This window comes from Scomber scombrus, chromosome 18 (genome assembly GCF_963691925.1).
Source record: "Scomber scombrus chromosome 18, fScoSco1.1, whole genome shotgun sequence".
NCBI classification, from domain to species: domain Eukaryota; kingdom Metazoa; phylum Chordata; class Actinopteri; order Scombriformes; family Scombridae; genus Scomber; species Scomber scombrus.
The window spans coordinates 21,208,424-21,334,563 of record NC_084987.1 but is presented as its reverse complement, the minus strand read 5'-3'; the positions used below and the strand labels follow the sequence as shown (position 1 = coordinate 21,334,563).

Sequence of the window (126,140 nt, the reverse complement as noted above, 5' to 3'; positions counted from 1 at the left end):
AATGTACTGCTGTGTGTCATGCATGCACACGTACACCACTGCAAATACATTAAGACTCACAACAAACCACACATGCACACACAAAGACTCACACACACACACGCACAATCACAAAAATCCAGTCAGAGATGCACAAACACACAGTTAGTACACACGTATGCAGTCACTCACTTAACCTGCCAATCACCGGAGTAAAATCTCTCTTAGTTTCTAAACAACAGTTCAATACATTTCATTCCCTTGCAGAGTCTATTTCTATCATAGTTGCCATAGCAACTGCATCACAGAGCATGTGGATAATTTTTAGGCTACGTACCTACATTTGCTTTTCACATGTGCAATTACATGAAGACACCCTCAGTTGCCCGTCAAATTCTTCAAACATGAATCACCTGAAAGCAGTTATGTGCTTGTGTTGCCACTAAAGTCAAAGGGAAGAGCTGAGAGGCGAGATAAAGGGCATTGATACCCTGAACCAGCAAGTCAGCTAGCCAGGCCTATCCAATCAACAGGAACGCCTGCTGGGATACACACATACTGTCTCCATCATGGACAAGGTCACAAAATCTTTTACAGAAGAGGCTCAAAGCACACATTTGTAAAGGAAGCAACTGGTATTTGAACGCACTTCACATCGTACTCACACACACAAACACACACACGACATACAAACACAGTCTCTTGTAATGTGTGGACAAATGATTATGCTTTTTATACAGAATGCACTGTTGCAGCCACATACTGCAAGTTAAAACCTGTTCTTTCCTCTCCAGTTACTTACTGTTACTTCAACAGAAGATCAGAATCTTGCAGATGGTTAAGCATTTATCTTGCAATTTGCTTACAGTTATGCTTTGTTTTTAAATTGTACAAACCTTGAGTCACCTTTGAAACACATTATGCAAATTCAAAAATCTTTAAATCTACAATTGAAATTATTTATTTATATATTTTTTTAAATAATAAACAAATATATAATCCTCAAATTGATAGGATGCATGTTGTGTCCTATATCCATTGAATATTTTCAATTTAAAACCAGAGAGAACATAAAATTCATGTTGCTGTATTTTGATCACAGGAAACATCTCAAGGCTGCACTGCATTGTGTAGCTAATGGTTCTTATTGTCACGGCTCGTGTGGACTCCTGCACAGTATCTACTGACAGGAATGCTTGAAATGTTACAGAGCCTTGAATTAATATGAGAACTAAACAACGTGTTGACTACATTATGTATAAGACCTTCACTTTAACAGAATCCAGCACGACCCAGCTACAGCAGCTTCAATTGTGAATATACTATACAAGCTGTTGCATGAGACAGCACACAGTATGCTGCACGCCATTTACTTTTACAGAAATATGAGCAAATATCTGCACTCATTAGCCAGAACAAATACAGTATGTGAGCTCTCACGACAAAATGACACGTGTTTGCCCTTGACATGCCGACAGTAAATGAGGACATTTTGCATCAGTGCAAAGATTTTACATAGAATTCATTTCAAAGTGTTGAATCTGTCTGTCTGGTCCTCAACCAAAGGTCTACAGTGTCCACAGGCTTCAGACGCAGGCAAGTTAGATGTCACTCAAGCAAGAGAACGGGCAATTAAAACTCAGCTGGAGCATAGTTCTATAACCTGAGCGCGTGGAGAGTGAAACAGTGGATAAGTGCCTGCACTGTGTGCTCACTGCTCGCTCTGAATACAATCCACTTTTAGTGTCATTTTTATGTAAAGGTGTGAGGCTTTTTAGAATGTTCTATTCTGCTATTGACTCTGCCTGTAATAACCATTAATGATACCATTTTGAGTGCAGATGCTTTGATAACACTTGCAAGAATCACTTGTTCGTGTAGTTGCTTTAGGGGCATTTAAAATATACTATATACATCATTGTTGTTCATTTTATATGTAAATTAATAAATATTCAATACTACACATAATGTTAGGGTCATATTTGGATTTATACTTACAGGATCCCTATATAGATTTAATTTTTTGTACAAAAAATATATAATATAATGATCATTAAAGGCAGTATCCTTGCATTCCCAATATCCTGCACCTCATATGCAAGAGTTTGCCAAAACACTCGCCTGGACAACACTAGCATCCTGTAGAATTGACTGCTACAGTGTAGCAGTCAATTCATGCAGCAGCAACAAATGGCCTCATCGCAGTAGTGATTTGCAGTTTCCTTGATGACCACATGGAGTCAGAGTCCTACAACAAACATGCAACTGTGATGTGATGCTCAGTATCTGGCCTTTGGTTTACAGAAGCAGACTGAATAAGAAGAAAATAGCTCTCATATTATTTTGTATGAAATCCCGCTCCATCAATCCCTTTGAAGTATGCGTTTCTAAAGTTCTGCTTTGGTAAAAATTTCACAGTCTTTGATCCTTCTTCATCTGGCGTGTCCTACAATATCACAATTAGTATCCCACGGACATTTAATGTTGTATCAGTAGAATGGGCAAAGCTTTGATAACACATGATAATACATAATACTGAGGACACAGAGAAATGAGATCCTGAACTTTGATTGCTACTAGGTGTGGTGCCCCTTTCACAATTTTGATCTCTTCTTGATCAAAGAGCATGACGCAGCCCTGTTGAAATACACTTGCAGGAAATCTGAATCACTGACCTTAACTGAGCCTGATGATGCAAAGATGCCTTTTTCTCAAAGAAATTTCAGTATTTGCTCTGTGCATTACCATTAGAGTGATTTTTACCATGCTACTCTGGTAATCAGGCATAGAAACATACTCTACAGCTGCAGTTAAATAGCATACCCACTTGTTTGCTTATTTATCAAACTAGAGAGGTGGCATACAGCCTTGGACTTATCCACAGCATTGTGCAAGCATCAGTGACAAGCAGTGACCAGCAGGGAGCGCTCTCTCCTAATGTCCCTTACCACTTTCACATAACTCTCTCACACTGAGGCCTGCTGCCACACTCTCCTCGTCTCCTAGCAACCGCAGAACCCTGCCTCCAATCACTACGGATACCGGGAGGGATGGAGGGAGGGTGGAAGAGTGTGAAAGAGGCAGAGGAGGAGGAGGAGAGGCTAGCTGGGCATCAGCATCAGCATCCCAAGCAGCAGAAATGAAAGCTGAGTGCAAGGTAACAAGTCAATGCACAGGGCTTCAGAGGTGGATCATGTTGGGTGAGGGGTTGTGGGGAGGTTGGAGGGGGTCCGGTGGTGTGAGGTGAATCATGGAGCCAAGGTTCTCAGAGACATATTGAGATCATAATTCAAATCAGCCATATTACAGAATGGGAAGTGGTAGAGAGTGATTGCCCCACTTAAGCCAGGTTATCTTGAGGGTCCCCTTTGCTTAGCCTCCACAGCTCATTGTTCCTCCTCCCCCAGCAGCTCTGCTTGTCCTGTCTTCTTCTACTCTCCCCACTTTCTCCTGGAGCCCATTAAATTTGATGGTACCATCATCATCTCTGTTCTGTCCTTGTGACTCGTGGCGGGTCTCTGTGCTTTAGAGACCCGTCTCTGAGAGAAAAACTCCACTCTTCCCTGGGGGAAGAGTGGAGTGTGATCTATGTTTCTTTCACACACATGGGGTGTGCATGCACGCATATACACACATACACATATGAATTCACAGAGACAAAAAAATATACATGCATGCACACGTTCTGTACTGTACAGTGCAATCCTGCATCACATCACGCATGTCACATACATTTACAGCGGTATGTTATGATGCATCATAGTCCCATGTCACGTAGCCTATATAATATTCTGAGCATGTCATGCATCCAAACACAAAAAAACACACTTCACTCACACACCTACACATGCTCATCACTCGCAGCTTTCACACACTCCTTGTGTGATGTGACAGTGACCTTAGACACTGGATCTCCTTTTCCCTGTGGCGGCTGTCATGTGGGGATGCGCAACAGAGATATGCACATGACATGTTTCAGTCAGGAAGACTGAGCCATGTTCAACATCAAGCTGATACACAACAGGACTCGCTGGAGTGAAAACTGACAGGTTGTATGCAGCTCACAATAAATACAACATGATACTCACTTAAATGCAAAATAACAGAGTACTATATGATGTCATGATATGAGACAGTGTACATACACAGAATATATATTATATAATTGTATAAATTGCACATTGGAATTATTTCATGGCAAGATTCTTTATGTGCTGCAGTGTGACTTGCCTGTTAAGTGTTGCACTGATGTCACATCACGTCACACATCACAACCAAAGGTTTTATCAATACACTGTAAAATGTTATATTATTAATTGTAGCCTGTGATGACATATTTAGAAAAAGGAACATTAAATCTCAGCAGGAGAGCAACAGTGCAGTGATAATAAACGCCTGCATAAAGAACATCAAAAAATTGAATTTCTGTGTGAATTATATCTAAAAAACGTTATCAATATTTACAACAATGCAATCAAAAATGTTAAAAAAATTAATGTGAATAAAAGTGATGGCACTAACAATAATCCTAGGACTAGCACTAATAGCACAGGCACTTATTATATATGATTTTTTGGCTACAACTGCTAGTATTTTGAATTATGATAAACTAGTGATATATATGTATACATATATAAAGAGTTTTTTTTTATGATGTAACATGGTGTATCATGATATATATGTGTGTGTGTGTGTGTGTGTGTGTGTGTGTGTGTGTGTGTGTGTGTGTGTGTGTGTGTGTGTGTGTGTGTGTGTGTGTGTGTGTGTATATATATATACATATATGTATATGTATAGATATACATACATACATACATACATACATACATACATACATACATACATACATACATACATACATACATACATACATACATACATACATACATACATACATGCATATGATTAAACTCATTGGTTGAACTCAATGTACAATACAATTTATTTTGAAGTACATTGTGTTTCCAAGTGCTGCCACAGCACAGACAAACACATTATCCTTTGCAGAAATCTGTTCCGGGAAGAGCAGCGCCATAATATACGCCTGCAAAACTTTAACTCTGTGCCACAGAAGAGATGAAGGCGGGAGAGGAGAAGTGGGAGGAGGGAGGGGGAGAACATGTGTATATATGTCTCTGTGTGTGTCTCTGTGTGTGTGTGTGTGTGTGTGTGTGTGTGTTTGTGTTTGTGTTTGTGTTTGTGTGTGTGTGTATGTGTGTGTGCGCGCGTGCGTGCGTGCGTGTGTGTGTGTGTGTGTGCAAGAGGGATTGATAAAGAAAGAGAGAAAAACGCTGGCTGCTGTTGCCGAGGCAACCATCTCTCTCCCCTCTCCTCTTTAACCCTTTCTCCTCAGCACTTCCTTTTCACCTTCTGTCTTTTACCATCACAGCGATCTCTCACTTGTTGATGTCCTATCATTCCATCTGTCCCTCTCTTTATCTCAATGCATCTCTCTGCTCGCCATCTCTCTCTTGAGATGTCTGTTTCTTTCACTGCAAAATAAAATCTTGATTCGTGAGCTGTTCCATCTCATCCTCATCTTGATTATTCCTCCTCATGTCAGCACACCTGTCATTTTGTCTGCACACATGTGCTTTGTTAACTCTGAATCATTCTGCACTACAGAACAGTAATAATTTGTACTGAACTGTGTTGAGTACCAGAAAGTAATTGTTTTACTACAGGCGTTACTGATGATTTGATTACATGCATGGTGCAATAACACGAGAGCTGGCACGCAGGAAGTGATTAAATAGCCCAAAGAAATAAATGAATGAATGTTTACTAAATGAATATGATTTAAAGGCAGGATGTTGCAGTTAAATGTATGCACTGTATGCAACTGTGATCACAGTGCTTTAAAATGTTGGCTCATGTATATTATCCCTGTTTAGGAGAAGTTTTTAATTAATCAGAAAAAGAAGTATTGGGGACCACTGGGGAGTAGAAGTCAAGTTTGAAAAAAAGAAAGAAGTGTTTATTCACTTTGTTGGTGAAAGTTTGATGAGAAGATTGATGATGAAACGCTCATGCTTATTCTAAATATGAAGCTACAGCCAGAAGCTAGCTAGCTAGCTTAGCTTTGCACAAAGACTGGAAACAGGGGGAAACAGCTAGCCTGCCTCTGTCTGAAGGACCTCTAAAACTCACTAATTAACATGTTATTATTTATTTATCAGTACAAAAAACAAATGAGAATTTGTGGTTTTATAGGGGGTTATGTTATGTATATTATTTCTTGGTCAGGACCAGTATCTTCTTTGAATATATTGGTTGCCTGGATCTGGTCCCAGCCAGGAATTAGTCTGGCACATAACCACCTATAAGACAATAAAAGGTGATTTTGACACATTGGTTTTTGTATGAATTTAATAACTTGGGCTGTTTCCCCCTCTAGTCCTGTTTTCAGTCATGTTTCCAGTCCTTGTGCTAAGCTAAGCTAGTTAGCTGTTGGTTTTAGTTTCATATTTAGGTACAACTGTTAAAGTGTCTAACTATTCCTTTAAGGCACGCATTGCCCGTATTGCTACCTAAAAATAATTTGGTGAACTTGTGAATTTGAGCCCAAATCAAACCAAACTAAGATTTGCAAGGAAATTAAGTTCATGTCTGTGTGACCATTTGATATGATGGACATCTGCAAATGCAAAGTAGGACATCTAGAGGTCTCTAAAAATAATGCTTATGTGCCATTCTTGACTCTTTCCAATTTCCAGTCTTTACACTCTCGCTCTTCAAATGCTGCATCATGAAATAAGCTGCCGCCCCCATAAGCCACCATGCTACATTTCTTCTGTGTATTGATCACATGCAGTATACTGTATAGAGCATGAATGCTGGTGTGCTGTCAAGCTGCTATGTGAAATCTGTTCCTGATGTGCTTTCACAAGAAGCCAATGCCTGCTACACACACACACACACACACACACGCGCACACACGCACACACACACAATCCTAATGACCAGCCAAATTAAATCTCAAGGAACAGTTTGTTCGCAGTGTGTGCGTGTGTGTATAATCAGCATGCTTCAAACACAATGCATCTGCCTTCCATTATTCCATTAAGCTATACTAAACATGTGAATTTGAGCAAATTTAAATATTCAGCCTCTCATGTTCGATCTTTCAGACACTCTGTCTCACATTTACTGAAAAATGAGCTTCAACCGATCATTGGTATGTAAAGATATCGCTGTAAATCATATACTCTATACTTCATTGCTGCTTCATACCCTTCTCCTTTCTGCTTTTTGACATAATATATCCTGTTGCTAGGTAACTGTTAATTGTTAAAATGTAGGTACTTCATGAAGAGTAGAAGAGAAGGGACAAGTGATGTTAGAAAGAGGGGAATGACAGAGCAGCCATATAGATGGATGGTGGTGCAGCACAAAAAAAAAAGAAGCTGAGCAATATTCAGAAAACAAATGAGTCTTCTAAGGTCACAAGTTTCAAGGATGAAGCGAGTTGTGTCACTGAAATGGAAGTTTGCTTTACTGCACTCAGTGAACTACTGTGGCACCTCCACTATTGTCATCTGTCCTTTTTACCCCGCTTCTCTGCTTCCCCTCTTATTCTCCATAATCCAGTGAACTCTCATCCATAACTCACAGGCCCTTCTATCTTTTATTACCAAGATACCCCCCCCCCCCTCCCCCCACACACACACACACTTCTCCTTTCTATCCTAATAATTCAAGCTGACACACAATCTAAGGGAGCCTTGGACAGAAGTAGTAAGAGTGGGATAAAGAGAGGCAGATAGAGAAGTAAAGAAGCAACAGTAAGGAGGAAAGGAAAACTATTTTAGTGTTTAGAGAGAGTATCAGGTGACATATCAGATGATGTGCAGACATTCTGAGGCAGCAAAGAGCAAAGTTTTGCTTCTGACTGGCTGCTGATTAGAGTTAGCAAAAGGTTTCGGCCTTCTGATACACCCGTGTCGAGATTCAGTCAGTCCAGATTTCTGGCCTGGAGTCAGACTGGTCATGCAGGCCTTGGCAGTCATGTCTTGTGTGTTTTCATGACAACTTTGTGCCTGAACACACCAGTACTAAGCAGTGCTTTCGGAGAATTCGGCTCACCAAAATAGAAAAAAACACAAAGTTCATCCAGCTAATCCTTAACAGTCTCATAAATACAAAACTATTAGGTATGTTTCACAAACGAAGCTGGCATTAAACCTTGCACATGACTCGATCTTACTAATATATCTCATCTTTTTACCTCACACCTCACTCCCTCCATCAATCATTTAATAAGTCTTGCTTGCCAGTATGACTGAAAAATGTATGTGAGCTAAGAGTGAGGGGGGGGGGGTGCTTTTCCAGGGATGATGGATGGGGAGGTGGGTGTCATCATAGGTAGGATGGGGACAGGAGGTATGCTGCATGCAGGTATGGAGGCTCAAAAGGAAGAGGTCATGTATTTATGCTGAATGCCAAGGTAGTTAGCTTGTTAGTATAATTTATTTAAATTGAAGAAAACTGTAACGACAGCGCCATCTAGCAGGTAGCCGCACTCCTAGCATGATTTGGACCATTCACTGTGTTTGCCTAGTTTGCTCGTGTCAGCAAGTTTGCCGTCATGTCCCTGAACACCCTGGCTCAGACACCTATTTGCTAGTTGTGGTCTGTGGGGAGTGCAGGTGAGAGTCTGTGCTGTGAGCTGTGCAGTGGAGATTCGCCACAGTCCAGCCACTTCATTTCATCTACACTATTTCGGGAGGTAGCTGAAATGATAGTCTGACGTCCTAAATTCAACCCTCTCCCTTCATCTCTAATGCTCCCTTTCTCTCTCTGAAAACTCATTCTCTTCCCCTAATGTACAGGCTACACTTCTACACTCCTCCCAGCTTCACTATAACCTCTATACCTTTTAGCCATGCTAGAAACACGGCCCTAGGGTTGGTCTTCCACTTGGTCATCTATACTGAAATATCTCAACGGTCAACTGATGGATTGCCATAAAATGTTGTACAGACATTCATGTTTCCCACAGGATAAACTCTTGTGACTTTGTTGAACCCCTGACATTCCCTTCCATCAGCATTTGATGTTTTTAGTGAAATGTCACTGTGTACCAATACCCATGGTGCCAAGAGGATGAAACCTAATGATAGTGACCCCCTGATATTTCTTTCAGTGCCAGTAGCAGATCAAAATGTTCACTTCTCCTATGAATATCTCAAAATATAGCCGACTAGATATACTACATACAAGGCCACAATAAGGTCAACATTTGTGGTTTTGAATGGATTGCCATAACATTTGGTAGGCTACACATAATTATCCCCTAAGAATGATTACATTGCAGTAACTTTGCTGGTCCCTGACATTTCATCTATTGCCACCATGGTCTCAGCTGTACTTTGTGTGTAGTGCTGATTAGCAGATGGAATTTCCTATATGCTAAATAAAGATAGTAACCATGGTAAATATTACTTTGTAAACATCAGCATTGTCTTTGTGAGCATGTTGCCATGCCGATGTTAAGCATTTAGCTTAAAGCACAAGAATCACTTGCATGGTAAATTCACAGGGTAGTCTCTAAACATGTCTCTTATAAAGACTGACTGCTCTGTATAATGAATACAAAGTCTCAGTCAGTGGCCGTTCTAACCACTCTTCAAGCAGCTGCCATGCATTTAGAAATCCCCCAACTTCGGTAGGTGGAGGTATACGATCGCCTGGTATCTCACTGACAGGAAAAAGAGTGCTACAAGTTTCAGTAGCTGGTAAAGTAATTTTTGAGTCATTGGTATTGATGAACAACCCTACCAACCGCCTGCATATATATTGTGGTAATTTTGTACTACTGGGCAGTAAAAAACTTACATGCATCTTTAAGTCACTTGGATCTGCTTGTTAAAATGCCAAAATATAAAATATACAGCCTGCAGAGCCTGGCTCAGTGGAGAAGTAAAACAAAAAAGTTGTTTTCTGACTTGCAGGGTTTTTGGAATGGTTAGAGGTCAAAACTGCATGGTGAGAACTAATGCTAATCACACACCTACAACATCGTTTTCCACCTTCATGAAGCATCATAAATCAAACTTGGGTAAAAGCTGGTGTTTGTATAAGTGTGCGTAGTACGTAGTAGACATGAAACGTTTTAAATGCCCTCAGTTTATTCCAGCTGAATATATCTCAAGACATTAGTAGCCTAGCTAAACGCACACGATTTTAGCTTTGATTTCCTCTGGGATGTTTTGCCTGTATCCTTCTTTACAGAATGCCCTGCTTATTATTCATACATTTAAATACATTTGCACAGGGGGCCTGCTCAGAACAAGCACAGTATTACACTATTGGCAACTGAACAGCAGTGGAGACCGCTGGAAGATAAATGCCCTTCTCAATGTCAGTTTGATGGCAATTGCTGAGACAGGGGAGGGTTTTCTTCATTTACTTCCATCATCCAGATTTTCCAACCTGTCCCGCTTCCCTGACCTCAGATAATTATTGTGTATTGTCTTTTACCAGCTCTCCCTTGTGAAAGACATTCTCAATATCACTGTTGATCTCTCCTGAATAAATAAAGGTATAAAGAAATGTCACTATAGAGTCAGACCACTTTGTGTTGCCTCAAAGGTGAAATGAAATGGGTGCCAGTTCAGTTTGAACATCTTTTTTTCAATTTCAGAACACACAACAGCTGTGCTTGAGGGCACAGAGAACAGTATAATGGGATATCTTATTTTGATGAGGTCCCAGGCAGGTGTACTGTACTGTTGTGCAGTCCTGCCTGAGAAGTAATGGTGTGTGTGTCTGTGTTGTTGGGGGGGGGGGGGGGGGGGGGGGGGGGGGGGAGCAGCCTGAGAGAACCCTGAGGGGGCTGGACGGCATCAGACGAAAGCTTTGTGGAGCGCCAGCAACAGTGCGGGTTGTAGAGGGGACAGACCCAGACCCAACCACTCCACCATACAGTCACCATATGGCCCTCCTTTCTCAGGCAGCCCTCCCCTCCCCTCTCCCAGGAATTCCTGCCAGCCAGGAGAGAGAGAGATAGAGAGAGAGAGAGAGAGAGAGAGAGAGAGAGAGAGAGAGAGAGAGAGAGAGAGAGAGAGAGAGAGAGAGAGAGAGAGAGAGAGAATGACAGAAGATCATGCACGCCTGTGAAAGTAAAGCAAGAAAGCGAAGGAGAGAGAAGAAGATTATGCAGGCGTGAATGTTCAGAGAGGACGAATAAAGAAAGGAGGTAGACAGGCTGGTTGTGTGTCCACTACAGTGGGCAGACAGACTCAGTCCGAGCCAGAGGGATACGAGAGCCATGCACAAGAGATGCAAGAGGGGGAGAATTTCACTGGTATATAAATGCACCAACAAAATGAAATTAATCAAGAATTGAGAAAACGCTGAGGTGTGTGTATGTGTTTGGAGGCAGAAGGTTAAAAAGTACAAAAGTAAACACAAAAAACAAAAGCTTAAAAAGACTCAGTGCCATATGCGTGAAACTTAGTTTTTTATTATTAATACTCAACACTTCATTTTGTTCATCATGTACAAAGAGAAAGAATAGTCTTATTTGAGCACTTATAATTGTAGATATCAATATTATCCTTATTAGAAGTACCTTAATGATGTTTTTTGCAATTTTTGTCATGACGTGGTTAATTTCGTTATTGAGATTACTTTGATTCGATTCCATACAAAAAAACAGAAGGTAAATGTTTCCCCCAATATTCAGTATTTACACAACCTGTACAATTATTTGTTTTTGTGTAGTTTTGTTCGTATGGTGTAAAAATTTTGGTATTCTTTCAAAGAAAAGGGCCACAAAAAGAGAAAAAGAATGGCCAAGAATAATATTATGTATATCATTATGTATACAATCGATACTATTCATATGTTACATTTTGTCAACCCACAGTAAATTTAATCAGTGTTACATGGGTGTTTTCATAAACCTGTTCCACCGTGTGAAATACATTTAGTAGCAACCCCTTATATGTCACGTTATCATTAATTTTCATTCAGGTACAGCAATCCGTTCTCATGTTTTCTGTGCGAATTATGAAGATGGAAAATAGCAATATTAACAAAGCAAACAAAACTGTACACAATTTAATAGAAAATTTGTATGCATCAATACAAATCAAATATCAATACACATAGGTAGAGCTTTAAAATATTAGTAAACAAGTTTCTGTCATGAATTTAGGTGAAATGTAAAATCATAAGCTGCTAAATTACTTAGATTTTCACAGCAAATTAAGCAGAGAAAAGATCACAGTATAATTCTTCCTATTTGCATGTGATGAAATCAAACTCACAAGTGATTAGCAGTTCATCTCATGTCACCATGAATGTTAGAAATATCGATGTGAAACAAAAAGATCAAATACTTTCCCTCCGAAATGCAAATTTCCACAAGTCAGTGTATCGATCCCTGCAGCTGACCACGTCACACTGTTATTTGGTCCCATGTGTCAGTATCTCTGACAGAAAAAACACACGTCAGCTGAGGTGATATTTACATCCTCCACCTTGCGGATGTTCCAGCCCACTAACTTGCCACAGCCGTTTCTGGTGTTGTAAAAATGTGACACAGTGTTTTGCTCTACATGAACCATTTGAACAAATGTGTTGTGGCATGCTCGTGTGCAGGGAAGGGAGGCTGGGACCAGTGTGGCCTTAAGGGAAATAAAAACTTCTGATGACGCTGCTCGCTCTGCATCACTGGCCGACCTGTGCACACGCTGGCTACAGAGCAGAGCAGCTGGAGGTGGTAAAAGGCCTGATGATAGCATGTTTGCCAGTGTCAGGTGCACCTTCACTTCCCAGCTATTTGCAGAAAACTGGCCCTTGCTAGCCTTCCAGTGCGTGAAAAAACAACAGGAACTGATGCATTGGCACATACAGTGTACAGTAAGAGCATTTTTGTGTTTGGTCATGCTGTTTATTGCAAATGAGAAGAATAAATGTGGTGTCTTGTATGAAAAATATGCGAACCTAACAGAGTTTATGTGCGCACGGATACATTTTTCACTTTTCAATCAACCATCCAGACATGAAAGCAGCTGAGGAGAAAAACAGAACAGAGATGAATTTCTTCTCTCAGGGCTGTGAGGAAGATTATAGAGACTTATTGGAATCAGTGGCATACAGAAGACGAGCAGGGAGATATTTTCTGACTGCATGGGGACAAAATTGCATATGTACACAACAAATTAGAAATGATATTTCCCCCATCTCGTACAGAGAAACAAGCGGTGCAAGGTGCACAAAATAAATTAGAATACAAAGCATTTAAGTGTTGCTGTCAAATAACAGTTTAGTAATATGTGAGCTAAAATATAGCAACACGTTGATTCCCCCTGAAGCAAAAGTCTACATGAAATGAGACATGACAGAGCAAATGTTTCACTTTTTAATAAGGGGTTGCACAAATGCATTTCAGCTTCAAACAGATTCTCAATAAGGAGAAACTACACTCGTTCTTGGTTTTCCACAATAATGTGCTGAAATCCTCAGCAATCAACAGCATCAACAATGGAAAATGCCGAGTGTGCATTTGTGTGTGTACGTGTGTCTGTGTGTGCAGTATATATACTGTATGTATATATATTCATATATATATATCTTCCTTTACCACAGTGATGTCTATCCCAAACATAGAGAGGGAACAGGATAGGCCGGGCCGACGATGGCTCTAAATTCTGTGTTCAATCACTGTTAGAGAGCCCAGGTCAAAAAAATGGGCAACAAAAACACAAATGTCTTGTAAGTTTTTAACAAGGATTGCTGCTTAAAAATGAAGGATCACAATATACTGCCTCTATATGCAAATATCATCTATGTATACATGTAATATTGTATTACATAAATGTGTAGATAATTGAATTTATCTCAAAAAGCATGAAGAATAGCTTACCTTAAAAAGAGAGAATCTAACACAATTCAAGGGAAACTTAGCAAAGACTCCTAAAACTAAACTTTCCCCTTTTATCACCAAACGTCTATACCTACAGTAAATTATCCTCAAATTCCAACACTTTAGTGAAAATAAGAAAAAAAGCATAATTCTTAACATAATCAGTATACTGATTGGTAAACTATCATAATCAAGTAAACATGAGATCAAAAGAAAAAGAGGTTCAATTATATCACTTATGATTAGTAATATTTGTGTCTTAACTATATTTTGCATATTTTTGTTGATGTATTTTTTTGTTTTTCTGAGTTTTTATTATTGTTTTGTTTATTTCTTAAATTGCTGTAAAACATATCGAAAGTTACATCCTGTCTGTCTGTGTACTGTACAAAGTGAAAAGAGTTTTAAATATATTATTTACAAGGAAAAAGATTTAACATACTAATGCTGACACTGATTGATGCCACCTCCAAAGTCTTTCTTCTGCTCGCTCTTATTTCCTCGTCATTTCCCATTCTCCTGTCTCCTTCTCATACCATCTCTCTGATAATGGTTGACCTGAACTTTCAAAATGTGTGCGTATAAAAATTCCAGAGATCCCAATCTATTTATTAGGAGTGCCATGGGGGGGGTGGGGGGGGGGTGAATCTGTTTGATTTAAGGCTAACTCGATCAGTCTCACTTTGACAGTGTTATCTGTGGAGTGAGGGAGGAAGAGAGGCTGTTGAGAATTTATGAATAGTTTATCAGCAGGTTAGAGGAAAAAAAACAGCTCTTATCATTCAATTGTGATTTGCTTCCCTCCACACACACACACACACACACACACATGCATGCACGCACACACGCACATCAACCGGTGCACACTGGTGCATTTAGATCAGGGTATAAGATAGAAATCCACAATGACAAAGATCACACTCTACACACTCCAGCAGCTTCAATCTCAGGCCATCCCTCCTGCGCAATCTCCTACAGCCCTTGAACTTCTGACACCACCAGCTAATCGAAGATCAAACCTTTAAATAACTAATAGAGGATTCTTTATTCTGTACAGTAATATGATGAGTCATCATCAGACAGCTCAGAATGGGGGGGGGGGGGGGGGGGGAATGGAATGATAAGGCATGTCTACTGAGTGCCTGAACCTACACTGAGTAAAAGTCCTGTGCAATAAATGAGGCCTCTCCAGCTGAAATGACTATCTACATCAGTCAAAGTAAAGAGCCGGAAAGCTTTTGCAAGATGGCCGCCTCGGCGACACCTCGGTGCGTGTTAAAGAGGCCTCCCCCCCCCGCCCCCTCTCTCAAATAGACATCATCCTCAGCAAAAGCTTTGATCAGCATCATTGTCGTGGGGCAGCAACACTCTACACATTTTGTAGCGTTTCGTCTACGTAAAAGACAAAAGTGCATTTATTAATCATACACAACGTCCAAATAAAGTTCTTTGTGTGCACCTCGCAGACTGCTTACATGAGTGAGTAGTAAATGCCGTCTACGCGATACTAGTGAGAGGCCGAAAAAAGTAAGTGCCTGGTGACTGTTATCATGTAACCTGAATAAAAGAAGTTGTGTAAAGGCTGCCGTGTTGTGGAGTGAGACGCATCAGTCAATCTGCGACAGTGGGACATCCTGAATACAATTGCGACAGGTTCATAAAGCACTGCCCGTACTTTACATATGAAATTTTTTTTTTTTTTTTACGAAGTTTATAAAACATCTCCAACGGCATCTTGTATCTAAACCATCACCAGCAGCAGCGTCTCAAGCCGGCTGTAAATTTTCTTACTGCAGTTTTGGCTCATAAATGTGAAGAGGACACCGAGCGGTGCCTGAAATCATGCCGGTCCGTCCTGGCGCTGCCGTGTGAGGACCACATGTGAACTGGAGGACACATCCACTGGAGACCATTAAGGCACGTCCTTCCTCTCAGTATCTTCAGCTATCAGCCTCTGATGAAACATGTTTGTTCACAGTTACACAAGTTCAGACCGTCAAAAAAAAAAATGTGTTTTAAGAGTGTGTGCACTTGGTTTTTGTAATGTCTTGAAATGTTAAATAAGGATCCGTCGGCTCTAAACGTGTCTTCGGGATCCGGTTGGAGCTTTTTTCCAGGAGGAGCAGAAATAAATGAATGAGCATGGAGTAAAATATTCTACAGAAAACCAAAGAAACCCCCCAAATAACAGGAATTAAGGACTCAGTCTTTCTGGCTTGTTGGTTGAAGTAAGAACAACCTTCCTGCAGCCACCAGGGGCAGAAAAAAGATACAACTAGAGATACTAAAACAGTAGTGAAATATTATACCAACAGAACATAAAAACAAGAAAAACTTAGTGATATCATAAGCAGTGTTATCATAATCAGTACTAACATCTTTGTTATTGACAATGTTATCAATATTATTGTTGTTCTTATACCCTGTTTTTTTCTATAAGAATATCTTATTATCATTCATGATTGTATTTCTCATAGCAAACAAGATCGGCTCTTTTGGCATCAGGGATGAGGAGGAGGAGGAGGTCGAGGAGCAGGGGGAGGGAGGTGCAGAGAAAAAAGAGGAGGGAGTGGGACGAGTGCAGGACGGGGAGATGGACAGGCCAGGCCAGGCTGTCTCCTTCCAGAGAGAGAGAGAGAGAGAGAGAGAGAGAAAACGAGAGAACGAGAGAGAAGTACCAGTCATCTCCTGTGTAAACGTGACAATGTCTCCTTTCTGAGGTGACACAGGGGCAGATGGGCAGTTCGCTCCTCTCTCTCTCAGCGGGAGCTCTCAGGCGGCCATCGAATCTCACCAGGCTCACGCGTCCAATATCAAACTAAGACGAGGTGTCGCCTCTTTGCGATGACAACCAAGTACATTGACTTCTGCCTCACTGGTGGATCAAACGATGGGCTCGAGGTTGAGTGCGTATGTGAGGTTGAAGGGAATGTTAATTGACTTTGTTTGGACATAAAAGTAGAGTAGCTTTGGCTTTCTGAGAGAGGATTAACATCCCACACCTCCCCCAGGGTGTCCTGATTTTTTTAAACCCAGATTTTCTTGCAAAATTAAAGATTTTCTCAATTTCCCCCGCTTTTTTCCTATTTGAAAGTCTCTACATTTGTCACTTTTCAGTCTCTTCCTCCTCTGGCTCTCTCCTCTGCTACCTCATCTTACTGTCTCAGTATGGGCTAGGGTTGCAGTGCGAGGACAGTGTCTTTTAAAATCATCCCTGATCTCCTAACACTACATACCTCCATATTCCTCTCCTCCTTCTCCCTCGCCACTCCTCCACCTTTATCTCTCACACGTCAGACTCAATGCTGGAGAGTTTCTCGTACACATGGCCATTGCTTCCATTGAAGGGGCGCGGGGGGCCGACCCCCAGCATGGAGCCGTGGTGGTTCATTCCACCGAGGCTGAGCTCTTTCGGGAACCGGGGGGCCACATTGGACATTACCCCGGCCGTGGCGGATGCTGGCAGATAAGATGTCGTACTCATCTGGCCCCTGAAGTCACTTCGGCTGTTTTTGGCAACGTGTTGCTGCTGCTGCTGCTGCTGCTGCTGCTGCTGCTGCTGCTGCTGCTGTTGCTTTTTCATGTAATATTGTTTGGCTCCGTGCATCAGACACTGGTCGTCGCCAAAGGTGGGTATAAAGGGGTTTTGGTTTACCCGGTCGGGGTAAAGAGATTTGGATAAAGAGAACCCTGCCCCGCCTCCTTCCATCAAAGACCTATCCCGCTCTCTCATGTCTCTCTCACCTATGGAGCGGCGGTGCAGGCCATCACCACCTCTGAACAGGCCGAATGGTGAGCCGGGTCCTTTCCGGCCCTCACCTCCGTAAAACAGTGGGTCCCTGTCTCTTTCCCTTTCTCTCTCCGAGCCCCCGTGGCGCTCGAATATGTGTGCGAAGGGGCTGGTGCCCTCCACGTAGCGTTCTTTCTCCTTCAAGCTGACACTCCTGGGTGGGGGCAGCATGCCTCCTACACCTGCGGTGCTCATCCCTCCGATTCCACCCAGACCCCCCATCAAACTTCCCATCCCGCCCGACTCCTCTTTCTGGAGGTCGACGAACGCGTCGTACGAGTGCTGCCTCCTAAGTGGCTTGCCGAATCCTCCGCTCTTCCTCCTCTGCTGAGCCTGAGATTGAGACTGAGGGCCTGCAACCATACCTCCACCTCCTCCCCCACCTTTCCCACCCCCCATCTGTTCCAAGAGGTGGTTGTTATCCTCGCTGATATCATAGAGGTTCCCTGTCTTTTTACAGCCCTCGCAGCGCATGCAGGTCGCAGAGCTGGGTCGGCTGTTTCCTCCGCCTCCCGAGGACCCGCAGCTCATACCACCACCATACCCGCCAACACCCCCTCCTCCATGCATGGACATCTGTTTGCCTCCTCCTCCCCCACTGGCCCGACAGTTCCTGCACTCCCACTCTCCCCCTGCCAGCCCAGATCCTCCCCCACTCTTTGAATCTGACTTTTTGGGTTTGCTCTTGAGAAAGTCATCCACTGGAACCAGGGTGGTGCAGGTCCCCACTACTCCTTCTCTATTCCCAGGGCCCTCTGTCAGGTCCACATGTTCCCACTGGGGGACGCCCTCTTTGGGCCGAAACTGGTCCAAATAAAAATCTCTAACACTCTCCTTTTCTCTGAAGAGATAGGAGTTACCGTCATTGTTTCCTCCTCCACCTCCTCCTCCTCGCTTGCGTTCAGCGGGGAAAAGTGGCGGGGAGGAGGAGCGGTGGCCATGGTAGTGGTGGTGGCTGATGTGGTAAGGTTTCCTTCTGTAGCCTAGCTCGATCTCGTCCAGCTCCCGTCTGGACTTGGCAGAGGCCGGCCTCTTTTTCAGGCTATCACGGTATTGTTTGCGCTTCTTGGCGTTACCCTCCAGGTTCCCGTAAGTTACTGTGTGCGTGGAAATGTCAGAGACATCTGACCGTATGTTCCCATCGTCATCTCCTCTCCCTCCACAGTAACCGTGCCCAGGAATGAAGGTGGAACTTGAGGCACCTCCCTTGAAAGAAAACTTCCCGTACAGGTCAGGCAGGCCTCCCTTGAAGCCCTGACCCGAGGGAGGAGTCTGTCCAGACAGCAGGTCAAATTTGCTCATGTTCCTGTGGGTCAGTGCTGAGCAGGGCTGGGTGGTGAAAATAGGGGCCACCCCTCCACCTATGCTGTCACAGTCGAACATGCCGCCCTCCAGAGAACTAGCGCTGCCCAAACTATGGGGCCTGTTGGGAGGGGGTCCGCTGAGCCCTAGTGTTGAGCCGTGATGGTGCATGTAGTGGTCCTGGTACAGATTACTGTCCTTCAGGTGGATGTTGCCAAACGTCCTCTCCACCTCACTGATGTAGTCGCTGAACATGTTGTCTTCTGGCATGTACGGTGGCTTGCAGTCCGAGTGGCCCGCCAAGCTGCGCCGATGTTCGGAGATGTCATAAACGGAGGATTCGCGGCGGATGAAGTCCAGAGCGCTGTGCGGTGAGCCGTTCACCCCTGACAGGGAGGCCATGTTCTTGGCGGTGCGTAAGAGGCGCATGATGTTGGAATGGGTGTTGTTCATGGTGGCTGATGGGGAGTTCAATGCTGAGCTGCTTTTCTCTTCAATCTGCACCCCGTGGATACAGCTGTAGATGCCCTGTGTGGTGGAAATACAGACAGGAGCAGGATTAAAGTGTGAACATCTCAAAAATGTAGTCATTTTAATCATTGTTATTATTGTATTCCCACAAGATAAGATGACACAGACTGCAGTCGTAATGGCCCCTATGTGTGAATACATGCAGCTAAACAACTATATCTATTAATTGAAGCAGACAAAACCTATTATATAGCTCAAGATACACACTTACACTGCATCCTGACCACCCTGCTATTTAAACCCTAGAATGAAGTAAAGTGAGTTCAGCTCTTTCTGTTGATGCTATCAACACCTTGCTCAATAAATGCAGTATATAGTATATAAAACAGATGTACATAATACATGTAATTGACACTTTTATGACAGTATCACGTGGTATATTAGCTGGTGTAAAATAGAGGATAATGTAGCTGCGTTGGATGATTTATAAAGGCAAACGGGCTGTAAAAACCCCAGGGTCCTTTGGTCAATACCTTTTAATCAATGTGATTAGAATTGGGTTGAACAATATCCTCTGGCGGTTATAAAACACCTCAGTTCCACTACCTCTCAACACCACTGGCCACCAAACAACCCCCCCCCCCCCCCCCTTGCCTAAGAGAAAGGCCAAGCCAAGGAGACGCTAAGCGGAGCATTACAGTGACAGAAAGATTAACTGCTCCATTTGTATTCAGTGATGTATGATATAATATTCAGATAAAAAATGAATATACAGAGGAGACCCAAGCAGGCATGACAGATGAGACGGTAAAGGATAGGATCAATTCCAAACAATGATTTTAGTCAGTTTTCCTGGATGTCTGTGGACAGCTAAAGAAAGGAAAGGATGCTCTGGCCACTGTAAAAGATCAAAGATCAGCTGACCTCCATCCCGCTCACCAATGCAGAGGTCAGAGCTCTGCCAAGAGGTTAGAGGTCAGGTAGCTGTCAAATGCTCCATCTTCTCTGCTGTTAAACTATGACTTTTCCCCACCTGCTCCTTTTTATCCACTAATATGACTCGTTGACCCGCAGCTCTCTTTTCCTGAGCCGTTCACTTCTGCTAGTTAATTAGCCACATGGACAGTGCCTGCAATGCAGCAAAAAAAGGGCCTTGGTCCCTCATTCCGGTTTCATAGATAATGTTATTACTTCCTTCAATTTCACAGTCTGTTAACAGCCAAGTATGTAAAGCTTGACAGTGGATAAAACCAAGAGAGGTTAACACAAATACAAAATGACTCAACGGCAATCTAGAAATATGGGATTTGAAGTGGAGGACGAATGTTAACCCCCACCTGGATGTTGTTTTTTTTTTAATTTACTTGGAAGTATTTTTCAATGTTTGATACTTTTTGATACGTTTCTTCTTTCTTTCCATCTGCCTATTGATATAATTTGTCATCATCTCATCTCTTGTTTTTTCTTCTTTTATTGTCCTGATTACACCCCACCTGCTGCTGTATCTGTTACATCATCTTCAGGCAAAACAAACAAACAAACAAACAATACAAAAAAAACCCTCCCAAACAACAACAACAACAACAACAACAACAACAAAATCAGAAGAATCCACTTTAATCTTAGGATGATCTTTCCCCATTAGCTTTTGACCATTATAGACAGTGAGGTTGTATTGTATTTAGCAATGATGGCATTTCAGGGCAAGGTCAGGATGAACATTCATTGTGCAATTTTAAGCTCTCTCTCAGGTGCACGCACACGCACATGCACACGCACACGCACACGCACACACACACACACACACACACACACACACACCCGCCCACACACTCACACTCACACACACACACACAGGAATAAGGCCTGGTAACAACAAGTTAATACCATGGTGCATCAAATCTTGGACATTTAACAAAGTGATTGCTGCTTCGTATTCAACAGCAGATTTGTTCTACTCCACATGGCCGCGTAATGTAACAGTTGGCAGACTGCTGCCGGCCAGTTGCTACACTAGCTGATTATTTGGGGAGGATGTGTGAACAGCAATAACTGCAGGTTCCTAAGAATTTTCAATCCACCAGGGGATCACAGCAAAATCTATAAGTGATTACACTGGTACAGAGAGGCAGGGAATCAACAAATAACTAGCTGCCCCCTATGTAAGATTGCATATAGAGTGCCTGCATGCAACAAATCATAATTTAATACTCACTGTGTGTGGTGGAAGTATATGGTGCTAAATGCAAATGAACTGCCATGATTTGATGTGAGGGCAGTAAAAAGCAGAGTGATTAAACCTCTAATACATTTACTGTTCTAAAGTCATTAGAGGCCTTTTAAATCGATATAATTAATTTGTTTCAGTGTTGCAGGTGGGACCTGGAGGAGCAGGTAGTCAGGGGAGAACGGATCACAAAGCTGTCGAGCCCCTCAGAGGGAGGGAACGCTAACAGACCATGAAGCCATGACCGAAACCACGTGACTCACGCCAAGCGTGACAGATGTCTCATTTTTTACACTGCTGAGCTTAAATGTTAATTGCGGCAGTAACAATAAAGTTTATTGGATTATGCTGTGAAATTAAAAAAGCGGAATCAATCTGAGTGGCAAAGCAAGAAAGAAAAAAAAAAGAAAGGCCGAGAAATGACCGCGGCTGGAGAGAAAAAACATTTGGAGTAAATGAGAAGGAGACAATGTGATGCTGTGGCTCAGGACTGTGGAAAGATAATGAACTGTAATTTCCACCGCTGCTGTTTTGCAATGCCTGGGTCGTGCTGCATATGCAAATTAACGCTGTCAATGAACATTTCCCCTGAATATTTTAACATACTGAATTATCTGCCTACATTTGTGGACACACAGCGTTCATTTATGTTATCATAATGTAGCAAAGACAGAGGTCATTTCTGTAAATGAGAGCAATCATTGAATGTTACACAAAGCATAATTGCTCTCAGATCCAGTTCTCATACAAATTATAATGATGTAATAAAATAAAAAAAACAACACCACCAACTAGCCTGTCTTTGGAAATGAGAAGTCAACTGACATTTTAGTGGCTGATAGTTTATGGTCCTTCAGAAGCGTACACGCACACGCCAACTTAAACAAGGTAGCGTCAACAACATAAAATTAACACAATACAAAACAATCAAAGTTGGGCACTGAGGCGTAATATTAGAGCAGAGAAGGGGAAAATGTTAGGTTTTTTTTTTTTTTTTCTTTTTCTTTCCTGTAGCCTTGCTTTTTTGGCACAAGCAGCCCCGGTGCCACAGCAGCATATCAAATGGAGGGAGAGAGCAGCAGTGTGTGGCTCTCTGCTGTAAATTAGCCACGTGGTTTAGCCTGCAGCGGTTCACCTTCAGAGGCACACAGTGAATTACACCAGAGCCATGTCAAAACAATTGGAATGCAAATCAAATACCTTGGGGGTGACTTTGCTCTCCTGGGATCTAGTAATCTACCCTCTCCGGTTCTGTGGCTGATTTTTGTTGAGTGAAATATTGATTTCGGCTCAACTTTTTGTAAATATTTACCTCTCGGACGTCAGAAAGGCCTAAACATCGACAAAGAAAGAGAAAGCTCCGATACCTGTATATAGTTTAGAAGTGAGAATTCGGTTTTGGTTGGGCTCACTTAAAAATTTGGGATGTTCAGCTGAAGTTTCAAAGAATGAATTGCTTTCATTTCAAAGACATTACCGGCAGTAAAGCTGATGATGATGACCTTACAGACATGGAGAAGTCAGTGATGCAGTGAGAAATGGGAGAATTTAGCATATTTGAATGTTTGGTTAACAGCACACCATGCTGATAAGAAAGAATTTACACCCTTCTTTCCTGTCTTTTGTACACGCCAACCTACAATCTACTCTTAATAATATAAGGAAAGATCATCTTTTAAAGCAAAAAGTGTCTGTGTTGGATGTTTTAATAATAATCAGCTGTCATGTTTAGCTACGTGATGACATTTCAGGTAGTGTAAGCGCAGTCTTCAAACAGTAGAGTCTAAATATTCAGATTAATAACAGATTTTCCTCATCCACCACTCTTCTCAGGTTTTAAACTGAAATTTCCAGCTTTCCAAATATTGTCACCCTTTGTACTTATGAGAGACAAAGCCTGCAGAACAGCTGTGGGAGGTTGTGTGTAAACTGCTGTTTATTTGTGTCAGTCGCTGCAAAATTTGGAAAGTGCGCCAGATAGCAAAGTGTGTTACTACTGGGCTAATGCTCGATTTCAATGCTTGAAAACACGACCGTGGCGTGAAATGCATCAGCTTGAGTGTGCTGGCTCTGTCTCAAGCAGACTTAATTGGCATTGTCGAATAGAATGTTTATTAAAGTACAAGCCAGAGCGAGTTGATCAACATATTTCACTGGAGAGAGTCTTTAACTGTGGTAAAAAAGCCACTTTCTCTGTTTCATATTAACATACCATACAGATGGATATATTAATTATCAATTACGAACTCATTTGGACACTATTATGTATATCAGCTTTAAAATATGAGCACCATTTCTTGTCATTCCTGTCCTCCCCCTCCCCTCCCTATCTCACCCTGCTGATGGAGAAGACGAAGCCGGGTTGGCCGGAGCAGACCCCCATGAAGCAGAAGCGCAGCTGCCAGTAGAACCAGTGCTCGCAGATGAAGGTGATGAGTGACAGAGCCATGGCGGCTCCGAGCATGTAGAAGACACCCGCCATGTTGTCCACATCCAGCTGGCTGGACATCACTTCATTTTTCTCGTGGTGGCAGATTCCTGTCAGCCACAGGGACTCTAGCTCCTCCATTTCACCTGGATGGAAAGAATGTAAACACAGGTGGGGGTAGATGGGCGGAAGTGGGGCGGACAGAGAGAAAGTGAAATGATAATAGGAGAAACAGATGGTATGAGGGAGGGAAGGAGGCAGGGAGAGATGGAGGAGACGGTAAAGAATTGAAGTGGGATGGAGGCAAGGAAGAAGGGAGATACATTGATTGACCGAAGAAGAAAAAGAGATGAGATAGAAGATATGGGCGTGATGATGACATGTGGAGAAGTATTTTTATAATTCGTAAGGGAATAGATTTTTTTTTTTTAAAGTTGTGTTGAAAAAAAAAAGGGGGAAGGAATGTAAAATATAAAGGAGAAGGGAGGGATATGATGTAATAACAGGATGGGTATTGGAGGACATGAGGGATGGAGAGAGTGATGCAACAGAAGAAGAGGGGAGGGAACATGGCGGGCGGGTGGGGAAGGGTAGGGGGGGGTCAGTGTAGTTAGAAGTGAAATACAGTCCTGAATTTGCAGAGCAGAGAGGCTAAGACAGGATAAGAGTACCGCACACATGCCACCGGTCTGCAGGTGTTTACCACACAATATGTAAACGCATTAATGCGTTGAGTGAATCTATTCAAACTGTAAAAAACAAGTGTTTGCTTATGCGTGTGTGTGTGTGAACGTGCATGTATGTGTGTGTGTGTGTGTTTGTATGTGTGCGTGCGTGCTTGAGCGGCTGTCCATGCGTCTGATGCTGGTCCCTGAGCTTATGGTCTCTTTGTGGGTCACCTTCTGTTTCATCACGAGCTGTTCTCTATCAAAGCTGACGGTGGCGGGACAACGTTGCTTAATTAATCATACATTCAGCCGCTGTCGCTGCACGTCAGCGCGACTCTTGCACCGGAGCGCTGGCTGGCCTCTGAGCATCAACGAGGAGCTACTGCGGCATACAAACTCAGGCAGACGTGCCGCATACATACATGCACACAGGCAGGAACGCACACGCAATCACACAGCTGCCTCTACTTTTATCTACTGAGAGACTGAGTGTGAAGTGTAACCATTTAGAGGCCATTTTGATGTGACGACACTGGCATCTAGTTTTTGACATAAAGATGATCTTGAGATAAGTGTAGGTGCAACCTTTTGGAGAGTGTTTATAAATCTTAAATATTACCATGCTCATGTTTGTTATGTCGTTTGTTTTTATCTACCAAAAGTTTCTTTTTTTACTGCTGGTTAAGCTGGTGACCCCTTAAAAAAAGATGGGAATGAAAAAATATTTATGTTTTTAAGGATGTTTTTTATGTTTATTAAACAGCTGACAGTAGAAAGTGAGAGCAAACATGGTGCTATGACTGTATGATTGGACTCTTTGGAAAGTCCAACACTGTAAAAAGTGACATTTAATAAAGAATAAATGAGTGACAGCTTCCCTCCACTCAATTTCCATTATGACAGGTTCATGTCATGTTATCATTACAGGGGGCACAGTGACAATCAAACTAAGAATATTTGCAGGGCAACCATAATAGTGTTATATACTGATTGATGTGCTTTCTTTCTGTGCATGTCCACAAACACCTTCAATGACTGCTACAAATATCTCTCTTAACTAAATGATAAAAAAAGGACTTTTTCCACAACAGATGTTTGACTTGTCAAAGTAGGAAAAGCACATTTGTCACTAATAACTCTAACAATGGCTCTGGCTCTTTAGCCCTGAAGCAACTAAATGGAATTGATCGATAATTCATTTAATTATTTACACCTGTGCTTTTATCACTCTGACATGTCCAAAGGTCTGCACCAAAAAAGCCTGTTACAACAAAAATAAGACATGAAAGTTCATTCATGACCGTGGAAACAGTGGTTCCACTAAAGGTCCACTTATTAGCTTTCTCCTGGGCTTTCAACCGCATCGCACAATCTTCATCACCAGTAATTCCCTACTGATAGGGTCTTACTCTGTAGAGACAAATGCTCAGGGAATAAAATAAAGGACTCTGAAAAATTCAACTGACAGAATAACTGCTGAGCTCACGTTTGACTTGAAATGTCACATTAAATTGGACAGATGTAGACTGTCAGAGGTAGTTCAGTAAGGACTTGCACAAAAACCTTTTGCTCTCAGCTGCGCTGTCCAAGAGCTCATCATTTCTTTATATTTTCTCCTGTTTCCCCTGTTCTTACTTCTTGTCATTTTACACAATCTAATAAATAAAGAATGGAATAAAAATATACCTGAGAGCAGTTTGCAGTCAAAACCAGATAAGAAGTTTTACAAAGTACATTTCTGCAGAACTAGAGAAAAAGTAATTATTTCATTGCTGGAATTTTGCCTGGTATCTCTGAAATGATGCACAGCTGTTTCATTGTTTTCAAGGACAGTAGGTCATTTAACTCAACACGTGCCGCAAAAGACTTTCCAATCCAACAGCCGATCCGAAAATCACCAATCACAGTTGGGTTTTTTTTCACGACAGCTGTGTTATATTTTTTGCTCAGGCCTGCGTCAAGCAACCCAGACTCCCTTCCAGCCTTCGTATCGGTCCACTGGGCTCTCCACGTGAGTCTGATCACTTTCTAGGCCACCAGGAGGGGAGTGGATGGCGAGGCGTGGCAAAGTGACATTGAAATCCTGAGAGGGGCGAGACAGGGCCGCTTGGTTCTTGTATGAATGCTTTTATGGTGGCACAGGGGGGATGTTACTGCAAGCCGACCCATATTCAAACACACAAATACATACATAGACATACACAATTTAGTCTTACATACCCATGTTTGAAAGTAATAGTTTGTAAGGTGAATATAAATAACTCATATTCAATAGGTCAGTCACTCGTATTGAAATATGTGAAGGCTGATAAAAATAAACGTGTGTCAGAATCTCTACAGCACTCTCTTTATCTCTCCCATATACACACACACACACACACACACACACACACACACACACACACACACACACACACACACACACACACACACACACACACACACACACACACACACACACACACACACACACACACACACACACACACACACACACGTTTCAGGCTTACACACTTAGGCACTCTCATTTTCAGAGGGCTGACCCATATTCACATGTGTGCACGCGCCCACACTCATACACAACCCTCACACACACGGTGTTGAAATACACCAGGAGCTATGCTGGCACCCCTAACTGGGACGCACTATAGCGGGCCCCCGGAGGGCCATTGGTTCAGGATGCTCACAACACGTTGGACCATGCCCAAATAAACTAGCTACAACGCACACACACACACACAAAGCTACACACAGTCACACACAAAACTTCCGTTCCAAACTTCCATTACATTTCCCACTCTGAATTGAGCCGTATATTAAAACAGGACATGGTGAAATTAGACTGTTAAAGTCAATAAACTCAGCAAGCAGCCGTTGTCTGTGACATTTTGACTTATTTATGATTAAGAGTTTTTGCTTGAAAACCATAAAGCATATAGCAGGGTTAGGGACGGACATTTTGAACACATTTCATTTCATTCCCTTCTCGTTCTGAGACTCATTAATGTTCCTGCTCGAGCTGACAGGAATGAAGTGTGTTTCCAAAGAACAAGCCCTGGAGAGTTTGGACACTCTCCCATAAAAAGCAATCATGATCATAAAGCATAGGGCCCCCATGGTGGAGCTAAATCTCATCTTATATTCCTGGCACCACTGTCTTACCTTTTCTGTGTGTACTTCATATATGCAAGTGTGAATTTACTGTACATTTGACTCTGACGGAGCCAATTATTCACATATTATGACCAATCCTTATCCTGAACAAAAGGGAGTAGATGAAATCCTAAAATGTTCCTTTATGAGAAGCCTATTTTTGCATAGAATTTTACCATATTATACATGAGAAATAAACTTAGCTCTTAAAGGAAGTTTCTGGTTAAGTACAAGTTGTATTTTATTTTCATAGGTTTGGCCATCGTTTTCACCACATATGATAACAATGTACTCACAGTCTCAATTGCTTGGATCTGGAGATGCAGCGATAAGTGGTAAGTGGTAAGATAAGTCAGGGCAGGGTAAGACGCATGAGCAGTCATGTGATCAGATAAGGTTTTAAACAAACTTGCACAAAATCACAAAATCCATTAGACCAAAGTGTGCGCTGTAAAACTCCATCACAGTTTACAGTCCAACTTCCTGGTTCATCTTTGACCTTCTCTAGTTGTGCACACACAAAGTCTTCTGTGCAATGAGAGATTTTTTCCAACATTTCAACTGAAATGGTTAAAATAATCTGTTAACTTGTTTTTAACAACTTGTCCATTGATCAGACCCCCTCATTTTCTTGCACCAAATTTCAGCAATTAATTGGTGAATACAAAGTTATCATCAAAACCAAGTCTATGACTCATTCACACAGACTTCTCAACACACAGACTGTGCCCAGCTTTAAGCGACAGCACTACAAATACAGCCCTCCTGTTCTCTTGTTTGTTGTGGAAATGCTGGATTTAGACGCTGGTTTAGCCTCAGGCGAAGATGTTCCCATCCAGGACGGACAGTAAACACCCGTGAGATCACGAAAATACAAAAGAAGAAGCAAATGATTGTCAGATAACAGGTAAAAATAATTGTTTGAATTTCCCCCATAAGGCTTATACTGAGAAGTCCGTGTGGGGCTACATAACCAATAGAAAAAGTGGCCAAAGTATTAAAAAAAGAAGAGTTGAACTAAAGTGGAGCTTTATCTGAGGTCACGCTGTTAATTTAGAAGTTATATTCGGTTCCTATCCCTGGTAAACCAATGTATTACCTCAATGAATATCTGGTGTGTCTTTGAGTCATGAAAAATACAATTGATCACTTCAGCACAGCTGTATGCATGCGAGAGCCTTCAGTGAGTGCATTATATTGTGCAGTATCTATGAATAAAACAGAGGAGGAAACAGCATGTTGTCTCACCGTCTCCAAAGAGCTGCAAGATGGCCAGGTCCACATGTCTCTTCCAGATAGACTCCTTCTGGATGGCGATGCCGTACCCAGTGGTGGCAAAGATGTAGCCGCTGCCAATGGTCACCAGCTTGCAGCCCTCGTCCCTGCCAGCCATGTAGTTCAGTACGGCCGCATCATAAATGAAAGCGTCTAGTTTGCTAATGAAAAAGAGGGAGGGAGAGAGAGAGAATGGGAGAGAGAGAGAGATAGGTTACAATTAATTAGCACTTAGGAGTCAGACATCACAGCTACAACATTCCAATTAACCTGCTAAATAGCACTAAGCTGCTGATAAGCGTAATAGACTTCCACTTGGTTTGCCAATAGCTGGAGCTGGCACACAGAATGGCAAAAAGGCACACTTGATGAAAGCTGAAGAGGGGGAGTGAAAGTATTATTGGAGTTATTCAACTACTATATGTTTACATGAAGACAAGTAAGGATGACGTAAACAAGAGACTTCAGCAGTGATTCTTTTTAAAACTCTTTTCACAAGAATTCACCCTAACCTCATATTATAGTTTAATGCATGAACACCACGTGGTAATCATTACTCCATCTTTCCATATTTTAAGGTTCTGTTCAACTGCACTCAGTGATTCTCTTAAACAATCATCACAACTGCTACAGTAAAACTGAATCCTGGCTCCTTGACCATACAATGAATATTTATTTAGGCAACACTAAAAATCTTTTATGAAGATACTATAAAAATGACTATAATTCGTCTTAAATTTGTTATTGAAATCTTCATACATGGATTGTAATAGTAAATTTGATTTATTAGCTTTAAAATTAACCAAAATGAACCGCTGTTCTACTTTACTGTGCAGAGCCTCACCCAGCCTTGAGACTCTGCAGAGCGTCGTTGACGTTTCTCTGATGGAACTTTGTCATGTAGCCGTGCATCTCTGGATAGTTATTCCTTATGTTTCTTTCTGTACTCCCGTTTGGGACAGTGCCGAACCGAAACGGAGGCGAGAAGTCGTTGGGACTCTGGAACTAAATACAGAAGACAGACCAATTGAGAGAGGCATGTAAAAACATCTACTTTACAAATTGAGGGCACAGATTAAAAAAGAAGAGATTAGAGGAGAGTGGCACAGCATCAAACTGAACCCTTCCACCTTACCTTTTTGTCTGAGAGACCAGTTACTTGGTCCACGTATTCCTCCTGGATCATGAAAGCAGCCAAGTTGGCAGTGTAGGAGGCCAGAAAGATGACAGCAAAGAAGGCCCACACTGACACCATGATCTTACTGGTGGTGCCTTTGGGGTTCTGCACTGGCACAGAGTTGTTGAAGACCAGACCCCACAAGAGCCAGATGGCCTTACCGATGGTGAAAGATGGACCATGAGGCTCTGAGAGAAACACAGCCATGGTTAAAGACTGACTGACAAATTAATGGTTAGCTTAGCTTTAGGAAGGCTATAAACTCATATCGTCAAAAAGGTTACCCTCGTATGACAACTATTCAGTACTTTTTAGCCATGCTAGAGGTATGGCTCTATAGATGATTTCTGTTGGTCTGCCTGTGGGTCAGTCCACCACTTTGGTTCACATTCATTCCCCCTTTCTCTTATGCCATCATCAGGTCACATGTTCACTTGTTCACTTCACTGTTCAATCCTTTAATTTATGACCACATTCCTGAAAAACATTCCCATCAGCTTTAGCTGTACTTTCTGGTTAGTGTTAACACGCAAATGTTAGCATGCTAACACGCTAAACTAATATGCTGAACATGGTAAATGTTATACCTACTTCATACAAGCATGTTAGCATAGCTGCAGACACTTAGTTGTGTTGTTTTATGTCACTTGTATCAGCTTTATACATGTTTAACACATTAAAATGCAATTAATATATATATTTTTTTATCCTTTTTAATTAGTTTGGCACAGTGTTAGTTTAATTTACCCATGAGCTGACAACAGACTGGCTCCTTCCAGCCATTATGCTGTGATTAGCAGTTGGATTGTAATGTTTGTGTGAGTGTGTGAGAGAGGAAGAGAGACTCTGTGTGCAAGCATGTGGGTGTGTATTGTTTAACTGGGGGGGGGGGGGGTTCACCGACATACTGACTTTATCCTGCCATAAACCTCCTTTGTGAAGTTTGCGAGAAAGTTGGTTTAAATGAATCGGGCAGAGACTTTACAAATGTGCAGTCATGCCATTGATACATTATTATGTCGATTCCTTTGAGTCCAAACTTCGATCTGCACTCTTCATGATACCAAACTCCCACAGCGCTACAAGCAGATAAAACAAGGAGGCACAGAGAAGGGAACAGCACTTTAGGGAGGAATCTTCTCCAGAACATGATGAAGGATGAGAGGGATGAAAAAAAGATCGCCATTGTCTATATATAGCCACATCAGAGGTAGAGTTGTGGGAAGACATTGATTTCTTTGTGTGTGTGTGTGTGTGTGTGTGTGTGTGTGTGTGTGTGTGTGTGTGTGTGTGTGTGTGTGTGTGTGTGTGTGTGTGTTTGTGTGTGTGTGTGTGTGTGTGTGTGTGTGTGTGTGTGTGTTCTTATCTTTTTGGCTGGGGAGATTAACAAAATACTAGCCCCTCGCTGTCAGAGCTGACATGTGATTTTGGGAAATATGGAAATGTATGCAAATGGCTTGTCCGGTGTAGAAGAAGCGACATTAGAGGTGTGTTGAAGGCTGCGCAGTGAGACACACCTGTAAATGATCAAAAGAGAGCAATGTGGAGGAGGAGGAGGAGGAGGAGGAAGAGAATGAAGTCATTGGGTCAGCGAGGATGGCTGGTCTACGTGTGGAGGCGGCTCACTGTGTGTTTGTGCATGTCTGTGTCTCTGTCAGTCTTTGCGCAGGGGGAGAAAAAAAAAATCATACAAGACATAACTACTGATACTGTTTCATAGAGAAAGCATTAACCTGAAGAGCTTCTGTTCCTGTGCTTGCTTGTTTCGAGAAAATTACTAGTTGGCACATTACTCATCCAACACTTTCACTGGAGGATCAAATCGCTCTGTGCCATGTTCTCTGCATACTTTGGATCCTCATTTGCAGACTTGTAAACCTCCACCAGCGGAGATCAAAGTATTTTCATGTTTTCATCCCACTTTAAACATTAAATATTAAGCTCATCATTTTGGGTTTGGCTGAAATTTGGCTAACAGATAGCCTCTGGTTTGATTTGGATCTACAATTCAATCATTTTATTGTTCCTTGTTTTGCTTTCATGTGTGGGTGTTAGTCTCACATACAGGATATTCAGGTTTGCCTGCTAAACATCCTCCCATTCACTATTCAGAAAATCTCAGAAAATTAAAACTCAGTCAACCACACACTGAGGAGTGCTGTATACACCACCGACTATCAGTCTGTAAACCAAAGTTTGTGTCTTGCATTCAATATGTTTATGGTGTTTGTTAAATCTCAAAAAAGTTTATACATCCTATCTTTTTGCTTCGAGCCAACAACACTTTCAGCTGACCCTCATCAACCAAGTGCTTTGAGTTTCCTTTGCTCTATATTAACAAGTTGTATAGGCAGACAATAAACTGCAGATACATTCATTCTAAACATGATTTTATCTAGATTTAAATGTTATATAACAAGCATTACATTTCCTGGATAACAGACTCACTGCTGCAAATGATTTGTGTAAGAATGATGTTTTAGGTGAGGTGACTACAGAAAGAGATTGCAAAAGAAAGAAGATGAAATCCCATAATGCTGGGAGCGCTGAAAAGTCTCATTTTATTTCCAAGGCAAACCATCAGTTTAAGCACATGTTGCGAAGGCATAATTTCACTGGTAAATTCAACCTATGCATGCCCTCCCATCTGCTGTGTTATGAGCAAAAAGAGTGAGAGAAAAGGGAGGCAACAGGACTGCTAGACTGTAAGAGAAAGTATCTGCATTCATTTACATCTATATCCTTAAACAATTTGCAATTCACCGCCCCCACCACAGGTACCATACCTGTGTGTGTGTGTGTGTGTGTGTGTGTGTGTGTGTGTGTGTGTGTGTGTGTGTGTGTGTGTGAGTATGTATGTGTGTCTGCATTTGCGTGTCTGTGTGTGTAGAGCTGAGGCCTCTCACCTCTGCCGTCAGCCAGACAGCGGTTGTAGCCCACAGGGCTGACGTACTCGAATATAAACACAGCTATTGCTGACACCAGCAACAGCATCACGAACATCATCACCCACACATCTGCACTGAAGGGCTCTGGAGGGCGAGAGAGGGAAGAGAGGGAGAGAGGAAAAGAGGGAAAGAGGGAGATGAAGGGAGACAGGGGATTGAGGGAGGGAGAGTGGACGAACGGAGATAAGGAAAACAGAAGAAGAGAGGAGGGGGAAAGGGGGGTTGTAGGGAGGCAGAAAATGGGGAAGAGGCGAAGGACATCAGGGGAGGGAGAGAGAGAGGAAGAGGAAAAGAGCGAGGGTGGCGGAGAGAAAGAGAGGAAGAGAAAATGAAGCGAGAGGGCAAGAGAGATATGCAAATGTGGTGCGCCAGATTGAGAAGAGGAAGGAAGAGTCAGAGAAATGGAGTAGGAGTGGGAAACGTAAGAGGGCAAAGAGACAGAGAGTGAAAGAGAGAATAAATAAACAGCTACATTATTATGCACATTGTACATCCTTGTGGCAGAAATGGATTAAAAACTTGCCTATAATCAGTTGATATGCCTACTAAATCACTTTCAACTTCCAAAAGTGAAAAAAGTGGACGTCAACCTAATGTTGCCTGGCAAAGATCCATCTGCCTCTGTCAGTCTGTCAGAATCACAAGTGAAATGACAGCTACAGTACACCCAACTCCAAACTGATGTTGTCATTTTTTACCACTAACATGTACTGAAGATGCTACAAGACTGAGCTTTGGCATTGTTTTTCCTGTTTTATAACAGCCTCATTCACATTCAGGCTCTTACTTCAACCCATCTCTGCCTGCCTTCCTGAACATTTGACAGCTGGCTGCGCTCCTCACCTAAGAAGGCCGAGGGCGAAACAGTGCCGTTGCTACGGGAGACCATGACACTGATGCCCGTCTCGATGAAGGGGACAGAAAAGTCGATGACCTCTGACCTCTCCTCATTGATGGTCAAGGAGCCAACGGCCATGTGGGCGTTTTTCAACACCACCTGGGCAAGAGAGACAGAGAGAGAGAAAGAACATCCATTAACTCAGCATCCCTCATCCATCCATCATTCGAACCACTGCATAACTACTGAAGCATTCCAAAGTAATAAATGGAGCACACTTTAAAAAGAAAATAAATAAATAAATCTGTCCTTAAAACCCTAAACTTAAACTTTTCCCTGAGGGGGGGAATGTCATGTGTGCTGTGGCAACAAAAGACATCTAAAAAAAATTAAAGAAGAAGTTTGTGGCCATAAAAACAACATAAAAACATAAAATAGATGAAAAAACAAGCATAAAAATAGCATATCACAGCACATCATTAGATCTTTCGAATGTGATTGAGCAGGGCGTCTTAACAAACATGGATGATTCTTGTTTAGATGTTTGACAGATGTACCTAGGAGCAAAGATAGACACCCTGAGTCTCTTTGTTTTAAAGGGCAGAGTGCAGACAGTTTAACACTACTGAAACATGTTTGTTTTTTTACAGCATCCCTTCAATTTCTGTGTCCATTTTGTTGATGGTTCTGTTACTACTCCTCTAGATGAGCGACAAACATAACTGAGCCTCTCAGCAGCAATATTTTCAAGCATGTAATATATTAAGAGTAAATATTAGGTTTTAGAGCCAGTCCTTATAATCCATGAGCAATATGGTCTGTCTAGACGCATCGCTTTACACTGATGTTCAGCATCTCATCACACAAAGAGATTCCACTGTAGAAGAGGTCAAAATACTAATGTTTCAATTGACTGCTATGTGATTTAGTAACAAGTCTGTGTGGGGTAAAGGGGAAATACTTTAGTTGCTCTTGCTCTAACCCTGTTCTACACTAGCATGGGAAATCAAATGTGACATATGAGCAGACTGGATAAAAGTGGACACATCACACAAGGGGTGAAAACATTGCAATGAGCAAAGTGAGGCACAGAAAAACACATGAGAAAGGAGTCCGAGACATTAAGATGGAGCGCATCAGGTTGGAGAGAGGAGGCCAGCACACTTTCCTCACTCTCTCACACACACACACACACACACACACACACACACACACACACACACACACACACACACACACACACACACACACACACACACACACACCACACACACACACACACACACACACACACACATGCAGTGCTCAGACTGGACACTCGTGATTCTCGCCCGGGGAGGGGAAAAGAGGGAGAAAGACAGAAAGAGGGAGGAAGAAAGTGGGTTACCACAGTGGGTCACAGCTGCTTGAAATAGCCACCCCAATGCCTCTCCTTCCTCTACCTGCCTCCCTCCCTTCAGTACCACTGCACAGGTAGTATATTTAGCCCCAAATTTTGGAGCCCTACAGCGCAGGGGTAAAGTAGGACGAGACTGTCTCGCTGAGTTAATAAGGCGCGTGTGACTGTGAGTCAAAGCTCCAGTATGTGCTTCAGCATTAGAGTGTGTGTGTGTGTCTGTGCTTATGAATGAGTCATAAAGGGAAAAAGACAGAAAGAGAAGGGAGCAAACCTTTGTTCCCTACCTGTGAAGTGGACCTTTATAGGCAGCAAGAATATTACACATCTACACCGCACATCATCCTCAGTTTAGTGTTTAATGCCTGCTGCTGAGTGTCCTTCTGCTCATGTATGCCTATGTAATTTCTGCGTTTGTGTTTGCATTTGTAACTTTTCAATCTTGTTTGTTCTGTCAACGTGTAAGTGCGGATGTGCATGTGTGTGTTAGTGCTCGAATGTGCGAACGTCTCCCCGGGGGAGAGAACGAGTCCATCCAGCAGTGTACTCGCTTCCTCGCTCGCTCTCTTTTTCCATTGGTTCTCTCCATCTCCCTCCTACGACTTGTTCTCTCCGTGTTATGAAAGTGACCCATGTGGGTGTTATTGAGAATGAGTGAGCGAGGATCTGCGTTCGTGTGTGTGTTTGTCTCAGCTGGTGTGTCTGTGTGCTACTGTCTTTATGTGACTCTGCTAGCGAGGCCAAACTCATGTAATCAAGTGTATTGCCTCTAATATTGCAGATTAGGAGTATTCAATGTGGCCCATGAAATCTGACACTGACTGTCAGAATTGAGTTAGGACAAAATGTGGGCCGTCTTCTTGAAACGTTCATTGATTTTTTTAATTTTTTTTTTCGTTTTTGATCTTTTGTCTCTCCGAGCTGTGGCAAATTGTGTAAAGGCCCTCAGTGATCTCGGTGAGTGTTGAAGAGTGTGCTGAGACACGTTCTGGTGTGTGTATGTGTGTGTGTGTGTGTGTGTGTGTGAGTGTGTGTGTGTGTCAGCATCAGTCCAGATCTCGGTCCATTAAGAGCGTGAGATATACTGTAGTTTTGGCTGCATTCCAACTGGAGAAGGGCACGGGTTGGATACAGCAGATACAGCAGAACTATGTTCAAGTGTTTGTGTGTGTGTGTGTGTGTGTGTGTGTATGTGTGGGAGAGAGAGCCATAGAGGGGGTGGGGTGGGACAGAAAGTGAGAGAGAAAGAGAGAGAGAGAGAGAGATAGAGAAAGAGAGAAGGAGATAAATTGTCCTCTCTGTGCGGCTGTCTGGATGTGTATGTCTGTCTGTGTCCATGTGTCCGCATTCATGCATGTATTCTCTTAATTCTGTGATCAGTCATGCATATGTATCCAGTGTGTGTCTGCATGTGTATGTGTGTGTGTGTGTGTGTGTGTGTGTGTGTGTGTGTGTGTGTGTGTGTGTGTGTGTGTGTGTACCGATTTGAGTTTTATACCTGGAAAGTGAGGACATTTTAGCCAGTTCTCACTTTGTGACACACCTTCAAAGGACTATTTGAGGCGTCAGACTTGGTTTTAGGGTGAATGTTAGACTTGGGTTTAGGTTCAGTTTAGGGTTAGGCATTTAGTTGTGATGGTTAGGGTTAGGAGCTGCAGAATGCATTATGTCCAAGAATGTCCTCGCTAAGATAGCTATACAAACGTTTGTGTGAGAGCGAGACAGAGAGAGGTAGATGAATCCCCTCCCCCCCTCCTAATGACCATTTATCTGTGTGGAGGTGAGAAGGAGACGGCACATTACAGCGATTTTAGTCAGGCTGATGGAGTTTATTACAGGTGACCAGACTTACAGCTCTGTGCCCACTAAAAACAAAGGCTGCCTGGCAGGATGACTTAAATGGCTTTATATAATCGATTAAATGGGTCAGTTTGATGTAAATTGAAAAGCAAAAGTTGCACTGCAGGAGAAAATGGACATCTGTCTTTGACTTGTGAAGGTTATTCAAACTTCACCGTCCACTCAAGGAGGGACAGAGCATGTGTCTTCAACTTGTGACCTTTTGGGTTCTATTTATCTATTGCTTTTCCTTCATTAAAAATTGCCAAAGTCAGGCAGCAGGAGCGCAGCTTGCTCTCACAAGTTGAAGTATGAGAACTGACAACGACCTCACCTTGGGACCAATGTCGATTAGGGAATGTTTAGAGCCCACAGTGAATTGTTGCAGTTGACTGAACTGTACGCACCTTTGAGTGAGGTGCTTAGCCCATCTGACACAAGTGTTAGGCCTGCTGGGCAGAGAGTTGATCCAGAAAGCAAAGCTCATAATTCAAGGTATGGAAATACACTTCAGAGAGGAAATTAACCCTTCAGGCAGCTCCTATCGAAGCTAAATATAGCATTTGTTCATTAGGACCAAAGGGGAGAACGCAGACTGTTACTGTGTCTCCCCTTTGATCTCTTCTTCACCTTCACCTACACCTTGGCTGTAATTCCAAGTCTCTGTCAGCAGCTTTAATCAAAGCACATATGATCTGGGTATCTAATTGTAAACTCAAATGTGCACTTCAACTGCAAACTGCACCTGGCCCAACAACTCTGTGCACTGAAGCCTGATTTGTAATCTGAGCATTTTCTGTCTCAAACAGGACGAATGATGTCATTCTCCTTTCCTTGCCTGGCATGTTGCCAAATGTGCCGCTGTCTTTATGCAATATGCACCGCCACTCAACAGCAATAATGATTAAGATGGCGTTGCGAGGTGTGAATCGGGCACAATCTTCATTTGCAAGCTTTGCCAACAAAATTAATACAATATGGGCAAATTGATGAGATTGTCTTATAATTTACACACGCATGACCGTGACAAGCTCGAAGAGGCTTTACTTGTTGACCTGCGAAATCTGGCAGCTTTCCACCAGCTGAACATTGTTAGAGGCAAAGCTTTCAGATTTGCTCATTTTGATGACATCTTATTCTGTGCAAACTGTAAGTGAATCTGAGTAGTGTTTCTTGGCACGGGCAACAGAACCGGTGCAATAATTTACCGACTATTGACATGGAACAGGATTCTGTGCCAGTAGCCGACAGGCTGTTGGATCAGGCTTGTTTTCCGTGCCAATAGTAGTTTGTTGTGTTGGTGCGGAACAGGTTCCTGGGATTTATTGCCAGACCTCTTGTTGACCACTCACTGGGCATTTTTTTTACTATCATGTTTATGCCATTAAACAGAACATTTTTACCACTTTGTACTGTTTAAAACCATGATCTTCACCTGCAAGCTAGAATGTTTTCTTATCATATTACCTTGCGCAATCAATAACAACACGAATGCGTAACAATTCCATACCAACAATAAACAGACTATTGCCAAGAATCCGCACCTATAGCCACTTCCCTCTTCCTTACAAACAAGCAAACATTTACTGACTGAGTGGGATGCCAAAATAAAAGGATGAGACAGACACACCCACACGTTATGTCCTCACCTCTCCCACCATGCCATTCCATGTTCCATTGATCTTCTTGCCGTGTTTGCCGTTAGTAACCAGGTATAGGTCGTACGTGAACTTGACCGTCTTGGCAATCTTCTTCAGGATGTCGATACAGAAACCCTTACAGCAACGCTTGATGTAGATCCCTGAATCCTTTGTTTGATTACTGCGCAGATAGACAGATAGATAGATAGACAGATAGAAAGATAGACAGATAGATAGATAGATAGATAGACAGATAGACAGATAGACAGACAGATAGATAGATAGATAGATAGATAGATAGATAGATAGATAGATAGATAGATAGATAGATAGATAGATAGATAGATAGATAGATAGATAGATAGACAGATAGACAGACAGACAGACAGACAGATAGATAGATAGATAGATAGATAGATAGATAGATAGATAGATAGATAGATAGATAGATAGATAGATAGATAGATAGATAGAGAGATTTTTAATTAGATACGTGCTTCTATCTGAATTGTTAATTGTAATCGTGATTTAGTGTGTCTGGCAGTGTCTCACACCCAGGAAGTGTGAACTGATTCTACCTCGGGCTGTGTAAAGCTGCCGTGGGACATTTACATCATTCAAAAGCAGAATTAAGGCATTTGCCAGGTTTCTTTTTTTTTCTTTTCTACTTTAGTCACTTCTGAAGTGCTAAATCTGTGAGCTATAGATAGATATGGATATAATAAAAACAGTCTATCAATGTGTGCTGAGTTGAATTTACACTATTTTGTCATTGTGTTGTTGTTTTTTTGCCTCGTCACACATTCATATTCTCGATTATCCTCAAATATTCTGACGCTGATTTGGTTTATGAGCATTGAGTCTCACAGTGTTTTGATCTGTTTCCGGCAGGGCACAGTGTTCCTCATACAGGTCCCACTAAGCGGATCCACGTCTTCCACAATGACGAATGGAGCCTCCTCCAATGTCACAATGGACAGGTGGTCATCCTCCCTGTTTGCTGCCCCCCCATACAGTTCAAAGCGAGGCCACACATGGTACTTCATGGATAGGGAACCGTTCTCCCATTTACCCACCTGCAGAGACACATGGCAAACAAAAGGCACTCGGATTAAAAATGTATACACAGTTGAATGTATTTCTTTACCAGACACTCAGTTTATTTCAATCATTAAGATGCACAGTGTTAAGATTAAATTACTGGGCAGGAATCGAATTTGCAAAATGAATTTAGATATAAATTCCTGCTGCTCATAACGGCAGCTCTGCTCTTGCAAACAGTTGAAGTACAACACCACAAAAAAATGCACATTTTGTTTGCTTGTTATGCAAGAAACATCTTCTGACTAGGGTTTTATTGCCACATTGTCTTTTACCTGACTTTAATTGTGTATAGCTCATCTGTCAATAAAATGACAATAAGGTAACAAACAAACAGGAGTACATTATGACTGATAATAAAATATAAGAGAGAGGAGATGTGGCAAAAACAAAAGGAGAGGAGAGGAGAGGACAGGAGAGGACTGGGACCCAAAGCTAAGAATGAGAGCAAGGTTAACCTGAAGGACGAGACTTAAACGGAGGAAAGAGCAGAATTCAGATCAAGAGGAGAGACTCAGGAGAGAAGCAGTGAGACAGAGGAAGAGGATGGAGAGAGATGATGGGGGGGCGAGGGGGGGCATTGGGACATGGACTTACAGATGAATTGACATGAAGTGAGACAGAAAAAGAAAGATGGAGTAAGGAGAGACGAATACATTTGCAGGGAGGGATGGGAGAGACTCAACTATAGATGGAGCATAAGAGTCGGGTGAGTGTCTGCGTGATAGGGAAAGAAAGCCGCAGATAGAGCTCATTCACATGCAAAATGCTGGTTCTTCTGTGGAGGGGAGTCCAGCTGCACGTCTGGAGGGCCCTCCAGCCCTTGTGGCTCTACTCCACTGAATGAGCATCATCAATTAGTCAATTTCCCCAGACGCCGGCCACATGAAACCATACCTGGAGATTTTGCATATGCCCTCTCTTTGAGAAGTGCCTGGTAGGCCACTTTTATCCAGGGACAGATATGGGCGGAAATGGATGTGGATCATCAGCTAATTGGACACACTATAATGGGAGACAGGGCGGGGCAGGGAGTGTGTAAAGCCAAGTATGCACACTCGTTAAATATGTAAATGTACACACACACACACACACACACACACACACACACACACACACACACACACACACACACACACACACACACACACACACACACACACACACACTTCACTCCAGGGAACACAAATTTGGCAGGGTTGCCTGGAGTGGACAAGCTAAGGCTGTGTACCCCTGGGGCACAATGTAGCCTTCTTCCATCCGGACAGAAAGAGTGAGAGGCAGTCAGTGCTAGAGATAGACAAGAAGGGAGAGACAGAGAGAGAGAGAGAGAGAGAGAGAGAGAGGAGAGAGAGAGAGAGAGAGAGAGAGAGAGAGAGAGAGAGAGAGAGAGAGAGAGAGAGAGAGTGAGAGAGAGAGAGAGAGAGAGAGAGAGTAGAGAGAGAGAGAGAGAGAGAGAGAGAGAGAGAGAGAGAGAGAGAGAGAAATGGGGTTCAAATCAGCCCAGAGGGGAGTAAACGGGACTGGACACTACAGAGTCTTCACACTACTTCAAAGGTGCAAGGAAGGATAGTTGTAGGAGCTGGAACTCATTAGGATCCAAGGAAAGTGGTTCAGCTGGAAGTCAGGCTAAGAATTAAACATGAGTGAGCGAGCAAGCGAGCGGGAGCAGGAGGGGGAGGAAAGAGAAGGGGTGGTGCAGGCTGCAAGGGGAGGAAGAGAGAGAGGAAAGAAAGTGAGAGAGGGAGAGAGGGAGAGAGAGAGAGAGGGAGAGAGAGAGAGAGGGAGAGAGGGAGAGAGAGAGAGAGAGAGAGAGAGAGAGAGGAGAGAGAGAGAGAGAGAGAGAGAGAGAGAGAGAGAGAGAGAGAGAGAGAGAGAGAGAGAGGAGACAGGAGGGGAGCGATTCACCTTGTTCTCTGATCAGAGGACAGAATATAGATTAGAGAGGCAGAAGAAAGAGAGAAATACTAAGAATAAAGAACAGGGAGAGTCAAAGAAGTCAGACTGCAGGACAAAGATACAATGGAGGGCGGGTGTCAGGAAACACAGATGCACGCTGGTGACTTTGCAGGTGGCTGTGTACATCAGCGTCATTAAAGATGATGTCGTTGTCTCTGAGAATTTGTCCGTCTATACAATAGTTGTTGTTTTTTTACCTTTATTTACTTGAGCTGACTGAGCACACATAAAGTTTCACTCAAGTTTGGTTTTTATTCATGGAGTTACACAAATTCACATATAGAAGTTGAACATCTACCTCTGAACTGTCACCCTCCCCAGTTTAAAGGGCTGGGCTACAGCTTTATACTGATTTTATACTTTTATACTTTGGATTTTCACAAGTTTATCAATTTCTTCTTGTGCTTGAGAACACTGGTACATTTCAACCACTCCTGACTCCTGAATTACAAATACACAACCCAGCTTTACTGTCGACCGTGTAAGCATAACTGATAGATTCTAAGCTATTGTTCGTGAGCATGTGCGTTTCCATTTCTATTTGAAAAGCAAGATAATAATCTCTCTCAGAGCGAATTTATGCCGTTAATGTTTCTATTTCATCTTCTTTCTCTAATCTTGCACTACTGAGCACCTGTGGCTCCATGTATGAGAGCCTGAGGTGACATTTGATTGTAATCAGTGTTAATTATGAACTGTTACCTTCTAGTACCGTCAGCTCTATTTGATTCAAAGTAGCTATTTCCTGTTATGCTTTAACTGTGAAAACAGGCAAGTATAAAAAAGCGAACTAAAATTAACTCTTTATTTGACGTTATGTAAAGTGTACTTATTTTTTAAATCTCTCCCCATGCTCTGTCTATATTTATTAATTTAGTTATTTTTGGTCAAGCTACTTGTGGAAGTGTTGAATAAGATAAGTTAAGCAGAATTTCCTCTCATAACTTGGTGACCGACAGTTTCTTAGCAACTGTACGAGCGTTAAAAGAGCAGTTTCACAATAATGTACAGGTAATAGCTTAGTGTATATTATGCTTTAATCCAGATCTGTTGGGCCTTGCTACAATAACTTGTCACAGTCTTACTGGACCAAATATTCTCTAATAACTGCATCATCCTTCTCAACACAATGATGCCATTTTCTAAAAGTCGCATTGTGGCAATTCCAACCCCAAAGTGTGTCTTACACACATTGTCTGAGTGGCTGAGAGCATTTTCAGTGAAAGCCTGTTGTGCAACCAAGGTAATATCCAGTACTAAACACGCAGCAGGCATCATAACATTCATTTTTTATTCTTCCTAGTTATAAAGCTGTTTTTTTTTTTATAATATTAGATTCTCAGTGCTGAACATCTATATATAGATAGCATTACATAGACAGGTGATATTTTTATAATTTAATTACTTGCTCCATGTTAGTTCTCACAGATTTGTTAGTGGAACTTTTCCATTGAAAATAATGAGAAAATAAATCTTTTTTAGAGTCACACAGCCTAAGTGAGGAAAGATGTGCAAAATATTACATAAATGATAGGTTTGTATGTAACACTTACACTACCAAACTTTTAAAATGAACCGCTGTAGCAAGCATTTTTACATCGCCGCTCCGGAGCCTCTGCTGCAGCGAACTGCTCAAAGGCACCTTTGCCAAGTTGATAATATCTAATCAGAGTAGCGCCTCTAAAGCTTAAGGCTTAAAATGCTTAAAAAGTGAAAATCAGATGATAAGGGAGGAAGATAAAGAAGACACAGAGAGATATTCCTGGACCAATCAGCGATTGCAATAAAAGGACTAACTCGCTGACATTGCTGCCACGCTGTCATTCATTATTTGACATTTTACATGTTATTTTACCGTTGACACCTGAAGTAAACGAATTTGAAGTCTGTTTTCCTTTTTTATTCCCTCAAAAAACAAACAAAAAAGAAACACACTCTCCATCTCTCACTCTCTCTCTCTCACCCTGTCCCACTGTCTGTCCTTGTTGAGCAGAATGATGACCAGCTTGGGGTGCATCTGGTATCCGTCCTCGCTGAACGACAGATTACGCCCCTCGAACGTCACATTCATCAGGTACCTGTAGAGGGGAACATTGGGGAGATAGACACAGAAAGAGACGTTGAGGCATATATCACTTACTGAAAAATATCTGTGTCAGTGGCAGCTCTATATATCTAAATCCATTCTTGCTCAGCGGTAAACAGTGTAAACATTTTACATTCATTGTGTGTTGTTTTTTTTTTTTTTAGCGTTTATCTTTCAAAGACAAACCCGCTGACATTACGCAAATTCATCATCAGTCGGAGAAATAGCTATCAGGCTAATGTCAAACCAGCTTTTCCGTGAATAGATTAATACACATTAGTCATCAGTTGCAGACAGACATTTGAGCAAAACAGCAGGTGATGATTTTAAGGCAGACGGAGTAAAACGACTTCCAGCAAATCATCTCTCCAATCATCATCCAATGGGTTTGATCCCTGCAGCAGCTAAAGTGTTCACAGTTACTGATGTGACCTTAGATGAGACACCTGTTCATGCATGCACACTTTTTAAAAACTGCAGTCGAGTATTTTGCACATGCCAGACCCTTGATCGTTTGTTCTTAAAGTGGAAAACAGGAGAGGAAATAATCACTGGCCTCCTTATTTCATGGCTAGATGGAGATTTCTGCATGATTGACCACCAACTTTTCAAGAAAGTCATAAAAAATGTTATGAACACTAAACTCGTCATCAAGAGTTCAAATGTCACCTACATTTTGAACTCATTTAAATCATAACTTGTACAGTATTAGAGTTTTTATTAGAACTGAAACTGAATTTTTCAAATAAGCAAATAAATAAAGGCTTTTAGTTGCGTGCATATATATTTTTAATTATTTAGTAGTACAGCTCTTACACTGGATAACATCATTTTTAATCATTTTAGTTCCAGTTTTCTTAGTTTTTTAGTCTTCTATGATGTTTAGCTGCATATCTTTGTGTTGTGGACTGTTGGATGGGACAAAAGGACACATTTTTGGTTGCGTCTTTGGCTTTGTGAAACGGTAATTAACATTTTTCAACATTTTCTGACATTTTAAAAACCAAATGACTAATTGATTAATTGAGAAAATAATCTATGGATTAATTGATCGTGAAAATAATCATTTGTTGCAGCAGAAAACAAACAAACAAAAAAAGCTGTAATTGGTGAAAATATGATTACATCACCTAAAAGATAAATTGAACAATTGTTACACTAAGCGGAGAAAAAAAGAGCAACAGAAACTAGCAATGAAGTCAATGTTGGTAACAGTTTAATTCACCAATAGCAGCTTTTGTGTGTGTGTGTGTGTGTGTGTGTGTGTGTGTGTGAGTGTGTGTGTGTGTGTGTGTGTATCGTGTGTGTATCGTGTGTGTGGCAGGGAAAGAGAAACCCAGAGAAAGCAGCATTGTTGCTGTCAGGTGAAATAATTTCACCTCTCTTCAACTAAACACAACACACACATAGACACACACACACACGCTCGCGCACACACACACACACACACACACACTCAACACTGTTTTTTCTAGCAGTAATTATGGTGACTGTGCGTGGGAAAGTGTAAGTGTGTGTATATGGGAGCAGGAATGTTGATGTCAGGTGAACTCAGATCACTTCACTGTCACCTCCCGCATACACACACGGACCCGTGCACACACACACACACACACACACACACACACACACACACACACACACACACACACACACACACACACACACACACACACACACACACACACACACACACACACACACACAAAATAACAGCATCTCTTAATTTTCACACGCATTCTCTCTCTCTCTCTCTCTCTCTCTCTCTCTCTCTCTCTCTCTCTCTCTCTCTCTCATTCTCTCTCTCTCTCTCTCTCTCTCTCTCTCTCTCTCTCTCTCTCTCTCTCCTTCTGTGACTGTTTCCATGGAAACGTTCTGCTTCAAAACTGTGCACACCATATAGATGAATAAATAAATGACAAAAAAGGTGTATGTATGTGTGTGTGAGTGTGCATGAACGACTGGCTTGGTGACAGTGTACTGATGGGGGTCTTTAAACACTGGACTGGGTCATGTATGGAGCCTTCTACACATGATCGGCAGCAGAATCTGTTTGTCTTGAGCCATCGTTTTGCTCAGGAGAGAGAAAGAGATGAAGTTGCAACCCTGCTGCAGCTCCACCATTATGTTACTCCAGTCAGATTTTGCATCTCACTGCTGCACTCAAAGTTCAAATTGCTTTAACTTTAACCCTGTCTGACGTTTTAGCTGCTATTGTAATTATCTATCCATTTATCCGTCTATCTAGTCCTAGGTATAGAATGGAGTGATTTACGTAATAATCCAGCAATTACTCTAATGCCAGCTTCCTTATTCTATTTCCTGTATTAAATATTGATATTTTCAATGGGCTGCGATGAGCCGAATCATCCAGCATCATACCGTCTCATGCAGCCCCATGTGTCCAGCTAACAGCCCCATCCTGTAGAGCCTTGGCACTGATACAAAGTGCACAGAATCTGCTGCATAAATCATAAGCCATTTACAAAATGACTTGACGCTGTGCCCCCTTTAATCTTTACTAAGCAAGCTATTGTTACGTGCTACAATGTGGGGCCTGTTGTGTGTGTGTGTGTGTGTGTGTGTGTGTGTGTATGTGTGTGTGTTTATGTGCGCACGCGTGTGCATGCTTCCTACACACAGCAGTAACGGAGCGAAACACAAGCATATGTGTGTTGCCATGGCACCCACAACCACTATGACTTCCGAGCCAATCTGCTGTGTTACTATGGTAACGGTAATCTCGCAGAGGGTGGGAGGTAAAGCGACAGAGAGAGAGAGAGAGAGAGAAGAGAGAGAGAGAGAGAGAGAGAGAGAGAGAGAGATAGTAGAGAGAGAGAGAGAGAGAGAGAGAGAGAGGAGAGAGAGAGAGAGGTGGGATTCAAAGAAAAAGAGGGAGGGGACGGGACGTATTACTACTAGACTGCATCGCTCTTTTCTCCCATCATACTAACTCCTGCGTCTCCAAACCAAGTGATCATATCCGCTTCCTGTCAGCTCCTTTAAACTTCCTGCATCACTATCAGTACAAGTGGACGCACACATCCCTATAAACAGTGAGGCTTTACTCAGCATTCACATTCACAGAGGTATATACGTGACAGCTGCCCAGTCACTCCTCTTATGGGCAACTGGTGTTAAGTGCCTCGCTTAAGGCTACATGACAGCAGGAGGTGGGGTGAAATGCCTTCACTGCCTTCCTTTGCCAGGCCAGTGACACATATAAACATGTCAACACAAATCTCTGCTCTAACCTCCTCCCTCTAATTACTGAGGGTGTGTGACATGACATTGTATTTGAGTGAAAGCTGGCATCAACATGCCCACTATGCACACATGCAAATACTGTTTGTGGGTAGCATGATAAGACAGAGGCACACATCTCTCTGCCCACTAAGCTCCTTGTTTTGGTGTTGAGCTCGTCATTTTCCATCTCAGGCCAGAGGAGAGTATCTGAACTATACTGTACAGAAGGTGAATTAAAATTCAACCGGCAGCAGCAGCAGCAGCAGCAGCAGCAGCTGTCTCCACCTGGCGAACGACAGCGAGTGACCAAACTCAGGAAGGCAGCGTTCCGATCACATCTACAGTAACAATATCTCCTTCATTAACCGCCTCACATTATAGATATTTCAGTGAATCTTCCCACTTTCTGCTTTTATTTGAGGACGATTTTTTGGATTGTAAATCAGAGCAACACTGTGCCAGACAAACACAAACACACTCTCTCTCTCACACACACACACACACACACACACACACACACACACACACACACACACACACACACACACACACACACACACACACACACACACACACACACACAAAGAAACACTTGCCATGCTAACTCCCTGGCCTGACACAGATACGTTTTAGCGCATGTTCTGGTGTGAATAATGGAGGAGTTGTGTGAAATATTGATAAGTCAGTTTTAATAAATTAACCCTGACATGAATTAGTCATGAATTACACTCCTTAGCAATTACTGTGGTGCAATGTACTTATTGGATTTGTAGAGAGAGGGGAATCTATATGGAAAATGATACAATGCGCTGTGTGGCACTCTGTGTGGTCGAGGCAGACAAACATACATGTGCACACTTGGGGTATCCGGAGTAAGGTGGGAGGTGTGAATTTGTTGTGTGTATGTGGCACACGTATGCATCGTGGTATTCATGTGTGTGTAGACAGACATGGGAGCTGAATGTGTAAACAGTGTCATAAATTGTGCTAATGGGAAGAGAGCGGAGAGATGACAAGACAGGAGCAGAGACACAGAAAGGAGGGGAGGACTGACAACATCAAAGTAGCAAATGGCACTTGATATGTGGCTTTGATTTGGTTTATTTTTGACAAATGGTAGACAGCACTTAATTAAAACTAATTATAATAAAGTTCATTTAGAATTGCAGCCCTGCCAAAGATAGCAGTCAAAGATGATGGATAAAATACTTGAACACGGATTCTTTTTCTTTTGTTTTGCACATTTCTAATACTTTCAGAATAAAACGTACCCAGTGAGAATAAAAACTGTGATTGCGTCGAGCAGAATTAGGAGAAACAAAGAAAAAGAGAAAATAACGAAATAAAAATAGAAGGAGATGCAAAGATTATGTGAGATAAAATAAGACTGCAAAAAAAAGAAAAAAAGGAGAGAACTGAGTAAACCTGGCAGAGAAAAGGAGATTTAGTGACAGAGACAGATGAAAAGATTTAGGAGGAGAAAGGGAGGCAGCAATAAAAATGGAGAGAAGGGAGAAAGAGAGAAAGATAGAGCAGGAGCATCCTGACCTAGTTCCAATCAAGCGCCATCACAAACAGGTAGCCTCCCACTGGCCTGCCCTATAAACACACACTCAACTGGCCTTTATAGACTCAGTCTGACACACACACACACACACACACACACACACACAAACACCCACGTGGACACACTGTCCACCGAGCTGGCGCACACTCATCACTCAGCTCAATAGGGTCATAATGCTGCTTTAAAGTGTTCTGCGCACACTCACATACACACACACACACGCACATGCAAACACACAGACACTCTATTGAAAGCTTCACAGAGGCCACAGAAGTTCATAAATGTCCACAGAGCTTAAAAGCCCTCTACACCTTTCCAACTTCAAGCTCATTTGGAACCTGTCCACGCCTGGCAAGGTTAGGGCCGCTGTTGTCAAAACTCACCACTCTCTGCGCCGTTGCGTATCGCTCGCCAGTGGTGTTCCTTTCCATCTCTCTCTCTCTCTCCCCCTCGCTTTGTCTTTCGCTCCCTCCTCGCTTTTCACTCTCTTCTTCTCTCTTTCTGCTATCTTAATTTGTCAGGCTCATACTGTAGCATTAGCTGGAATGTCACAGCGCTGGCTACAGTGGACTTAATTTACTTAGCGGAGTGACGTGTCCTTCTCTTGTGGTATTCTAAGAGCTGAGGGCTGGACGAGGAAATGCTAAGCAGAGAGGGGGATCAGCATAATGTATGGCTTACACAGTCAAGTAGATGACCGTGACCAAACAGCAATTCTTCATCATTCACCAGTAGACTGAAAGATATTATTTACATATTTCCATGCCTCCCTTACAAACCTAACCCTGTTGTAATCCTTAAGCTTGAAAAACATTGAAAAATGTGTTGAGTCTTTATTTTTTCTCTGCATGGGAATTTTGACTCGCCCTTAGTAAAACAGAGGGAATCATTTAGAAAGACAGAGACACAATAACAAAAGAAGCAATAATAAAACAGAGACTAAAAATAAATGAGGGAAAACAAATTAAAACGACTGAAACCAGAATATTAGAACAAGTTTAAAACAATAGGGTAAAGGTTAAACCAAGTGACTTTACTGCACATACTAAAAAGGAATGGCAGGTATCAGTGGAAATGATGTTTGCCTTTCTAGCATGGGTCTCTGATCATCTCCACTAGTCCCAAGTCAGTCTAAGATATTCTGTGGCCTCCCAAAACTGTCCCACAAGTATTGTTTTGCTCACTGTGCTTTGGTATGTATTTAGATGATTGATAAGTTCTCTCCTTCAAGGTGTCAGCACTGAACCCTTCCTTCCTTCCCCAATTGATGGGCTGCTTCAAATCTTAAATCTGAATTTTCAATTTTACTTTTCCTATACGGCGAATGCTCTTGAAAAAATCAGCCTAAAATGACCTACCAAAGATCTGTCCCAGTATAAAACTGAACGAGAAATACGCAGAGCTGCTCCTGAGGCGTGCTCATTCTGTATAGTTTGTTCCTCATAACTTTTTGAGAGACTGTTTCCTGATGAGTCTGACTTTCCGCTGCCAGGCTCAATCAATTTTCATGGATGTTTTTTTCCAAATAATATCATGCAGCAAAAACTGAGCTTAAGAGACTGAGGCTTTGTTTTCAACCCAGCACAGCTATTCGATGTCATTCAGCTGCTAAGAATTAATCAGATTTATTGATGATTTGCTTTACAGGTCTGTTTGAACATTCGCAAAATGGTGTTTGAGTTCACTGGAGAGCATCATTGAGTATAAGGTTTTCCTGCCCTATGAAAGGCTCTTCTGATTGAGTTGCTTCCTTTTCCAACCATCTTTCATCCAAGTAGTCATCCATTGATTCACTTAGTAGTGAACCAACCGGGCAGCAGGGCATCCATCCAGCCAACCCAGCTAGCCAACCAGTCATTCATTCAATTTCTAGTATATAGACTTGAAGGCCAAACGCTAATCTCTTGATTGAACACTTGAAGACAAAGGTTATCACCAGACAAATTTAGTTAAGGCAGTGCGGGGCAAAGGATCTTAGCAGCGCTAGCAACTGATCTAATCAACAACACCGCTAAGTTGATTATAAAACTGCAGGTCTGGAGCGCAGACAATGGTTGGGGAGGAGCAGAACCAGTGGAGAAGAGAGACGAGATGAGAGGAGAAAGGAGAGAAGAAAACAAAGAAGGTGTGAGCGCATGAAATGGGGCAGAGTGGCGCTCGACAGAGGAGAATAAAGTGGAACAAAGCGGGAGCAGAGGAGAGCAGATGTATAAAAGCAGACCAGGGCAGAACAAAGGTAGAAGGCTACAGGGCGAGAGAGGACAGAGGAGAACATGACAGAGTAAAGTGTTGAGCCGAGCAGAGAAGAGAGAGAGAGAGCGGCGCAGGACACGGCGGAGAAGACCACAGCGGAGTTGAGAAGAACAAAGTGGCACGCAGAAAACCACAGCGAGGCACGCACGAACAGAGCAGGGGAATTGTATTCTGGGGCAACAGCGGCTGCCATAAACTCCGCTGCTATCTCAAAGCAGTAAGCGGTGGTGAAACAAATGCAAAGCTTCAGAGAGGAGTGAACAAGCAGACAGGGGTTGAAATGACATCTAAAGAGTTTTACTGGGCTGGACAACAAAGCTTTCGCTGCCTTAGTGCAGGATGCAGTAAAGCTTGGAGCATGAGCAGAAAAAAAAAAGATCCATAACCGTTATACTTAGTGCAAACCGAAGAGGTGAGCATGTGTTTGTACAGTGGGCTCATGTTTTTCTCCTGCTGCTGTGTGAGTGTGATGGGTCCATATGAACATTAGTATTCCTGGATGAATATGTGCTTATGTTTAAGCAGTGAAGTTGTGGGAGAAAGCAGAGAGAGACTGACTGTACGTCCATCTGAGTGTGAGTGTGAGTCAGTGGGAGAGGGGTGAAAATGTATTTCAATGTGTGTGTGTGTGTGTGTGTGTGTGTGTGTGTGTGTGTGTGTGTGTGTGTGTGTGTGTGTGTGCGTACCTGTGTGTGCGTGTGTGTGTGTGTGTGTGTGTGTGTGTGTGTAAGCCCTATGACTGACTAAAAAGCATGCCACTAGACCATGAGCAGGAAACAGGATTTTTCTACAGCAGCAACCAGACTCACTTTGGGAGACAAATGACAGTCTTCTTAAATGCTGTAAAGTACCTACACACACACGCACACACACACACACACACACATCTGGCCTTCACTGACAGTCTGTCTTTCTTTAGCACAATAACAACACACATACCCACACACACACAGCCACAGCAGACACACAGAGGGGTGAAACTGCCCTCGAATATAATACTGCGCTGAGCTCTGGAGCACAGCACGACAGGGGCTAGTGTTCGCCGACTGAAACGCCATTGGGACCAATTAGGCAGTGCGCAGAGCAAAGCGCCGCCGAACGCTGTGCTTCACAACCAGTTCAAAAGGCCTGCTGCTGAGACGGACAGCTGAGGGGGTGGGGCTGGATTTTCCTGAGGAAGGGGGCATGTGAAGGGGGGGTGTTTGTGTGTATTTTTGTGTGTGTGTAGGGGTATTATTACATGGGGGGGGGGGGAGGAGGATGATCACAGTATGCAGGGGATGAAGGTGCATGTGTGTGTGTTTGTGTGTTTGCCAGCATCTGCTGCATCCATGATTGTGCTGATGTGTGCCAGGGCACTCATGTTGATGTTACGCGACATGGACCTGCGCACTTTTTTAAAGCTGCAGCGTGTAGCATTTCACCATCCATAAATCATTGCCACATTAATTTGGAGACATGAGTGTAATTGTAATTAAATGACTCTAAACAAATGAGACCATTGCTGAGGCATGTGGCCGCTGTACTCAGTTTTCATGGGATATGTTCTGGATAGCTTAAGGGTAAAAAAAGGGAGCTTGTTTTACTGCACACAAAGCAGGGAAACCTTTGTTCCTGCAGTGCACTCAGACTTTCTCACAGTGACAGATACTGTAATGATTTAAGAGCAGACAGAGGGAGAGTATGGACAAGTGGCGTCATTCAACAGGAAGTTGAACTGTTGATGGAGACCCACTCTTAACTTTAAAGACTACAAACAATATCACAACCAGTTCCCAAATATGATAAAGATATAAATATGCCAACATGTCCCAATTTACATAACACTGCTAAATTGGATTTTTAAATAACATAAAGTACACTGCACAATAAATTGTCAACAAATACTTAAAAAACAGGTGAACATAAAGTTTCTCCCAGTTAAAGCGTGTCTGCTTCAAAGTCTGCATTTCAAGAATAAAGAATTGAACAACTTTTGCTTCTCAAATGCTAATATTTGTCACAGATTTCTCTTTCCTCCAATTTGGCAGATAGAATAGATGTCTGCATTGTTGCCATCAATATCCCAGAATCCGTTGCACCTTGGTGCATTCAGACAGTCCTCAACGACCCATACACTTGAAAATGATCATTTGTGGTCAGGTGGTCAATGGTGGTCAGCGCTCACAATGTCACAATCTGGCCTCCACCTTCACTCACCTGAGCACTTCGTTAGGGTTGCCTGAGATGGGGGTCTTCTTGTCTGGAGCTCCGTGGCACTCGGACTTCAGCAGGGTGTGGGGGCCACGGTCCATCATCATGGTGGATGTTGCCATCGTGATAATTGCCACGCCGTCGCGGACGCGAGCCTCTAGGCCGTAGTCCCACTCGTCATAGGACACAGAGAGCAGACCTGGATGGACGAGGAAGAGGAGAGAGAAGAAGATCAGAGGAGATGTGGAAAGTAGACAATGAAATAGATGGTGAGATAGAAAGAAGACAAAGAAATTAGTAGAAAAAAAGAGAGAAGTAAGAAAGAAGTTAGGGATGTAAAGTAAATAAGACAAGAGAATGAGAGGTGAGCCGGATTATGTGTGGAAAATTGACAGAGGGACAAAAGAGAGATAGACAGATGGAGGAATGAAAGCAGGGAGATACAGGGATAATTCTGTGAGGGTATACAGAGTGTACATGTTTTGAACACACTCCAAGAGACAGAGTACACACTATGTGATGACTCAGAGAGCAGATGAATAGCAACCCCATCCCGCCTGACTAAGCGTCTATCACCTTGCCCTGTTTGTCCATCTGTCTGTTTAAAGCACTGTCTGTCTTTGTTTGTTGGCCTTTGCACTGTCTGTACGCCTGTTTATCTGTCCTTCTGTCTGACTGAGTCTTGTTCTCTTTTGACAATCTGTCTGTTTATGAACATTCGTTTGTAGGTCTCTGACTCTGTCTGTCTCCCTGCCCGTTTCTCCTGCTGACCTTCCAACCGACCATCCATCAGATCGTTCTATTGGCTGCCAGGACGCACGCCCTTCCTTCAGCCTACTGTCCCTCTATATTGTTGATTATCATGGAGTGATGGATCATACATGGATATTTCAAGTGTTCTCAAGGCTGAAGATAGCACCTGACCTTTTTAAAAATGTTATTATCATAATTAAATCAATGAAAGGTACATTCACACTATCATACAAACTTACAGACTCTACTGGACCCAAACACCTAATCACAAATAAAACTGATTTGCCTGTATGGACTACAGAAGACCTGACTTTTTGATTTATTCTCAGTATACTATGAATCTAAAATAAATAAATAAAAATATGCAACGGCAAGGGTTGATTTACTATGAAAATTAGGCAACAATGCATCTATTAAAACACAGCTGACATTTTCATAATGAGTTTCATTGATATCAAACTGTCATTATTGATAATATGATTAACTCATGAGAAATAGTCAGCATTAATTAATGACACACAGTGCATGCTGCCCAACACTGAGCCTGCTGCACAATGTTTATCTCTTTTTTAATGACCAATCATTTAGCTTGTTCACTGCTGTCAGGATTTTATCAGGTTGGAGCTAACAGGTGGGACTGTCCTAGTGACTGCCTCATATGGAATCTAACTGTTCTGGATTCATTTCGGAAATAGTTTTTATTTTTACAAAAATGATTTATCACTGGTTCATACTGAACCAAGTCCAAACAGCAAGTGCCCAATCATAGATAAGCAACCATAACTAGGCACAGCAGGACTGTCATGTTTGGGATTTCTAAACGTCGAAGCGATGTGCGTGGGGTAGTACAACAGCAAATTCAGTATCTAAAGAATTTGGAGGGTCATATCACACCTTTCCAAAACAAAACCCCCAACAAAAGAACAAAAGAGTTGTGTGTTGTGTCAAACGTTAACATGTCCTAATCACAAGCTAGCTAATAGCTAATCACAACCTTCAGTCGTAAGCTAGCAATATATTTTCAAAGTCAAGGGGCATATCACAGCTCACTAAATTACATGGGTTCACATGCTATTCTATTATTATAAGTTTAGAGTAACAATAGCAGCTTTGTCCTGCTCTGTATTTGGTTTGGGGATGCTCACATTCTAGCGACTTATTCCTACTCTTCATCTGCTTTTCTCTTGTAAAAGCGAATCATACTATTAAAAATGCATAAACAGTAAAAGCTTAAGTCTAAACACTGTGTTGCTTAGCGTTAAAAAGTCAACCAACTCATTTTTTTGCTTGACACTAGCCAGCCACATGTTATAAGATCTACTAGTGACAGTTCACAGCTGTTAGGTAGAAATAAGAAGCCTGCTTTTCTTTTTTACTTCTGAGTGAAATCAATGTTTCTAAAACTACTGCAAATTCCAGGTGGTAAATCTGCCACCGTTATCGTTATATCCTGCATATGTGCTAGAATGTAAAACTTTACAAGCGTAGCAGCAATGACTGTGGAGGGCAGGGTTTTATTAACAGGCGATCTGATGTGGAAACCTTCCTGTTCAAAAGCCTTACATCAGTCTTATCTAAACTCTCAGCTACAAGTGCCCTTATGACTTCTGAAAATGGCCAATAACTGATCTCTCTGTTTGGGTCCCAATAGACACCTCTGGGTTCAGGGTCACACAGCTGTCAGCGAAGAACGCCCTGCCTTCAAGACAATTTATCTGGCTATCTGTCTCTCTGTCTGCCTTTTAATCTGTCGCTCTCTCTGTCCATCAGTCTCTCTGCATCCATCTGACAGCACATGACCACATGTCAGCCACTCCACTACCATGTCAGTGGTCAGAAATAGACAGGCGGCCTGGCAACCTGCCGTCCTCACGGGGCCTCTGCACTGACAGCTCCGGCCCTCCAGGACCACATCTAATGTCACACACTGTTGACACTTTTTCAACACTCACTCACTCACTCCCGTCGCTTGTTCCTTTAACACACTTCACTTTTATTCTTTTTTTTTTTAATGAGAAAGATATTTTCATGAGAAGATGGATGTGTGTGTCTGCTACACATGTTCCTTGTGGTGTATTTTCTGTCTGTATACTTTTTTTTAGATCGTGGTAACTGCTGCTCTATGTGTATATATTCATACATCTCTCCGGATATGTTTAAATGTCACAATACAGACACATCAACTAGCAATGTTATAGCTGAACAGCACTGTGGCAGCTATAAAATCTGGCCTGTAAACTGGCTACTGCCTATGTTTAAAGGCAAACACTGTCTGCCTGTCACAGATACACACACACGCGAAAAAAAATAATACAAAGATTGCAAACAGAGCATCCATGCATAGAAAAATTGATTGGAAAACGTAATAGAAGAACTACCGTATCAGTGGGTATTTTTGGAAACAGCTTATTATTGTCGGTGATGTCAAATTGGGTGGTTTACGTTAGCACAGTCTGTGCAGCAGTAGTGTTTAACTCTCAAGAATAGAGACAGAAAGGCTGTTAGTGAGAGAGCGTGAGAGCCGAGAAGGACGAGGAGGAAAAAGGCGGATGGAATGAGAAAGTCCGACAGCAGCAGAGACACAGATATAGAGAACAGAAGCTAAAGAAAGTTTTTAAAAAACTGATAGGAGTAAGGCGAGAGAGAGCCACAGGCTGAAAGAATGACATAGAAAACACAGAGAGGGTGAGGGAACAACAGAGTGAAATAAGGAGGAAAGGGAAGGAAGGAGGAGAGTGGGAGGAGAGATGGTTCCCCAGAGCGCCACTTAAGGAAGGCATCAGTGGAATTACCCAGGAGAATTGGAGGCTCTTCATCACACATGGTGCAAATTATTTAGTGTGCCTAGTAAGCAAATTAGCCCCACAGCTAGCGTGCACCTTCTGCTGAACTCTGAACCGCTGGATTCACCCAGAGCGCTCACCGCCACGCCATCAGTCACATGCTGTGCCACGTTGTCGTTTTTACTCTGCGTTAGTTCCAAAGTTGTCTTGGTTGACTCCCACTACGGGCTAATGTGACTGTGTGTGTGAGAGTGAATGTGAGGGATTGCTAAATGGGTTTAGTTGGTTGAATGACTGAGTTCTACAGCTGAATAGCTCACGTCTACAAATATCATGCCATTATCTCGCTTTTGTATGGAAGAATCTTCATCCTGGCTCACACTCATACAAATATAGAGCCAATATTTTGTGCCAGTCATTTTCTGTTTAAATCTGTCCATTCACATGACAAAAACAATGAGAATTTTTCCTCTTCTCAAGACTGCAAAACTTCTGCTATAACATTTTAATTACAGGACAGTATAATATGCATTTCGGATGCTTTAGCAACACATTACGGCAGGGTGAGGGCTGCTTTCAGTGCAGGTTTTATAGACCATCATTGCTAGAAGCTGTTAAATAAAATCCTACCATCATGTTCATCTTATTGGCAGAGGGCAGCACTGACAAGCAGAGATGCTGCTGCAGCACCGCTATGGGCAGAAACTGAGCCATCTTTATACTTTTAACATAGAAACGATATATTATTTCTATGCTTAATGTCATTCAATATAATATCTTATAAATATTTCTTTACATACATTAGATACCAAGCTGTATTATAATTAAACTAACAAAAATGATAAATGATTTACTCTATTTTATATATGTTATTTAGTTTTTTTAAATCCCCTCCAGACAAGTTTTTTGTACATAAAAATAAAATAATAATTATTATTATTTGTGCCTGATGTTTTTCCTACAAAAAAAGTTAAATCACCTTATTAAAAACCTTACAATTCCACCTGTTTGTTCTCCCTCATTGAAAAATTTGCAATCTATGAATATTCAAATATTCCCCCATAAAATTGGATTTTCATTGAGCTCAGAGAAACTTTACCCTATTAGCAAATGAATGTGAAAACAAACTGCACATACATCATTCTGCACACAGAAGCTCACACATCCAACTGTAGGAGCAAGAAGAAAAACATATTTTTAAGTGGAGGGGGTCTTAAGTTCAACAACAGCTTTGAGTATCATATTTTATTACACTGTATAGTATCCGAGTATCCTATTCATCACGCATTAAATGAGTGAATGGCATTTATCCTACTATCTGTCATTATATCCCCTATAATTAATCCCATGATAATTCAATGTTCACTGAGAGAGGTTTGTGAGTGTCCATCAACGCAGCCACTCGCCCCGCCAGCTCCACTTCATAATCATCCAGGCAATACATGAGCTAGTCACGATTATCTCCGTGGCAACATAAATCAAGAGGGAAGTTGTTGTGTGATTTACATAACTGATATGATAATATATCAAACTTTATAGAGTGGAACCCTAATTTGGACCAGACAAACTGACACACACACATATGCAGTTAAAAAAATCAGAGTACGTTCACACATACACACGACCAAAGTTTTGTTTAACCTGGCACTCTCCACCATATGAGGTACACACAAGAGCAAACCACACACTCCATTTGACTACACTCACCCATTATTTTCTCATGCAAATTAAACCATGAACCAATCGCACATTTCACAGATAAATGCACTCAGACATTACACACAAATGAACTAAACACACTCATAGGCACACACACACACACACACACATATACACACACACAAACAAACACACACACACACGGGGGTACAGACACACTCCCTACTCCCATTAAGAGTAAATCATCCATGGATGCCAATAAGAGAGCAGAGGTAAAAAGTTTGAGTTATGGCGACTGAACGGCACAACGATCTCAGGTTCCGCCTGACAACCATTTCCCAGAAACTGCTGAGGACAGGCAGCAGTGTAATATCTCCCTTCACTGTAAATCAACAAACCAAACACCAACAAATTATCAAGCTCATATGTCCAACTCAAATATACTACCTGCTGTACAATTTACTCCCCTACAGCAAGTAAAATCGACTGAAGTTGTGGAAAGTTCCATTGGTTTTCATGGTGGTGGCAACGTCACTAAAAGATAAAGGTTTGATTCCCACTGGGAGTTGGCCTTTCTGAAAGTGTCTGCCCACCCCCAAGTGCTGAAAGACATGTTACATGAGGCAGTCTGACAGATGTGTCTGACAGATTGCGTGAGCAGGTTGAGTGGTTAATGCACCCCAACTTGGATGTCACTTTGGTTCCAGGTTTGACCTTCAAAGGTTAGAATGACCTCCAGTGGTGTTGTGGGGGAGAGAGCGGGAGAGTATTGCTCCCTCACTTCTTATTGAGGAAAGGTCAGTTTGTTTGTTTTTTTGTTTTGCAGGAGAAATCAAGAAAGCCAACTCAAAATAAAGCTTAGAAAATAAAATTTTAGAGGCTTAGCGTTTTTTTCTGTTTTGTCAAGTAGGTTAAACTTAGGACAACCTTTGACTTTGTTTTTGTGAACGTTCACTGACATTTTATCATTTTAGCCTGGTCTTAATGATGACCAAAGTTAGACATGCGAGTACTGCGTCATCAACAGGAATAATAGGTTGCTGCACAGAAGGTTAACATCACCACAAGTGATCAGCACAACTGCAACAACAGCTAAATGAGACTGCTGCTTCTGATCCAGCTCAAAGTCCTGTTACCTTTGCAACCACAGATGTCCTCAGTGACACAATAAAATGTGAAAGTTCATCCTTGACCTTAAATAGAGACACGAAACCTGAGGTTCTGGCTCAACTACGTTAACCATAAATAATATGAAAGACGACGTTCCTGCTCTCTTCTTGCATTTTGCATTGATAAGCAAGAAAACACACCATTGCTCTGTTCAATACAGTAAGGGGTTTTACTGCTAAAGCCTCATTTGGTCTGGAATGCTCATTAGGTTATGGTATACATGTACCTGCATTACCGAGTCATTTTGTTCAATTTATGACTCCTCTCTACAGGTGATTCCGCTACTGTCTCTTTAACCAACAATGGCTGCTGCTCGGCATAAGTGTCATAGTCTCACTTTAAGACCAACCATCTCTTATAGTCAGTGCTCTAACAGATTAAAGTTGAATGGATGGTGCACAAAACATCTTAAATGTGACAACCTTAAATTGCTACCTACATACTTGTTAGTAATTCAGTTTTTACTGCTGACTCTACCCAGTCCCTAGTCAGTCATCCTGTAGTAAAAAGCAATGAGGAATCAATGTTAAGGGTTAGGGATTTATTCCAACTGAGGCCACCTAATCAGACTAATACATTCATGGTACTTTTAAGACATTTCGGACCAACATCAATCAAATGCTGCATGTAATGTAATTGTTGCACTTACATAGGGTTTAGGATTTGACCTCAAGTCAAGGAAACATCTTTCCACACTGAGATTATGTCAGATAAAAATGGAATCCCGTTTTAATTCCTAATTATGTCTCCTGTCATTTCCTGTCATAATTTCCTACCTGTGGGGAACTCTGCAGGCACTACATCAGTGTCTCCAGCTATCAGCGAGGGCACTATCCATGTGTAGCCGTAGCCAGTAATCCCAACAGAATGGGCCACCTCGAATATGGTGTTGGCCTCCTCCTTTGTGCAGTAGAGAAGAATGACAGGGCTCTGGAGCTTCTTCAGCTGGTTCTGGATCTTTGAATCTCCGTCATCTACGGACATGTCGAGTAGTAAAACTTCCTCCAGTTCCCAGCCCACGAAGCTGTTCTCGATGGTGCTACGGATCTGCATGGGACAGAGGAAGAGGAGGCTGATTATAAGACACTAGTTTGATTAAAGGATTAAGGATTATCCAACCATATCTAAAGTCTTTTTCTGTTTTGTCTAGAAAATACAATAAAATGTTCTTAGTTTTCTTATTTATTGACAAATGTGTACAAGACGCACACTCTTTTTTTTTTTTTTTTTTTTTTAGCATTTTCATTCATCGCACATTCTTTCACAGTACCTTTTGCATTATTGTATGATAATGAAGCTTTTCATAGCACCACTATGTGAAAGAACATCATACTATGGTTAATGATCTCACTGGGATTATTAGAAAAGTTTAAGAGTTTCAGTGATTGTTTTTATACCAGGCGACAACTACCATGACCTAAGGTTGGAGCCAATGCGTAAGCGGCTGCTAGACACTCACACAAATACTAACTTAATACATTTTTTCAATGAGTCTTAATGGTCTTAATCGGTAAATGTGGGCCTTCTAATAATTGTGCTAGTGGTGATTTTGGAAATGATTGTTCAATTAATAAGATTTGAAGACTTAGGGCCTGATTTACTTAAGGTTTGTGTGTCTAAAAACGTGTTCAAACTTGACATCACCTGCAAAAAATGTGCAAGCTGATACTATTTTCAACTGTGCAAGATAATACGTACTGTCCATTTAGTACGTTTGCCATAATGAATATGTAATATGGGGCGTTTTTACCCCAGTGTGCAAAATACAGGGAGGAGAAAATGCAAATATGTTATTTAGCACACGCATTGTGATTTACCAAACTCAAGGGTAATTTTGCTGACGGAAACTGCGTCTATAAATAATAGGTTTGAAGGGCAGGTATTAACCGGCTGTTACTGTGGAGAGGAAGAGACGGAGTCATAATGACAGAATACGCACAGGGCGGATTTCTACCACCTGTGTTAATATTTTTGGTTTTACTAACAACACTGAATGTGTTTTTCTGGTAAAAAATGTTTTCTGTTATAACTCAATATATTTGTTAACCTCTTCCACTAGAACCTGATTACATTTCATTTTGCGCTTCCGGGCATGCAAACTAAACGTGCAATCTATTGCACTGTGCACGCAATTTACTACCCTTTACTTGGGATCTTAGTAAATCAGGCCCTTAGAGTAGCTTTGATGTCTGCTATACGGGTGCTGATTGACAGCTGGCTCACCTGCGGTTCTCCCCAGCTCTTGGAGTCACAATATTTCAACTAAAATGTATGTTCCTTCATCACAATACCTGACATATTAGCACAATTTAGCTAAAGTAGCTAACATTATGTGTTGCATGTTTCCAGAGTATGAAAGGCAATACCCCACACTCCTTATTTGGAAGGTCCTGGCTCCAAATGTGGCTCCAACAATAAGCTACAGCTCTGGACTTCAAACCAGCTCCAATGCAAACCAATGGGTGACATCAGATCTTGCTACTTCTTTATATACAGTCTATGGTTCATACCAACAGCATCATGTAATAAAATATAAGATTTCTAACTTTCCCAGTACAGGGCTGTTACATTTCCATTGTGACATTAAAGTGATGAGGTGGTGTGAGTGATGGATGCTAATTCATCTTGTGTTCTGTTTCATCTTGCCTTTACGTCCTGATTATTTGTGCATGTTATCTCAGTTGAGTGCTGTTACCTTGGTGACAAAGTCCTGATAACCCGGGTAGTATGTAGTGACGATGGAGAAGATGTACCAGTCGTATTCCTCCATGATGTTCAGCATGACAGAGGCCTGCTGCTCGATGGAGGGGCCAAACTGAAAGAACATGGAGTCGTCATCCTGAAAACGACAGAAACACACACACACACACACACACACACACACACACACACAGAAGGGACAAAGAAAGCAAGTGTAAATGGTTACGCAATAATATTGGCCTGAACTTTAATTTAGTTGGCTTTACACACAGAGGAGAAAAGCTACTACTTAAAGGACAGCAGCGGTTTTGTAACATTATTGGTGCGAACATTAATTTAGCTGCCTTTATTCTCTCGCTCACAGACGAGAAAGGCGAGAGGACACAAGTGGGCTTGTAATGATAGTGGTCATGATTTTCATTAGTTGCCTTTATGACTCTTTTAATGAGTTTGTACACGGGGGTGACTGGAGCGAATTCTGGTGACTCAAAGCTGCTGTCCCTAATCTCATCAATCATTTTCCTCAATTTGCTTTATTACAGTCGTGTTAGAACAATCCATCCTGCAGGGTACTGGATACAAGAGAACAAATGTACTAGAAATGGCACAAACTTATCCTAGACACACTGCACATAAAACATTCACCATTAACTCCCTTCCCTTGGACACCAAAACTAAATATGAGAGATACAGAATGTACAGCATCTCGAAAGCAAACAGCAGTACAGTCTGACAAAGACACTTTGACAAGCATCACTCACAGACTGATATCCAAGCCTGGGTCTTACCACCAGTGTTGAAATGGAATATTGAGCTGGACAGAAGAAGAGGAGGAGGTGAGAAATGCTAGTCTCGACAAGACTTTTGCTTTGCGACATGAGCTTGTTACCCCTGCATGTGTGTGTCTGCGAGAGTCCAACTCCGGTCTACACAATGCACAGTAGCGTGTTCATGTTCTTGGATGTTTCAGCTTTTTTGTGCGCTCCTGTCGACAGCAAATTATATGAATGAGGATTCAATTTTTGTGACCGTGTCGTGTTTGTGGACTACATGTAGGTAAAAAATGAGCCGTCGCTGACAGGCAAGGCAGGGTGTTGAAATCTCTCTGGTTTCTTAGGACTCTCTCTCTTTGCTTCACTCAACTTCAAAGGCTAACCTGCCCCTCCTCGGGGACGCACATTGGTTGATCCGTTACCTTGTTTCTGCATTAATGAGATCAGGGCTATACCATTGAGGTGGCTTGTTGAGTGGTACAATGCGCTTGTCTAAACACTTGCCGAAACACTCCGGCGAATAATGAGTGTAATGTGCTGCAACCGTGAGGTTAGAAGCATGTCGTTATCCCGCGCCGCGTGAAACATGAAACGTGTGCATCTAATGCTCGACTACAGAGTTTGTGTTTCGGGATCATGAAATAATGATGCATGCTCCGATGTCGTCGTCATGTTTCGCAGCTAACTGGAATCCCATTTGTTCCTCAACTTTCTATCTCTACTCTGCCTATTTCTCTCTCATCCTTCATCCATCTCTATCCATCTCTTCTCTCGCTCTGCCGTCCCATTTATACCAGTGGAATTACTGCCAGGGCACAGTTATAATTGAATTTCCAGACTCGCACGCACCCGTCCCCCCCCCTTTATCCTCGTCCTCTACACTGCACCCCGCCACCCTGCCCACTCCCCCCCATTTCCTCTGGCTTCCTCTCTCTATCTCTCTCTTCTTAAGAGCAGTATTAATGTACTGTCCAACGCACTCATTCAGGGAGCCAGAGGTCTGCTGAATTTTCATTCGCCTTTGAGAAAAATACATGCTAAAAGAAGAGTAAGACAGACACAGAAGCTGGGAAAGGAGGGAGGGTGAGAGGTATGAGAAGAAAAAAAAAAGAAGAAAAGAAATCCCTGCTGGGAGCAGGCTGAATGATAAGAAACCTTGGGTAAAATGAAGTGCTGCAAAACACCTCTCTTCATTTACAGCAACAATAATTAGGTTCTGGCCACATTATCACTTCTCTTGGCACAAGGTGATCGATTAGTGAGTATTAAAATTCCCAGAGGGGTAGCAGGGCCAGAGAGTCAAGGCAGCCAGACGCAGGAAGCCGGCCAGTGAGGCTTTGAATACCCTTCTGAGCCGTTCACTGTCTTCGCTGTGGATCCACGGCTGACGTCAGCGCTGGCTACTGTACACGGACAACAATACACTACAGCACACAATAGATGCAAGATGAATGGCCAGTGGAGACAGGGGAGAGAGAGATGGAGAGATAGAAAAAGAGCAGATAAAACCATAGGAGAGGGAACGGATAAGAGAAAATAGAGAAAAGGGGGGGGGGGGGTGAGAAACAGAGAGAGGAGAGGGAGAGAAAGGAATTAAGCAAGCGAGAATAACAGAGATGTACAAAACGCAGCGAGGATGTAGCTGAGATTTGAAGCCTCCAGAGGGACAGAGGCAGAGGACAATGTAGTGACAATAGGATGAATGGAGAGGAAGAGGACTGGCTGACGGGCTGTGATCCTGTACGGAGCGAGTGAGCAGTGAAGGGGCAGGAAGCCAGGAGTCAGTGAAGGAGCAGGCAAACGAAGGTGTGCGTGCATGTCCATGTGTGTGTGTGCGTGTATGTGTGTGTGTCAGGCAGTCAGCCAGCCATTTAGGGAGGAGGAGGCTAAGCCTGAGTCGTTCAACCAGAGAGGACTGCTGCTGTCAGAGAGAGAGGAAGGGTGAGACGGGACACATGTGTGCCCTCCGCTACCAGAAACGTGTGTGTGTGTGTGTGTGTGTGTGTGTGTGTGTGTGTGTGTGTGTGTGTGTGTGTGTGTGTGTGTGTGTGTGTGGGATAGAGATAGAATGATTTGACTATTTCCACACACACACAGATTTATATATGAGTGTCTATGTGTGATCCAGCGTGTGTGTGTCAGTTTCTATCAACGCATATGTGTGTGTGCGTTTCTGCATTTATATAGGTTTGGACTCAGTAGGATACTCTGTGTGTGTGTGTTACTGTGTGTGTGTGTGTGTGTGTGTGTGTGTGTGTGTGTGTGTGTGTGTGTGTGTGTGTGTGTGTGTGTGTGTGTGTGTGTGTGTGTGTATTCCAGGTTGACAGGGCCTTGGTCTGCCAGAGTTGCCTGCTCTGCGCCAGAGCCTCCAAATGAGTGCACTCACACACTCCTGGAGCAGTTATTTGACTTGAAGGGGAGAGACAGTCAATAACTCAGGTATTTCAATTACACACACAGGGGCACATCAGTGACTGCAAAAGAAATAGACCCACTTCCAATCTTGCTCTGAAATATGCACATACACACACACACACACACACACACACACACACACACACATTTGAATAGCTTTAAACACAGACACCGACTTCCTCACACACACAAACACACAATCAAAATACATAGCTGCACTCAAAACTCACGTTCAAAGAGAACGGGCACGCACATTAACGCACGACACAACACACAAAATGACAAATCAAAGCGCAATCGCAAACTAATTTTGGGGTGTTGGTTTAGACTCACAAGCGCACTCATACACACTCCACACACACACCTGACAGCACAATGAAACAACAAGAGGACTGCTAAACGGCTAAGCGTACTGTACAGAAATCACATGAAGCACATAAGCTGGAACATAGAAACACATTTTCTCAGGTCAAATCTCAGGTCAGTTTAAGAGTAACAAACCTATAATACAAATACTGTATATAATACTAACACACATAATGCAGAATCTACTGACAGTGGATAGAATAGTGTGTGTACATCATTAAGCCCATAAAAATACCATATTGTGTTTCCCTTAGCAAAAATATTGATTTAAAGTTATTTTAATAAACCTGAACTGTACTATATATACACCATATAGTTTTTTTTTCTTAGTGAGGAGAAGCAACATGGTAAAGGCTGAGAGAAAGACTGAGTGGATGAGAGACAAAGACAAAGATAGAAAGGTAGAACAAGCCAGAGAGAGGTGATGGTGTCTGTTGCTGGGAGGTTTTTTGGCGATGCATATTTCTATCCTGCCTATAAAGGCTCCTTTGAACTTGAGCAAGAGAAAAGAGGAGGGGGGGGGGGGGGGGGGGGGGGTGGTTGGAGAGGATGGGGGGGTTGCTATTGACTGCTGCTGCACCGCCTGATGGAAAGAGAAGCCAGCCAGAGAGAGAGTGTGGGAGAGTTAAACAGAGGTAAAAGAGGATGGAGGGATGAAAAAAGAGAGAGAGCGAGCTGGAGTAGGACGTGAGGCGGGAGGAAGGGGAGTGGTGGTGGGGGGGGAACAGCTGGCCTTCGCTGGAATATAGAGAATTTAAAAGACAGTGGGCAGGAGATATAAACTCACCACAGCCACAGGCAACACACACACACACACACACATGCAGGCACGCGCGCACACACACTCAAGTGCTCAAACACTTTTATTTCTGATCAAGCCTGCGAGCACAAGCTGCCTTCACCATGTGCACTGAAATTACGTATTGATGACGAGCCCTCCTCTCTGTTACCCCCTCATTTCTCTCTGTTCCCCTTCACTCTCTCGCTTTACACACACACACACACACACACACACACACACACACACACACACACACACACACACACACACACACACACACACACACACACACACACTTATTATGTCTACCTCAATTAAATCTCCCCTCACTCCCATCTCTCTTTCTCCCTGTACTTCTCCCTTCTCATGCCCTATCGTCCCATTTCTTATCATGGAAGCTGACTTATCTTTAATCAAACACATACAAGCTTAATTAGCTTGCACATTTGTCAGACCATCATCTAATTAACAGTGACCTTATTTTAAGTACTTTCTGAACCTTAATTAAAAAAAAAAACTGCAGGTCTTCATTAATATATTCAACAATTTTTTTGCCTCAACGTGATTTTGATTGAGATGTGACTACACTGTTGCATCCTCTGTGGGTTTAAAGGATATGGACGGAAAGAGAGAAAGAAAGAAAGAAAGAAAGAAAGAAAGAAAGAAAGAAAGAAAGAAAGAAAGAAAGAAAGAAAGAAAGACAGAAAGAAAGAAAAGAAAAAAAAGAAAACTAATTAAGCTGGTCAAGAAGCTTAGGCTGTTTTGTCTCACATCTTGACATGATCAGACAGCGTCTGAATGCAAGTTAATGCCACTTAAGACTCAGACACTCACACACGCACGCACCGACACACAAAACGCACAGATTGTTTCTCTCTGGCCCATTTCTGCTCTAAGTTTAGCAGACGACCCACCAAGGGGCCTCTGCAGTCTGATGCTTTTCCTGCTGCTGCTCTTTTTTGTCCCTGGTCCTTGCAGAATAGTAATTGTTCTCTCTCTCTCTCTCTCTCTCTCTCTCTCTCTCTCTCTCTCTCTCTCTCTCTCTCTCTCTCTCTCTCTCTCTATGGGTGTGTGTGTCTGGTAGACTTAGGCTAAAGAGGCTAAACAAGGTGGCAGGAGGGAGAGGTGAGTCTACAAAATGTATTGACACAGCCTGGCTTTTATTTGCCTAAGGAAATGCACATACAGTATGTTGAACCCATGTAAGACTGAACTTTGGAGGATATTGTAGATAAACAGTAACAGACAGGCTAAGACACAGGAGGAAACTCCATTCTTAGATATTTACCCGATTTCACTTGACACAAATTCTAGCCTTTTAGAGTATTTGCTCTTTTGCTTCTGCTTTCTTGAATTTGTATTTGACCCATAACCTTTGTCCCTCTCTTTTTTGCCCCAGTCTTTTTCGCATACTCTTTAAACTACTCTGTCCCTCAGTATGGGAGCGAGGAGAAGTCACAGGGCTGGGAGTGGAAGCGGGGACGGTAAAGACGCTGAGGTTCAGGCAGGACCACAAAGTGTCCCAAGGTGGCTGTAAAGTGGTTTAGGGAGTCAGGGAGGTGAGCACGCTTGTGTAAGTCAGACATCTTTCTTCCTGTCCCTCGCTCCAGGCGGAGGGGAGACGAGAGGGGGAAAGGTGACGCTGGGTTGAGGGGGAGGGAAGAGAGACAGAGAGTGTGGTGGTGGCGGGGAGTGAGGGAGAGAAGGAGGGACGGAAGGATGGAGGAAGAGGAGAGGGGGGCAGTGAGGTCCAGATGAAGGATGTTATTAATCTATTTATTCCCTCGCCACTCTCTCAGTCTGTCCTCTGCTATCTCTTCCACTCCTGTCATATCTGCTGATTTCAATCTCCTTCTCTGGCTTGCCCTCAACTCTCAGCTCTCCATCTCTCCTCCAATTACCTCCCTCTCTTTCGCTCCCTTCTTTTGTCCTTTTCCTTCCTCCGTCTTCATCCTCTTTTTTAGAACTTCTATAACTTATTCCCTCTGTCAGAGAGGGACTTAGCTCAAGTCCCTCTCTGACTTAGCTCAAGTCCCTCTCTGCTCCCTCCTTCTGTCGCTCTTCTCCTCCTTCATTCCCTTCCTTCCTCCCTCCCTCTCTTCATCTATCATACATCCCAGAGTGCACCTGGGCTGCGCTGTCAGCTGTAGGCCCAGAGCCATCATCACGCTGGGGGCTGTTTCTTGCCACTTTACACTATGAAAACTGACTTGTGTCTTTCTCTTTCTCACACTCACACTCACACTCACACTCTCTCTCTCTCTCTCTCTCTCTCTCTCTCTCACACACACACACACACACACACACACACACACACACACACACACACACACACACACACACACACACACACACACACACACACACACACACACACACCAGATTAATCCACTATCAGGGCTTCTTCTCCTCACCTCACCTCACCCCGAGCTTTTCAGTTTATCTACAAAACAAAAATCAGTATGCAAGGTCACCGTTTATCCTCAAAACCGTCTTCAAGCCTATAGGAAAGAGTGAAACATGCAACCCAGTGATCTTCAGAGGGAAGAGAAAGAGCGAGGGGTGAGGCAGAGGAGGAGGAGGAGGAGGAGGTGAACGGAGAGCAAAAGGGAAATAGAGTGAGAGTACGGTTGATATGTGCTTCTGTGTTCTTTTCCTGGCAACACGATAAAGGCTCGCTCTCAGTCACTGTCAGTGGCGAGACCACCCTCTCTATCTCCATTCCCCCCCTTCCTCCTCCTCCTCCTCCCCCTCGCCTCTTCAATCCCATCCCTCCCAAAGCAAAGACTACCCTCTCTATCTCCCTTCCTCTTTTATCTTCTCTGCTCTTCTCATTCCGCTGCATTTTTTTTCTCTTCCTCTTTCTTACATTTACATTTCAGGCATTTAGCTGGCGCCCTCATCCACAGTGACTTAACGAGCGCAACTGCAGAATAAGCCTTGAGTCCTCGTTCTCCGACACCTCAGGAAACAAGGGGCGCTGGGGGTTCGGCGCTGCGGCTGCGGCGGCTCGATGACAGATGTAACGAATGTTCTGTATCGCCGGTGTGATGTGAGAGAGGAATTACTGGGGGGAAACACACGTGCTAAAGAGAAAATACTCTCACCCTCTCCCCCAATCTCTACACAGTCTCTCATCTCTCTGATTCACACGGACCACCCGGTCTCTGTCTCCGCTACCCCATCCCTCACTAGTAAAGGCTCCCCCACCGAGGACTCCTTTCATTCTCCGCGATGAAAATTCTAATTCAAATCTGCTTTATTGGCGTGACAGTAGCGAGGGGGGGGGGGGTTGTCTCCACAACAGAACATGTTAGAAGACGCGCTAAGACAATAAGCCAATCTGTATGCTCTCTCCTCTTCTCCTGCCTCGATCGCTCTAGTCTTCCCTCCCCTGACTAACTAACCCTGTTTTTGCCTCGTAAAGCCGTGCACAAAGCACTTAAAGCCCCCCCCCACCCCACCCCCTCTCCTCCGCATGCTGATCTCCCTCCTGTTCGCAGTCTCTTAAGATGCTAACGTCTAGAGACACTCCCTCGTTATGTCACCATCACATCCCTTCTTGGTGTGCCCTTGTGGTTACCTGTGTGTGTGTGTGTGTGTGTGTGTGTGTGTGTGTGTGTGTGTGTGTGTGTGTGTGTGTGTGTGTGTGTGTGTGTGTGTGTGTGTGTGTGCGCGTACACCTGTGTGTGTGTGTGTGTGTCTTCATTAAAAGAAAGTGAAGGCAGTGAAGCTTTAAAATAAGACAAGGAGGGGGCGTGGTCAAGACGCGAACGATGTAGGACGTGTTTTTCGGTCGCTCCTCGGGAATGTGATTATAATATAGTTTTAATATCATTTTAAGTTTGTCCACTGTCCGCAACTTCGAGGTGACCAAGTTGTTTTTAAGAGCCCTGCATCTTGATAGCCAAACCTGCATTTTTGTCGAGCGGCCGGGTGAAAAATGAGTCTACCGATGAGTCTGCGAAACAGGCCGCAACAGGAGCCCGAATTACCTGAGAGGCCGAGTGCTAATGAAGAGATGCTACGCAGCATCAAGGTAATGATGGACGACCAACAAACTGAAATTGTGACAAAATTCGAGTCAATCATATCAGAGCTAGTTACGAAGGAGGTGGCGACTGCTCTTAAACCACTGCAAGAAAAAGTCTCCCTGCAAAGTGGAACTATTAATGACCTTGAGCGCTGCGCTAACGAGCACTCAGACCAGCTAACTAGCATGCAGGTGAATATCACCAAGCTATCTGCTACGGTGGAGTCTCTGGGCAAGAAATGTGAAGAACTGGAGGCACGCTCAAGATGGCATAACATTCGGCTAGTGGGTTTGCCTGAGGGAACCGAGGGTCCTCAACCTACACAGTTTACTGCCAAACTTTTAATGGACTTGTTGGGACTCGACGGGTTGCCCGGGCTCGACAGGGCCCACCGCACTTTGCGTGCTAAACCAAAGGAGGGAGAACCACCTCGCCCGATGGTCATCAGGGTGACACAATTTCAAACGAGGAACGCTATTCTACGCCGCGCTGGACAGAGCTCCCCCCTGCTACACAACGGGAAACGGGTGCACATCTTCCCGGACTTTACACCGACTGTGGCCAAGCGGAGGGCGGCTTTTGCCCAGGTGAAGAGGGAGCTCCATGCCTGTGCTAACGTTAAATTCGGCCTCCGGTACCCGGCTACTCTACACATCACCATGTCCGACGGCCAGACCTACAGATTTGAAAACCCGGACCAGGCCCTGGAGTTCGTCAATAAGAGACTCAAGAAGAATCCCGGCCCGGAGAGTGACTGACTTTGAAATCCTCCAGCGCTTGTTGGCTCGGTTTGTATTTAGCATCTATGCTGCTGTTATCTTATCCAGGGACTGACTATAGTATGGTGAACTGTCTGTAAATTTTTATTGCTCCACTTATAGAGTATATTGGCGCTCATTTTTATTTCTATTGTCATATTTCTCTCTGTCAGTCTCTATTTATGAGGATGTTTTTGACTGATGCAGTGCTTTTGAATCAGTTTTTCTTTTTCTTTTCTTTTTTTCTTTTTTTTCCTTCATTATAATACATGGCACCTTTTTATTTTCTTTTTATTGTGGGACAGCACATATCCACACTCCCTGAGGTCGTTTAGTAGCACAGTTACGCTGCAGATAACGACAGGTTTTATTTCAATGTGGGGTGAAGTAGCACGCATCACTGTTTGGATGCTTCTGCTAAGTGAGGAGGTTTGTTCGAATCTGGGGGGGTTGTTCGTGTTTTTTCGGGGTAATGACTGGCACCTACGCTACTTTTCCAGATGTATTGAGAGGGTTTTTTTTTGTTTGTTTGTTTGTCTGTGTTTGTTTTGTTTTTCTCCTTTTTTCTTTTTACATAGTGAATTCTTTGTCCTTTAATGGCCCAGGTTAAAAGAACACTGTCCAGTGTGGGTGGAGAGGTTAGATTTGTAAGTTTAAACTGTAAGGGTCTAAATAATCCAATTAAGCGTAGTAAGGTGCTGCACTACTTGCGCCACCTGGATGCTCATATTATATACTTGCAGGAAACCCATTTAAAAGAGATAGATAGTATTAGACTGAAGAAGAGCTGGGTCGGGAAAATATATCATTCCTCATTTTCCAGTAGATCAAGAGGCGTTGCTATTCTTTTACATAGAGATATTCCTTTTGTTCATGTTAAAACGATCTCTGATTCTGATGGCAGGTTTATAGCTGTCATAGGACACATTTTTGATGTAAAAGTGACTCTTGCTAATGTTTACGCCCCCAACTGGGATGATGAGTCTTTTTTTAGACAGGTTTTCTCAATGCTACCTGACTTGTCCATGTATGATTTAATTTTAGGTGGAGACTTTAACTGCTGGATGAATCCATCCTTAGATCGTTCTTCCCCAACCTCAGCTACTCAGTCCAAGTCGACCAAAGTGATTCAAGCCTTTATGAAAGAGTTTAATGTTGTTGACCCTTGGCGTTTTTTCAATCCGGATGGGAGGGAATACTCTTTTTTCTCTCACATTCACCGTACCTATACACGAATTGATTTTTTTTTAGTGAATAACAAATTGTTATCCTCCATTTCCGGCTGCAAATACGATTCAATCGTGGTTTCGGACCATGCCTCCATTTCTATGAATGTTTATTTTCAGAAGTTTGTTAATACAAGACCACCATGGCGCCTGGATACACATTTGCTCTTAGATACAGACTTTATTAAATTTATTGCAGAGCAGTTGGATTTCTTTTTTCAGGTCAACAAAACTCCAGAAGTAACAGCATCAGGGTTGTGGGAAACAATGAAAGCTTTTATCAGAGGGGAGATAATTTCTTATAAGTCTCATCAGAGAAAATCTAGAAAAGAGAAGTTAGCCAAGCTTTCTCAACGCATCGCACTCTTAGATTCTTTATATGCAGTCTCAAAACTACCAGATACTTATAAGGAGCGGATGACTTTACAAGCTGAATATGATCTTATCATGTCGCAGCATACTACTGAACTTTTATTACAATCAAGATCCAAATTTTATGAACAGGGTGACAAGACGAGTAAACTCTTGGCCCATCGACTACGTCAAATTTCTGCATCTCAGTTAATTCCTCAAATTGAGACTGGCTCGGGCGTAACATCTGACCCTTTGGAAATCAATAAAACCTTTATGGAATTCTACAAATTACTATATTCATCTGATTGTCCTAATACTTCTGCGGATATGATCTCCTTCTTTGATAGGTTTAACACTCCCAATCTGGATCGAGTTGCAGCTGAGGAACTGGAACGTCCTATCACAGCAGTTGAACTTGAGGCGGCAGTTAAATCATTACAAAGTGGTAAAAGTCCAGGCCCAGATGGCTTTCCAGCCGAGTTTTATAAAACATTCTGGAAACAACTGGCCCCACACCTGTTAGAGATGTTCACTGAGTCTTATAATTCAGGCACACTTCCCCACACCCTAAATCAGGCTTGCATTTCTCTGCTTCTAAAGAAAGGTAAAGACCCACTTTCATGTGGTTCATATCGACCCATTAGTTTACTGAATGTTGATTTCAAATTATTGTCCAAGTTATTAGCCCGACGCTTAGAAGTTGTCTTACCTTCAATTATATCTTTGGACCAAACTGGGTTTATACGTAATAGACACTCCTTTTTTAACCTTAGAAGGGTGTTTAATGTGGTCTATAATCCTCCTTCAAATGCTCTCCCAGAAGCTCTGATAGCTCTGGACGCCGAGAAGGCATTTGACAGAGTAGAGTGGGATTATCTTTTTTTTATTTTGGGGAAATTTGGTTTTGGGGAAAAATTTGTTTCATGGGTTAGATTATTATATGCCTCTCCTCAGGCCATGGTCAGGACAAATGGCACAAATTCGGAATACTTTCGCTTACATCGTTCTACAAGACAGGGTTGCCCGTTGAGTCCGCTCTTGTTTGCTATTGTGATGGAGCCTCTGTCAATTGCTTTGCGGTCTCATCCTGATATATGTGGTATAACCAGAAATGGTGTAGAGCTGAAGGTGGCGCTGTATGCGGATGATCTTCTGTTGCTTTTGTCTACTCTGTCACGCTCTATTCCTGCAGCCCTTTCAGTCCTAGACAAATTTAGTAGATTCTCTGGATATAAACTTAATCTTAGTAAAAGTGAAATGCTTACTGTCAATGGAGAGGTAATCGATAATTCACTTCAGCTTCAAAATTTACCATTTAAGGTAACGGACGCTGGCTTTGTTTATCTTGGAGTTTATGTTGCCAAAACATTGGTTAATCTCTATAAGGAAAATTTCCTCTCTCTGCTCACAAAAATTAAGCAAGATTTTGAGCGATGGTCCCTACTAAATCTCTCCATAGCTGCCAGAATCAATGCAATTAAAATGAACATCTTCCCGCGCTTTTTATATTTATTCCAATGCATTCCTATCTTCCTTCCTCTTTCCTTTTTCCGTAAAGTAGACAGTCTTATTTTAGATTTTATTTGGAACAAGAAAACTCCTAGGTTGCGTCTACAAGTTTTACAGAGGCCCAAAGCTTTGGGCGGAATGGTGTTACCAAACCTCCTTTACTATTATTGGGCAACAAACATTAGAAATCTGAACTATTGGGTTAAGTATGGAGATGTTGAGGTCCCCCCATCATGGTTGATTTTGGAAGCAAATTCAGTTCAGCCGGCGTCATTGAAAGCGTTACTGTATTCACCCTTGTCTTTTTCTACTTCTGGTCACACTAAGAATGTGATAGTTGCCTCCAGCATTAAAATATGGACTCAGTTTAGACGTCATTTTGGCCTTCAAACTCTTTCAACTGAGGCTCCACTTGCAGCAAATCCTATTTTTCCCCCATCGTTATTGGATAGCACCTTCTCTATATGGGCTAGGCTGGGCATAAAAACTATTAGAGACCTGTATGTTAATTCTATTTTTGCTTCTTTTCAACAATTGGTAAATACATTTTTGCTTCCTAAAGAACATTTTTTTAGGTACCTCCAAGTCCGAAATTTTGTCCGTGGCTCATTCCCAGGATTCCCCACTCTTCCCAAGTCTTCAGACTTTGAGACTTTTCTGAAGCCTCTCTCTTCATTAAAGGGGGCAATCTCCTCTCTTTATTCAAATATTTATAGTCTTTGTCCAGGCTCTTCTGTTGTACTTAAAACAGTTTGGGAGACAGACTTGGGAGAGGTGATTGTTGAGGATGTTTGGGAAGAGATTTTGCGCAGAGTACATAAGTCTTCAATATGTGCTGGTCACAGCTTTATGCAATGTCGAATCCTTCATCGAGCCCACTACACTAAAGCCCGGCTCGCAAAAATGTTCGATACAGTGTCTCCACTGTGTGATCGATGCCAACAAGCCACAGCAAATTACTCGCACATGTTTTGGAGCTGCTCTTCTCTGACTAGATTTTGGTCTGAAATCTTTAGTACTTTATCCAAATTAACTGAAAGGGATGTGACTCCCAATGCCTTAACTGCCCTATTTGGTGTATGGCCTTTCCCTCCTACTCTTTCCCCAGCTAAAAAGGATTTAATAGCATTCACAACTCTGTTGGCCAGGAGGTTGATATTGCTAAAATGGAAATCCCCAGTCCCACCTACCTATACAAATTGGGTTAAGGATGTGCTTTATTTTCTTAAATTAGAAAAAATTAGACTGACTCTGATTGGAAAGGATGTCTTATTTGAGAAGACCTGGAATCCCTTTCTGTCTTATGTTAACAGCACAAGATGTCCGATCACTGTGAACTGAGTAGCTATTGCAATGCTGAGTCTGTGTTTTTTTATTTTTTTTTATTTTATTTTATTTATTTTATTTATTTTTAATTATTATTTTTTACTAATTCACTTTTTATATATATATATGTGTGTGTATGTGTATATATTTTTTGTATTGTTATTATATATTTTTGTATATTTATATATATTTTTTTTAATTATTATTTTTTACTAATTCACTTTTTATATATATATGTGTATATATTTTTTGTATTGTTGTTATATATTCTTTATTATTACTAACTTGTTTAATTATTTTTTTATTGATTTATATTTCCTACTACCTGCCAACTCATATCTATGTTTCCCTATCTTATTAGTCTATTTATTTATTTATTTATTTTGAGTATTACAACTGTTATTATTTATTTATTTTTATCTATTCATACATTAATTTATTCATTTGCTTATTTATTTACCTATCTTTTCTCTTCCTCTATCATCATCATTATTATTATTATCATTTTTTTTTTTTTTCTTCTTTTGTTTGTCCTTAATTTACTTTTACCTATGCATGTCCATCTGTTGGAGCTGGGTGCCGGGGGGGTGGGGGGGTGGTATCTGTTCTGGGGTATATTGTATTTAGATCTGTAATCAGAACACTATTGTTTTTGTAATATGTAAAACTCAATAAACAGACGGTTCAAAAAAAAAAAAAAAAATAAGACAAGGAAGCAAAGAGTCAGAGTTGCGTGAGAGAGAGATTTTCTGAGATTGTTTAGCTTTAGGACAGACTGAGTCAAAACGTGAAGGCTTCAGACTGCATCATCTTCCTCTTCCTCGGTGTCTTCCTCTGCATCCCTCCATCTCTTTCTGTCTTCCTCTCAGTTTAAAATGAGTTTTTAATGGCTCGAGCATAATTACATTGCTGGTTTACATCGCAACTACACTTTATTCACAACATAAGCTATAAAAGTACTTTACTCTACTAGTATGATGAGGTATAGTTTAACAGCTGGGTGTGATGCTGCTGCTGAGAGTCGCAGAAGAAGATGCATAAAGTAAAAATCAAAAGAGGATTCGGATTTTTAAAAAGGAGCTCATGTGTTCTGCTGGTATTTCCTCAGGCTATGACATGCTTTGACATAATTTGGCCGCTTCTACCGCAACACCAGTGTTTGTTTTCTTTTCTTTTCTCCCAAGAAAATATTGAATTTTGTTTTGGTCTGAGAGTGTGTCGAATTCTTGGTGCTTGAGTTTGATTTAGTTTATTCTTATTTTATTTTATTTTTTAAGCTTAAACCTTAATGTATGACTTTATACAGGCTGCAGTGTGGCAGGAAGTGTTGCTGTGTCTCTCCCTCTTGCTGTTGGCAGAATTGGCACAGTCAGTTGTCTCTGGGTTGCCAGGTTTGTCAGTGTCCAACCAATCCACCAATCACAATAGTCTCTCAGTCTGTATTTAATTCATGTCTTTCTCAGTTTTTGGTCGCTCATAATGCTCAGATTACATCATGTGATAATAATGTCAGTGAGTTTTTGTCATAGATGTACTCATCTTTTTCTTTAACCATAATTTGGTTGGTCCTGATTCTCGTAATCACCTGGCTACAATGACTTCTTTTCATTTTCTCTTAATAGCACTTATGTGTAATGATTTCGCCCCCTAGCAACATGTTGCCATTCTGAGTCAAAAGGTTTTTTTTCCTCTACAAAGGAGTAAAATCTCTTGTTATTTTGGTGGACACGTCCATTGGTCAGTGTGTGAAAGATGAAGCTATGGTCTGCTGTTCAGTAATTTGGTGTGAAATCAATCAGAGCTTTGGACACCATATTGAATGGAGACAGTTTGCAGTTTGCAGAATAGTAGTTTAGGTCAAATTTTGGTTTTATAGATTTATGGAATGGTGTTATAATCACTTTGCTCCACATTTCTTTCTTTCTTTCTTATTTCTTTTGTTCTTTCTTTCATTCTTTCTGCCCTTCTCCACTCCTTCTCACTTTTTTCCTTTTTTCCAACTGCAGAGTCCTCTCCTCTTAAAAAAAAGATGAAACAACTGTACTTTCTTCTTGTCACACTTACCACTCTGGTCTCCTTCTCTCTGTCTCTCTCTCCTCCACACGCGCACACACACACACACACAACACAAGTGTGGCCGTCTTCCCTCTCCCTCTGCGTGCTGCCGTGACAGGCGTCCTCTGTGGCTGCCAAAGCTTTTTAACCACAACTATATCTAAATGGCACACAAAGGCCCATTAGAGTCATCAAGCCATTAAACCAGCAACCTGCAACCTTCAGCCTGACACTCGCGCCCCTGCACAAACACACACACGCACGCATGCACGAACCCTCCGCCCATCCATTATTCTCTTCCTGTCTCTCACGCACGTGCTCCTGCCCGCTTTCATCTCTCCCTCTGTTTCACCCGTCTTCTCACCCTCTCATTTTTGCACGTGCACACTCTCGCTCACGTGCACAACCTCACACCAATCCACTCTCTTTCTCTATCCTCCTCTCCCTCTCTTCCTCTGTCGCCTCAGTCACCCTACAACAGTGGCCCACAATCAGTGTCATGATCGATTAACAGATTTCATACTGCTGGACACAGCGTTTACAAAGAATCACATGAAATGAAAAGAAGAGGCAGGCCAAGATTATAAGGAGAACCGAGAGAAATGGTTCAGTGCACCGCTGCCATGTGCTGCGTCAACAGTAAGTGGATCCAGTGGCTTCAGAAGCACATCATACCTGTGGTGGTACTGTAGGACATGAATGTGAGGGGATGAATAATAGGCTTGACAATAAATGAGAGAGCTGCTGATCCAACAGTGACTTCAGCTAAGACTCACCTTTGAAATTTTGAACTGTGGGTGAAAAGAAAGGGGAGAGTGTAACAGAGGGAAGACTGATAAACTGCTCAGCTGAGATTCATATTAAAGTAAAGGTTTTTCAGAAATAATTGGTGAAATTTGAATTCTAAAAGCCAAGTGAAAGGAGAGAGAAGAATTTTGTTAAAAATGATTTCCTCCTAACTATTTGTACAGCGGCTGAAACTACTGACTACGTATATTTTAACTACATTTAAGTACAATTTTGAAGTACATGAACTTCTGAATACTTTATTCCACTATATATCAGAGGGACATGTTGTAATTTTGACACTATATTTATTTGGAAACAGGTACTTTCAGAGGTTTTTTAGTCCAAAATACAAAATATAATGTTACACATTACACACATATCTTCCTATAAACCAGTTTTGGATGAAGGACTTCTTGAAATATTAGTATTTTTACACTTTGGTTTGACTCCTTTTACTTAAATATTTCAAGGAGTTTTGCTGAAAGTTTGAGTGTGGTCTGACCTGAGCTAAGAGCACTTCTGGTCAAGTGTGTAGATTTTTCTGTGCCTAAACTCAGCTACAGTCTCAAACTGTAAATGTCTGCTTTTTTTGTGATTTTCAACCTTGGCCCAACTCAATTTCATAAGAAAAGTACAAAAATGTTCTCGTCCTGACTTGACTTGAGCCCTTTCAGTCCAATTTGGTGTAAATATCAAACTACACACAGTTCACTGCCGAGAGATATTTTGATGTTTTTTTATTAAAACAGCAGGAAATGTGCAATCAAAGCAAAATGTACTAAAGTCGAGCTGGATATATCATCTGGTGGTGTTTGAACCCTGGCCTGCAGTGGCACATAAAGCATGAGGGATGAGAATATTAACCAAAGGTTCTGGGTGTTACATAAAACCCTTTGATGAGCAGGGTTTGATCAACCTGAATGATGCGGGTTAAAAATAATCAATCCAAGAAGCTTTTTTTCCCCAGTTTCTAGTCCACAGCTGGGTGAAAACAAACAGAAACTACATATGAACCCTTTACTGTCCCATTAACCCCTTGGCTGTGATTTTGTACGCATAAACACCTCTGATGTATGGTTTTCTACATCCATAAGCACTGGTTATGATTTCACACCTAGTCAGCCTGCTCCCATCCCCCATCTCTCTCCTCTCCTCTCCTCCCTCTCTCCTGTCTGCCTGACAGTTGGTTGCAACAGCAGCCACTGAATACACACTGTGGAAGTGCAAGCTATTCTTCCTCTCCCTTGCTGTGACTGTGTGCGCATGAGCACGCACACATGGATGAGCGCACATGTACGGTTTCTGCGCTGCAACACGCACAAACATGCGCATTTGTGAGCCGGTCTGGTAAGAACATACACCTGTGTACATTCAGAAACACACACACACACACACACACACACACACACACACACACACACACACACACACACACACACACACACACACACACACACACACACACACACACACACCAGCTGTGGCACTAAAGCCAGCTTTTGGCAGTCACATTCTCTCTCTCCTCGCCTCCCTGCACGCTGTGTCACTGAACAGAAGTTGAATCCTGCATCTGGAGAATGTGCTGGTGACTCACTCAGTTTTACATATATTTCCACCATGACAAGTATATTAAACGGACATACTGATGTTACAGCATGATCTAGCCTTTACGTCAAACAGTAAGAAGCAGAGAAAACATCAAAAATACAAGTAATTTTTTTTGTTCATGGTAATTTCAAATGCTTTTTTTTTTTTTTTTTGCATTTACTTCTATACTATACTGTGTGTGCTCATCCTACTGTTCTCATACCTCTCTGTTTGCTTAATCATATCTCTGATATGTCTCTTTCTCCATCCAAGAATCTGAATTCTTAATTCAAATGTATTCATTTAAAAAAAGATGCTAAAAATATCTGCCAGATCACAGCATCGCTGCGGTGCATGAGCACACACACATTTTAGCAGGTTAGTCAATGAGTTTTTTTTCATACTTTTACACTACAAAGAATAAATGAAACATACTGTAGAAGGCACAATACTTACAGTAAAACAAATGTTGAACACTGAGATTAAAGCTGTGAAGAAAGGTTGCGCCTGGTTTCGCGCCTTGAGCGTGAAAACTACCAAGATAACGCACACTGTATCATAGAAAATGCGGGTAAGAAACGTGAACTGTAAATCCGAGCAGCACCTATACGACGATGTGAATCGCATATAGAGAGGCGGGCGGGCCTACGTTCACTAGACAAATCCCACAGCAGGTAATGGAGGAATGGCGCTGCACTGTAAGGCGTGTGCGTGATGAGTTACCTCGCCTTTGAGAGTACTTTCAGGGTATGAACTCTGGTAGCAGCCATAATGTATTGCACAATCTCTAGCTGAGGGCTAGTGGTGTAAAAGTATTTACTGAGCAGGTAAGCTGGCTTCAGTCCAGTAAACAAGGTGACATAATAGTGATGTACATGCACATACACACATACTGCATACATTGTTATAATTACTTTATCCCATAATTAGCAACAAAAATGCTTGAACTGCCCGTTGTCCCAGCATATTCACAGTTTTATTAAGCATAACCAGTTACAATATGCTAATAGGGTCATTAAATAAGTCAATTAATGCATTAATTAGCAAATTATTCTTTGTCATACACTTGTCCTCCCATAACAAATGCATTCTATTAACACAAAATCATATTACAAAGTATTAAGAAGTCATGGAAGAAAGAATCTTTCCACAATAAATGCACGATAAATGTACGTGCAAAATCGACTTTTTTTTCTTGAATGGCAGATTTCACAAAAATGTAAAATGATGAACTGGCAGAAATAAAGCAATCATAGGAAAGTATGCAAACACCATTTTCTTAAATCTCCTCCAAAAAGTGCAGATGTACAAGGGGTGCAGAAACAAATGTCTAATATAAAAACAGTTACAAACCCTGCTATAAAGTTGAGTCACATTACACTGAGTGTCAATTAGCAGCATTTGTCAGTTATAAAAAGAGGTAGGGCAATGTGCAGTCTGATATATATGAGTTTTCAAAGCAACATGAGGAGCTTCAAAGAGGCCAAAAACATCTGTGTCCAAACTGCAGGTGCACTGGCCAAAAAACTGCAAATCTATTTACAGCTTCTACGCGACTGAAACTAACCAGCTGGGACATGACGGACAAACACATGAAATGCTCAATGAAACACGAACGCAGCACGCAAACTAGTGACATATTGTTTTTTTGGTGAAGTCTTTATGTTATTTCATCCATGAACAGTCGATGCCATCGTGTTTATGAACTGAGAGACGTATTTTATTTTAAATGTGGAGGAACGGAAAGAAGGATTATCTTAGAAATCTGTGGAATCCCTACAGAAAAAGTATAATCCCAAATAAGCAGAAAAAAACAGCATCCCGGATCCACCTCTGCCTCTTTCTCCTCAACGATATTGAATTATCACCTGACCAGGATTCTCATTAGACTAAAGAGGCAGGTGCTCCATCATTGGCATTTCATTTCTATCAGAGCCGCCGCCCTGTCCTCCTCAGAGTAATGCGCTCCACATGCAGCGTAAAGCCTGACTTAATGTTTGCTTTATTTGTCTGGCCTGTGTAGTCAGTAGGGCAGGGGTCACTCCTCTTCAATCAGGAAGCAGGTATAAAAGAAAGGAAAGGGGTAGAAGAAGAAGAAGGGGCACGTAGAAGGGGAAGCAGAGATAGAAAGAGAGAGAGAGGGAAGAAGGAAGGGAGTGACTGGTGGGGAGGAGAGGATAAAGTCTGACGCCAGAGGGACCTGGGAGTGAAGGCAAGGGAGACAACAGACAAATGCTTCAAACCTTGTTTAAGTTTGCATGACTTTTTTCCCTCTCTCTATCTACAGTGCCTTGCAAAAGTATTCATACCCCTTGAACTTTTTCACATTTTGTCACGTTACAACCACAAACTGAAATGTATTTTATTGAAATTGTATGTGATAGACCAACACAAAGTAGCGCATAATTGTGAAGTGGAAGGGAAATTATATGTGGTGTTCAAGATTTTTTACAAATAAAAATCTGAAAAGTGTGACATGCATATGTATTCAGCCCCCTTTACTCTGATACCCCTAAATAAAATCCAGTACAACCAACTGCCTTCAGAAGTTACCTAATTAGTAAATAAAGTCCACTTGTGTGTACTTCAATCTCAGAATAAATACAGCTGTTCTGTGAAGGCCTCAGAGGTTTGTTAGAGAACATTAGTGAACAAACAGCATCATGAAGACTAAGGAACACACCAGACAGGTCAGGGATAAAATTGTGGAGAAGTTTAAAGCAGGGTTAGGTTATAAAAACATATCCCAAGCTTTGAACATCTCACGGAGCACTGTTCAATCCATTATCCGAAAATGGAAAGCGTATGGCACAACCGCAAACCTACCAAGACATGGCCCACCTAAACTGACAGGCTAGACAAGGAAAGCATTAGTCAGAGAAGCAGCCAAGAGGCCCATGGTAACTCTGGAGGAGCTGCAGAGATCCACAGCTCAGGTGGGAGAATCTGTCCACAGGACAACTATTAGTAGTGTACTCCACAAATCTGGCTTTAATGGAAGAGTGGCAAGAAGAAAGCCATTGTTGAAAGAAAGCAATAAGAAGTCCCATTTGCAGTTTCCCACAAGCCATTTAGGGGACACGGCAAACATGTGGAAGAAGGTACTCTGGTCAGATGAGACCAAAATTGAACTTTTTGGCCTACATGCAAAACGCTATGTGTGGCGGAAACCTAACACTGCAGATCAACCTGAACACACCATCCCCACCGTGAAACATGGTGGTGGCAGCATCATGCTGTGGGGATGCTTTTCTTCAGCAGGGACAGGGAAGCTGGTCAGAGTTGATGGGAAGATGGATGGAGCTAAATACAGGCCAATCCTGGAGGAAAACCTGTTAGAGGCTTCAAAAGACTTGAGACTGGGATGGAGGTTCACCTTCCAGCAGGACAACGACCCTAAACATACCGCCAGAGCTACAATAGAATGGTTCAGATCAAAGCATATTAATGTGTTAGAATGGCTTAGTCAAAGTCCAGACCTAAATCCTATTGAGAATCTGTGGCAAGACTTGAAAATTGCTGTTCACAGACACTCTCCATCCAATCTGACTGAACTGGAGCTATTTTGCAAAGAAGAATAGACAAAAATTGCAGTAGGTAGATGTGCAAAGCTGGTAGAGACATACCCCAAAAGACTTGCAGCTGTAATTGCAGCGAAACTGAGTATTGACTCAGGGGGGCTGAATACATATGCACGCCACACTTTTCAGATTTTTATTTGTAAAAAATCTTGAACACCACGTATCATTTTCCTTCCACTTCACAATTATGCGCTACTTTGTGTTGGTCTATCACATAAAATCCCAATAAAATACATTTAAGTTTGTGGTTGTAACGTGACAAAATGTGGAAAAGTTCAAGGGGTATGAATACTTTTGCAAGGCACTGTATCTCTTTCTCTCTCTCTCTCTCTGTAGTTACACATTTTGTTCTTTCAGCTTTGTCGATTCACATCCGTCTCCCTTCCTCCCATCTGCACTCGTTCTGCACATGTGTCACTCCCATCCCTCCGTCTCCATCACTCTCTTTTTTTTTCTTTTTTTTGTATGTTGTTATTCCCATCGCACACACACACACACACACACACACACACACACACACACACACACACACACACACATACACACACACACACACACACACACACACACACACACACACACACACACTTTTTTCCCACGCTCAACCTTCCTCACTTTTGTGTCCTTAACTGTCCTTTCCGTCCGTCTCTGCTGGTGATAATGTGCACTTTATCCAAACCCATCTGTCCATTCTCTTTCAAGTTACTCCTCTGTCTCTCGCTCCCCCTGTTTTATCTTTTCCTCCTGTTCCTGATTGGATTATTAGTATTCCCCAAATGGATTTTTGCTCTGACGATTCAGCATTTAGAATGAATATTTAAAGTAGAATTTCTAAAGTTATTATCCTTCAAATGGATTATTATGCACAGCACCCAGCTGGAATTTATAAAGTAGAGTTTAGCGTGTTGATTTTTTCAATTTGGCTCGTCTTGCTAGTCTTCTCAACCCTGAATGCTCTTTCTCTCCCTTTATCTCTCTCTCTCACGCTTCTCCCCTTTGTCTCCTGCCATCTCTCCCTCTGTCCTACTTTTGAACCCAGTTATTCTATCTATCTCTCTGTCCTCCCTCCAGACCCTCACTCTCTCTCCCCCTCTGTCTCCCTACCAACCCGCCCTTTCGCCCCCCCCCCTCACCCTCCCGCCCTCTTTCCCGCTATCTCTCCCACGTCCTGCTTCTCCATTCCCTCCCCACATCCCCCAACACCCACCCTTTCAATCACTCTCCCTGCAATGTTAATTCAAATTGCCTGGTTTGGGAGAACAGTACAGTTCCAATAATGCCGAAAGCACTTAGGAAAACATAATCAGTCTCTCTCTCTTTCTCTCTTCCTTGCTCACAGTTCCTCCCCTACTTCTCTTTGTCTCTGTTTTCTCACCCTATTTTATATTCCCTCCATATGTGGAGCAGGACTCGAACTCTCTTTGCCTCCTTATATTCTCTCTATCTCGTCCTTTCTTTTCCAATCGACCCTTTTTTCCCGTTTTAATGTTTCATCCCTGCTCTCTAAATGTCTACATTATACGCTATATGGCTCATATATGGTCTGTTTTTCATGGTTCGGGGTTGCTTCCTTTGTTGCAATTAAGGGAAATCTTAATGTTACCGCATATAGTAATATTTTAGACAATAGTGTTCCTCCAACTTTGTAGGAAAAGCTTTGGGGAGTTATGTGCAGTTTGCTGTGAAAGAAGTTGACTGGCATGCCCTGACCTCAACCCCATCTAACACCTTTGGGATGAACCGGAGGGCCGACTGTGCGCCAGACCTCATCGCCCAACACCTCGCTGATGCTCTCGTAGCTGAATGGGAGCAAATCCTTGACGCCGGGCTCCAAAATCTTGTTGAAAACCCCTTTCCAGAAGAATAGAGGCATATTGGTTTTGCCTTACTGCTGTGTGCTCTTTCACACAAACATTTGCCCCATTTAAGTTCTCCTTTGTCCCACCCCCAAACCCTTGTCGCATCCCTCTATCTGTCCCTCAATGCACCTTTTCTTCACGCTCAGAGATAGTTTTTACCTCACCAAAAGAAATAAGAAAAAAAATCCACACCCACTCCTCTTTTCATTCTCTCTCCATCCCCTCCTTTTTTTCTCTTGTCAGTCCGTCCGTCGCTCTTTCATGTACGTGTGCACCTCTCTTCAGGCGTCAGCTGCTGCCCTGTCAGGTTTTTTTTGGGGGGGGGAGACAGGTGGAGAAGAGAAACGGAGATGAGGAGACAGAAAGAAGACAGAAAGGGAAAGAAAAAGGACAGAGAAGGGAGGCTAAGAGAAAGAGAAAAAGAGAGAGAGATAGAGAGAGAGAGAGAGAGAGAGAGAGAGAGAGAGAGAGAGAGAGAGAGAGAGAGAGAAAGAGTGACACAAAGTGAGAGAGAGGTTGAGAGAGGCTAAGAGAGGGAGTGAAATACTTCTAATTCACAGAGACAGGCTGCGTTTCCGTGGCAACGTGGTTTCCATCGTAACAGCCCTGCTAAGGATGCCATTAGTGGGGAACAAAAAGAGAATGCCACTCACTGCTTGTATGGAGCACACACACACACACACACACACACACACACACATACACACACACACACACACACACACACACACACACACACACACACACACACACACACACACACACACACACACACACACACACACACACACACACACACGCACACGCACGCACAGATGGAACAGTCACACACACAAACACAACAGTCACCTACAGTGCATGCATTTATACTTCCAACTACACTAACAAACACACACAAGCACTCAAGATAGGCTCCTAACACATACACACACACACACACACACACACACACACACAGAGAGAGAGAGAGAGACACACATATATGCATCCACCCACACAGTGCTCTATTCCCCCCATTCAACTCAACACACATTCTGCTGCCACTTCTCCACTGCCCACACAGGAACTCGAGCTAACACAGACATATACTAATCTGTCTCACACCTGCGAGCGATCTTGCTGCAGCTCCTATACAGTATAACACGAGTATCGTAGCATTTGAGCTGAGCGCCAAGGCCCCATGGTGCGGCGGTGGAACACAGAGGCTTCGGCGAAAGGGCGTCCTCCGTATTCTGCCGATGCCCTCATGCAACCACTTGAGGACTTCGGAGGCTCTCTGGCAAAGGATTTAGATCCTAGGCGCACACAGTTATATTTAAGCCGCTTCTCTTATCGAAACGAACAAGCGAAAAACAGCCACGAGAGGTAAAGATTAAACTCGTACGTCGCCGGCATACCAAGCCGTCGACAGTGAGGAGTGTGAAGGTCAAAGCAGCAGCGTAGAGACTTGCAGGAGTAACCTATTCTTTCTTAAAATATTCATGTTTAATTAAGATCTTCTGAGTCAATAAAAAAAAAACAGTCAAGAGGAAAAAAAACATTTGTCTTTAGTATTCAGAAGACGTGTCAATAGTTTGTTATACAGAAGGCATCCTGCTGACTGTTTGCATCACCAACCAGTGATCAGCATCTGATAGCAGTGATACAGTGAAAGAGTGGGAGTTTATACCATTAATTGTTCTTAATTTTATAAGAAGGAAGTGACATAAACTGCTTAAACTGAACTAGTCCATCACCTCATCTAAATAGGGGCGTAGTGTTGTAGATGACTGCAAATACTCTCTGTTTGGCTGTGAAAAATCAAATCTTGAGGAAAGTTAAGAGAACCTAGGCTGCCGTTGAGTAATGCTGTGATATGTGAGCTGCAAAAGTGTGCAATGTGCACAATTACACTCTCTAAGCCCTGATACTAGACAGCATGTTGATATTACTGTAGGCAGCAGGCATGTTGCTCGCTCTCTGCTTTGCTCCGGGGCATCGGAGACAATAACCTAGTTTCCACTGCAGGGCCGAGTAGCCAAACAGAGCTTGTTCATAACCTCCTGTATGTCACTGAATTTCATCTCCGAATAACATGTGATTTGTGTGTTTTCATTTTTTCCCCTTTATTGCTAAAAAGAGATCAAACATACTAATGTTTAAAAGGGTGTAATTCCAAAATGAGAGTGGGAAGAAAAACAACCCAGCAAGTGCTTTTAAAGTAATGGTATGAAAATAAAACATATCAGGGGTTACTATAGCTTACTAGAGCATTTTGAAATGAAATCCCTGCACAGTAAATCTTAGCTATCGCATTTACATTTAATCATGTGCCCTCCAACCTTGTGATGGAAAAAATTGGTCCAAGTTACACTCGGTACAGAACTGAATTACGCCTGAGAGTGATCTTGAACTCTGTGGCCAGAACACACAGTGACTCACCTGCGGGCTCATACTATAAAGTCATCTGCAGAGGGTTTAATGTTATAAGGCTCTCTGACACAGGGAGTCATGATGTTGATACCAGTATGGGAAGCGGGCGCATTCTCCAACCCTCGGAGCAGCTCTGGGGCACGGGAGGTGTTGTTTCTCTCCACGAGGGGACAGACTGTTAGTCCCATAAAGAGCTGCAAAGCTGTTAGCAGCCATATGGGTCAGGTGCAACCCTATGTACAAAAAGGACTGTGTATATAAAAGGCAAGCTTGTACATGGACTTCTGGAGAGCTGCTGTGGGTTTGAAAAGCAGTATGCACTTATGTGAGTAGGAGCAGTGTGTGTGTCTGTGTGTGTGTGTGTGTGTGTGTGTGTGTGTGTGTGTGTGTGTGTGTGTGTGTGTGTGTGTGTGTGTGTGTTTCAGGCGTGTTTCTGTGTGAAGTGCATGTTTTCATGACTCTATCCATCATCGGCACGAACGCTTCTGTTGACGCGGTTGCTACTGTCGCATAAGTCAGCAGGAAGACGTGCAGGAGAAATTATTTTGAAAATAGTGAGGTGCTAAAACAGATACGGGTGAGTAGTCTTGTTGATAACACAAACTCCTGCGGGGTGTAAAACAGTGAAAAGTGATGCTTGTGCCCAGAGATAGCTGAGGTTGGTTAAATCTGCCGCCCCTGAAGCCTCGTATGTCCCCCTACTGACCTTGGATCAAATGCTGCCAGAATTTTTCTCCTCTCTGTTATAACTTTCAGAGTAATCTAACAACAGTAAAGTTAAATAGATGTCCATGTAATGATTGGGATTTTCAAATGTTATCAAGGTAGCAATGCTCATTAGCATTTCAAGTAAATTACAAAAACCTGTTTCAAAGCAGCTTGACCTAACAGACAATGCTCCAGAGTTACAGCTTCATGACTTCATGCAAGATTGACAAATGAACAGATTGTGAGCACAAGTAATTTACTGAAATGGAGGTTAATGAATGGACAGTAACAGATCACCACCCGCCTGTGGCTGTTTGCTCCACTGGTCAACAGTAAATTCCCAAATTTAGCATTAAGAGTAGAGCAGCTGGAGGCAAACAGGAAGGCGATAACACCATATCATCTTCAGCAGACATCTCCTTTTTATTTAGATATAAAGGCTTTTTGCCACATTTAAAAGTCACTAAATGATACTAGTGGTGTTGGTGATTTAGATTTTTTATGATTAATGTTGCCCTAAAGCTTGTTGCATTGGGGATTGATACACAGCATTAACAGCAGAGGAAGCTGTAGCATCAGTCTCAACAATGACTGCACGATTTATTCAAAGACCTGCAACAGCACCCCAGAGTGTACAGCCCTCAATACAAGCTGGAGTACAGATCGGCATTTCAACATTATAAATATTTGACGATTCTGCAAAACTGCAGATTACATCCATCGCAAACACAGTGAACTCCGGTCTCCCGCATAAAAAGTCAAACGCACGACACACCCATCGCCACTCCAGCCTCCGCACCATTACTTTCTGCCTTGTTAATAAAAACGGCACACTTACTCCATGATTGGTAATGAACTGCATGTAAATCTTGAGGTGTGGGATTGTTGAATACAGCGCTGGGCTCAGGGTTTACTGCCATCTGCGGAACTCTGTGGTGGTCTAAAATGTATGGGAGCCATCTTGAGGGAGTCATTTGGTTATCATTGAACTGTGTATACTCAGTAAATAGCATATTATAGTCATGGGTATATGTTCAGCCTCTGTTCTATTTTTATATATTCTATTTATTTTAGTCTCTTTAGTCTTTAGTTATTGTATATAGTTTATAAAGGTGCAGCAGTAACACAATTTCCCTTTCATAAAATACCATCTATGTGATGCGATGATTGCTTTGCATGGTCACATAACAGGCAACGTAGTGTATATGGGGCTGTTGTGCAGTACCCCAAGGTGAAAACACGGTTCTTTCGTGATGTTGTCATATTTCAAGAAGATAACGACCTCCAAGCAGGAGGGCTTTCATGAACAGAGCATGAAACCTTTTACGTGATCTCTACTATCAACATATTGAAACAGGGAGAAAAGCAGACTTTCATTTCATCCCTCAGAGATTTTCTTCTTTAACACAATTCAGTAGCTGGACTGCAGCAACCCAAGGACAAATTTAATTATTGTGAGGGCAAAATGCGACTCTTCTTCTTTTTCACTTTCTCCAGATCATGCTAGATGTTTTGTTTATTTGTTTCATCCATTTCAGTATATTATCAGTATTTTGCTTCGTGTGGTCAAATATATCCTGCTGTACAAACGGGTTGGCAGCCTACAGCGCCTGTGCAAACGGTGGCAGGCCAGGCCGTTATTTTTTTAATATACTTTTTGGATTAAAAAAAAGTTATCAATCAGTGACAACAAATAGTGATCTAGATGAACAATTCAATGTAATCTATCTATCTACCCCTCCTCCCACTCCCTCTGATATATGATCTAAAAATGTAGGATAGCTTGCTAGCCTTTTTTTGTTGTTGCTTCATTTCAAGAACAACTGACGATGGTTTAAAATTCGCCTCATTCATTCGTCTTGGATAATCAAATTCAGATTTATTTCACAAAAGGAGGGAGCTGTACGCACTCTGATGCGAAAACGCTGTGTCGAAGTTCAAGTGTAAAACATAATTTTCAAACAGGGCACGGGAAAAACTTCAAAGATAAGGCTGATGATGCTGAATCAACCAAGAGGGCAGTGGCCCAGTACAGGAAGCAAAGCAGCGTATTTACAACTCAAAGTGCTGCCAAAAACCAGAGGGCAGCTATGAAGTCGCGCAGTGAATTGCTAAACATGGGAAACCATTTAGTTATTCTCCAATGGAGAGTATATAAAGGAAAATCCAAAATCTCCAAATGCAGACCAAAGATCACGCAGCTCGTGTAAAGAATAATGTTGCACTAAATCTGTAAGACTGAATTAATATGTGCACAAATAATAAAGTGTGCACATAAATGCTTGTTGTGAAAATGAACTGGCAATCGGGTCTTTTTTTTAAAAGACATTGTAAAGTGGGGCAGGATATCTAAAACAGGATCTGATCATACAGGTGGAGACAAATTTGGTTCTCCTTTTTTGGACAGTTGTTGCTGGCATCATTCCTCAGATGAAAGGTCTGCTGCAGTGTGTGTACTTTTTGATCAAATTCAAGGCTCACCACACTAAATGTAGGTGCAACTATCAACAGGCCTTTATCCAGAACAATGTGAGAATACAGCGCAGGTCTGATGCCATTACTTCCACATTCTTATCTAACAAAATCACCTTGGCATAACTTAAGGGAACTATATAAAGACTGTGGTGCAACAGTATCAGCACGATTGCTAAAACACTACAAACATTACGATGTCATGAATCTCAGATATGGTTAATGACGTGAGGTGCATCTCCCATCTTTCTTGTTCCTGTCTGCAAAAACATCATTAAAAAGGTGTTTAATATGTTTGTTTTTTTTAAATGTTGAAAACGCATAATTGATTGACTGATGCAGGTACATGGATTGGGTGCTTGCATGTCTATGGGGCTGTTTTCTTGTTGTTGTGCTAGTTGTTGTCCTGGTACACAGTGTTCTGTTTATTAGCATATTGCATTGTTTAAAAGTCCCCCTCAGCGCCCGGCCGCCTCATGCCAATAAAAGTCTATTAAGCCTGTTTGACTTTGCTAATGCAAATCAGTCTTTGGTGGAGAACAGGGCAGCCAAGGCTCCAGTCTACCAAACGAGAGCCTGACACAGGACTGATGTGACAGAAGAAATACAAGAACTAATGCAAATAACACAATGCCCTGTGGGGGCTGTTATATTGCTTATAATAATGATGATGATGACTGATGATATTGAACATGCTAATGGTGATAAAGATAATGAGATGACAAACAATAAAATGTCCAGTTGCACTGTAATAATGATGATGGTAATGATGTTTATGGCATCACAAATATTGCAGCTGTTTAATGAGATTATTAGCCTATTGGGATATTCTGATATCTAATACTGACTTAACCGAAATGAACAAATAACCTAAACATCATGAACTTTTTTGGGCAACTATGATTTAAACCTTCAATCGTGCCTGATGAATTCCTGGTTTTAAACTTATTTCATTGAATGTCGCAATGGATGAAGTCAGTTGAACACAGAGGCGTTGGTTTATGATGTGACTCTTAAAAGATAAACACAAAGGTGATGAGCCCAGTGCATTGAGTATATGGGACACCAGGTTCAATCAGTATCTACAGGCATAAACTAATCAGACAGTGTTGTGTGGTGCTCACTGCAGAGAACATCATGTGCTCCATTTTCCTGACTAAACAGGGTGCTACAAGTTGTCAACTTGTGTGTCACACGCTGTTAAAATAGTTTAGGGTGCATAAAGCGTATAGCCCTAGCTGCAAAGAAGGCAGCTCTTCTTGCATTTATTATTATAACTAATCCATGGGGCTAGTTTGTCATATTTTAGTACTACAACTGCCAGTTATTGTCTCCATTGATCATTTTGTGTATAAAATGTCAGAAAATAGAAAATGTTCTTAGAGATCATGGTGACATCTTCAAATGTCTTCTTTTACCTGTTCCATAATTGACGCTTTCTATCATGTATGACTCACAAAAGGTTCAAATATTCACATTTTAAAAGCTGCATCCAGGAAATATTTAGCATTTTTGCTAAAACTTTGATAATCTACTTAGTTTGCTTTCAATCTGCTTATCGATTGATTGACTAACTGATGTAGCTGTTGTTGCAGCTCTAGGGTGACTTCAATGAACTGTTTGCATAGTTTTACGAGTCTAAATAATCTTCTAAATACCTTTTACTGCCACATTTATGAGTCTGATCTGTGCCAGTAACATTTTAACATTACCATACTACACTACATCACATTAGCAATTTCTGTCCTGCCAAAAATCCACAAAAACTAACCACTGATGAATATATTCAAACACAGAAATATCAAATTCTGCCATCTCCCTGTTGATGATCAATGCAAGAGTGAGGCGAATGAGCCAAGCATATTCAGGCTGTGTTGGCAGCCCAGGCCTTCAAACTGTAGTAAAAAGTATCTACAGAGTAGCATCATACATGTTGGAGGTGTATTTCTGGTCGCACACTATTGTCTATTCGCCATGTCTGACTCATACATCTGTGTACTGTATCTCTAACTGTGTTTGTATGGATGCTGAAAGCTGGGCAGATTGCCCAACGGTCGATGTGCGAGGACGAACTGCAGGGTTATGGGTAAATGCAGACAGACAGAGAGAGTGAAGACTAAAGAGGAGGTGGTGTTTGCTGTAATTTAGGAGAACAAGGGAGGGGTGGGGCAACATTTACATTCATCACAGGAGCTCGCCTCGCCTCAACTCACATGACGTGAGAAAGAGAAGGAGAGGGAGAGAGAGAGAAGGAGAGTGTGAGGAGCGGTTGAGATAAAAAATAGAGAGGGAGAGATGCAACAAGACAGAATGGGGTTGAGCAAAAAGATCTTTTCTGTGTTTCTTGTTTTTTTTGAGTGTTTTTTTCTTTTCTTTTTTTAATTCAACCCCAGGAATGCTTTTGTGGTGATGAATCTATAAAAACGAGGAGCCGGATTCTCAAAAGAAAGCAAATATAATGTTCTTGAGATCTGTTTTTTAATAATCAAATATATGAACTGCAAGTAGATGAAAGCAGACAATGTTTCCGGCTAAAAGAACACTTTTACTTGTAATTGGAAAAGTATAGACAAATGATAACTTTGTGCAATTCTACTATCACACCTACTGCACACACAGCTGTATTTTCCCTTTCCTATGATGATCCACCTGTGTGTGGTAGTGCACAAACAGGGTGGCAGGGGTGTTGATGGTGGGCTGCTGGCCTTTTTTTCCCCACCTGGCATCTGTCCGGGGTTGAATAGCTTGTGCGCTAACAAGGGTCACCTCCGGCGGAAACAGTGTCTGACACCTGAATAGATTGGATCGTCACCTGGCATACGTATAATTGTGTGGTGTTCAGATATTGAAGATATATTTTTCTATATGTGTGTATAGTTGCACGGGTCAGTGGAGTTTATGTAATCACATCTGTGTGTGTGTGTGTGTGTGTGTGTGTGTGTGGGTGTGTGTATCCAGAGTCAACACAGATAGTGTGGAGGTTGAATCATTTTCATGCTGTAGGTCGGCAGGAACACATCTCAACATATTAGTCTGATGTATAGGCTACTCTCTGTGTGTGTGTGTGTGTGTGTGTGTGTGTGTGTGTGTGTGTGTGTGTGTGTGTGTGTGTGTGTGTGTGTGTGTTGTGTGTGTGTGTGTATCACAGCATGTGGCTCTGATGAGGGCCAGCTTGGCACAGCGCTGGCGAGTAATTGAGCGAGCACATTGTGGTCTTCACTCACGCCTTTCTTCTTCCACATCCCTGCCTCCTTCTCTGTAACTGTCTCTCCTTTTCTCCCTCTCCTTCCATCCCTCTCTCTCTCTGTCTTTCTCTCCCTCTCTCTCCCTGCCCTCTACCATCCTTATTTCTTTCCGTTCTTGTCTTCCCTTTCTTGACTCTCTACTTCCATTTATACGGGGTTTGGAACATTTTTTTAGACATAAGAGGCCATGGGTGAGGGAGAGCGTTGACAAAGCAAGGGCAAACAGAAAAAAGAAAAGGGTGAATTTTGAAAAGAGGTCTGGAGAGAGAGACAAATTGAAATAGAACTAAGCAGTGATGTAAAAGAGAGATGGAGGGGCGAAATGCTTGAAACTAAATTCAGGTATGTTTGTCAAATTTCTAAGGATGGGTTATAAGTATTTTCACAAATCAGAAATTTTATCATGATGATATGTCATTGTTTACAAAGTTATGTCATATATATAAATGGCTTGTAATTAACGGTATTCCTCAAGTAAAAGACAAAACTGGATCTCTGATAATGGCGTGGGACACAAATAAAGGCTGGCCCCAAAAACCGGCTGGGTTAAAAAACAAGTGTGGATAAACTCCTGGTGCCTGTTATATAATGTGCATACCAGTAAAGCACTAATAGTAGTTACTTAGATGTAACCCAAGCTCTATGAGTACATGTGTAGCCCTCTAGTCAGCAGAGAAAGGAGGGGAGGGGGACGGAGGAGATGTGAAATCATTTAAATACAAGGATAACAGTGCATATTTTAATAATAATGACCGCAGCAACACTACATGAGCATGGGTAACCAGGGTGACTTTGCTAAACTGGTGAAACTACATCCATGAGTATGCTACCTGCATGCCAAGCTGTCTTTGACCCTCTGTAGTTGCGGTAAATGATGGCTCGGCCACTATTTGAGGAAATAGTGTATTAATGTTTTGGTTATACACATAATATAGATCATTTGATTATTGTATACATGATATATGCATATATTTGCTATTTTTGTGATATATCTACATGATAATACAAATTATTCTAATAATATATGTCATATTGAATAGACCATGTCACCGAGCACAGACTCACTGGCTGAACTAGTCTACATTTTTGCAGAGGTTTGTTCACTACCTAGTCAACAAAGTTACATGCTAAGTTGGATTATCTGAAAGCCTCCTCTGGTCCGTTCTCCTCCGCTTTATTTTCTTTGCTTACGCTGCACTGTATTCTCTTTTCTCTACTCATTTCAAAGTCACTTTGAAGAATAGACCTGCTGAAGTTGTGGATCTGGGCGCTGACGTTGTGACTCAGTGATCCTCCTATCTGAAACTCTACCTCTCCGTTTGCAAGCTCTTGGTGCCAAGTGACACTGAACAAACAGACCTCAAGTCTCAGTGAGTACACAGGTATTTCCCCTCAGCAGCAGATTCAACAGCAGTTTGATTTTTGTTCCAGGACACTGTCAAAAAACCTTATGATGAGAGGAGTCTACAGCAGTGAACATGCATGATTATTCTTATGAATATTCATGAGCATCATGTACCATTAACTACTGTTATGATAATTGGGGTACTTTAAGCAAATTAGGGATAGGAAGAAAACTTGTTATTTCAACAAAATAACCTGCAGCGCCTGATATGTCTCCATCTCTCCATCACTTATGCTTTGTGGACAGAGGACAGGTGATTAGAAGCACCACTGTGCATTTATTGTTCTTCTGCCACAATTTTAGCTTATATTGTTGCCATTTTAAAATGTTTTTTAATGTGCAGTGGTGTTTTAAAATCAATATACCATGATGAATTGTTGTGATAAGCTGGTACAATTACCTGAAACTAATACCAGGTATGATCAAGACACATGATCTCTCTTTCACATTACAGACGTATTTGGAGAAACATGTTCTCTATTTGGCTGTTCACTGTAAAAAAATAAAAATAAAAAAAAGTGTTTCACTTGCATCTGATGCAGAGGCAGCCACATTTTTCTACGATAGTTTGTTAACGGTAATTAATGAAACTAGATGAATGCGGCACTGATTAATGGATTAATTGATCAATTAAAATGCTACTTGTATCAGAATTGAATCACGCTCTGATCTACAGTGAGTGAGCTGAATTATATTTTCACAGGAACACAATGGGTGCTATGCGATCTGAATCTGTGAACGTTTGTTTGCAGGAGCACTATCTCGCCACCCGTCAACAGGAAGAAGTGAGACGGTTTGAAACTGGACAGACAAACAGTTGGAAGACATGAGTGTCCGGGTCAGGCGAGGTAGGGGAGCATGCCTTTGATCCCTTCACAATAAAGGCTGCGGCGCGGTAATTAACCAGCGCCTGAAATATGTACTTTTTCTGTCCATCTCCTCCCCTCTCCTCCTATATATTGTATGCTTGAAAGCACTGACTCATCTCAGCCTATGAATAGATAGAGGTCCATTCCCTCTTCACCTCTGAATCAGGGCGGAGGCAGGTGGAGATAAAGCTAATAAGCGTCCCACCAAAGGGCTGGTGTAAAGTCCAGGAGGGGATGAAAGAGGGGAGGAGCTGCTTGTAGATCTTGGTGGTAGTGGTGGTGCTGGAGGTGGTGGTGGTGTGTGTGTGTGTGTGGGAAAAGGGAGGGATAGTCTATGCGGGTCTGGAGGGAAGAGGGGTAAATGAGGAGGGGCGGGAGTGAGGAAAAAGAGAGAAGAGAGGGAGGGAAGAGGAGGCTGGTGCTAGTTGGGAGGAGTGGGGGGGGGGGGTGTAAGGGCATGTCCAGAGAGAGTTAGGAGACGTGAGTGGAGGGCTGGGATGGAGGGGAAAGTGTGGCTACTCCTGTACCAAGGGGACACAGAGTGAGAATGAAAGAAAGGAGGCCATGTAGGAGGAAAAGAGAAGGAGGAGGGGTGGAGGAAGACGATGTCTGAATCAGAGATTAAAAAAATAGAGGTGAGGATGTATTGGCTGGGTGAGAGTTGCAGGACCTGGATGACTCCTGACACAATTTATTGCATTCTACTGGCATCACCTGCCATCTGAGCCAGGGGGGGAGCAACACAGAGGGAGGCAGAGGATATGTTGAATGGATGGGGGGAGCAAGGGTGGATTAACACCTGTACATCTGGTGTAAATCCGTCTGTCTGCCTCCTGGAGCTGCCAAAAGATGAACCAGACCTTGCCAGACAGACACATTCATGAAGAGATAAAAAAGTATGGAAAGACAGGGGTAAAAGAAAGAGAAAATATGAAAGCACAGGAGTAAAACAGGGGCAGGTGGAAAACACATAATAGTGAAAAAGATAGTAAGTGACACACAGATGGAGAAAACAAGGCTGGACAGATATAAATACAGCAGTTCTATTTTCATTTTTTCTATCAGTCATTTTGTGTGTAACTACGTTTATTTTAATGACCGCTATCTCATTTTGAAAATGTTCCAATGTTGTCTCTAATCCTCCTAAAGAACACATGTTAATCTCTCTCTACAAATGCTAAGCAACAGACACGAGACACTAGAACAAGTGAAAGTGAAGCAGTTGATGGAGGATGAGGTATAGAAAAAGTTATGGGGTGAGTTTAAAAATGGCCACATTCTAAATGGCCAGAGTAAATTGAGACCAACGGGGTTGGAAAATAGGACATATAAATTTAGGACTCTCGATATGTTTCACTACCTCTTCCTCTCTCTCACTCTCACTCTCTCTCTCTCTCTCTCTCTCTCTCTCACAACCTCCCTCCTTCCTCTCGATCTTTCTTTCTCCAGAAAAAAGGGGAACACACACAGTGGGTTGTCACATTTTCTAAATCAGGACAATAAGAAGTTACGAGGCGTCTAGTAGTGGGGGCATTTACATTGAGCCATGCTACAACAGGAAACCCAGTTTACAGTGTTTCTGTACATCTCTCTGAGCTGAAATGTGTCCCTTTAGGTGAAGCTAGTAGTGCTGCCAATCATGATGTGTCACCACCGCAGGAGACGCGAGCCGCTGCATTATCCTCCATTTTGAAAAACTGCTGCATAAAAAGAATGAGAAACAGCAAGTTGGATAAAGAAAGAGAGTGTTTGTCGAGAAGGAAGCATCCAGTCTTTAAAACAATTTTAAGAAGAGAATTTATCAAAATGTTTTGGGGTTTTTACACTCATGATGTATGCAGGGACTGAAAAGTTCCATATAAGGACATTTCCTGTTCAACCTGTCATCTGCAGGCAAATACAGACTGAATGAGAGAGAGGGCTGAACACAGAGACAGCAACGCATCAGAGAGAAACACCCAGGAACAAAACTGGACAAAGGGAGCTGCAATAATACAAAAATAAAAAAATAAAAGGAAAGAGAACATTTCCAGGATGAAAGGATAGATCAGAAAGCTGTTACAAGGGGTTTACTGTGCTTTGCTGGACACAACAAAACCCATGAATGAACTAAACAATTAGGAGAGAGAGAGATGTGAAAGAGACAGAAACCAAAAAAAACAAAAAAAAGAGAAATAAAAACTCAAAAGAGGGGAACACTGAGGGAGACATCAGGCAGAAGAACAGTCGCTTTTAATTCTCTCATCATTTACAAATGCTCCTAATTGCGTCTATGTTTTAGCGAGGACACGGTGCTGCCAAGCCGAACAACACATTACATTAATAGAGTACAGGACCTCAGTGATTGCTACAACAATAGGTGCTATTGTAGGACATTAATTGGGGATATAAATGCGGGTACATTTATGTTCGACCCAATGGACTAAAACCCCGAGAGGACATGGTGAGTGAACCTCAAACAGGAAATGATGACTAAACAAGTTGCTTTCATTGTGAACATTTTTTTTTAAAAAAGGACTATTCCCCCTACATGTAAGGTTAACATAAATACAAACATAAAAACAAAAAACGCGTCAATTACCCTTGGATGCGGTTCAACACCGATCCAACACTATTATAGAGCCTGTTTCCTCTGAAGAATTAGCGCACGTGTACACACTGATGACACATAATGGCTCTCTCTTCTTACAAAAGGCTTGGCCACCCGCGGGCAAAACGACCGCATTTGAAACGATGAAAAGCCTGAATTATTTGGGCAAAAGTTAATTGATCACATCCTGCTGTTTTGTTCCACCAGAAGCCTGCCACTTACACAAAAGATGGCAGGGAACAGATTTGTTTGTGTTGGAGTGCCTGAGTGTGCATTTCTGTTGGTACGTGTGTGTGTGCGGGTGTTGTGTTAAAGCCTCAAGAAAGACAAATGTGTTGGTGATGTCGCAGCAGCAGCAGCTAGCTGTACGTGTTGTCTAGCATTTCTTCCATTACAGAGCGACCTATTTAATATTCATACATTAATTGCCCTTGTAACACACGTCTTTCCGTATATTTATGAAAACGTGTGTGGGCGCGCGCCTCTTTTTTCGTGCGTCTGCCTGCATACGTTTGCATGTGTGAAAATATTATTCGTATTATATTATCATCTCCTCAGGTCATCAGGGTTGGCTGCTTTCCCTTCTTTTTTCCCCTTAATTGCTGACGATCATACATTTAAATCCTATGCAGGAGAGGATGCTATCTCTCTGCTAATCTACAGCACCAGCAGCCTTCCACTCGTAGATTAGCTGGCTCTTCGTATTATGTGGTGGCCCTGGGGTGATCAGTGACAACTACAGCTATTTGTACGACTACAAAGCCATACCTTCTAGACAAGCTGAGGAAAATGGCTCTCCATGTCTTGATAATATGAGCATTAGCCAAAGCTTTAGATCATACTGATTATTGCAGTCTAACAGACACTTTAGAGAGACAACCAGCAGGGTGGTGCTGGAAACCACTACAGACAAAAGACTGGCAACTACAGCCATGTTGGCGAGGTAACAACGCGCACATATTCACAGAGACGTACACACGCACATCGACACACACACACACACACACACACACACACACACACACACACACACACACACACACACACTTAAACTGTTGGATGCGTTTCCTCTCTCTTCTACGTCTCCTCCTCCTCCTTTATCTTGTCCTGTCTTTCACAGATGTGGGGTACAGCTGCACTCTATCCATCTTTCTCTCCTCCTTCGTTCCTCCTCCATTCAGGATTCAATTTCCTGAACAAGGAGGCAGCTACTCTTTTTCATGTAACGTCGGCCACGTTGGATAGATGACGATACACCTGCTGCTGCACTCCCCGCAAAACACACGCTCTGTCTTTCTCTCTCTCTGTCTCTCTGCTCCTCTCTTCCCCAGTGATGCGGCCATGCACTCAGTGCACTCATCCTCTTGCTTACCGCCCAACCCTCCCTCACTGATCTTATTCATTGATATAGATGTGAGTGGCCTTTGCTTCCATCCATCTCACTCCTCTGCCTTCTTCTTCATTCCTTGTTAATACTGGAGCCGCCTGGCTTCCTCCTCTATTTAACTCTCCTACTTTCAAGTTTATACACAAGTTCACTTTTTTTCTCTGCACTTATCATAACTAAGGCACATAGCCACATCTCAAACTGTATGTGCAGATGCAACCTCTGTAGTAGCTGTAATCCTGCTTTTTAATGCCAAGTTAGTGCTGCAGTTTTGCTTCATTCCCCAAGAGGAATTGGCCTTAAAAAAAAAAACAGTTTTGTTCTTGTTTCAGATGTCAAAAGATTCAGAGTCATAAGGTTGATTGAGAGACAAACTCAATTTTTTAAAAGTCTTGGGTATGATACTGGACTGTATCTCTCGTTGGCACACAGCGCTGCGGTTAGCTTTGTGCTCCGTCACCGCACACACAAAGTAACACTCCTTGTAGATGCATATGTAAGAGAAAAAAATGTTACTCTGATTGTGATTCGGCTCGACTCTTCACATGGCACTACAGCAGTCCCCTCCTGAGGATAGATTTTATGGAATAATCTTGTAGCCTTCCGCCAAATTCTTTTGCTCTTCTGCCCGCACTAAAAATCTAAATGCTGTATCCTTCGCCTTCTGTGTTGCTCTCCGTTATCATCCTTCCTTGGACGAGTAATGAAAAAGGAAGGGTTGTCTTGCCAACTGTAATAGCAGCATTTGGCCTTCAGTCTTGATGGCTGTGCGCATTTGTGTGTGTGTGTGTGTGTGTGTGTGTGTGTGTGTGTGTGTGTGTGTGTGTGTGTGTGTGTGTGTGTGTGTGTGTGTGTGTGTGTGTGTGTGTGAGGCTTTAAGATAAACACCACATATTGCAATCCCTATTTCCCAATCTTTGTCAGTCCATTTCCTTGAGACACTCACTCACAATAAAAAAAAAACCTTCCTTCCTCAATTTTTCTTAAGCTCTATAACTCGACCTTTCATTCTATCTTTCAAAATTACTTTCTATTGCTTTTTTCCCCCCATCTCGACTATCCATATGGAAGAAAAGTTTTCTCTCCTTGCTGTCTTTTCCTCCTCTTCTCTCTTTCTCTCTCTCTCTGGATATCCCACTCACTCCTCTTCTGCTGTTGACTCAGCCTTTGTCCTCCACCGTCCATCACCTCTACAGGCAGCCCCACCCGATCTGGCCCTGCTTGGCCAAAACCCCTAAAACAGTTCCTCCTGGTCCTAACTTCTCCTCTTCTACCTGCTTTTACCCAAAGTAGAACATCCTCCACCCAATCTCATCCTCACAATCTCAATTTCTCCAATTCCCCGCATGCATCTCTCTCTCTCTCCTCCCTCCCTCTGATCCCTGTGTATCGTATTTTTGCCACTCCATTGTCTCAGACCATTAGGCAGACACAAATCCGTTTGGAGAATGAGCCTTAGCGCAGCCCTGTCCTCACTCTCCTGGGTCTCGGTGTAGCCAGGAGGAAGCTCTCAGGAGAGGCAGACTCTACTTGTGGCCGGGGGAAATCCATTTAAACCTCTGCCACAAAACGCTGCTTTTTCCTGCTGCCTGGTGCACTTAGGGCACGTGGGTTTAATGAATGATACTATCCCCATACACATACAAATACACACACACATTCCTCAACAACAACCCCCCCCACACACACACACACACTCACACACACACACTTCTTTTTCCCTTTTCCCTTCACCTCCCACATCAATGCAATAAAACACAAACATACATTTTCACATGTAATGTAGCCATCCATGAGCCTGGAGCGCTATAAAAGATTTATACGTTTTTAGGGCACACTGTTAGTGGGGTTGGGGGGTTAAAGAGACATGGGGTAGAGAAAATATGAATTTGAGGAAGTGGAGCAGGTGTGTGCATGTGTGAAGAGTGTACTGTGAGAAAATGTGGATACTGTGCTGCGGTCTTTGCAAGTGTGCGCTTGGAAGGGCGCAGTTTTAAATGGGAGTGGACGGTTCCCTGCCATTTCTCTCCACAGTGCTATAATGAGAAGGAACAGAGAGAAGAGCTTCAGCGGTGGCCTCTGGCCTCTCTGTGTCACTGCAACTCATGTCTCTGCTGGTACAGCGACCTGTTGACACCAGAAGGTCAGCAGACAAACTGGAGGACGGTGACGTAGAGGCAAGGGTGGCTGAGATAAGATAAGACATACAAGGCCCCAAATCCAACAGCGACCAGCAAGTTCTCAACCCAAGAGGCAACTGTTTGAATAAAGATTTCACTTTTCAAAGTGTCCCTACATTAAGTGCAGCTTTTCCTTTAACTGCTTATTATTTAATGCAGCTGGGTTTGTGCACAAAGTACCACATGAATGGGATGATTTGGTGGAATGGGGTCCAAGCCCAGATCCCAGGCGGACACAGATAAAGCAGCAGCAGATTGCTTTATCCCATTAGGCGAGGCCTAGTAAATAAGCAGAGATCTAGCTCTCTGTTCTGGTGCAATCTCCAGTTGATCCTGTCAGGGGCATCGGCACTGTTGGCAGTTTGTCTTTCAAGTCAGACACCCAGCTTACCCTGCCTGTCTGTCTGGACCCAGAGTTAATACTGATGCAGTATGGCAGTAGGGGATGAGATGAAAAACCCTCAATCAGTCAAACAAGTCAAAATGATTTCTCTGTTTTGAGCAGACTTGATAGCTAGAGGACAATGTGGTGAAGATCGGTGCAAATGCGCGGACAAATCCCGGAGGAGAATATGGCAGACGTGCCAAAAACATTGATACCACTTAGAAAGAGCAAAACTGTTACAGTAGTTTAAGAGGTGCCATGTCTAGAGTCTTTAAATCCATCTTTTGTTGATGAAAAAAACAGTTGTGTATGATGACGTAATCTATCCAGGATAAGATTTCACAGGAATGACGGCAATAGAGCAATGATTGACAGCAAAGTGCAGCCAAATCGAAATGTAATTCGGCAGAGACTTCAGGTTGTAGAGAGGATCGGTCCTGCAAGACTGTAACAGAACAGCAGCTAGTCTTACTGCACTACAGTTGCAGTTTAATAAGTCAGTGTGTTGTCTGTGCTGAACTTTCAATGAGTCTAAATAATCAAAATAGAGCGGTTGTAAGTGAGGATTGGAATAACTTTGTAATTAAACACTTTATGTGGTGCCAGTTAAGTGCAGACACAACATTTATCAGTTTTGAACAACGCTTTCCATTCATTGTTTCCGAGGTCACGTCGAGTCTCTCTTTATATTTGAACACTCAGAAACACCCACACGTACTTCCTCGCAAAATTACTGTAAATGAGGACAACATGTACTACTTGAAAATTACTGCTAGACTTTGAGTGGCCTACCTTAGCAGCCATGATCATGGAGGAGCCCCCGCGGACTCCGAGGATGGGGATATGAGTCTGGGCTGAAATGAAGTCCAGGATCTGGGCGATGGCCTCCTGGTCGGTGTCATCCCCGAACACCACACCCTGCAGCCAGTGCTCCGTCATAAGGTCGCAGATGCTCTTGATGATGCTTTTAGGGTCCGTCTCATTCATGGTCAGCACCTCCACGTTGGGCGCCATGTGGAGAAAGTCCTCCTTCTCCCGGGCCCCGGCCAGCGCCATCTCGCTGAAATTGCCCACCAGGACCACGGCGATGCTGAGGCCGCGCAGGATGTTGGGCAGGGCCATGTGGTGGGGAGGGGGCTGAGGGATGGGGATGTAGTGACCGCCGACACCAGCCCCGCCGCCGCCTCCGCCACCGCCCCCTCCCCCTCCCTTCTCTCTCCGCGAGTGGCAGTGGCAGGCCGGGGGCAGGTGGAGAAGGCAGAGAAGCAGCAGCAGCAGGAAGGACAGGCGGAGAGAGGCGCTGGTGCGGCGACGGTGCAGCGATGGAGGCGGGGGCGGATGCAGGGGTCGGGCTCGCCTCTCTTGCTCCTGGGCGACCGAGGGGGCGGACAACGAGGCCGCGACGTGGCCGCGAGGGGGGGAGGGGCTGCGACAGCCGCAGACAGGCATGGTGGAGGAGTGGGAGAGTAATACCTGGAGAGATAGAGGAAGTGAAGGGGTGGAACAGAAAGGGATGGAGACAGAGAGGTAAAAAAAAAGTGGGGTAGGGGAGATTTGATAACAAGAGAGAAAAGAAAGATAAAAAAAGAGAGGACAGGCGATGGAGAGAGGGAGATACAGGTTAACATAGCACCATACAACATTGATTGAAAAAAGTGAATTGCCAAGAGGCTACATGCGTCATATGAATCTGTGCGTATCACTGTCAGTCCACAGAAATGGGGCAATGAAGAGGAAAACGAGGCTTTAAAAACACACAATGACGGATGAGAGAAGAGGTCACACTTGACACACATAAATAGTGCATTAACACACACACACTGATACATGGTACTACGGCGTACGGTTTACAGATAATCTAACACGGATCAATAATTCATGCGGGACGTTCTGTAGCAGCATTATGGTATATATTATGTAGGATATAAACTCTCCCTCCAGATGAGATGCTGGCGTTTTGACTGGAGAGGGAGAAAGTGAGAGGACGGGAGCAACAAGAGGAGGGAAGGAGTCATATAGGGAATGCAAACGAGATTTTTTTTAGAAAGGGCAGATGGAGGCAAAGACGGCTCCACGCCAAACTGCCGGCTGACTGACAAACTGTCTGGAGCGAGATGAGTGACGTGCCGACCCGAGACGCGGACAAACTGACTGCCGCTGAAATTGATTAAGTGATTGACGGCAGAGATGCTCAGAGCAACTTGCGAGGCTTTGATATCATACCCGCCTCCCCACCTCCTCCTCCTCTTCCTCCTCCTTCAACCCCTATTGGCCTAGTTTAGCACTCGCACTTGTCGTTTGCTGTCCATCCCTCCATCCTTCCACCTCCCCTCCCATGTTCTACTTGACCATTCCTCTCTCTCTCTCTCTCTCTCTCTCTCTCTCTGCTTCCCTGTACTTATTTATAGAGTTTTTCATTAATGGGGGATACAGAGGGGAGGAAGGCCAGGTGGGCCAGTGAAAAAGGTAAAAGAAAGAGGGGAGAAGGGGAAATAAGACAAGAGGAGGAACGTGATGATGGCAGCGAGGTGGGGTAAACGGCAACACAGCTGTAGAAGAAAGGCATACGTGGAAGAAAAAAAGACACTGTTGCCTCTCTGAGAAAGATGTATGTGCTCTGTATGTTTACATTTGAGCGTGTGGGAGGGCATGTGTCCTCTTGAGTTTAACAGCATATAGTCTGTGTAGGTGTGCAGTCGGTGGGAATAGATGTTCACTCTGGTTTTGTGGGCAGAGATAACCCGGGATTGTGGGGGTGTAGTTACTCATAAACTTGTTCTGAGTGGTGTATTGTGTGTATATCTCATGCATGACTGCGTTTAACAAGGCAGATGGAAGGTACAAAGAAGAACAAAAAAAAAAAAAACAATACAAAAACAATAACCCCTCCGCCAAGCTGACAGCTAATAAGACAGGAAATGACAGAGAGGATAGAAAAAGTAAAGGGGGGAGATTGAGAGAGGGATAAAGGGACGTATGCAGAGATGACAGAACAACTTCTTTAGGGAAAACTAATTGCTGGAGGTTCGTCAGCTCTAATTACAGGTCCCTGTGTTAATAGTCAATTGCACACCACTCTCCAGGAAGGATGGAGAGGTGGGAGGGAAGGAATGAGGGAGGGATGATAAGAGGCACGAGTAGACAGAAAAGGAGGAGGGAGGAGGAGGAGGGGGGAGTGGGAGGAAACAAGAGAAAGACGAGTGTAAACCAAGGAGGACCTTGGTGAGACACAAGAAAGATGAAAGAGAGGGGAGAGGGGGACACATGAAGATGGAGGGATGGAAGAGAAGGGGAAGAACAGGAAGAAAGACAGAGAGAGAGAGAGAGAGATATATATATATATATATATATATAGAGAGAGAGAGAGAGAGAGAGAGAGAGAGAGAGAGAGACATGCCCTCTTTGAATCTGGACTTCTCTGGCAGCACTCTGTTTCCATGGCAACAATTAAAATAGGCCTACACTCGCACACATAGAGACACAGATGATGGACACAGAGATACACAAGCGCGCGCACACATACACACACACGTTTTGCAATGAGCATTGATCATGTAAATGCGGTGATGTAGTCTGGCGTACCACTGTGCATCCTCGCAGTGGGCGTATTTTACACACCGATTCCTCTAACGCACAGATTAGCATAGAGACCTCCGACACACACACACACACACACACACACACACACACACACACACACACACACACACACACACACACACACACACACACACACACACACACACACACACACACACACACACACACACACACACACACACACACACACACACACACACACACACAGAGAGAGAGAGAAAACACACTTTTCTCTATGCCTACACACCCAATACACCATCTCACTCCATCTCGCTCTCCCTATCTCTCCCTGTCACACACACACACACACACACACAGTAGCCTGCGGCTGCACACACACACTGGCACTCGACACACACACACACCACACACACCCCCGGGGTACAGATTATATTAGCTGACGCACTGTGTAACTCCAATGATCATTCAGAAAGATTAGGCCATTAAAAAGTCCCACAGTGAGTCAAAGAATGTCTCATAAAGAAACACAAAAGGCGCGTATTAAACTGTAGATTACACAAGCAAGGTTATGACACTAAATGACCCCATTTCCCCATCAGCCAGCCCTTGCCTCTCACCCACCATTTGCTCTATTAGCCACACCAGCGCACTCAACAGCCATATCAGTTACAGACGGGTGGACTGCAGATAGCCTTTAACCGGCCCAACACCCCTGAGGTCCAAACCCGCCACACACCCACACACACATTTTTATGCTTTATCTAAACCTGTTTGTTTTTTTAAATAGGGAAAGTTTTATTGATCTCAGAGGTCCACAAATTCCTGTAATTATGATTGATGTTACAACACACAATACATGTGTTATCCAGATCACAAAGAAATGAGTACAATAGAATTATTTGCAATTAATTTCATTTGGAAACTAGTTTAATAATCAGTTTATTGCTTAATTTTAATAAAAGAAAAGACAATAATTAATAATAATTAATGATAAGAGTAATTAGCTGCAGAAATAGTGTAGAATACTTTTCTTTTTTTAAATTCTAACCACACTGTGTGTCCTTGAGTTTGCTTCTATTGAACATTATAGTTTCCAGGACTGCGAGACATGTGATAAACACATAAATTCCTGCTAACGTAACTCAAAAGCCTATGATGACTAAATATCGGTGACTTGTTCTGTCAGGATATGGAGCCATGTTGGCTTTCAAATGCAGAATATATTCTTACTAATACAGGAGGATTATGGAACAGTACAATTTCTTCTTTTGGCACCCCAGTCCCTGTTGCTTGGTTATGACAGCTTCAGCCTGTGTTACTGTACAGATGAACCAAGGCATCAGCCAATTAGGTAAGAACACCATGTTTCGCGTAGTTACCCAACCAAACAAAACCAGGTACTAAGTGGGCCCAAATGGACGATAAATGGGGTAATAGTCATTAATAGATGTCAAGGCCAAACATATTGTTGTAGTGGAAAGTTGACAGAGCAGGGGATATGAGGCCTGACACAGATATTAAAGCTGTGTAATTGGCTCTCCACTCTGTTTTTTTCATTTTTTTAGTTTCATCAGCTATAAATCCCACAATTATGACCAGCAAGGAGCCTGCAGCATATCTCTGCATATGTCAATGCAGACTAACTATTAGAGGGCAGGTGGCTTAATTGCACACACACCTATACAATCAAGAGTCAATTAAAATACTTTGTATGGCCTTACAGGTGAATAAACAGGTTACATATTGTTCATCTATTGTGTTTAATGTATGTGACTGAACATTTCCAATCACAACATGTTCTGCTCTCACAGTAAGTAATAAATCCACACTGGACAGGGAGTATTACTACCAAGAATGGTTTGTGCGCTTGTGGGCAAAATGAATGTGTGTGAGAGTGTGTAAACAGTGCTAACAGAGGCTTGGTTTCCCTGATGCCTTTTTAGAACTGACATTTATGGGGGGGGGGGGTATGTGCAAATGAAAGCCTAGCAGAAAAAATATAACCTTAGCTTTAGGCTGGGACGGTTTTGATTTGAAATTGATTCAACGGAAGACGGCGCATGACAGTATTAAAAACATTTTTCAGTCCGTGGTAGCGTTGTGGGAAGGCGAGCCCCTCTGCCCTGGGGATGCCACCGGGTCACGGAGCGGGTCACTGCTTCGCATCTTGATGAGACGAGGAATCAGCTGGATACGGGGAATCGCTGCCAAACCTACGATACGTGAGAATATGAAAGAAACGCTGGTCTAATGTGTGAACTCATTATAAACTGTTCCGATGAATATTCATGCGGCCTGTCTGTGCAGCCTGCTGTGGAGGTGGAAGGTGTGTGTGTGTGTGTGTGTGTGTGTGTGTGTGTGTGTGTGTGTGTGTGTGTGTGTGTGTGTGTGTGTGTGTGTGTGTGTGTGTGTGTGTGTGTGTGATGTTTGCATGATTATGTGTTTGGACCTGTGTCTGTACATGATGTTCTGAAGCAGCCACTCACCAGCCCCCTCACCAAAGCAGACCAGCCAGGCATCGCAATCACATGTTCGCTGAGGCTCTAGGACCAATATACCGGCATAATGGTATCTATTTCCAGAAAGAGGGGACATTGAGGCGCCCATCACTCTCTTCCTCCCTGATTCCCTCTTTCTCTTTCTTTCATTTTAACTCTATTTATGTACAATGCTTCCTCTCGATTCTCCCACTTATCTCTCTCCTGCGCTCGCACTCTCTCATCGCCCTCTTCTCATTATGTGGTAAGTGTCAGGTTTGTCGATGGTGTTATTTGCATGAAAACTGTAGGACAAAGGCGACTGGCAATTTTTCACATTTATTGCCTGGTTTGATATTTAGGAAGACAGCAGAAGATGGCACGGAAAAGACAATCTTTCTCTATCTCTCTGGATGACTTCAAACCTTCTCTGGTGCATGTACATTATCTTAACCGCTAAGTCAGGCGTGCCGCGGTGGCTTCATTTCTCCTTTTAATTGAAATGAGAATGTCATGATGAGCGGCTCACGTATCAGAAGCAGCAGCCGCAGCAGAATAAGCACTAAGAGTTTGAAAAATTGCCCGTTACGTCAAACCCACGCACACTTGAGGCTACTTACGAGTGTAATTCCTTTGTCAGTGCTAGCTTGTGATTTCATTATGAGAAATGAACAGATGAGGAGGAGAAACTTCATCCGTGGCTCTCAGCATTCTGTGGGGACTGCTCGGGCGGGTTCATTTTCAAAAGGGCTCGAAATTGCGACTATTTTTGACGGCGGTGATCTCACGTCGATGAGAGGTTCGGCGTTTGTGTTTCAAGTCTTAACCCTCAGGCGGCACCTTGCGCTGACCCCAGAACAAGTGCTGACAGGTGATGAAAGAAAACGTTACCTGGACAACCTCTTTGACCACGCAGCAGCGAGATGTGGGGGCGAGACTGATCACACACACACAAACCAAGTCACTGTGGTGGGTTGGAGGAAGGGAACAGACTACCTAGGGCCTAAAATCTGAAGCACTTGCCGTTAGAAGTGTCTATTTAAGAAGAGTTTGCAGGGTTAGCTCTCTTTTTATACTTTTGAAATTGAATGGGTTTGGGGGTTTTTTCCAATGTAAAAAGCTGCAAGCAACTAAAACTTGTCCTATGCAGACAGAAGCAGAAATATCACTTGTAGACAGATTTTGAATAGAGGACAGATTTAGTTTCACTTCCAGGCTTATCAGCAAATGAATATGTAGATTGTGACTTGTGGATAATTAGACATACAGATGCTTGTTATATATGTAATAATTATGGCAGGAGGAAAGCGGTGACGCAGCGCAGGCTCTGTGATTACGCCTCTGCACACATTTGCTGCTTTATTTATAAGTTCAGTGTGTGTGTGTGTGTCTTTCTGTGTATGACCTAATGTGCTGTGTTGTGTCCTCCAGTGCCTCACAGCTCTACGGCTCCTCTGCTTGTCTGTGCTGCTGCTCTGGGTCTGCTGCTTCCACAGTGAACGGAAAGAGTCACAGGCGGGCGACTGTAACTCAACTCTCTCCACAAATCACGGACAACCCACTTACACAGTCGGTCCACGCTTTGTTAAACCATTTCGGTCTGGACTAGATGTGTGTGATATTAAAAGAGAAAGTCCTGCGGAAACATTCTTCAATATTACCCGCAGGTCTATACTTTATTATCCAATTGACTCTGGAAGAAGAATGAAACGCGCTCAAGACATCATCTGGAACAAATTATTGATTTAAAAATCATTTAAATTTAGTTTCCTCTTAATATGCACATATATTGGAAGCCTGTTTTGAAATCAAGTTGAATTTTTTGTTTCAATAAAATTTTATATGGCACGAGGACATTCATATGTGTGCCCAGATTTTATGGTACTAGTCCCATGTTCATCACTTCAGAGGCATGACAACGCTGATATACAGTATGATATATGTCTTAAGGTGTGTGTGTTATATTATTGGTTGACATGTCTGTAATCCTGCTTTTACAATATTGTTTCTGAAATTTTGTGATCAACTTACATTTTCATTGAGCATATCTGTTTGTTTTTTTAAATGATGCAACTGATCAAATGTGAGCATGCAGTGGGATATCAGGATTTTAAGCGAACAAACAGTGTAATAAAGATATATTTTGTATCTATCTTTGTGGTGTTATTTAAGTGCTTAAGGGAGTCTGTGGGTCCATCACAGTGTTCAATGCAGGCAAGGAATGCATCTATAAAAACATTATCTAATGCATTGATTCCCAAAATTTACAGGAAATGTATTTGGAATGGAGTAGATATGACAACCTGAAGCTGATCCATACTCATTGGCACAAAGCCAAAGTCATAACAGTCCGTAGATCATGTTTTGGATTCAGTCTCATACAAATCTTGCTGCTTTCCCGAATAACAAGACAGCATGAAGTGGCCATCCTTAATGAATTAATAAAATTATGAAGATCATAAAATTATAGCTGGCCTCCAGCCAAAGTTCTGTGTGACTGTATACAAGAAGCAGAGGGGGGGGGAAACTATAAATGCTGAACCCAAGACGTGTTTTGAAGGGCCCAACTTAATCAGAGACTAATGGGCTTCTACAACTTCCCGCAAATATTCAAACTTCCCAGCACAGAAGAGCTCAACCTGCTCAATTATTCCTTCTGTGGACACTTGACTGCACTCAAACTGCCCTTCAATCTGCTCCTGCAGCCTATCACAAGATAATGCAGCACTTCCTATAAAGGTACAAAACTATCTGCTGCCCGTATTTGCCCTGATAATGTTATACACTACTCTTCAATTTGTATTATTAAGTATCAGAGGTTCATCCCATCCCTATCCTGCAAAATCATCTCCTGTAAGGTGACTCTGGCCCTGTTGTCATATTGTATTTGTGCAACTGAAGCAAATTCTCAATGGAACACCATTTTTGCATTGTATTTTTCCCCCAATCCTTCTGAGTGTGAGGGGCTGCAAGATGGCCGACATCGGTCATCTTTTATGTGAGGTGAACGATCAAAACTGAATTTCATTGCAATGAACCATCACGTTTATAACTATTCTTACAGGATAAGTGTCCCATCATACAAACAACATGTTTAATATTAAATATTGCCCCCGACTGAGTAACCACAATGCAGACCCTGCTGCACAAGCTCTCAGCAGCTGTTCCTGGCTGTGTCCAGCTTTTACGCATGCTCCCATAGGAGACAGCACAGCGTCAGGAGGAACAGTACGGCAACACTAGAGCCCCAGACTCACTTGGCTAATTTACTGGGCAGACAGTCACAATGTGAAGCGTTTTCTCTTCGTTTCCTCAGATGTGGCAGCTGCTGAACGGGTAAAACCACCTGCAGCTGTTTGACGATGAGTCGGTACAGCTGAGAGAGTCACACACAAGGATAATGCATGATCAACTTGCTCGTCCACACAGTTCCATCAAGCCAGGAATCATATCAGAGTGAAAACTGTTTTGTCTAGTCTCAGGTGGTGTATGTGTGTATGTGTTGGCCCACATTGTGTGTCTTTGCGGGCACAAATGTTTGGTGCTACCCATCTTCCATCTACCATCAGCTGTTTGTTTTTGCATATAAAGTCTCCTATAGACACAAAGATAGTTAAACACTTCAGACTGACAAATGTGTTTTGACAACACTCAGGCAGATAAGCATTTGGTCTCTACGAGCTCTCCCAGGGACACGTTTCTATTTACACCTACTCCGCCTCGCAGAAGAGACGCTTAATCTTCCCCATGATTTGTGGCTTCAGCACTGAAATCCCTCTTTCCACTTTGTTCTTCTTTCTCATCCATCCTTACTTTTCTTTATTTTCTCTTACTTCCCCACCACCTCGTTTTATTTACTTCCCTTCTCTCTCCTCGACTGCCTTGCATCGGCATCAGCGCTTTCAGCTCATGTGTCATTGTGTAAGACCTTTACACGGGTGTTTATACGTGTGGAGTTATGCTGCAGACTGCATTTGTCTGTAAAGGTAAAGCTAGGGACAGGAACAGAGCGGTGCGTTGAGTGACCCCCCCCCCCCACCCCCTTCCCCGTGCCAATAACAGCGCTGTAATCACTTTAAATGTGTTTTATTGTCAGCTTTTCACAGATTAGAGCCACAATAATCTGTCCTCCTCCATCCATCTCATTCCAAGCTGTTATTTTTGGCATCAGGATTCTGCCTTTTTTGATTAGTAGGTGTGCAAGTGTTTTTTTTGTTGTTATTTTTTTCCTTTGTGGCGCTATGCTTATGAGTGCGTTTATAGTGAGAAACAACAAGGTTGTATAGCGAGGTATCTTCACCACTCCATTGTGGGGGGAAAATAATCTCAAGTGGATGTTGTGCTGGATTGGTTTCTTAAAGGAAGATACCGGTGCACAGTGTGGCTGCGTGCTAAAAAATCTGCCTCTTCAAGTGGAAATCAGCATCTCATGGGTACAGTTGGATACATCAAAACCGAAGCCTTGAAATATGCTTAAGTAAGAACATGGCCTAATCCGCGACTGTACTGTGTTTACCATATCTGCCAGTACAATGCACACATCACTAACCCTGCCAAAGGAAGAGGACATAGAGGAAGAGTCTGTATACAGGAAAACTCAACAATGTCTTTCTTTTTTACACAGAAGTATCATTTTTGACGCCCTAGTGATGACCAAATTCAGTCAGTTAGGTGATTTTTAGAGTCCACGCCCAACAACAAAAATGTTATATAAAATCAGCCACCCACAATCTTTTATAGACCTCTCTATTTCACACCACCTGGGCTAACACACTGCAGGAAATCTACTCTCTTTACTTTCCCCTTAGGCTGAATATTGACTGATGAGTTTCATTTTCAGCTATCAATTCTGTTGCTAATTTTACACATTTCAATTAATTCCAGGTATGCTTGCATGGGACATGCTATGATTAGAAGCTGCAGGAGGATGGATTTCACTATCTGAGACTGTGTGATACTGCTGTTTTCAAAAGGTCTTCCATAGGAACCAGTTATGCACACGCAGACCCAAGCTGCATATATCACCAGCCTTTTTTTGGGTGATGTTTTTTTCGCACGATCATCACAATTTTCTTGCCGACGTAAGCCTGTCACGGCTGTCTCTCTAGCAGTCTTCCCGGGCGAGTGTGCCGAGCTTTTTTCTCCGCCGCGGGATGATGATGAGACTCCCCACAGGGATAATGACATCTAAGAGCATCTCTCTAACGGATGTCCCCAAGATTTAATCCCACCCAACGCTCAGCCTGAGAGATGCAAACCCCAGAGAAGAACAGCTACATACAGACACAGATAGACGGGCAGGTTTGCCAGCTAGACAGGCAGCAGCCGCTGTGATGCACAGAGAGACGGTTAGTCAGACTGGCCAGCTCACCGGCAGCTATCCAGCAGGAATAGAAGCAGACAGGAGCAAACACACTGCCACAGGTGAACACCTAAGCATTGCGGATAGAGCTGGAGCAAAACTGGTCTACACAAAGCTAAGACAGCTTTTCTAATCCTAGAAGAGTATGACAGGATGTCTACAGACATAGGACAGATAAAAAAAAAAGCCTTGGCGCTGCTGGATAGTAGGTTCCATTTCAGCTGACAATATACGATCCCCCGGATAAAAGCAGCTTTCACACAAGCACCTGTTAAGAAATTCTTTCTTCCACCCGTCCACAACAAGGTCAGCACAAGTGGTCAGCCACACAATGACCACCTTGCAGCTGGCAGAGATTCAATGCTTTGCTTAAGGATAAGTCTGTAGGTCAAATACTCAGCGAGGGGACTGCTTCAAGGACAGTCACCATAGTTCCTACGGTGCCAGATGTCATAAAACTTTAAGACGCTCATCAGTGGTGAAATATAGTTTAGTACACATCCACAGAGAGATCACCAGTACAGATAAACAACTTGGGAGCTATAAAAAACAAAAAGGCAGAGACTGTCTGAAACACCAGCAGTCATATCCACTATTTCATTCTCTCTCTAAGAGTAAAGAAAAAATGTTTAAGTGTACCTGAAGATGCATTGAGATGTATTTCAAGTGTAAGAAATAGTTATATAAATTGAGAGTATTAATAGTATCTGGTCTAATGGTATTATAATAGTATTGTGGTCTAATATTAAGTAAATAAAATTGAATATATACATTGCAATTAACACCCAATTTAGTTTGTAATTACAAAAATAATCATCACCAGTATTTGTATCTGAAATGTGGACGTATAAAAACAACCCTGCACTTGAACTAACTTTTCAAAGAGTTCAGTGATACAACAACTGTTAATAGTCTGCTTATGAATATTCATTGATGCTAATATAACCAAATGGTGGCTCTGACTATGGGGAGCATATGTAAAAGACTATCTGACTCCAGCTCAGGTCAGGAGACCTCCAGAGCCTCTCTGTGCCTGTCACCATGACTACCCGGAGGACTCCATTTGCAGCGCCACAGTCAGCAGAGTGAATCGCTCCAGTACCTTCAATTAGCAACCCATTATCATTCATGAGTTTGTTTGTGCAAAGCTGTAAGATTGAATGCCAGTTAGTCCTTCCTCCCTGGCCTCGCCTGCTGATATAATGTAAAGAGAAGCAGAGGCGGCAGCACTACAGCGGCAGCACTACAGCGGCAGCCCTGCGCTCCGTTCCGGCTCCGCTGCCGCGCTCCATTGGGCTAATTTCTGCTCCGTCGAGGCCCGGCTCATCCTTGTATCTCCCTAGGACAGTGTCAGTTGTACTTGCAAGACACGCAAAGGTCATAAATTAGCAATAGGGACCCTCGAAGGAGACATGCTGTTAAGATTCAACCTGGTCGTACTCTTAAGAGGAGCTTTTAAGACACACTGTTTTGCATATAAATATATTCATAGATTTGGGTTTTATTTATTTCATTTGACAGTATATTGCGCTGCCATTGTCGACGCTGCCCCTTGACAGTGAAAAGCAGACAAGCGGAGCTGCTCCCTCTCTTGCCTGAGCTGCTTTTCCTGTCTCTGTCTTCATAAATAGCATAAAAACAGAAGCCATTTTCATTGTTTATCTCCACGCAGATGCATTCAACATTTATCTAACATGACCAATGGACAAAAGCTTTTTCGTGTTACCATCACAATACTGACAGCACTATCTTCTCTGCTTTGATTGGATCATCCAATGCAACAACAGCAACAACAACACATTTAAGCTGTTGTGACATAATTAAAGGAGTGGTAGTGTGTGGTAAACAGGTCACACTGGCACACGAGTAGCTCTAGCAGTGTGTTTCTGTCCTCCTGGCTGTTTTGTGTGATATAATGGTGTTGACCCCAGTGGCGCCGGACCCTCCATATTGAGTTATTATATTTATGCAACCGCTAAGCTCCTATACTAGTTCAAAAATGCTGCCAACCTTCAGTGGCTGCGCAGTGGCCAAGGCCTGCAGTGGACATTCGCAATTTCTGGAAGATAATTTAACTGAGAGCAATGGGGGGGGAAAGGCGAGGGAGAAGCAGACAGAGCGAGACAGAGAGAGTAAGAGTCAGAGGGGGAGAAGAAGTGAGCCCTGTATATTTTATTCAGTGGCAGCGGTGTACAATTCATAATCAGGGCCGACTGATTCACAGTTTTAATTAAAAAGTAGCCTTATAGCGCTGGTGGTAACATCTTGATTTATGAAGACCCGACCACAGGCTCCCATCCACCAGACAGAGTGAGTCCACTGTGGAGGAGAGGAAAGGGGGCGGCGGAGGAGAGAGGAGTGGAGGGGGGTGCTAACACTCATGAGGAGGGGAAGTATTTCTCACAGCAAGGTGGTTGGCACTGTGGGCATATAACTCAGCGTGAGTGTGTCGGAGTGTGTGTGCAGGTCTGTCTGCATTCGAGCCCCACCGATATGTCAACGTGGCCGATATCATGGGCTGATTTCGTTGTGTGTGTAAACAGCGTCACCATTACATGATCTGTCTACCAAAAAGTGAATTTTTATGTCAATTCAGCCTAGAAAGTCCACTACTGGTTGGCTGCCTGACTGTATGTGCATGAGCAGTTAAGACTTCATGCATAACTTTGACCTGAGACACTTAAAAAAAAAAGAAGAAAGAAAAGATAACATAAGGGAAGAAAAAAAAGAAGATAGATAGGTGGCAGTATAGATATTGGCTATAGAATAAAAGCCTTTTGGAAAATGGCCAGCGCTGCAAATTTAACCAAGGCTGATGGAATTTGCTTTGGTATGACAGTAATGTTAAGTTTATGTCAGCCCCCCTCCATTTAAATCACCACCATAACAGAATCCCTTGATACAGAGAGATTTTAATTAAAAACTGTGTGAGTGTTTGAGTGAGAAAGGGGAGATAAATGCAGAGAGAGCATGGCAACGGGAAAAAAAGACAGAAAGAGAGAGAGAAAAATGGAACGTTAGATGATGGAAAGATGATGCAGGAGAGTAAAGTAAGCGAGGAGAGAAGCGGGAAAAAAGAAACAGGAGGGACAGTAAAAAAAAAAAGGGAAAGAGTGATTGCAGGAGATAAGTGGAGAGCTCATTCTGCATTGAAGTGAAAAGAGAAAAGCAGCAGTGTGTTTCTACTTTCCTTGTGCCTGCGTTTATTTTCGATGGCTTACTGCAGTGTTCCTGGACTCTCTCCTGCTATGTGCGCGCTATACGTGTGTTTTTGCTTCCGTCTGTGCTCTCGCAGTCTTTGTCACTCTCGTTGATTGATTTTTTTAAGGTCTGGCTCGCTTGCAATCGCGACAGAAACCACAGTACATACGCTGTCACACACATGAGAAAAAAACAACAACACAGGAACACAAACACAGACATGCGCTGACATGCGTGTTGTCCCACCTGGTACTCTCTCGCACTCAGGAGCGGGATGCATCAATCTGAATGATGTGTACACATGCTATGAAATAATCCATTTATGCATAAGGCACACGAGGCCTCAGTGTTAAGTAATGAACATGCAGACACTGTCTCTCAACCTTAACCGCTCGAGCATGTCCATACCGCCTCCTCAATTACACAACGAGTCTATCACAAAAGATACACACTTACAGAAAGATGCAGCTAAACCGAGCAAAGCTGGAAAAGAACACAGATGCCAATTCTGTCTACATCACCTTACACAGAATTTCTCTTTTTTTCCTCCTTTTTTTAAGAGTCTCCCTGCGCTGTAAGCAGACTGTAAAATTATTAGACTCAAAAAACGTTCCCAGATGGCCGCTGTGTATCTACACCACATTGTCAGCAATGTGTAGTTAACGCATGATGCACACTTGTAAGTGTGAGAACAGATGTATGGAAGATCATTAATGACAAAAGCATTGAGCAAGTCTTAAAATCTTCACTGTTGTCTGCACACGCTTGTACATATTGCCAATCACATGTCTTTTCTCCCTTTTGAACACACACACACACATATGCACACAATGACTGGAGAGCACAATATGTAGACGGGAAGTAACGGCGCACAGAGCAAATGGTGAGACACTATCTTTATGTCACCCTGAGGGTTTCCGTACTTCATAAAAGATATCAGGTACTTGGGCAGCAGTTACAGATAATGTCAGAAGGCAATTTTGTGGTGGTAGATATTATAATTCCAGTGGACTTAAAATGAAATATATTATTATTTGGGTGTCAAAACAAAGATCACCCATAGATTGAACATTGGTTCAAGTATGATACTTTTCAGACGCCATTAGTATATGGCAATATTTATTACAAATACATCATGAAGACTTTTTAAAGACTATTTTATAGGCAAAGGGGTCATTCTAATTTGTGTTTAATTAATTTTGTTTTAGATGTGTTATGCTTAGTGTTAGATATCTCCTGTGTTCATCTTGAATGCAAATTTAATGTGCTGTAAAAAAAAAAGTAAGGCTCAATAAAGTATCTATCTATAGCCTATTAAAGCCAAACAATGTGACCCACGGTAATTTGGTCCATACATCCTTATTGCCTCACTCACTTACCTATATATTTTTCCTCCATACTTACATTTAGGATGGCGCCTGTCAATCACCACCACACTTCCGTAATTGCAACTGCTATCAACATTATGACCAAAACCGCATCACATAATACTTGCTGTACAGCTGAAATAAATCCATAGAAGGATTTATAGTTACAATTAAAATGTGTGAGAGCACTACGAGCCAAAACAGCTTTAACCTTCTGCTGAGTGCTCAATGTTGAGTATTAATGTGGACTGTAGACGTCCTATAGACCTACTAGCCTAGGACATTTTAAGGCTGATTTCCTCTCCACCCTCCACTGAATCTTATGATACTGTTAACTATGTGTTTAATGGAGCATCTCAGTGACCCAGTGGGCCAACCTGCATATCATTAAAGGTTATGTTTGTTATCCATGTGGAAATACTGTTTGTATGTATTTTGACATAGTATGTGATACCGTAACAGTAAAAAAAAGCCTTGTAGCACTTACTGCTTTTGTTGAATCTACTGAGTGTCAAGATTTTGGCAAGTGTAGTAAGTCTTATTGATCATCATTGTAGACCTATTCAGTCTGAGAATTAGAAACTACTCACAGACTCTCTTTCTCTCTCACACACACAAACACACACACACACAAACACACACGTTCTTAATGAGGGTGCCATCAGGGTCTGGCTCTGTGAGCGTGTTCTAATTGTCTCATCTTTCGAGGTGGCACATTCTTGGGTCGAGGCTTAATTTAACACCCCGTCCTTCTCCAGCGCTGTTATTTAACACCCCGCCCCATAACACACACACACACACACGCACACTCACACTCAGGACTCACCCATTTAAAGGTATTCTTGTACCCTAACCATCACCCGTCTCTCACACCCATGTCTCTTCAACCTCTCATCCTTTCCTCACTGCCCCGTTACCCTCCAACACTCCCTCACTGCTCATGGTAAATTAATTGGCAAGCTGTTGTCCTGCAATACCAACTGTATTAGAAACAAGCACACACTGATTGCCTTGTTATTCCCTCTGTGTACACTACCACAAAGAACATATCTCAGACAGTCTGTAGAAACAACAGTCCAAGTGTTTAGCACCTTAAATGGGTAGCTAATACAGATGTTTCATCAAGCTGGGTGGCTTCTTCTGCTGCTCTTCAAACAGAAGTTTCAAAAACAGTGACACCGGTAAGCTATATCCATTATTTTTGACAGAAGTTTCTTTTCCGTGAAACAAGTCTGAAATCAATACTTGAAAATAGTTGAAAATTCAAAAAACAATACAACTGTTGTCTTCCAAATTTATACAGTTCCATATCCAATTGTCTAATCGTTTTTAAAGTGTTTTTAGGGCCCAACGGTCCCTGGCACTGAAAGTGGGGGGAGCCTATTGTTTTTGAAAATATTATTATTATTCTCTGCCACCAATCAGCATGTTTGAGGGGCTTGGAATGCTTGAAAATTCATGCAAACTGGTACATGTCAGAACGAGAGAAATTTGCAAAGTTCTGTAGTGATTGGGCTTAAGCATGGCCAGCAGCCGCCTTAGTGCCCCCAAATGCAGGGCCATGTTGGGATGAAGTTGCTTTGATGTTCAAGAAATTCTGTGGGATCATTGCTCTCATCCTTCTGTGACATACCACATTTAAAAAAAAATGTTTTTGCCCTACAGGAAGTAAGCCATTCTGTTTTCATGCGTAAATGTTCATTTTATGAACATGTCTTTTAGGATGCACAGAAACTCATGAAACTTTGCATCCATGCTCAAAGTAGTAAGTATTTTAATTTGATATCACAATTGGGCTTGGACATGGTATGTTAGCTCTATGGCGCCTTCTAATTACTTTTAGCAGGTGCTAGGGGTTCATGAAAACTTTGCACATGTGTCAGGACTGGCAAAACTTGACATCTGATGTGGGTCTTGGGCTTGGGTGTGGCAAAATGGCTTGAGAAAATTTAAGAATCAAAGCCGCCACCTTTAAATTTAATATAGATGAACAATATTTGGTAGACAGATTTAATATCTCCAGAATTTAAAAAAAAAAAAAAAAAAAGCCTCATGAAGTCATACCCTAAATCCAACAGGAAGTCAGCCATTTTTAATTTACTTATTTCAAATTTAGTCGGTGACATTTAAGATCTTTGCGACGCTAACTTGCACACTCTTGACGCTGGTCAATTTTGCCCAAAATGCTTTTGAGCGTTAAACAGGAAGTTGTTGTGGGTGGACTTTATTGTCTTCTCTTCCCCAAATTTTGCATTCTTGGTAAGAGGTCAGGCCTGAAGACATCGACATGTTAATATTAAGTCATAGTCAGAATGCCTCCTACTGGCAACAGGAAGTCAGCCTTTCGCGACAAACATCATCTGATTTACATGAAATTTACATAGTGTGGTCAACATATGATATACAGCAACATGCCATATAATTAGTGAAGAGGTAGCTTTCTCCTTCATGCAATGTCCCATATTCATGAAAATGTATATCCATGTCAGTTACCCTCTGATAAATGTATTGCTGCATTAAGATCTCACTTATGTAGTATTGCCTACAGGCAACAGGAAGCAAAGCCTAAATGACAAGTATGGCGGCATAATGTGACCAATGGTTTCTGATGTATTGTGGGTGATAGAACTGAACTTTATCTTTGCCCTAAGTCTGATCAAAATTCTACGCACAAAACTAACTCTAACATATTGTGACTGTTAATGGATGAATGACTGAATGATGAATAAATGTACCAATGTAAGGAGAGTAATCTGTCATTTTCTGCAGCTTATTCATCATTGTGGACAGTGACACAAATGACAATCTGTGGAAATTGATCTTCATATAATCCATAAGCATGATGTGTCCTGTGCAAAAAAAAATGTTTGCCAGGAGTTTTTCTAGTTTTTACAATTGAACAGTCGGGCACTTACATCGTTTTCAATAACTGTGAAACTCTGGTTCTGGCTTTCAGAAATCAATGTGAGATGCAAACCGGAACAATCAACTGGATACACAGACGATGTTAAACGGTTGCATGAGAGCTGCATCGTCTTTAGGTGCATTGAGTTTAATCAGTCAGACTTTGACAAACCTATTATGTTTGTATCCCTTACAACAGTTCACATTACAATCTCCTCTCTCCCTTTTGTCTGTCTGACTAGTTAGAAGTATTACAGCATCTTCCTGCTCTATAGGTGACAGACTGGAACATACAACCTATTCACTTCCCTCTCCCTTTCCTCCTATTTCACTCCTATGTCCCTCACTCTGCAGCCTGGTTGCCACATATCCCAGATTTTGACAGTATGTGGATGAGGTCCCTCAGGGAGGCATTAGTTCCCTACAGGGAGTTCTTCTGCTAAACTCCTGCCGGGCATTTTCCCTTAACACAACCCAATCAATAACTTTTTATATTATCTACTGGCAAACAGAGTCCCCGAAAAGGCCACGGGAGGCTTGTTGGACAGACCAATGCTGAGGCTGAGAGTCTGTGAGGCAGCAGGCAGGGGCAGAGCAGGCTATGGCGTTTGCTTTGCTGAGGCCACTGAACCGAGGTGAGCATTAGCTATGACATTTCAGCAGCAGCGGGGCTGTGAGACGCTGCCTCGTGTGTCTGGGTGATCTCCAGCTCTGCTCACAGAAGAAAGCGCACTCAGGGATGGTCTAGGGTCACTGCCCATGCTTGACCATTTCATCTTTGCAACATCACAAACAGGCTTTTAGAGATTGTGTGTGTGTGTGTGTGTGTGTGTGTGTGTGTGTGTGTGTGTGTGTGTGTGTGTGTGTGTGTGTGTGTGTGTGTGTGTGTGTGTGTGTGTGTGTGTGTGTGTGTGTGTGTGTGTGTGTGTGTGTGGTTGTGTATGCGTGTTCAGCTGATGATGCACCGCCATCCAATCTCATACCAGGGGGGCGTAGCTCACTCCTGGTAGAACGCTGTACCGGGGAAAGTAATCCCTTTTCTGGTATAGACTGATTTATTGTCCAGCACAGCTTTCATAATGGAGAAGAAAAACGTAGCTTAGTGGAGCGGAGATGAGGAAAAAGAAGTCTAAATAGCATTACTTAGTTGCAGCTTCTGCACAACAAGACATTAATCAAATTCTGTAAGTATAACATTAATCACTTACTATGACACGGGTGTTATTATTACGAATTAAAGCTGGATCTGAGGAGTTGCTCTTAAATCAATGACGACAACGCTGATTTGCAGTGAGTTGTATGTAAAACCTTCATTCAGTCTGGTGCCACGCAGCCAGTAATTGAAGTTTTTTTAGAGTTAGAAGTTAATTAAAGTTTTTCTGTGCTGCTGTGAACCAAAGTGTTGGAAGGATTTCACTGTTGAAGGCTGTCTGGCTTCTGTTTAAAACGACTGCATCGTTAAAGCCCAACCTCACTGCCCAGTGTTTGCTTTATCATTCAGCTGCAATCATCCTTTCTCTCAACTGTACGGCGAAAAAAACCCTCTGACACACTGCATTGTTAGTCCTCCAGGCATGAGCACGAGTGTTTCCTGTCGATTGTGGCTGCATAAAAGATGCTGACCTGTGGCATATGCACCGAAACAAATCATTCACCCGCTTCAACAGTGCAGCCTCTAAGGTGAGGCCAGAAAACAACAAGTCAGCTCAAGAAGCTGAGCGCGTGGGGGGGGCTGCTCATCCAGACATATGCTCTGTATATGCCTGCAGTGCCTACAGTCATGTGTTGAGCTGCTAGGTGCATATATGTGGGTGTTTCAACACACATAGGGTTACACCTTAATCTACATATTAACACACATACACACACAAACACACATATAATGAGAACAGTGAAATGCATGCAAAAAAAAAGTCTTCACATATAAATTAAACACATTATGGACATGTACACAAACACATTAATACACATTAATCTATGTAAATGTATCTTTGGCTAAAGCAACTGTGAAAAAACAGCAAAGCCTCACATTTGAGAGGCGGAAACCGTTGAATGTTTACATTTTTTTCACGGTAAGTGTCATACAATTAATCCATTAAAAACGCTTGTTGATTTAATTCCTGTCCTAACTAATCAGAGGTGCATCTATCCAACAACTGGAGCGCAAACACCGACTGCACCCGGAGCCTCCTCATAGCGGCATCTGAGGAGGTGCCAGAAAATAACAGATGCTACCAAAGCAAATGTTGGAAGTGCAATGCTCAGCTAATGATTGGATCTGCGGGCCCTTTTCCAGGTGACTTATGTTACTGCTCTGCTGCTGGAGACGAGGATGAGTGAAGCTCTATTGATCGGCTGTTTTGCAATCCCGATCAATGCCCGCCGCGCAGATCCCCAGCATGTTTTCAGGCCGGGCTAAAAAACATGTGATCTCACTGTCCATATTCAATTAATATCAACTGATAGAGCTACCCTGCGATAAATAACCGCCACTGACTCACCGTGTATGATTGCGCTGCTGTATTGTGCACGTTTATTCAATTAAGAGATAATTGAACATCGGTGAAGCCGAGGTTGAACAATATGATTGGAATTCATTACAAAGACAAATGTGCCAGGGTGAGTTTGCCATGCCTGAAAAGTTTATTCGAGTTATTGAATTAATGAGATGTGCCCACACTGCTGTGTCATTTTGCATATGGTGACAACACAGAAAAAGACAGCACAGTACAGGCGCATTAGAAGTCATTGTGAGAAAACACACAGCTGCACACTTTCTATCGTCTGCTCCACATCCCCAGAAACGACAACTAAAACACTTCCTCTCTTTCTTTCCTCTTTCCTCCTGTCCTTTTCCCTCATCAAAAGCCTCCAAACTCCCAAGCTCTTGGATTTGCTCTAATTTAGTCGAAGGAAAAGAGAGAAGAAAAAAAAAAACGTCCTTACTTCGCTTCCCTTTTTTAAAAGGAAAAAAAAAACAAAGGCATAAAAGAAGAATGATGTCAATTATTGAATATTCTTCCAAAATAAGCTCAAAAGCATACTGGCCTATTCAGTAGAAGAAGAATGCAACACCAGACTGAAGAAAGCCTATAGGAGGAAAACAGATATGCCCAATAGGTACTCATTTATCTCACTGTTATGCTTCAATACAAAATCTGACGTTAATTACATTCTGTATTTCAGCAAGGAGGGGAAAGATGATGTTAAAATATTTCACACTATATTTCACAGATCAAAGATTGTGGCCTCAATATATTTTACCTTCCTGTTTCCTGCACAGGGTATGAATGATGATGAATGATGACGCGGGCTTCCAGACTATAAAAAGGAGTTTGAAAAATGAGTGAAAAGAAAAAGTCCCATTAAACTAAAGGTACACAGGAGTTGGAGATGAAGCTTTTAAAAACTCATGAGATAATATTATTGTAATGTGTCCTCGTTTTAAACATTTTTTCAGCTAGGTTGCTTTTAACAGTTTATGTAAGAGCAAGAGGCTCGCTGGACTTGAAAAACAGGCTTAATGGACTAATAATCCGTAACTGGAAGTATGAATGCTAATTTTTTTTTCTAAAGAAGGTGAGGTTGTGCTGTTAATGAGATTCACTAGCACTGTTAATTCATCTATATGGTAATGTCTTATGACGTAAGGCAATGGTAGTCAATCTGCAGCGTCAGCATTGGCAGCTGTGTGATTTTCAGCTAACGACAGAAGGCCGAGGCTA

At 42.5% G+C, this 126,140-nt stretch overlaps 1 protein-coding gene across 1 annotated transcript; it reads right to left on the bottom strand.

Moving 5' to 3' along the window:
* Window positions 1–17,141: 17,141 nt before the first annotated feature.
* Window positions 17,142–104,530, bottom strand: grin2ba (glutamate receptor, ionotropic, N-methyl D-aspartate 2B, genome duplicate a). Its single transcript, XM_062438496.1, has 15 exons — window positions 104,336–104,530; window positions 62,473–62,616; window positions 60,554–60,824; window positions 53,441–53,611; window positions 51,454–51,463; window positions 44,031–44,145; window positions 39,875–40,083; window positions 39,017–39,188; window positions 34,138–34,291; window positions 33,253–33,378; window positions 30,305–30,534; window positions 30,014–30,174; window positions 29,143–29,330; window positions 23,981–24,219; window positions 17,142–19,475 (listed from the first exon to the last, which is right to left on the bottom strand). Exons 1-15 carry the CDS (start codon window positions 104,528–104,530, stop codon window positions 17,142–17,144), a joined length of 4,719 nt encoding a protein of 1,572 aa, XP_062294480.1.
* Window positions 104,531–126,140: the final 21,610 nt, after the last annotated feature.

Coding starts and splice junctions, on each gene's coding strand:
- grin2ba (XM_062438496.1), bottom strand. CDS start 104,530: ATGAATGAGACGGACCCTAAAAGCATCATCAAGAGCATCTGCGACCTT. Junction 53,612..60,553: donor GCCTGCAGAGTTCCCCACAG/GTAGGAAATTAT, acceptor TCGTCCATCCAG/GTCTGCTCTCTGTGTCCTAT. Junction 24,220..29,142: donor CTTGCAGCTCTTTGGAGACG/GTGAGACAACAT, acceptor CTTTCCATCCAG/GTGAAATGGAGGAGCTAGAG.